We start from the raw sequence: 144,179 nt of genomic DNA on the forward strand, positions 1-144,179 counted from the left end.
GACTGAAATGTGTAGTATTTCCAGTGCATTTAGGCAAATATAAACAAACATTCATGATTTTGCACTTTGCTTTTTTTTAAACTCACTGTTACTTTTTGAACACTACTGTATCTCTACCTAGACACAGATGCAAATAGATATATTTATCCATGATCTATATATGCAGCCGTGCACACAAATCTATATATTCATATATAGATCTATGTAACATGCGTTCTGAAATCAGTGAAAATACATGAGACCTAAAAATAAATTATAGTCCTTCCAATCTATAGGCAATACAAAGAATATAATGAATGTGAAAGATGATTTTGAATACTATTGTCAGGAGTAAGGGATAAGAAGGCTTAAATTGCTGTCACTGCAAAGCCCGCTCACAAGCTTCTAGCCCACAATGCTGGGAAGTAAGGACATCCACATCAGTAAAGTAGGTACTGGCAAATTACATTGTAATAATCATCCAATGAAAGTTTCCAGGGGAACTAGTACGTCGATAGGGAGGAAAGATGAAATAGAACTACAAATCCATCAAAATGCACAGCATGGATTCAATGGGCAATGTCACATTTCTTTTTTTAGTTATATACCTTACCGTGGACGGCGCCGTGTAATAAACTACATTTAAGGAGATATTTAATTGGATAGTCTTGATTATCCTATAATATATCAGATGCAATATATTTTTTTTTTCTCATGAAAGTAAAATGATGGGTACACCTTAACAATTGTGGGGTGTGTCTGAACTTCATTGGGATTTCATTAGTATTTAGAGTTGCAAGCACACTAAAATTCTGATGCCTGCAGGCACCACTAGGGGCAGCTTACTGCATACTTAAGAGTCCTATTACAAGGCCCGGCAAGAGGTGTGTAAACAAGCAGCAACGAGACAGCTCGTTGCGCAGGGCTCGTTTGCTCCTTTCACAAGGAGCTATTATGAGTTATGTTCTACTTTCCTCATGACTGCAGCGGATCTCCTTGTATAGATAACGATAATATTTTAGGCTGCGTAAACTATACAAACTCAGCTTTTGCTCGTTCATCGGCTGATTGTCCGGTTAACACAGGGCAATGATCGGGAACGAATGTTTCATGAACGCTCGTTTGCCCAATAATTGGCCGGTGTAAAAGAGTCCTTAGCAGTTTATCCCGGTCGTGTGAATAAGCCCTGTCACACAGCTGCATTAAAAACATTGCACTTCTATGAGGCTTTTGGTTTTTTGTTTAGATACATTTTCTTCAATCACATACCAATCAATCAAGAAAAAAACAAAACCAAAAGACAGATATCCATCAACAAAAATCACAAATCAATATACATCTCACCGCCCATAACCGAACCCCCAATTCAGCCAACGAGGAAGAAAAAAAAAAAAAAAAAAACACCTAGAAAGAAGATTTAGGGACAGCCCTACAAGAACTGAGTTTAAGACTAAGGCTATATTCACACTCTAAAAACGGCTGAAAATCAGAGGCGGTTTCCCCTTGAAAACATCTTCGTATTTTTCAGCTGTTTTTAATTTAAAGTATCAAATGTTTATTGGAGCGCTTTTTCTATTGACCATGAAACAGCCCCGTAAAAAGAAGTGCATGTCACTTCTTGGGCATGTTTCCCTTTGAAATCAATGGGCAGATGTTTAGAGGCTTTCAGCTGCCATTTTTTGAGGCGTTTGAGGTGTGAACATACCCTACATTTGGCATCTTTCCTGAAAAAGAAAAAAAATCGGGTCTGGAAGTTTCAGTAGCTGCAATGTTAGATCTGATCAATCAGAAACACCCAAGAGGATACCATAGGTGGATTATGACGCTTGCAATTTTAAAGCATCAATTTTTTTTGCTAAAGCAATTCCTAATAGAGCCAAATTCTCGCTCAGCCTGACCAACCAACCTTAAGGCACCATGTACATGAATGTGTTTTTGCGGCCACAAATCACCCGCAAGTCTGCAGCCGAATTGCGGTCCCATTCATTTCTATGAGCCCATGCACACAACAGTGGTTTCCACGATCTGTGCATTGCCCAGGAGCCTGGACCGCAGAAAGATGTTTCACAGTCCAGGCTCCTAGAAATGAATGCATGCGGCCATGTGCACACTCCGCGGCCGTCCGAGCCGAAAATCACGGTCGTGTGCATGAGGCCTAAATCTGACCCCAGAATACACAGTATGGCTGTGTTCACACGGGGTGGATATGTTGAATAAAAGCATACCCCCCTCCCTGGGCGCCGCAGGGTATTGCGGATGAAAAACTGCACCAAATTATGGTGCTGTTTTTTGTCCGGAATGTCTGCTGCGGAAAACTGCACGTATAAAAAAAAAAAAGTTTCATACTTGCGTAGCCATGGCAACGCGTCCCTCTGCGGTTCTGCTGGCCGGCCCCATGGGATGAGGTTTCAACCCAGGAGGCAGGCCTGGACGAAGAAACAGACTTCTGGGGAGCTTTATTTTTATTTTTTTTCAGAACTGCGTTTTTTTGTGGCGGAATTGCTGCTTTCCCGCCGCAAGCCTTGCAACATCTGATTTTTGTTGCAGGTTTTACCTCCAATTGAAGCCAATGGGGACAACACAAAAGTAGCGGTTACGCAGATACAATTGACACGCTGCGGATAAAAAGAACAAAAAAAACGCGCCATAGTTCAATTTGAGCGTTTTTTTCCGCTTAGCATTTTCGCAGCGTGTGGATGAGAGGTGTTCAAATCTCATCCACTCTGCTGCTACTGTAGTATGCTGCGGATTTTCCGCAATGGGATCAGTTGCGGAAAAGACGCAGTATTTACACTACGTGTGAACTTACCCTATAGGATCAGGAGCAACCTTTACATCAAAGCAGAAAGAGCATTGCCAAAAGCGATGTAATCTATGGCACATCCGGGGAGAAGATACATTAAATCCACCAATGAGGTCATACAACCGGGGGCAATTTGAATCGGCTTTGATACCCCATGAAGAGTCGTTTTGGAATAAAATGGAACATATAAAATATAAATAATGGCGGGATTATGATTAACTTTACATATAGATTTCCGAACTGCCATCCAATCTTCTGACAAATCTGGAACGTAAAATAGTTCGGTTTCCACCAAAAAAAAGATAATTTGTCATCCTTCAATACATACCAATAGGGGTAACAGAGCAAAGACCCTAAATTTCAACCCATAGGGCAAATATGCTGTCAGAAGGCCAACCCCTTTATATTTTGCCAGAAGGTTAATCTCCAAAGCGGAAAAAAAAAAAAAAATAGAGTAAGCCCCATTGAAATTATGATTCGAGATAAGAGTATTTAAAGAGGCTCTGTCACCAGATTTTGCAACCCCTATCTCGTATTGCAGCAGATCGGCGCTGCAATGTAGATAAGAGTAACGTTTTTTGTTTTTTTTAAACGAGCATTTTTGGCCAAGTTATGACCATTTTTATATTTATGCAAATGAGGCTTTCTAAAGTACAACTGGGCGTGTTTAAAGTTATGTACAAGTGGGCGTGTATTGTGTATGTACATCTGGGCGTTTTTACTTGTTTTACTAGCTGGGCGTTGTGAATAGAAGTGTATGACGCTGACGAATCGGCATCATCCACTTCTCTTCGTTACCACCCATCTTCTGGCAGTGCACAGACACACAGCGTGTTCGAGAGATCACGCTGTGACGTCACTTCCTGCCCCAGGTCCTGCATCGTGTCGGACGAGCGAGGACACATCGGCACCAGAGGCTACATTTGATTCTGCAGCAGCATCGGCGTTTGCAGGTAAGTCGATGTAGCTACTTACCTGCAAACGCTGATGCAGAATCAACTGTAGCCTCTGGTGCCGATGTGGCCGACACGATGCAGGACCTGTGAGTGACGTCACAGCGTGATCTCTCGAGAACACGCTGTGTGTCTGTGCACTGCCAGAAGCTGGGCGTTCTGAAGAGAAGTGGATGATGCCGATTCGTCAGCATCATACACTTCTATTCACAACGCCCAGCTAGTAAAACAAGTAAAAACGCCCCGATGTACATACACAATACACGCCCAGTTGTACTTTAGAAAGCCTCATTTGCATAAATCTAAAAATGGTCATAACTTGGCCAAAAATGCTAGTTTTAAAAAAAAAACTTTACTGTAATCTACATTGCAGCGCCGATCTGCTGCAATAGCAGATAGGGGTTGCAAAATCTGGTGACAGAGCCTCTTTAAGACTAGAAATATCTGACCCAATCAGTTGTTGAAGCTGGGAGGCAATAAAGTAGTTTCTATAATGAGGGATAGACAGCCCACCGAACCTCGGATGAGCTCTCAATGCATCAAGACTAATGTGTGGTTTTTACCATGCCATAAGATATCTCTAGTAATAGAATCCAATGTATCAAATATTCCCTTTGAGAGCAGGATTGGCAAATTCTGAAGGGTATATGGAATCAGTGGCAACCAAACCATTTTAATTCTCATCATTCTCACTCCCAACGCAAGAGGGAGGGTTTTCAATGTACTTTCTTTTCCACAATTTTCTAAATAGTGGTAAAATGTTATGAATATATTCGTCTGGGGCACGAGCTATCATTATTCCCAAATATTTGAATGGAAGCTCAATCCCCAAATTGAAGTCTGCTGAGAAAAATTACTGTCTACGCCAAGGACAGCTGATTTACTTGCATTAATCGTAATTCTATTAAACTTTCCAAAAGAGCTTATTAGGTTTAGAGCCTTTTCCAGAGATTGCTCTGCTTGGCTCAGGAACAGAACAATGTCATTAGCATAAAGCATTAGCCTTAGTTCATACTCAGTATATAAACTCCATTATATCAGGTCTTGAGCAAATTGCAATCGCCAGCACTCCGTCACTATGATGAAAAGAAGAAGAGGGGACAAAGGGCATCCCTGTCAAGTCCCCCTTTTCATGGAGAAAGGCAACTTTCAGATTCTATTAAGTCTCGGGGGGCTTCGGGGGAATGATACAACATTACCCAGGCCGAGAACCTTGGTCCAAAGCCAATGGGTCTATTCACACGGCCATTTTTTTTTAACAGATTGTGTGAACAGCTCGTGAAGCGATAGGACGTGTCCTATTTTTCCAGATCCCTCAATAGACCCAAGTCTATGAGGGATCCATGAAAAATCAGTTCGTGAGAATACGGCTTTATTGTGGAATTTAGCCCACAAATAGTATGCAAGTGCCTAAGATCAATTTAGCGGTGGCTGCAGCCAGATTTTTATTTTTTTTCACTATTAAAAACTCTGCTAATGTAGGATATTTCAGCTCTGACCACGATTAAAGATTTAATTATTTAACATCAAAAATTGCAGGGATGTCAAGGAGTAAAAGAAATAAAATAAAAATTAAAAAGTGCTGATGACAGTAAGTACAGCGCATCATTGCTGCTGCCATGTAAACAGACTGGTGGAGGACTAGAGGAGCACGGCGGATTTAACAGGTAAGGTAAAATCTATTTTTTAAACATATGCTGCTGCCAGATAATTTTTTCCATTTTTAACGGATAATTTTTTGGACACTATCATGGGACACACACACACAAAAACCTTTTACTTTCCTCTTTTTTATTAATCACCCTAAACTACATACCTCTTTTCCTTATTTTTGGACATTAGCAGCAAAATTTAGGAACAACCCGCTTTCAAAAAGTCAAAGGTCATGTAATAAATCAAGACATGTTTCGCAGGATGACGTTGAAAACATACATGAGAGATGAAGAGGACCAATAAAAAAAAAAAAAAAAAAAGAGCAATAGTAGTAGATGTAGCGTCACATCCAATGAGGTATTTACATAAAAAGAGGACACAAAACTAAGCGGGCCACATCTAATAAAATCATGTTTGTAAATACAGCAGTGTTTCACAAATGGTTTAAACAATTTTACACAAGGACTCCTGACACAATCAATAAATATAATTTACCTCTGAAAAATATTTCATTTCTGTAAAAAGAAAACCATGAATCTTGGTTACATGGGCAACCATAGATAGAGATTAATACGCCTGCTGCAATTAAAATGGAGGTATGGGGGCATCAAATTCAAAATATAGAATCTAATAATCGTCCCACTTGTTATACAAATGTATAGTTGTGGATTTTTAGTTAAAACTTTCAAATAAAATAAATTAAGAAAAAGGTGCCCATGGTAAGAGTTCTACATTAAAATAATGTTCTGAAATTTGACTTTCATTTTGAAATAAAAAAACCAATTTATCATAAAAAGGTGCGCTATTTCACTGCTGCTGTTCCTTGTACAAAGATTCTTTGCTCAACGTAAACTTTGTCCCAAAAACAAAAAAAGTAGAGGCTTGTTCCTGGACGGTCTAGGGCTCCATCTCTGGCAGTGCGCTTCCACCCTTAAAATTCCTGGTGTGCCTTCTTCGGAGAGGCTTTTCCCTGAGTCATGTATTTAGTGGAAAGGCTACCTACAAAAAAAATAAAAAAATATTGAAATTTATGAGGAGATTTAATATAACTATTTCATTATACTACCTGCTGTATGGAGTGTTCAATTTATCTTGCAATCTACCAGTTACATATAGAAATACAGTGGGAAGATGTATGTATTCTTCTAAAAATACATTTAAAAAAAAATAATAATAATTCATTAATGGATTGATCACTAAAACAAGTTGTGTAATGTCCCCACAAGTGACAATATTAAAACTAGCCATCTATATACATCTGCCAATACACCAGTCATGTTCGTAGTACAGAGGCGCTTCCATCTGCAGGTTTTTCATTACACAGGGCAAGGATTCTGTGAACGCTTGTTTGCCCGATAATCGGCCCATGTAAAAGGTCTTAGGCTGGGTTCACACGAGCGTGTTCGGTCTGTAAAGGACAGAACGTATTTCGGCCGCAAGTCCCGGACCGAACACACAGCAGGGAGCCGGGCTCCTAGCATCATAGTTATCTATGACGCTAGGTGTCATTGCCTCGCTGCCGGACAACTGTCCCGTACTGTAATCATGTTTTCAGTACGGGACAGTTGTCCTGCAGCGAGGCAGGGACTCCTAGCATCGTACATCACTATGATGCTAGGAGCCCGGCTCACCGGTGTGTGTTCGGTCCGGAACTTGCGGCCGAAATACATTCCGTCCTTTACGAACCGAACACGCTCGTGTGAACCCAGCCTAAGACTTAAAATGGTTGTATGAGAAGACCAAACAAGGCTGCTTAAGGGTATGTGCACACACACTAATTACGTCCGTAATTGACGGACGTATTTCGGCCGCAAGTACCGGACCGAACACAGTGCAGGGAGCCGGGCTCCTAGCATCATACTTATGTACGATGCTAGGAGTCCCTGCCTCTCCGTGGAACTACTGTCCCGTATTGAAATCATGATTACAGTACGGGACATTTGTCCTGCAGCGAGGCAGGGACTCCTAGCATCGTACATAACTATGATGCTAGGAGCCCGGCTCCCTGCACTGTGTTCGGTCCGGTACTTGCGGCCGAAATACGTCCGTCAAATACGGACGTAATTAGTGTGTGTGCACATACCCTAAGAGGTAAGGGGGTGGACAGAATGCATATGCATTAAGCCTGGGTGACAAAAGGATAATTCTCTAGCAACTAAAAATGACTGTTGTAAGAAATTGCTGGATCCAGCTAGAAGGAGGTCAGGAAAGCAAATGGCTGTGCCGACAAATCTTTCAGAATGTAAACTTTGTGTAATATTAAAGTATTTTTACTAGCTCATACAATTTGAATTAGGTACGATCTTATTTTTTTCACGAACACCCAAGAATAATTGATATATGGTACCAGCATAGCTTCCAGGACACATTTACCTGACTGAGGACTGAAAGACATCTTCGGTTTCCTTTTGTCATCTTGCAATGGTATTGCCTGAAATTTTGCACAGAATCAGTGTCTGGATTCACAGGTTTGACAGTACTTGGAATAGATCAGCATTATAATATACAACTGAAAATCAATAGGACGTTGGATCTCAAAATTAATCATGGCACAGTTCCGATAGGGCTGGGATCAGTTTAACTGCAGTGCTTTATGGCAAATTCATGTGTGCCACCTGCAAAGATACCCACTGACTGCTTGTGAAATCTGCAGAGATAATCCATCAATACGCCTCTATCAAGGAGGTAAATACATTTTAAAAACAATCTTAAAAAACATTGACTAGGTTTACGGTCACTTTTTAAAAAAAATCTTTTACAATAAACTCAAGTTTACTCCCCTTTTACAAAAATATTAGGATGGCTAATTGAACACAACCTCAAAGACTTGTTCTGAAGGTAATGTCTATGGGGCTGATGGGAAAAAAACCAAAAACGAGCGCTGTACTAGGCTCGGTCAGTCCCACAGACTTTGAATAGAGAGGCAGAGCGCATGATCATACTCTGCACGATCGCAGTGAGGAGGAGCGTCATTGGAGCGGTGAGGAACGGGGTCCCCGTTCTAGTGATCAGTGGGGGTCCGAGCGATCAGACATTTGTCGCCTACCCTGTGGATAGGTGAAAAATGTTGAGCTTGGGACAACCCCTTTTAGTTCTGCTTTTTTGTTAATGTGGAGCAAAGTTATGACCAGTCATGATCAAATTAAGGCTTTTGCTTTTATTCTATATAGACAAGCAAGTACCACATTTTAAGGCAGCACTGCACAATGTAGAAAAGCCATTAGTATTATGTATGCTCGAATCTATTACCTGGATAAACCTTCCCTGGTGTTTCAATGGATTGGATGCAGATGGAGATGGAGATCCAAAGAGTACATCAGACTTGGGGCTACCTAGAATTGAAAACAGAATTAAAAGTAACTCTAGAGTAGAGTTCAAAACATTCAGGTAACTACTCACTATAAATCATCATCCAGGCACAAAACATTGCCACATGTTCACCTGCTGCCCCTTTGTACTGAGGGCACTCTTTCTTGATGTGACCTTCTCTTCCACATATGAAGCAGCGCTTTTCCCTCAGTTCTTCCGGTCGCCGCCACTTTTCACTAGAATGTCTAGGTGTCCTCTCTTTGCAAGCTTCAAGAGTACTTTTGGCTCCCTGATGGTGCTTTTTGGGTGTGGTGAACGGCTTTCCATCCACATAAGAGCCATCGCCTTCCATGCTATTATTCATTTCCTTATGGTCAGGTATTCTTTGTCGCGGCTTGTCAACATATCTTTGGTTTGTAGGCTTCTCATGGTTTCGCCTCCTAACTCTAAAAGCAAAATGGACAGTAAAGATAGAGCATCCACAATCTACCTATATTAAAATTATTCAAGAGATCACTATAGATGTATTCACAAGCCTTATGGACAAAATCTAGAATGACTACTTTTGCATTATACTGGTGTAAGTACTGAACGATTGCAAAAAACTAAAAGACTGCTCCCTTGTGTATCTTCAAATAGAAGTCAACTGAAAAAAGTTAAAATTGGCTAGACTTTCTGTAACATCTGTGCCAAAAATGGTGTCCAATATCCCAGAAGTAGTCTATATCTCCTGAACACACACTTTATGTTGATAAAGTTACTTTATAAAAAGGTTTGCACTCAAGAATATCAAGCCATTACTCACTTTCGCCTCATAGGGCAGTCTTTCATAAAGTGTCCAATTTTGCCACAAATACGGCAACATCTGTCATTTGGAGCAACTTCCCCTTCAGTCAAAACATCTGGATCAAAGAAATATTCCTACAAACAAAAATCAGAAAGGTTGAAACAAAATTGGCCTTTCCACTGACTTTATAAAGGAAACTGTAGTGCACATCTACGACACAGGCCAATATAGTCAATGGAGGCGTTGTCAACATTTGTTTCGAGATTTGGGAAACACTGATATCTAAGTAAAAGAATGGTTCACTCAAATAATCAGTGAGGGCTACAGCATTCAAACTCTTGCTGGTAAACTTTTTACATTTCTCCTTAAAATTAATGTCCACTTATTTTTTTCTAAAATTGGTGGAAATTTCTGTGCAAATAAATTTTTAAAATATATCTTTAGAAGGAAAAGGAGATAGAGAGAGCGAGAACAGCAGTTACATGTTACACTTTAAACATAACACTGTGGCTTTCTGCAGCCACCACTAGAGGGAGTTAACGGTTATACATTGAACTGAATAACACAGTATGCAGTAATCTCCCTCTAGTGGTAGCACGTTACCTTTTAAAGGGGTTTTCCCATAATCATTTATCACCTATCCACAGGATAGGTGATAAATGTCTGAAAGGTGGGGTTCTGACTACTGGGACCCCACTGATCCTGAGAATGGGAGTCTGAGTGCCCTATGGGAATGGAGTGGTACTATGCATGCTGTCACCACTCCATTCACTTTCTATGAGGCAGCCAGAGAGCTGTGCTATCCCAGGGTTCCTATTGGTCGGACCCCCAACAATTAGATATTCATCACCTATACACGGGGTTGGATGATGGTTATGGGTAAGACCCTTTAAATCTATCATTTATGTCTATGCAAGAGATTCGGCACTGCATCAGAAAAATGGAGATCCAAACGCTAAAAAAAAAAAAAAAAAAATTGGACCCAAGGACAGGATGATCAGAACAGATTTTTTTTTTTTATTATAGTGAAATCCCCTTCTCGTCACGTTCAGTAGGGGACACAAGAGAATTACCTTGGAGAGCATAATCTGCAAAACCCTGCGACCGAGAGAGGCGTCGGAGGTTGCGGAGGTATGCACCCTATAAAACTTAGAGAAAGTGCAGAGGGAAAACCAAGTAGCGGCTTTACACACTTGTAGAGCTGAAGGTATATGCTTAAAGTGTAGATAAACGTTTGACAAACTTCTGACGCGCCATAGTGACATGTCAGAAGTATTGATTGGTGGGGGTCTGAGCACTAGAACTAAGCACCTGAAGCAGTCGTGTGAGCGCTCAGCCGCTTCGTGTCTGTTCGGCTTTTTACGGAAATAAATGCATCGGTGTACGGACTTAACAGAAAGTCTATGAGCCCGTACTCCGATACATCTGCTTTCCGGAAAAATCCGAATAGACACGAAGTGGCTGAGCGCTCACACTTGCGCTTCGTTCTAGCGAAGTCACTATGACATGTCAGAAGTTTGTCAAACGTTTAGCTACACTTTAACACCAAATGATGCACCCACCACTCTAGTGGAATGGGAAGTCACTCAGAAGGGAGGCTCCCTGCCCTTTGACTGGTACTCGGCAAAAGGTAGACCCTGCCTAGAACCTTCCGGAATGATAAAGGATCTGAGTGGCGGATGGAATTCGGCTGAGAAAGGCAAGTCTGCAATGCAAAGACTACGTCCAAATTGTGGAGTGACGAAGGGTGGGAAGAGGAAAAAGAGTAGAAAGAAGGGAGAACAATGTCCTCATTAACATGAAAGGCTGAATCCAACTTGGGAAGAAAGGTAAGGGACATGACAGAGCAGCACCAGAAATTGGCTGCCAGTTTGGAGACGTCGAATGGAAGAGATTGTCACAAAAAAAAAAAAAAAAAAAAAAAAAAAAAAAAAAATGAATACCTTCCATGAAAAGAGGCAAGGTAAAATATTGTCCAGCGGCCCAAAAGGAGAAGACTGCAAAGCATTTAAAATATGATTAAGATCAAAAGAAGAGGCGGCGGACGGTAGAGGGGACAGCATCGGCCACCCTTTGGAGGAGTGTAAAGACAGCTGACAAGGGCCACCAAAGGGAACTGGAACGAAGGACCGAGCGCACAGACCTTTTTTCAAAAAGGCTTTATTAAAAAAAAAAAAAACGGAAACATAGGAGGTAATTTGCAAAGTTACAGTAGACCACTAAGATGCGCATATTAAACATTTGTTGAAGTCCAAAACAGTGGATGGAAAGACTGTACTGTAAAAGTATTATTGGTAACTAGAATACAGTAGTAAAATAAAATAATTTGCAACACATTGTCCATAAGCGAACCCTTATTTGGTTCTCTCAAGTTCAGGAAAATATTGTGCAGTACATTCAAAATTAAGACAGATTTATGGGCAAGTCATACATTTGACAGGCATGGGACATGTGGGCAACAAATGTTGTTAGACTCCTGACCTTTAAAGGGGTTGTCCACTACCAGACAACCAATGGCCTATACACCAGATAGGTCATCAGTACATGATCTGTGGACCCCGCACAGTTAAGCTGCCCTGGATGCCTCCAAGCACTGGACGTACATGCAGCTCTGCTCCTATTCAAGTGAATAGGAGAAGAGCTGCAGTTCGGCCACTATGCTATGTATGGAGCCAACTACTTCCGGCTCCATACATCGCATAATGGGCCATAAACATCTGGTGCCCGGAGGCAGCTGGAGCGGCTTAACGGTGCAGGGTCCGGGTGTCGGACCCGCACTGATGACCTATCTGGTGGATAGGTCATCGGTTGTTCAGTAATGGACAACCCCTTTAAATGTGCTAAGGCCAAGACCCAGGTCTTCCTGAAGTAGAGTGGTTTGCAAAGGGGAAAATTGTAAAAAAAGACTTCAAAACAGCCATATCTTGGGTTGTGGACCACCTAGAACAGTTCTGGTGGCATATGAAAGGAGATTTTAATCTCTCATATGACACCAGACTAACAACCGGAGACCGTCAGGAATGTAAGCTGTATACTATATGATCACACTGTGTTGCTGGGCAGGGAAAGGGGGGGGGGGGGAGAAGCTCTATGCTGATTGGACAGCGTCATACAGAAAACATTACACCGCCCAAAGTGAAAAGAAAGAGTCACCTCCTATTTGGCAATTAGAGCCATATTAGCATATTTAGAAAAATGCTCATAACTTTGCAAATAAACGTTTTGTTTTTTTTTAAAACAAACCACACTGTGGTTATCAGCAGCAAAGCGCCTGTTAGTTTATTAATTCCCTATCTCCTAACTAATCTGATTAAAATACCTCTTTAAGCATGATTTTGAGGACTTAAGAAAAACCACACAACCTCAATACAGCCATGCCATTAAACCAAGCTACTAAATTCAGGTGACAAGGGAGGTTCCCGAAAGGGCACGCCAGAAGAGTTGCAAGGTCAGTGTATGAGGTCCAATCTGGGGCAAGAAGAATCACTGTGATGCCTCCTTTTTAGAGGAACTGAAGCAGAAGGAAGATGGAGGGGAATTCAAACGGATGCGACAGAACGACCAGTGTGTCCACCAGTAGCGCTAGAGGATCTGGAGCCGGATATATGAAGCTGGTGATTCCACCTGGAGTTTCTGATGAGTCAGGATGTTGGTTGCCACGGACATGACAAACGTTGCTGAGGTTCCAGCTTGGTGATCCCGGACCGGATAAGAGATGGGGTCCAGTGGTGGAGGGAGTGTGGGATGGTTTGAAGTTCCAGGCAGTTGATCTGGAGGGTGGACTCATGGGGTGACCACTCGCTTTGAATGGTTAGGTTTTGGAAGACCCAGCAGAGGAGACTGGTATCCTTTGTCAGGACCAACCACCAGAGAACTAGGAAGATTTGGCTTAGAGCCATCTTTGGGGAGAGGGCATACTGCCAGGAGTAGAAAAATCAGGTAGTACAGAGTTCGACTTCCATCAAATCAGAATGGCACATTAGAGGGGTAGGTAGAGTACGAAACTGGGGGAAAGAAAAGTCGCCTCGATGGAAGAGGTCATCAAGCCCAAAATCTGCATACGAGACAGAAGAGTGCTTCCATAAAGAACATATTTCCTGTTGCAAGGAGAGGAGCTTATCCTACAGAAGAAGAATCCTGGCCTGGGCCGCATCGAAACAGGTCAAGAAAGATCAGACAATTGCGCAGGGTAAAAGAAAAACTTGGAGCGTTTCACAATCCAACCAAAGAAAGGTGTCCAGAGATCTCTAAAGGCTTTCTAGATTGGAATTTATCGCAGATATTTAATCTGGAAACTACGGACCTTGATATAACGGTTGAGGCATTTCAGATCCAGAATTGCACACCATTCCCTCCTCCATTGGAACAAAGAGGTTGGAGTAAAAAACATGCACAACCAATTCAAATCACTCCCTGGGGAGAAAAGACTGAGCGGCAATGAAAAAAAAAAAAAATACAAGAAATAAATAAATAAAGCTTCCAGTAGACGGAACAGGCTCCTACAGACACCGAGCAAACCAGTCTTTGCTTAGGGTCTGCAAGATAGATATAGCATGGTAGGAAGAGCTAACATTTTTTGCTTAAAGAGGCTCTGTCACCAGATTTTGCAACCCCTATCTGCTATTGCAGCAGATCGGCGCTGCAATGTAGATTACAGTAACGTTTTTATTTTTAAAAAACGAGCATTTTTGGCCAAGTTATGACCATTTTTGTAGTTATGCAAATGAGGATTGCAAAAGTCCAAGTGGGCGTGTTTAAAAGTAAAAGTCCAAGTGGGCGTGTATTATGTGCGTACATCGGGGCGTTTTTAATACTTGTACTAGCTGGGCGCTGTGAAGAGAAGTAACATCCTCTTCTCTTCAGAACGCCCAGCTTCTGACAGTGCAGACCTGTGACGTCACTCACAGGTCCTGCATCGTGACGGCCACATCGGCACCAGAGGCTACAGTTGATTCTGCAGCAGCATCAGCGTTTGAAGGTAAGTCGATCTTACCTGCAAACGCTGATGCTGCTGCAGAATCAACTGTAGCCTCTGCTGCCGATGTGGCCGTCACGATGCAGGACCTGTGAGTGACGTCACAGATCTGCACTGTCACAAGCTGGGCGTTCTGAAGAGAAGAGGATGTTACTTCTCATCAGAGCGCCCAGCTAGTGAAAGTATTAAAAACGCCCCGATGTACGCACCTAATACACGCCCACTTGGACTTTTACTTTTAAACACACCCACTTGGACTTTTGCAAGCCTCATTTGCATAACTACAAAAATGGTCATAACTTGGCCAAAAATGCTCGTTTTTTAAAAATAAAAACGTTACTGTAATCTACATTGCAGCGCCTATCTGCTGCAATAGCAGATAGGGGTTGCAAAATCTGGTGACAGAGCCTCTTTAACTCCTAGTGGCAGCAGCGATATACAGGTTATAATCTGTGTCCCTTAATGACATGGAAGAGAAAGGTGGAGATTCTCGTCAAGCTAAACAAATGCATATATTTATAAAAAAAAAAAAAAAAGAAGAAGACTCTTCCCTCTTGGACGACACATATCGTAGCCAGTATTTCATATTCCAACATAAGCACATTTGGAAAACATACTACATAAGTGTTGTAAGGGTAAAGACATTGGTAGTTGTAAACCAACTATTAAAATCATGTTTCATTACCATCTTAGACGAATATTCCTTGGGGATTCCTTTCACTGGAATGCCAAATACACGTCTCCCGTTGATAAAAGCTTTCATTATAAAATTTGTCACTTCGAAAGAAAATATTTGCGTCAGTACTACAATCTACATATAGCAATATAGTATATTATGCACATATTTCAAATACTTACTCTTCCTGGATAATCCAGCTCCAAGGTTGTGAGTCAAGTCAAAAGGATCTATTTTTAAAAGTGTTAAAAAAAAATTAAAAAATATATAGGTAGGGTTCTGTATCACATATAAAATACAAGATGTGAAAGCCGAATATTAATTGGAATATCATTGAATCAATATGACTGACGGCACGTACCTTCTATTACAATATACTTTGATGTCCACTGCTTCTTAAAAGTGGTCAGCAAGCCCTTTTTTCGGATTGAGATGACATGTTCTTTAAAATCAAAGTCTTCAGTGTAAAAACGAAGGAGGCCCAGCCATAGTTCACCAACCGATTCCTTATTTTTGACATATTCTTGCCAGTACTTTGCCTAGAAATTGAAATGTGTTCCATTTTCAGCACACAGTACAATATTTTAAAGTGCATATCGTGAATGTGACGTCATTGAATACAGGGCTTCGTGCACATTGTGTGTTTGCAAGTCTACTGGTGGGAACCTCAAGATGAGGCAAGAGAATGCGTTTCCGGTCATGGTTGCTGTAATAAAGGTGCTAAATTGGCTGTGCTCGACTGGCCTTAAAACATGGTTGGAATATAAACGTTATGTAGTCCTCTACAAATGGCAGGGGAGGCGGAGGCCAAAAATAATCCCATCTAGTTTAGTGTAACAATACAACTACAATCCCAAACTACTTGTGCGACTGCACGTCTTGGAAGTAGGATTAGCCCATATATTAGAGGTATTGGCACTTGTATGAATAGTATGCAGCGTACAGCTTTGAAAAACAAACTCAATACACACCAACACTTCTATCTGGGAGAAGAAATACACATTCCAGCCATCAACTAGTATTTCCGGCTTACAGCCATTCGTGTAGATCTAGAATAAAGTTACATGATAAACAGGCTTTACAATGATAGATTTTTATTTACATTTAGATATGCGAGTGCAGTGCATTTCACAGTGAGCAACATAAAGCGATGTTTAACAAAGAACACATTGGAGTCCCTATCTTTTTCCTTCTTCTAAAAGCAAAAGAGATATTTATAAAGAAACCACGGCACAGAATTTCTTAACAGCAAGAGTCCTGGTCCCCAAATCTTTATCTTAGGGCCGGTTCACATCCGCGTTCTCTTTCCGTTCGGGGGTTCCGTCAGGTGAACCCCCTCAACGGAAAGTCAAACGGAAACCTTTGCTTCCGTTTGCATCACCATTGATATCAATGGTGACGGAAAATTTGCTAATGGTTTCCCTTGGTCACCATTTCGCCAGGTTTCAGTTTTTGTGACAGAAACAATAGCGCAGTCGATGGATCCGCTGAACGGAAAGCAAACGCTGATGTGAACCGACCCTTATACATCATTCACACTGTGCTGATTAGGTGCATGTATTTTTTAAGCCAAAAGCAGAATTGGAGCCTTAACAGAAAAGGCAAAAAAAAATAAAAAATAATTACTCACCAATAATTAGATTTTCTCAATCACTCGACAGCACCATAAGGGTGAGAGGCAACTCTCGAACAGGGACTGGAAACGGATATAAAAACAAAAAGCACCTCCTCTCGCTCGCCAGTCGATTACCGAGATTCTAATAGGAGGACCAGTCTTTTTTTAAAAAAAAAACCAAAAACACATTCCTCCCCTTATTCCCCGCCTCCTCCCGATTCCACCTAATATGATAATTTGAAGTAAAAGGTACAGAGAGGAGGAGCCCACATCTCAGTAGGCGTTGCTTCGTGCATCGCTGTGACACTGTCCAATCAGAACGGACAGCCTTACTGCGATGCAGAACACCTGCTGATTTTGAGAGATTTACTGCAGGTTTTCTGTATAGCTGGGAAACGCCTTTAAGGAACACATTACAAGTTCATTATTGGACAGTGTCAAAGAAATGTGATTTATTCTTTTACATTTTTAGTTTGTTCATCAAGGGCATGGGTCAGCAACCTTCCGCACCACCTCTGTTCTGTATGCCCCGACAACCTTTGGCTGGAATAATGAAACCTTTGGCTGGCAAGGCATGCTGGGAGTTGAAGTTCCACAACAGCAGGAGTACCGAAGGTTGCTGATCGCTGCTATGGTATTCATCTAGAGGTGTCTTGTAGAAACTTTAGGTTTTAAAAAGGCACTGCTTGTACAATGTCTTATTAGTCCAATCAATCCCTATATCAATGATTCCTCACCCCATAGGAGGAATTCAAAATGTGGTCACTTTTCAAAGGGACCACTGGCATCTGATTGGTTGCTATAGGTAACAACCTTATTTTTCTTTTACACCAGTTTAGATAAATCTTTCCCATTGCATTTTATGCTTTTTGGGCAGATATTAAAGTTTGCAGTCATACATCTTTAAAGGGGGGTGGCAACTGCCAGTTGATCTACGGGATCCTTTGGACCCACTAAGTCGTCTTGAAAAATAAAACCAAGTCCAGTGTAGGCTTCCAGTTAAGCTATCACTTGCAATGACGATTTACGCGATTCACCGTGCAGCATATGGAACATAACATTAATACAGTGGATCGTGGACTTGTTTGCAGGACGGTGCAAATTTTTCTTATAGAACAATTTTGGGGTACATATAAAGTATTAACTTTTGTTAAATTTTTTTGGGGGGGGGGGGGGGGGGGGGGCCCCGAGATGGAAAAAAAGCAATCCCAATTTTTTTTTTTTAACATACAGCCTGTGGTTTAAATAAAGACCCAATAGTATGGGTCATTAAAGAAAAAACAAAACAAAAAAAAATAAACACATATGGTATTGCCGGATTATTATTATTTTTTTGACCCTTTTGTCAAAATACCACTTTGTGTAAAAAAAATTTGTTTATTTATAAGCTTTATTTCACTGCATTAAATATTTTCTCGTCCCACTAGGGGACTTCACAATGCGATATCGCTGATACAATGCTTGAGGTATACCTCATATCAAATAGATCAAATTGAGGTATACCTCATATCAAAAAGCATTATTGCCGGTCAGTGTAAAACGGACAGGCAATCTATTAGGGCGTGCCTCTGGCACAGCCTAAAACGGCAGACAGCAATGGCAGGCCTGGGATTTTTTGTTAGGCCCCCGGCTGCCATGGCAATCCATCGGTGGCTCACAATGAAGTACGCGGGCCACAAATGGGTGACCGTGTGTGCTTCTCCCTCTTTCAAACCACTTCGTAGAATCAATAAATAGCAACTGTGGCATCAAAGGTGTTAAACTGCTAGAATAGGAGTCCACGGACCACGAACATTGCAGCGGGAGCCCAGCTGTCAGTCACAGTGACCTTCCGCGGTGATCACGCTGGCACAGTTCGTGCCCACGCGATCAGAATGATGTACACGTATCGAATTCTGCTCCAACTAGCCCTCGCATAAGACATCAATGTACGTCAGTCTGCTTTAACCCCTTCCCGACATTTGACGTATCCATACGCCAAAGTCGGGTAGGGGAAGAATGGAGCGGTTTCACGCAGAACACTTACTTGGCAGGAGTTCACAGCGAAATCACTATGTGAACGCGGTATGTTAACCTGGCTTCTTGTGGTCTCACTAAGCACTTCCATACGGTCAGTTTGATCCCTTTCACATTAATTATACCAGACACCGTTAATATCATGGATGCGTGAATGAATCCTGGCTCACCTCTTGGAGAACGGGGATAACAGGCGGGTTCCTCTGCTGAAGAAAGTACAGCACCATAAGAGTGTATGCATATGACGAAAGGCTGCCTCGGGATGCATCTCCTATGTCGCACATCTTTTGTGGGAAGAGTGACATTTTGTAAGATTAAGTCAACAGAAATGAGATGTGAAATTAAAATCTTGAAAACAAAGCCTGTACCTTGGTGAAGACTTTCATAATATAACAAAGATATTTTACTCTTGAGTCGATAGCAGAATATGATGCTAAAAGACGAGTGTTATGAAGAGCCTGCAAAACAAGTAACATAAGGTAGTCATTTGCATATGGTGCGCCTTGAATACGCACCCTGAATGACCGGAATTTAAAGAAATTAGAATAGAGGTATATAAAACAATGGCAGAATTAAAGAGCATCTGCCTTAACCCTTGCACTGCCAGGGTTTTTTGCCCATTTTGCACCTCTGGTAGTCAGGACATTCTCACTTTTGCCAATTAAACGGAAATTACAAAAACAAAAAAAAAAAAAAACATAGTTAAACCCCATACAGATATATTTTCTGAAAGGAGACGGGTGACACATTATAAAGTGCTGAGTGGCATTTTGACACACACAGTCAGCGTCATGCAATAGTATGCAAAAACTGATGTGAATAGCTAAACGTGTGACCAAAGCCGAAAATTAGATGCACCCAAAAATAAAAGTTCAATACGTGCAGCATTTATACTTTACGCCTACATGTACACATCTTCAGAAAATCACTAGAACTAAAAAGACCAAAATCTGGTTCGAGGCTGGAAAAATAAATTATATATAATGTGTTAAAATACAAGAATTAAACACCTTAAAGAAAAAAAAAAAAAAAAGTTAGGGTAGCCCAAACCATCCATCCATCCATCCATCCATCCATCTATCTATATCCTGAACGCAGACAACCTGATTGCAGTTGTCCTGACATACTGCTGGCAGCCATATCCATCTTCACATAACTGACTAACTTTTTTTTTTTTTTAAACACATTAACCCCTTAAGGACACTTGCTTTTTCCCCTTTGCAACCCAAGAGTCATAACTTTTTTTTATTGTTTTGTCAACATGTATGTGGGGATGTTCTTTTGCTTTTCTTTAAATGGTACCATTTAAATGTACTGAGAAACTTAAAAATGTATGCTGTGGAGTGGTATTGGGAAAAAAACCAAAAACGGCAATTCTGCCATAGTTTACAAAAAAATGACATGTGAACTTTTTCCTGCGGGTCAGTCAGATTATGGCAATACCAAAATTTATATATATATATTTTTTTTTTAAACAAATTTGTTTTTATTTTGTAACATAGTAAAACATAAGTGTGTTGCCCTATACCGTGACCCATACATTTTTTTTTTTGTTCCCCAGTCAATTAAGGACACATACAGAGATGGAATACGGCACATACATCCCCATAGTGAATGCGAACGGGAGCCGTTCCATTCGCTATAGCGTACGCAGTCTGTGTGGGAACGGCGCATGCGCCGCTCCTACACAGTCCAAAAGGAAGGTTTTCGGCCGAGCGACATCCGGCGCCATTTTCATGTGGACCGGAAGCCGCGGCCGGACAGTAAGAGGACTACTTCCGGTCGCGGCTTCCGTCCATATGTTCAGAAGCAAGGACTAGGAGCGGAGGCAGCGGCAGGTAAGTTATGTTTGTGTATGTTCGTGTTATACTATGTGATTACCACTGTATCTAATCCTCCTACACTGTGTGCCGACATTTTTTGAGCTAATGCACAGTGTAGGAGGTTTGAACATTCAACCCCCTCCTTTCTCCTGGCACTAGCCAGCATAAAGGAGGGGGGATTGTTTGAGTACACTAGAGCGAGTGTGTCTTCTCCAATTTTACAGCATAAAGCAATGTGGTTGCTTTATCACATGCCAATGCTGCAATTTTGGGAATTGCTCCCTCTAGTGACCAGCACATGGAAAGATTATAAATTAGAATCCAATTTATAATATTTCCTGACTTGTGAAAAAATTAGAACAATATGTAATCATTTATATACTAACAGTTTAACTTAAAATAAATATATATATATATATATATATATATATATATATTATTTTTTTTTTTTTTTTTTTCTAGCGACACATTCCCTTTAAAATATGAGAAACTGCTGCTAAACTTAGAAGCCTTGTAACGTCCTAGAAAAATAAAAGGACGTTCAAAAAACTATGCAAACATAAAGTAGACATATGGGAAATATTAACTAGTGACTATTTTGTGTGGTATTACTATCTGTTTTACAAGCAGATCCGTTTAAATTTAGAAAAATGCTAATTTTTTTCATAAATAAATACCAAAATTATCGACAAAATTTTTTCACTAACATAAAAGTACAACATGTCACGAGAAAAGAATCTCAGAATCGCTTGGATAGGTAAAAGCATTCCAACGCTATTACCACAAAGTAACACGTCAGATTTGGAAAAAAATCAGCTGTGTCCTGGAGGCCAAAACAGGCTGGGTCCTGAAGGGGTTAATGGGTAGAGCTAGAGATTGGCAGATTTTTCACTAAAGATTGGGTACGGACATAGATAGCGAATGAAGTTTAAGGCCTCATGCACAGGACTGTAGCTGTGTGCACGGTCCGTGATTACAAGAACTAGTGAAGGCAGCAGCATCCTGAACACACTTCACAACCAGCATGTATTACTGAGAGGGACATGACCATATGAGAAAAGCCTGAAACTAGGAATAGATTGTAAACTGAAGATCAGTAGATCTGAAAACAAAAATAAAAAAAGATTACATCCTGGAACTTTTTTTTTAGCTCTTGCTCAGCGGTTTCTATAGCTCTGATAGAAGTGGATGGAGAGAGCCATGGCCACCTCTTTATTCATTCTCTGCCTGGATGAGGCCGGCGACATATCCTGTGGATATGCCATAGCTGTCTGAGATGGAGAGACCCCTTTGAATTTAAACGAATTCATAGGAATGTATAGTGAAAGCCTAAACATTAAAAAAAGGGGTTGTCTTACATGGACAACACCTATGCAGATGACCTATAAAAGGCAGATGGACTTCATTCAATCTTTAATTTAAAATGGAGATCCACTTTGTAAGAGCGGCTCCAGTTATGGCGGCCTCCCCTGGCTGCAGACTGATGACACTGCTTTTAACTCCTTAATGACCACCCACCGTCTTTTGGCGTCGCTGTAGAGGAGGATGATGAGCGGCAGGAGCTGTAACTAACAGCTCCTGATCTCAGAGGAGCCTCCTGAACACAGCTGGGGTCGGAAAACATTCGGACCGCAGCTGTTTAACCCTTTGATTGTCTCGGTCCGTGACCGCGGCATGATCAAAGGTAATGCCCCTCTTTGAACGCATCACCGTCGTTTCGGTGATGCGATCAAACACCGGGGAATCCCTCTGCAGTCAGCCCTGGGGACATACCAAGGACCCCAGGGCTGTGTGTTCCGTTTGCCTGCTGTCCAGGCACACTATGTGTTGCCCGATCAGCAGCCTGTGTCATAGTGACACAGTATAATGTATTAGCATACAGGAGTATGCGAATACATTATAAGTAAAAAATAGTTATAAATAAAGTTATCACTTAATGGGATTTAAAAAAAAAAAAAAAAAGTAGGAAAAAAAAAAATAAAATAAAAAAAAAAGTCCCCCCCCAAAAAGTAATTATTTTGAATAAAATACATTTTATTGCCCCTACACTAAATAAAAACAAAAACCTACACATATTAAGTATCTACACGACCGTAATAACCTGAAGAATTAATCGAACTGGTTATTTAGCGTGAAACGTGAACGGGATAAAAAATAAAGAAAAACAATGCCGAGAATCGCTTTTTCTTATATTCACACCGGTCACTAAGGGGTTAAATAATCATGATATAATCCACATCACAATGATCCAAAAGACACAGAAAGAGTAGAATGTAATCTAGAAAACTATGGATTTAATTGAATTGCTTCAACAACTATGTACTTACCAGTGTGTTGTATAAACTGATGTCTCCTTCGAGTCCACTTCTTACATGGTAGAACTTTACAATTGGCACTTTAGCTGTGGTAATGGGAAGAATGTTCCTCAAACCTTGGAGTAAAAAAAAAAAAAAGGCTTATTAGCATGTAAATGCAAGACAGACAAATACAATCTGCTAAGACTCTAACACTTGGAATACAGAAGTGTTTTGTTTTTTTTCTTGCTCATTTCTAAATACTACCACCTAGTCCAACCAAACTACTACCTGACCAGGTAAGAGGAATTACGAGGATACACCTCATCATAGCTGAATTTTGTCCCAATAAATATCGGTGAACACAGATGTTGAGTCTTATTTGGACAACCACTTCCTGCGTGACAAACACCCCAAAAGTAAATAGCAGGTAGGTTCATTGCAATCCGCTAAAATGGTGCAGGTAAACCGTAGAGGAACTCGCTAGTACATGGCGCCAAATGAAATCAAATTACAATAAGTGGTAAAAATCCAGAATAGCACATTGTACAATGTCAGGAAACTTGCAGCACAAAACCAGTTTCTCAGATGCAATTTTAAGAAAACTGAGCAGTGGTCTGTGGGTTATAAAGAAAATTAGGGAGAAGGATTAGAAGAATATTTTAGAAATTTGATATTATAGCTAGAGGTATCATATAGTAAGAGTGAGAGAGGTTCTCTTTGATTTTGATGGCATAATCTTTAAGATTGGTCATCAATATCAGACCGGTGTGGGGTCGACTCCCAGCACCCCTACAAATCAGACTATTGAAGGAGCCGCAGAGTTCCTGGAAGCGCTGTGGCCTTTTGATTGTTTACCAGGCACCGCTCCATACATTCGGCAGTGGCTATGCCTGGTTCTGCAGCGCAGTCCCATTATAGTGTATGGCACTGAGCTGCAATACCAGGCAAAGCCACTGCTAAATATACAAAGCTGTGCCTTGTAAACAATCAAGAGGCCACAGCGCTCGCAGGAGTGCCCCAGCCACTTCATTCAGCTGATCGGTGGGGGTGCCGGGAGTTGGATCCCCAACAATTGGATATTGATGTCCTATTCTAAGGATAGGTCCATCAATATCGGAGTCCGGGAAAACCTCAAAGTATAGCAGTATATATTTTGTATATCATATAGGTTTGGTAGAAGAGTGGTGTGTGAAAACTATAGAGTTTATGGTTTTATGGAATTGTGCCGCAACAGTGTTTCTTAAATGTTTAATGTAATCTGCAACTCTACCTATGACAAGGTTCCTGCTAAAAGCTACAGATGTTTTTGGTAACTAGGCTGCTTTAAAGGTTTTTTTTTTGTGTACAAAGTACTGTATATAGTGGGTGAATATATAGGAAACCGATAAAAAAAAGTTAAAAAAAAAAATTACCCAATTAAGTAGCCAAAATTTCAGAGCCCTCATCAGATTGCTCCACCATTTCCAGTCTTTTGATGTCCCCTTTAAAATTATCCCAATAATTAAAGTTCTAGCTTTGACTTTCGACTCATTAGGAGTTTGTTTATTATGTATCATGCAGGTTATTACAGTGTTGTACTTAGCAGTCATACACACAAAAAAGTCATAATGTATACATTAAAGTTAACATTTATAGATTACCCTGATGTCTTCGAAGGTGCCTTGCCAGCTCTTCAATGGTCCGTATACAATCTAGTTCCTAGAAAGAAAAAAAAAAAAACAACCATCAACATGTTAATACGTAATTAAAGTGCCTGCATTGTATTTGACCAAAACTTTTTCAATTACCTCTGCAGTTTCAAGACCCTCAAATGTCATGCAGATATCCAAATCGCTCTGTTTAAACCCAAAACCATTTTTTGAAGAACCAAACAAATTGAGCCTGGCTCCTATGAAGAAAGAGTATGGTTAAAGTTAAATAGAATAGTCGCATTCAGTCTCAGTAATGGGCAAAATCAGCGATTTCAGTAATGGTCACTCACGGTAATCAGGTGATGGTAGAGGAGTGACTAACCTATGTCAATCCGACTAGGTTTGTTATATATAAAATGATATTTACCCTTAAATTCACGTTTGATAAAGTCCTCCAAATCATGTCTTATATGTTCCCGGGCTTTATCCTCTAGGGAAGTAGGGCGAAAATCCTCTGTACAAGACAAATAAGTAATACATAAAAAGGTAAGAATCTTATATAGTACAAGTTCTTCTGATTTAAGCAACTCCACATTGATCATTTACAGTTATAATCCACATAGAACATAGATTAACCTTGTAAATACTTTTCTTTATTCATCTGATGCCTCATTGTAGCCCTCTGCTGGGTTGCATTGTGGGAAACGTAATGGTAATGGCTCCAGCCATTATTTATTAGTCTGATGTAGGGGAGACGAAATAAACAAAAAAAAAAAAAAAAAAATCTCCCAAAATGCACTACACCAGAGCTGGGAATCATGTGATGGATCCAACCGGCATGTTTGTAAAGGGAGGAGGAGCTGTCAATGTGGTTGGCTTCAGGCAGGCAACCAGCAACATTTTGCAGCCGGCTATGTAAATTGAGAAGTTGATGCACTGGGCTCAAGATTAACATAATAGAAGTCAGACATTAGATCATGTATAAGGTTGTATTCTTGGGCTGTAATAAAATGTTCCAATGTACTCCTTGCTCTATCCGCGCATTTTTAAGGATGTGATTCATGACCGTGTACGAAGTGCCAGAACATGCAGCATATCCTTTCCATTCGCTAACTACTCACCGTAACACTGGATACAAACTTGATCCAACAGATGTCGAAATTTAGCAGTAAGCGGTGGCAAAGGTTCCAGTTCAATTTTTTTAAAGTCTTCTGGACAGTCCTTCTTTAGGTGCCCTTCTTTCTTGCACAAGTTACACACAACAGTGGGGAGCTAGATTGCAAATAGGAAAAAGTTTTGTATTTTTAAATACATTTTAACAGTTCAGATCTACATAAAATATTCAGCATTTCAGCAAATACTTTGGTAACCTGCAGAATTCTGAAACGTATTCAACATGATTAAAGTATACTGGGAACCCAAAACTCTTAGCTGTCATCTAACAATGGAATATAGCTAAACTATTGTGCAGGAGTCTGAAAGTATATGAATGGAGAAAATAAGGAGATTATTTTTTGTTTTTTTAAGTACTCACCATAAAACCTCATCCAGTTCATTTGGTGGGGGGACACGGACACACACGGACACACACACTTGACACTTATCGTCTGTAGGTGTGGTATATCCTGTAGCTAACACTTAATTCTGAGTGAATTCAGTATGCACATAAAGAGTAGCAGAAAACACGGTAAGGCACTATAAACAGAACCCAGTTTAAAAAAAAAAAAAAAAAGGGCCAACTCACTGAAGAACAAAACATGTATCACAATTCCGTGGGAGCGGTGTCCTCCAATGAATTGGACAAGAAGAGGCTTTTATTGCGAGTACTCTGAAAAATCCCCATTTCTCGTGCGTATCATTAGGAGAGACTATGGGATGTTCTGAAGCAGTCCCCAGGGGCAGGAACAGAAGAATAAAAAAAAAAAAGCAGTTGCCCAGTCCACAGATTCCTGCATAACCTATCAACAAAGCAAAGCATCCTGTAGAACATGGTGAATGTGTGCAAAGACATCCAGGTAGCCACCTTGCACACATGGAGAGCAGAAGCCTGATGGCGGCATGGCGCACAGCACATGCAGCTCTAATCGCTTTAGTGGAATAAGCCGTAACCCAGAACGGGTCTCCCTACCCTTGACCCACTACACCTCCCGGATAGCCAACCAATTTTTGCGGCCAATGGTAGTCAGCGCCGCCAGACCCTTCCGCAGCAACAAAATAAGGAATCTGCTCTGCGGAATCAAGACGTGAGTTAGGTAAACCCATAAGGCATAGACCACACCTAAGTTGTGGATAGAGCATTCCCCTCCACCCCCGGGTAGAAAAACAAAAGGACATGGACCACAACCGGATCCTGAGGAAGAGCAAGAGAAGGTGGTGATGGGGATGAGAACAATACAGGGCTGCATACATATGCATACAGAATAAGAATGGGTCAAAGCACCAAAGTTCTAGAGAAAATATCAAGTATCTTTAGTTTTAGATTTATGTTGTAAGTGTTAATAGAGTCCCACAACGGATAAAGCGACATCACCGGAATGAGATCTACAGAGACAGCGAATATATAAGTCATAAATAATCATAGATAAAGTGCTGCCAGCTAAGTAGTTGCATAGGAACACATGCAAGATATGTAAGTAAACCTCAGAAAGTTTCAAAGAGCATATAGAGGAAGTGAGAAGCAACATACAAATAACATATGGTATATCCAGATGGTATACGGATTAAAGGAAGTAAGCAGGAATTACCGATAGATGTAAGAGTTCGATGGGAAAGCGATGTAGGTGAGCTTTCACTGAATCAATGGGATAGAATAACAAAATGCCATCCCTCACTTGTCTAAGAGCCCAGCGGGTGGAGTGACTCAACTATATATACTGTATAGAGCTTATTATTCCCCCTATAGGGTGGCAAATTTTTTTAAAAATGGGAACCCCGATTCTCTGAAATGTAAAGTCGCTATAGGGAGTCTTTTCCACAGGTTATGGGAGAGTGAGAAGATCCAACAATACTGGAGAATGGTGTTGGACCGGATTAAAACTATTTATGAAGTAATCGTACAGGAAAATGCTGTAGTATGCATACTAGGGGACTTAGAGGAGATACATTTAAAAAGGGACACAAGAAAAAGGCTATTACAAAGTTGCTGTATTTCTCCAGGAAAGTAATCATGTCCAAATGGATAGGAATGGAGGTCCCCAATAGGTTAGGTTAGAGTGGGAAAGATGTTAATTCGGCCTTACAATTTGCGTATATTTGTATAAAATAAATAAAACAAAATTTTATGAAATTTGGTATCCATGGATGTGCCATTGGCTACAAATCCTGTGACTGTTTATACCCTTTATCACAATTTAAAGGATGAATTGTTGGATTCTTTATTAAAAACTAACCAGAAAGACAACTAGTCTAGGGGGTCTGAGATACTTTTTAAGACCAATACTCTATTCGGATTGCAGGTGTGGCGGGGTTGAAGTAGCCAATGGCCGTTCCTATTTTTGACGTGTTTAGTATGAGAAGGTTGTATATTATTGGTTAGGTGGAAATCAGATATTGATTTTGTAATGTTTGTTTTGTAGGATTTGGATGGATTTTGTATGGCAGGGAGGGGGTGGGTGGATGGGGATAAATTGTGTAATATTGTATATAGTTTTTGGGAAAAACTTATAATAAAAACGAATGGGAAAGAAAAAAAAAAAAACATGTTCAGAAGCAAATGCAACAAATGTACCATACCTCAATACATACCCTGTATAGTATACACCAGGAAGGCACCAATCCTAACATGCATTTCAGCACAGGCTTCATCTGGGCAGAAAGATAAAATCAGGCTGAACTGGTCCCATGAGGCCACCAGGGCATCCACAGCTTCATTTGGGACCCTGAGCTCGCAATATGAAGTAAAGAATCTTACGGGTGAGCCTGGACACCAAGTTCACATCCAGAAAGCCACACCTGTAGCATATCTGGTCGAAAACCTGGTAATGGAGAGACCATTTGCCTAGGTAGGTGCGACCCAGTTTTTGACACCTGGAATGTGTACCTCCAAAAGAGGGAACGTGCAATTCTGCCCACTTAAAGATCCTGGGTGCTTCTGCCATCACGGCTGCACTTCAGGTTCCGCCTTAGTAATTCAGATAGGCCACTACCATGACATGGTCCAACCAGACAGAAGGGTCATCCAATGCTGCACGAACAGGAAGATCGCCCTCAATGCTAGGAAGTTTATGGGGAGGTGTGCTGCCAGGACCACAGGCCCTGGAGCGTGAGGCTCCAAAGGCTGCCCCCCCACAGAGACTCGCATCCATGGAAAGGACCACCGGAGCAGGAATCGGCCCTGGGCTGCCACCAGCCGAGGGACTAACGTAGGGGGTAGAAGAGTCTTCTGGTACAAGGAGTCGCCCTTTGAGGAGAACGGGAATGAAATGGCCTCGCTGAGAGCGTGTCGAAAGTCATGCCAAGAAACGTAATTTTCTGGGAAGGAGGCAGAAAAGACCTGAAGCGGATTATCCAACTGAAGCAGGCCAAGGTATCCAGTGTGAATTTGAGACTGGCTTGATGGTCTTCCATTATCAAAGACTATCATATCAGTATGTTGTCCAGATAGGGGGATGACTGATGCCCTACTGCAGGGGTCAGCAACCTACGGCACGTGTTCCACAGCTGGCACGCCGAGTCATAAGCCCAGCAAGTGTAAACCTAGCCCATCGACACCCACTTGGCTCGATTAATGCTTCTTCAGGGCCAGGGAACGTAGATTGTTTGCACGAGATGTCACTAAAGAAACCAATGGAATCTGCGCATGCTAGAGCCATTAATCAAGCCAAGGGTGCAGATTTTAACCGGGACGTAGGAGCCAATCTGTTGCACGCAGTGCAATTCTATAAACAGCAGCTGTCACCCCTTATACAACATGTCCCCTCATTCGTCATAAGTCCACATAAGTCTTGCAAGGAATATCTGTGTAAGCAGATCTACTCAAAAATGAATTCCATCCTCATCCCATCACAAAGCAGGCGTACTGCAGACCAGTGTAGGCCCTGTGTTCAGCTCAGTCACATCTATGCAAAGAAAGTCAGGGACAAGGGTCACACTGAAATGTAAGTTTGATTAACAGATTAATTGGTTTGTGTCACATACACGGTAACAGTTTGTGTTATATAAAACTTTGTCGCATGGCACATCAAGTACTTAGACTTAAAGATTCCGAGAACAAGCCTGTCGGGAGGATCGTGTGGATTGGTAAACATTCAAAAAGGGACAAAAACGTGATTTCGATTTCCTAGAAGACAGAACATTGGGTCATGGTCTTTTGCAAAAGAGAACTATTCATAGCCTATGAGAATCTCATCCAGGCAAGTACCAAAAAAATTAAAATATATATATTTTTTTTTAAAATAGACAGGAGAAGCGAAGGAAAGCGCCTTTAGGGTTGTTTTGACGCAGTGTCAGCTGTCCGCAGAATGGGCTTGAATGTTTGCCACGATAGAAGCAGGGGCACAGAACAAGGTTGTCCGTTGTAAAGTCGGTGGGTGAGGTCCATCAATTCTTCGAGGTGTCCCTGAAAGAATACTATGATGGAGTTGGCGAATCCACTCCATGGCAGCCCTGCGGACTCAAGCCGTAGCAAAGATTGGGTATAATGCCGACCCAGTAGTTTCAAAAGGAGGACCTGGAGAAGGATTCATTGCAGCAGTTCAGAGCATCGTGGAATGATGCTGCATCCGCCATAGGGATCATAGTCGTTTTGACTAGGCGGGAAACCACCACTGGAAATTTCGACCACTAGGAAGAGACCGCTTCTGGAAAGGGTTACATAAGATCCAAACTATTAGTATGAACTTCTTGTCAGGGTGTTCCACTCTTTAAAAAAAACGACTTCCTTAAATTTCAAGTGGGAAGGAAAAATTTTATGAGACCATATGCATCAGCGGAAAGATCTTCAGGTGTAGAACATCGCTCCGCATGACAAAGAGTGAGCCCATTCTGGTTTGGCCCCTTCAGCACTAGATGCGGGTACCATTGGTGGTAAGTCACAGAGGGTTGGCATGCATCGGATGGAAAGTAATAGGCTGACCGCATGAAAAATTTGAACTGCACTTCGTGCAGGCATAGTGAACATTTATAGGTAGTGCAGGGCGGGGCGGTTCTCCTCTGGGGGCGGACATGGCAGTAGAGGGGTCACAGAACTCCTACCCAGATAGGGAGCGGGAGTGACTGACAATTTCACTCATGTACTGCTATTACAGGACAATTACTCCCCCGTAGAAAAGGGTGTAATGGCTGCGCAGTTCCACCTAGGCCTACTGGTTTTTTACCTCTAGCTGCAGTAAAACCTTGCTGAGACTACAGGAAGGAACAAGAGTGAAAAATATGCTCCAAGGGCTGATCCTAGCGTTATTAGGACATGTTGTTGTCCTAGAGGCAGCAGCAGCTCTGCAAGAGGTCCTGTGTCCCGAGCTCATCTGTCCGAATGGTGGACGCCTCCGAAAGGCCATGATTGGACGAAGGCTGTCACATGATGGGGATTAGGAAAACGATGCGCAAGAAAAGAGTGCTCAAGTGTCATAGGCCACTGACTGATGAAAGGTCCATCCACCAACCCTGAAGAGGTGGCAGGAGCTGGAGCCTAGGTTGAAGAAAAGACCAGGGACTAAAAAACAAAACAGAACTGACGTACAAAGAAATAAGGCGCAGGAATCAACAGTGCACAGAGAATCCCTGAGGAACCGGGGGGAGGGGTGTGAATATTCATCCACACCCCAAAAGGAGTCCTGTCATCTTCAGCTCCCAGATAGGAAAGACCGGCAGAGCTAACCTCTCAGCGTGCCTTTCTGACATGGAGGGACAAATGATAGAACATACAATTTCATGACTATATTTTATCCATCCCTGCCAGAATAAAATGCAGAAAAACCAATTGAAGTGCTAACCCACAACAAGATTATTTAAAAGGACACTCCAGCCGAAACAAACTTTTCATGTGCTCCATTATGGTATTCCATGTGTCAGTCTTTCACGTTAGATTACTTGCTGCTTCTATCTGTATATATTGGACCAGGATGGTTGCTTAGCAGGCTCAGCGACACGCTTTCTCTACTTGATCCTATGGAGAGCGGTGTCACTCATCATAGGTTTCAGCAGTTCCCAGTCCACTTGGAGAGCCAATAAGAGCGGTAAACAGGCCATACTCTACATGCCCTACCCCTAGCACACACCTCTCATATAATATTTCAGAATTGGTCAGCCAGAAAGCTCTTCCGGATTTATAACTTTTTCCCTAGATGGGTCCTCCCTTTCTAAAAGAAATACAGCCTCACCTCTGGGGAAATCTTTAGATCCATGCAGATTAAGCTCGCTTCTGAAAAACACCACTCAGACCTGCCTCCTTTGACTATAGGGGTCATTCAGATCCCCATGCCCCAGGCCTGATATCCCTACTATAAGGTTGTATAAACAGACAGGGATCCCAATTTCCACCCCAACTATACCAACAGATGGGAAGCGGACATTGGTTCGCAACTATCAGCAACTCTGTAGGAAGACTAACAATTATGAATAGAGTTCTTTGCTGTCCTCTCCCAGATCTTCTACCACTAAGTTTTACTCAGTTGGTGTCCTGTCCCTACTAAGATTTTCTAATGCTGTTCCAGGATACTCCCCCAATTGCTTTAGATGTTTCTCCTCGCCAGGTGATATGCATCACACCTGGTGGATGTATCCAAAGGTCTCCTGTTTTTTTGGTCGAAGGTATATAATGTTATTAGTACCGTTACTGGGTTTTCCTTGGGTAGAAACACATAGGAAGCCCTACTTAAGTGTGTTGAAGGTGTTCCCCGCAGCAGGCAAAAACTATTTTTTTTTCTTGACTGGTAAAAAAATAAAAATAAAAAAAATAAAAATAAAAAAAAATCTATAGTACAAGCTTGGAAGCAGTAGACCCTTGATTTCTCTAAGCTCAACCAAAGACTAAATTATTACATAATTAACAATAACCCTACTGCCCTGACACAGGAAAACCTAAAACGCTTTTAACAAACTTGGGGCCCACGGCAGGCCTACACATCTCGTGCTTCCTAGAGGTCTCTTATAAATGGTAGAGACTTACTTCCGGTGTCCAAAAATTATCCCCCCTCCCCCATTCTGTCCACCCCCTTGTTAAAGCTGAACGTTAACTTTCGGTTTGGGTTTTATGTTATTCTGTACCTATTGATGTTTAATGAGTGGTCCTGCACCCTCATGGTTACTTGTTGAATGGACAGACTGTCTCGTCTTGCACTCTTAGGAATGTTTTTTTCTGCATGACTAAATTAGTATAATCCACTTAAAATCTTTAGAGATTATATATATATATATATATATATATATATATATATATATATAAAAAAAATATAAAAGCAGCAAGGAGTGTCGCAAAGGCTCATAGGAAGTCTGAGCCTTACACCTCTAAGCCCCGAGACCAGCCAAGCATAAATGGTGATAGCCAAAGGGGCATAGCACTCAGGAGTGATTCACCCCTTCTCTTCAGTGATTGTTGGGGGTCTCATCACCTGGACACCCACAGATCAAAACTTCTGACGTCACTATTGTTTCGGAAGACTTCTGGCAGGTCACAGAGACACTTTCATTCTAGCTATTCAAACAAACAGATATAAAAACGAGTAAATGTGACCAAATTTATATTACACATTATCAAACCCACCTTGCCTTTTGTAAATGTTGTTTTGTTGAAGTCATAAAACATACGAACATCTTCATTGACAGAGCTTTCAGTAACTGACTTTTTGACTTTTTTTGCTTTTGGGAGTCCAGGACTAGCAAGTCCTTCATTGGCGTTTTCATGGTCTTTAGAACGGATAGCAGATACGGGTCCAGTTTGGTCATCATCAGATAACAGTTCATCCCCGGAGCCAGTGTAAGTGTTCTCTAGCTCAGCATCATCATCATCTAGGAGATCGAAATGCTCCCTATGATTCAAAGTCAAACTGGGTTCTTCATCATCTTCCTCCTCCTCCTCATCATCATCTGAATTAGTTACAGCTGCCAGTCCAAAGTCATGGACAGTTTCCTCTAGTTCATCTGTACCCTCTGTGCTCTCCTCCTCCAAGTCACCTTTTTTAACATAGAAGTCGCTGCTTTCCAAACAAATTTCCTCTCCTGCCGTCACAATACCTCCTTCAAAATCAGACAAGCTGTCAGTTTCTTCATTGCCTGGCAAAGCTGCCTCTCCGCTTTCACTATCATCCTCATAGCTTTGATCAATCATGATGTAATCACCTTGCCCCTCATTTTCCATTAAAGGATTGTCATCATCAGAATCTTCAGGAGGACTTTCTGGTTCTTCACAGCCCTGGAAGAAATCTTCTGGGTCATCTAAAATAATCTCCTCTGTTATGCAGTCAGCATCTTCAAGTTTAACATCTGGGTATGTGATATTATAGACTAGTTTTTGCTTTACTGTACTATCCAACTCTTTAGGGACCCCACTGCGATTGGGCTGGGCCATTACAGAAGAGGCTGAACCATCATTATGATCGATGGTTAAATCTTCCAGATTCTTGCTTATGTCCTGAACAGAATTTGGACACTTCAAAGCAGTTTGTGCACCTTCTTGCTTCGCATTTGTAGCAGAATTGGTCAGTTTTGGAGTGCTGGTTTTTCCAGACTTTGTTTGGGGCAAAGCAAAATACTTGTAGGTTGCTTTCAAACAGTGAAGAAAGTACTCGTACACTATCTGACTGTTCATTGATCTTGCGACATTCCTCTTTACACAGTAAGGATCTAGAATTTTAAAAGATGAACATTGTTAAGCGGTTAGTGATTTCGACACAGACAAGCATACACTTCCACCCCATAACTTGTCTTTTGGGATAGGTGTCACAAATTCCATTAAAATCGGAGGCCCACTAGGTTGCGGTAGCCAACTATAATACCATGTCCCTGAAGAAATAGTGGATTAAATAAAAATGTAACTTTTAATAAATATACAAATTAAAAACTAGTGGCACTCCAGATGAATAGTGACTGATATTCAATCTCTAGAAGCTTACATGTCATGCCTATCCCTACAGTGGGTTATGCGATAAGCAGATAAAATAAAAAAAAGATACAGAAAAGTGTAAATCAAGCCCAGGGAGCGAATTAGATCGCTTATATTTAATGGACAAACAATGTAGTGATGCACTGTGTCCTCTCAGCTAGTCTGGAATGTTTACATAATGTTATTCTCTCACCAAAAATATTGTGCTAGACATGGAAGTTATGGACAGCTGTATTAGTTTGCCTACACTTATTTTCGCATATATAAAATCGGGTAAATAAGGGTAGACAACCTGCTAAGGTACAGCGGAGTGTGACTTACACGAGCTACCGCCCTTCCGCTAGATAAACTGGTACACTCAATATACGGTTGTCCTAGACACAGCTAATTACATTGTATGCACAATGTTAAATAGTGAGAATTCATGCTCTATGCGTTTCCCCTTCCCTTTGTTTGAGAGGGATCATCAGGGGCATTTAATGCAAAGATAGAATATATTAGGGCAGGAAAAACTGCCGTTTGACTACTGGATAGATAAGCAGCTGAAACTGCGGAGCTAGAGCCCTAATGGTGGACTCAAGCTCCTTGATGTTAAGCCGCATGTGGCGGCGAGAACGCCAACTATTTCAAGACTAGAATCCATCCCTCTGATAGGCCCGACTAGCATATGGGCGTGAATGACGACACGGCCCGGGAAGTGTGTAACTATAGCAGCGGGACGCTGCTTCGCCGGGGACATTCTTCCACAACGGAGACAGAACAGGCTGTTTACTATATCAGACTAAAGGATCTCAGTGTAGGCAGCATGCAATAGAATAGGTAATTTGAACAACACCTAATACTTCTCTCGTTGAATACATGTCCCACACCTAAGTGGTTTAGAAAGATGCCGACAGCAGTAGGGATTATTAAATTGTGACGTTTAGTCACAGGCTAGTAAGTATAAGGCAGACTTGTTATGTACCGTCCTTAAAGCTATAGTAGTATGTTCGAATAGTATTGACTGATCACTATTGTCTCAATGTCTGGCAACATGTCCGACAAAGATACCAAGCATCAGGATTTAGAAAAGATGATCCCATAGATGAGGTACTAAATAAGCAGAAGGGTATCCTTCCTACTCAATCAAGTCAGCAAAAGAAATGGAGTCACTGAGTCCCAAGGGCTTGACGCACGAGTCTGAATGTCCATTGGGCTTCCTTGCGCAACAGGTAATTATCCAAATTGCCACCCCTTAGTGAGTAGCGCATCTTCTCTATGCCCTGGTACTTCAAGCAACTCTGATCACCCCCATGGCATTGCCAAGCGTGTCAGGCAATATTCTTATGGAAGATCGTTCATTAGCCAATGTGGTTAAAGATAGGTCGCCTGAATTGGCGGATGGTCTTACCCACACATAGTTAAGGGGGCATGGACAAGTCACCAGGTACACTGCCCCCGCCTCAAAACTACTCTAGATCATCTGCCTCATCAATAAAGTCCAAAAAGGAGCAGTTTCTCCGGATCCGGAGCAACTACCCCTTTGGGATACCCCGTTTAAGGCGGCCAGGTTGATGGCAACCCCAGGAAAGTAAGCGGTTAGTAGCTGTAGACTTCCTAAAGAGACTAGACGATAACCTGCCCAGCTTGTCAATTGTGATGGCAAGATGTAAGCAGGAGATATGAGAATCATCAATTTCCGATGTAAATTTAAGCCCAAACGTCAATGTTCAGATCTACCTGACTTCTGTATGTTGGTAAATCTGTGATGGACAGGCCAAAGTGAAATAGGAGGTGGCCGATTTACCAATCTAAGTCGAATAAGTAAAAAAACACCACCTATCTTTGCCGGTCACCCTATACTATACTCAGTATATAGATATTTTCAAGGAAATGGTGGTGGAGGGTCTTTCTAGGTTGACAGACATTGATCCTAAGTAGAGCAACTTGAGTAGCACTCATTTTAAATCTTTGTCATCTTTCTCTAATTCCAGCAATAATTAAGCCCTCTGACAAGGGGGGTGGGGGCAGTATCGTTATCACGGATAGGTCCCAATACAGGAAGATTTATCTAGATAGAAATATTATCCCAAGGGGAATGCTACAGGAGTCTGAATTCAGACCCCACTACCATCTTTACAGGGGAATTCTGAATCAAGCTCTTCAAGACAAACTTATCAATAATACAAGGAATTGACCTTTTTAAGACCCATTGGCTGACAGAGCTACATTCTACTGTTTGCCGAAAGTACACAAGGGCTATAATCCACTGAGGGGACTACCTATTGTCTCCAGTAACTGTAGCATTTCCCATGGGGTTACATGGACATAAATATCACAGAAAATTTTTCAATTTAACTAGAATACCAGGCCAAATTAATGGCCTCTCACTGGTGGGACTGACCCCGCTCCCCTCCTTAACAGTATTGTTTAGAGGCATTTGTTCAATGAGAAAATATGAAGAAATGTGGACTCCATGGCTAGACTCTCCCGGCCTTACCCCACTCACCTAAATTAATGTCTGTATGTGATCTTTTATTGTCGCGTATACCTTTGTGGGAGGTGTTCACTTAATATTTTACATGGTTCCTGCTATGATCATCAGAGACAGACCTTTATATTTTATTTCCTACATGACATGTATGCCATTTGATGTATACAAAAACAGTCAAGCATAGCAATGTTACCTTCTATAGCAATTCGTTTTTTAGGCCAGTCCTTCAATTCCCTAGAAAGCTTCTCTTTAACCCGAACATTGACAACTAGGTCAGACATATTGAATTGCAGTGCATAAAATCTAAGCAGATCAACCCAGAGCTGACCAATAGAGGCAGAACAATATTTCTCTGTGTCAAAGACGAGTGAAACCTGGAAAGGAACACAAATTTATTGTAGAAATATTTAAGATTTTAATTCTAAGTACTATGCCATATGGAGTTTTACTACCGGTCATAATAAAGTGCGCTGCTTGTCAACCGTTTCTGCTGTAATCGGTCAGGGAAGTAAAACCTCCTCTTGAAAGTCATAGCCACTAGCATATTACAGCATCCAGCTCTAGGATGATGTCCTTTTACATTTAATTTTAATATAATAATTCTTACCTTTCCTTTAGAAGAATATTTGCCATTATTTTGATTCTCATCTGCCACAGCACTGCATTCCCAAAACATATATTCATTGTTGGGTTCTTTCAGACTGAATTGGCCCAGTTTAGAAATTGTAAAGCCATCAATCTATTAAACAAAATTACAAAAAAAAAAAAAAAAAAAAAGAGTTCAAGCTAAGCAATATAGGTGAATAATACAAACAAGTAAACATTGAGCGGCTAAAACAATGCGCATTAACACAGCATGGGCAAGTAGATTGCAAATGGAACACCAATATGCCCAACGGTTCTTTAGCAAATCCTTCTCTGGATGAACAAATCTTTTTAGAACCATAGGAATTTTGTAACATTACTGTATGCAGAAGAGCCGATTTAGACGTTCAAACTTTACTATCTAGAGGAAGCGAAATCACAGAAAAAAACATTAGCTGATCAAAAAAATTGCACAGTAAAGCGTAACATTTAATGAATATATTGGAATAAGAAAAGGATTATCCCTCTAAGAAATGATGCAAAAAATAATAAGGGAGAGGGGGAGGGTTTTTTCTTAAGTTGAGAGAACAAGAAAAACAGCTGACCCTGGTATAACCCATCGGGTCACCCTTCCTAGTCGGAGTAGCGCTCCTACTCAAGGGACGACTGCAACCTCCAACCTGTACCCCAGATACCCTATTAATGGCCTAGCCAATTCTATATAGTGGATATCTGGTACAGAGGTGGCACCTAGATAGGCAAATGCACAAATAGAAAAAGCAAAAATGTGCAAAAACGGCAAACCGTGCGCAACAATGTTTAGGCACAAATGAAGAAAAACCAATAGTGCATGTGGAAAAAACCACCATGGTCTGCAATGAGAGATTCCAGGAGTGAACTAGCCTGGAGAGCTTCCCTGTGAATTGATGGGGTTATCGTCTCCTTCTCTGTACTACATACGGTAACCTGGGTTGTGAGCACCTTAACCCACATGATACATTGGTTTTATTTGCCATTGTACATTGCTAATCATCTTGAACCAGTAGGACTTTTTACATCCAGCTCTATTGCATTAGGTCTTACAAGTATTGATCTTGTTTTTTGCCGATTTCTTTTTGACTACTAGTTTTGTTCCCTGATGAACTTTTTTTCAGGGAAAACTCTTTGGAACGCAGTTTATTATGTCCATTTTAAGTTAATCAGAACCACCTCTGTGGACAGACTGATTTCTTTTTCATCATTCACAACCTCCGTCTGGTGGTTGTGTTATGTTTTTGTAGGAGTATCTTTTTTGCTGGGTTTTGTTTTTTTTCTTCATTTGTGCTTAACTATTGTGCAAAGTTTGACGTTTTTTTTCTTTTTCTATTTGTGCATTTGCCTATCTAGGTGCCACCTCTGTACCAGATCTCCACCATATAGAATGGGCTAGGTCAATAATAGGGTATCTAGTGTACAGGTGGGAGTTGCCCCTTGAGTAGGGGCATTACTCAGATTAGGAAGGGTGACCCGATCGGGAAAAGCAGGGACAGTTTTATTTTCCTGTTCTCTCAACTTAAGGGTGAGGGTATGTTTTTATTTCCTTTTGTGCATTATTTTTTTGCATCATTGTTTGGAGGGATAATCATTTTCCCTTTTTTATCCCAATGTATTAAAAGGTTATGTCTTACGATGTCATTTTTTGGATCAGCTGTTATTTTCTGTGGGATTGCTTTTTTTTGACTACATAATCACTGACTATTTGTTTGGTTCTGTGAGCATATCTAGAGGAAGCGGTAAGAAGGTCTCCGTAGGTGTACCTGCAGAAGGATCATTAACGAAGTGAACATTATCTAGGGGGGGATTTCATTTAACTTTCTTTTTTAATATATAGTGTGCGTGCAATAATTTGGTGCCAAAACGAAAAAAAAAAAATTAGGTAGGTTCTAGCACAATATATGCAGAAATGTATTGTTTTTTTTTGAAGTTACACATTTAAAGCCTGATACTTCATTGCTGAAATTCAGATGACCTGTTCACTTGTAATTGTCAGGTGCAGTGGTGTCACCCAATACATCAATGTCCCCACAAACACATAACCGACACTATTTAATTCAAGAAGTAACAATTGACGCACATTAGTCAAGTGTTGCAAGAGTAACACTTTTCAAAAGGATAAAAAGTTAAATTTGGCTCAAATTGCCACAAAATTAACAAAATGCTGCATGCTACATAATGTGTGTCTTGTGAAACGAGCCAAATACTCCACCTCATGTCTCGAATAAGTGTATGGCACAACCATCGTAATAGATTTAGTTGGAGTCCTTCATAAAAAGGAATGTGCTCCATTTTTCGAACACACATTATGCCACTTCTCTACAATAAATGTAGCCCCTTAGCATACTCCGATTTGAACCCACCAAAGGTCTACATGACAGCACTCCATCAAACAGAAGTCAGAACAGTTCATCACAATCTCTAAGCTTTGGGGCAGTAACTTTACGGATAGGGGCCCAACCCGATAATGAGTTTGAAAAGAGTACCGGGCACAGCAATTTTAAATAAAGGTAATTTTTATTTGGTTTTTAATGCCAGTGTCAGAGTGCAATGTTTTGGTCTAAGCCACCTTCTTCAGGCATGGAGCCATGCTGGGTAAACTGCATGGACGAGCGCTGAGTGAAGTAATAGCAGCTGACAGAGCGGCCAGCTGCTATTACTTCACTCAGCGCTCGTCCATGCAGTTTACCCAGCACGGCTCAGTGCCTGAAGAAGGTCGCTTAGACCGAAACATTGCACTCTGACACTGGCATTAAAAAACAAATAAAAATTACCTTTATTTCAAATTGGTGTGCCGGATACTTTTTTCTGTTCGCTGAATGTTATTTGTTGACGTCAGTGGATACAATCATTTGCTGCGCAATCTCCACTGGCTGAATGAAGAATTTCACTATTTGCACATGTGCATATTTTTATAAAACGACCAGGAGCTACAGTGGCAGTCTGACTTACTACTTAGAGAGAGCAGGAAGTGTGGAGACATGTAGTTTGTAGCGCCGTGTTCTAGTCAGATGGGCAAAGGCGGTATATGTAGGCCGGTTCACAGAGGATGCATTGACTATAGTGACTAATAACACCAATAGACTAGGATACGGTTTAGACACCGCTTTTTTTGGTTGTATTAAAACAGAGGGAATTTTTTTTTTTTCTATAATCTGGATTAAATCTTGGGTGATTTATTTGATCTTCTGCCCTTCAAAGAGAGAGAGAACATACCCACGATCCTAAGTAGACAGGGAGAACAGGCTCCTTTCTTTGCTGGAGTAAGAAAACCACCATGAGAGCAGTTACGTATGGTGGTAAACCACCTTCTTCTGGTCTGTCAACGCCACATAGCTGTTAAAATAGATATATAAAAATAAGAAAAAATGGACAATGATTTAGAAATAAAATAGATTTTATACTAACCAATGAGATACACTTTAAAACAAACAAAAAATCAAAACATGACTTTGCAGGTTAGAATCCACTTATTCCTCAGTACAATGTTTGCAACTAGCCTATAACTTGCCTAAGGGTATGTTCACACGTAGTCAACCAAAACGTCTGAAAATCCAGAGCTGTTTTCAAGGGAAAACAGACCCTGCTTTTCAGACGTTTTTTTTTACCAACTCGCATTTTTCGCGGCGTTTTCACGCCGTTTTCTACGTCCGTTTTTGGAGCCGTTTTCATTGGAGTCTATGAGAAAACAGCTCCAAAAACGTCCAAAGAAGTGTCCTGCACTTCTTTTGACGAGGCTGTATTTTTACGCGTCGTCGTTTGACAGCTGTCAAACGACGATGCGTAAATAACAGGTCGTCTGCACAGTACGTCGGCAAACCCAGTCAAATGAATGGGCAGATGTTTGCCGACGTATTGGAGCCGTATTTTCAGACGTAAAACGAGGCATAATACGCCTCGTATACGTCTGAAATTTGGCCGTGTGAACATACCCTAAAGGGAACCCGTCAGGACAATTAACAATCCTAAATCACCACCAGTGCTTTTAACTGTAGGGGATTAAGTATCTAAATTTGTATCTAGATCTTTCGCTTGGGGTGCCACTCGCCTGAAGAGTCACACTGGACGGTCCTTAACCCTTTCACTTCGCGGATCTGTTGATCTACGTCGGGAAAGGGTCTTTAAATATGATGCCCATTCAGAAGCAGAGCTGGCGCCATAGCCGCTGGATCTCTGGTGTGTTACACAGCAGGGACCCAGTGGCAACGCATGCGATAAGAAAAATTTCTAATCACAAGCATTTAACCTCTCAGATGCCGGGGTCAGATGTAACCACCGGCATCGGAGGCGTTTACAGCCCCTTTAGCTTCAGAGCCATCACCGGCTCCCGTGCGGCAAGATCGTGGGAGCCGATGTACTCCCATTGCAGCTGGGAGCCTTGTGAACACTCCCAGCCCTGAAATGGGATGATTGCTATTGAGACCTGCCTGTGGCAAAAAATTTTTTAGTTTCTTTCAAACTTTTCTAAAGATACAAAAACTATATAAATTTGGCATCACCGTGATCGTACTGACCAGCAGAGGAGAACGTCATTTTCACCGTACATTGAACACCGTAAAAAAGAAACCCATAAGAAAATAGCAGAACTGTTTTTCCAATTCCAGCCCATCCTGAATTTTCCCAGCTTCCCATTACATCATACATTAAAACAGAACGACTTGTCCCGTAAAAATTAAGCCGCCCTCATATGGTCATTGGGGAAAAAATAAAAATAAATGACTGAAGGCTGGGAGCAACTGGAGACAACCCAAAAATTGTTAAAGGGTTCTCCCGGGTAGGACGATGCCATATATGTGGAAGTAACCTGCTGTTTGGACACACTGTAGGGTTCAGAGGGGAGGGAGCGCCATTTAGCTTTTGGAGTGTGGATTTTGCCTGGAGTATTACTGGTATTTCAGTTTATAATGAGGGGGTACATATAATCTGGGCAAAATAATTCATAGCTGTGTGTTACGCTGTGAAGCAATCCTTTCTGCACAGGCCAGTGTCGCACTGATAAATGTCCTTCCTTATCCCCTTTTGGTCCACATTCTGCACCTTTGCAGTTTGGGGAATTTTGCTGGGAAGTGTTCTCCTGGTATAATGCGCGCGCTCTCGCTTCCAGCAGATGTGTTTGCGCCCTACCCTTCCTGGTTCCCTAATTTTAGGGGCTTGATAAATCGCCTCTTGAAACAGAAGAAATTTTCCCCTCGGGCCTGCACTACTGCATATTTTATTTTAATTTTTTTATTTCCTGACTTATGGGAGCCTTAACTAATTTTATTTTTTGATAGACTTCGTGGTAGGAGGGCTGTTTTTTTGCAGGACCAGCTGTAGTTATTATTGGTACCATTTTGGGGTACATGCGACTTTTTGATCACTTTTTATTCTATTTTTTTGGGAGGCCAGGTGACCCAAAAAAACAGCAATTCTGGCATAGTTTTTTTTTTTTTTTATACAGCGTTCACCATGCGTTGTAAATTACATGCTAACTTTATTATGCGGGTCAGTACGATTCCGGCGATACCTAATTTATAGCACTTTAATTTTATGGTGCAAAAAGTTGTAAAACCTACTTTTGTAAAAAGAATGTATTTTTTCGGTCACCAAGTTGAGAGAATCATAACTTAATTTTTTGGTCGGAGCTGTATGAGGGCTTGTTTTTTGAGAGATGAGATATAGTTTTTATAGGTACCATTTTTGGATACATGCGACCTTTTGATCACTTTTTATTCCAATATTTGTAGGGCAAAGTGGTCAAAAAAAAGTTCTGGTATAGTTTACGTTATTTTACGCCGTTCACCGCGTCGTAAAAATAAAATATTTTTGTAGTTCAGGCCGTTACAATCACAGCAATACCAAATATGTATGGTTCATTTATGTTTTTCAATAATAAAAAGGACTTTATAAAGGGAAAAGGGCGATTGTAATTTATTTCTTGAAACTTTTATTATAGGTTTTAACTGCTTCCCGAGCACCCACAGTAAATTCACATCAGCGCTTGCTGGGCTCTGTGCAGCGCCAACGTGAATTCACGGTGGGTGTTAAAAGCGCGATCCGGGTGTCTCAGAGTAGGGCTGACACCCGGATCGCGCTGTTATCCCCTGCCTCTGGTCCCGGAGACATGATCAGGACCTAATTGGTTGAGGTCCCGGTCATGTGATCGCAGGGAATGTTTGTTGTAGCAACGAACTGAATAGTTTGTTGCTACAACAAACTTTCGAGGACCGGTTTATAAGGCAAAATCGGAGGCCATACAAGAGCCCCCGGGTCTGTCATGCACGGCAGCCCATGAGAACCAGCCGGAGGTAGGTCCTCATAAGCTTCCTGTCAGTGTGACACATATTACCACATTATGGCATATTGCTGTAATCAGGACAAATTGCTTTACAAATTTTGGGGTGATTTTTCTCCTTTATTAATTGTAAAAATTAAAGATTTCTATGTTTTTTCAGAAAAAAAAAAAGTAGATTTTCATTTTCACTGCCTAATTCCACTAAATTCAGCAAAGAAAACTGTGGGGTCAAAATGCTAACTAACCCTAGAAAAATTCCTTGAGGGGTGCAGTCTTCAAAATGGGGTCACTTTTGGGGGTTTCCACGGTCTTGCTCCCTCCAGGGCGTTGCAAACGCGACATGGCACTGAAAACCAATCCAGCAAAATCTGCGCTTCAAAATCCAAATGGCGATCCTTCCCTTCGGAGCTCTGCCGTGGGTCCAAACAGCAGTTTAGTACCACATATGGGGTATTGCTGTAATCTGGAGAAGTATCTTTATAAGTTTTGGGGTGCTTTTTATTCTTTATTCCTTGCAAATATTTTTTTTACATTTTTTCAGAAAAAAAAAAAAAAAAAGTAGATTTTCACTTTCACAGACATACTCCAACAAATATAGCAGAAGACCTGTGGGGTCAAGATGCTAAGTGTACCCTAGATAAATTCCTTGAGGGGTGTAGTTTCCAAAACCGTGTCACTTTTGAGGGATTTCCACTGTTTTGGCACTACAAGACCTCTTCAAACCAGACATGGTGCCTAAAATATATTCTAAAAAAAAAAAAAAAAGGAGGCCCCAAAATCCACTAGGTGCTCCTTTGCTTTTGAGGCCGGTGTTTCAGTCCATTATCACACTAGGGCCACATGTGGGATATTTCTAAAAACTGCGGAATCTGGGCAATAAATATTGAGTTACATTTCTCTGATAAAACCTTCTGTTGTACAGAAAAAAAAAAAAAAAAAAATGGATTACAAATGAATTTCAGCAAAAAAAAATATAACAATTTGTAAATTTCCCCTCTACTTTGCTTTATTTCCTGTGAAACGCCTAAAGGGTTAAGAAACTTTCTGAATGCTGTTTTAAATACTTTGAGGGGTGCAGTTTTTAATATGGGGTGATTTATGGGGTCTATCTAGTACATAAGGCCCTCAAAGCCGCTTCAGAACTGAACTGATCCCTGTAAAAATAGCCTTTTGAAATTTTCTTGAAAATGTGAGAAATTGCTGCTAAAGTTCTAAGCCTTGTAACGTCCTAGAAAAATAAAATAATGTACAAAAAACAATGCAAATATAAAGTAGACATATGGAAAATGTGAAATAGTAACTATTTTGTGTGGTATTGCTATCTGTTTTACAAGCAGATACATTTAAAATTAGAAAAATCATAATTTTTGCAAATTCTCTAAATTTTGGTGTTTTTCACAAATAAGCAATGAATTTATTCACCAAATTTTTCCACAAAGTACAGTACGTCACGAGAAAACAATCTCAGAACCGCTTGGATAGGCAAAAGCATTCCAGAGTTATTACTCCATAAATTGACACGTCAGATTTGAAAAAATGGGGCTGGTCCTGAAGGCCAAAATGAGCACGGTCCTGAAAGGGTTAAAAAACTTTTTTTTTTTTTTTTTTTTTTAAAGTCCCACTGGTGGGACTTGAAGGCCCAACTGTCAGATTTTTTTATTTTTTTTTAAATACATTGCACTACCTACGTAGTGCAATGTATTAAAGCGGTCAGTTATTCACTGACTGCAAGCCGATTAGGCTTCGCCTCCCGGCGGGGCCTGATCGACTTCCGTAATGGCAGAGCAGGACGCCATTGTTAGGCCTCCTGTTGCCATAACAGCAGTCAGCAGCCCTGCGATTGCAGGGTAGAGCTGCCGATCTGCTGCCAACCACTAAGATGCAGCGATCGCTTTATCTAAGGGGTTAATGGCAGGGATCGGAGCTAGCTCCGGTTCCTGCCGTTACAGGTGGATGTCAGCTGTAACATACAGCCGACATCCACCGCTGACGACACCGGCTCAGCTCCTGAGCTGGTGCCATCCTCCTGTCGGCTACGGAAGCCATTCAGGCCCCCCTCCGGGCAGGGCCTGAACTGGTTCCGTGCTAGGAAGACCGGGAGGCCAGTATTAGGCCTCCCGTTGCCATTGCAGCCACCGGAACCCCGGCAATTTCACTGCTGGGTTGCCGATTAGCTGCAATCTCCTTAAATGCAGCGATCGCTTTGACCGCTGCATTTAATGTGTTAATGGCAGGGATTGAAGCTAATTTCGTTCCCAGCCATTACAGCCGGATGTCAGCTGTAATACACCGCTGACATCCGGCGATGATGGCACCTACTCCGCTTCTGAGCCGGTACCAACCATTTGTCGTATGGATACGGCAAAATGCAGGATGCACTAGCTTTCCATGTCGTATCCATATGACAAATGTCGGGAAGGGGTTAAAGTTCTAGACTAAAAAGCCACGTGACCAGTGTGATCACGTGTTGCGCTTGAAATGCTAAGCCTATTTTCACACAGGGCTGATTAGCTCCAGCGTATTACAATAGCAGCAAGGTGGATAAGATCAACAAATCTCACCCGCACGCTGCGAGAAAAAAAAAAGTAGAAAAATAAGAAAAAAACAAAAAAAAACGCATAAATTGAGCACGTTAATTTATACTGCGGAGTCGCTGCAATTGATTGCTACGGATATCCCCCCCTTGAATTCAACAGAGAAGTGAAAATCCATAACAAAATGTAAAAAAGAAAAAAAAAAATTATGTCATTTTTGCTGTGGAGAAGCTGTAAATCTGCAATAAGAACACGCAAATAGGAAACCACTTACTACACCTGCGTTACCATAGCGACAGCTCCTTAATCCCCATGGCTATTCTCCATGCTGCTGTCCTCCTGGGATGACATTTCATCCCATGTGACCGATGCGTGTTCATCGTAGGAGGCCAGCTGCACAGAGACCAGATGTGGTGAGAAAGGACGCATTGCCATGGCAACGCTAGGGAGGAGAGTATTGAGTTTTTTTTTTTTTTTTTAAATCGGCTGCGTTACGCTGCGGCGAATCTGGACGAAAACGTGCACCACGATTTGGTGTGGACTTTCGGACGCAATTCCCTATAGATTCTGGGTCGGGTCTGATTGACTTTTCCCACAGCACATCCGCCCTGTGTGAAGATACCCTAAAGCTCCAAATTCTGCTAAATTAGCATAAAAAAACAAAAACAAAAAACACAAACACTTAAAATATTATCATGTGAAGCAAAGAAACACTCAGCTAGATTAGGAAGGTTATTTACCTTTGCCCAATACCGGAAAGCCACCACCAAAGGTACAAGCCTCGACTCCAGTCTGCCCAAGACAGCCAGAAGGTTGGTGGTGAGACAAGCATTTTCATTGCCAGCACTCACTTTACATATAAGGTCACTAATAAGAGAAATAAGACAATTTGACATTAGTCCGTCATAGCCTACTCAACTTTAATACATATAACTCTATACAGGAGGATTAGCATATAATTGGATGTCACATCACGTGTTTTACAGTTAAAGTGAATGTTCACCTTCGAGTAACTTCATATAAAAGAACTGCCCAGTGACTGTCGAATAAAATTGTACAGAATACAATGGTTTTGGCAATGGCTACAAAATAGGTAATCTTGAAATAAAATGCCCTAAAATAAACCTTTAAAAACATTAATGCCTTTTAATTTGGTTAAATAAATTAAAAATAAAAAAACAGTTTTTGTTAATCATTGTTGGACACAGCACCATTGGTTATATGCCCTTGCCACTAGAGGGCTGCCAGTACGTAGGAGAGAGTCTTGGCGTTGGTGTCCGTAGGAAGCAGACATGACCTGTTTCACAGGACTGCGGCTATTTTTTATTTCTGTCTTTTTCCTCCTAGCTGCAGGTAGGTGGTCAGGCTCGATTGCCAGCCTAGTCAGCCTTCTGCAAGTGCAAGGAAAACCAGGGCGGTCCTCTGCCATGCGCTTCCCTCACCACCGGTCAGCTAACCTATTTTCTGCATCTGAAGTGCAAGTACTCCCACTATAAGCACAAGATTACTAATTGAGTGACCCCATGTACACCTGAAGACTGATATGAAAAGCTTTCCTCCCAGAACCCACTGAGACAGAACCAAATCCCCCTTCAGTTTATTCAAACAACCATGCTGGCTGGGCCTCTTAATTATAGCCCCTGGCATCACAACGGCCAAGGTCCTATCATTCGTGGCTGGAGCCTTGCCCACTCACCTCAGGCATCTTTTCTCAGCCTACTGGACTACTTGGTCGGCTGGCCTGAAAGTGTAAGAGGTACCGTAGGTTCTGTTAGGACAGCTCCCTGTGGCATTAAGCAGTCGCTTCAAAGCCCGGGACTCCAAAGACAGTCTTTTTCCTGCGGGGTCGGTTCACCAGCTTCACCTCAAGATCAATCCTGCCGTTCCAGCGCCATTACAGCTCCCCAGACTGTTCTATACCTCTAAAGTCCTCTACAGCTTGACTGGTGGTACTCAGCACCACCTTGGGATCTGGGTAGGCTAATTTTCTTTCCTGTTGCTGGGAGGTCTTGAATTTTTTTTGTGCTAGGTGGGATTCCACCAGCAGTCACTCTTTCCTCAGACACGAATAGTCTGTCTCTCTTTTTTAGCATGTCTTTAGGGCGGCCAGGCACCAGTGCGGTTATGAATACCGGGTTAGCTAAAAGCAGCGAAATCCTGTTACCGGCCTAGACAAAAAAAATCTATAACACTCTATACCCCTGGAGTAGCACCTAAAGTACCTGGAGGTGCAGAAACAAGAGGGGTTATGTTGAACATTAGCGAGAACATGTATGTCGTACAAATAGGAAAGGTCAAATAGAACCGGATATAAGGAATTCCTGCCATTTTCCTATCCTCTGATTATCCTGTTTAAGTCTGAATTGGCTACAGAGACCAAATTTTAAAATCAATTACATTAACCCCTTAGTGACCCTGTCAATTTTTGTTTTCCTCCCCGCCTTCAAAAAGTCATAGCTTTTCAATTTTTTCGTTGACTTGTTCATATGAGGGCTTGTTTTGTGCGGCATATGTTGCAGTTCTTCATGCCACCATTTAAAGTACCACAGAACTACATGCTCACTTTATTCTACAGGTTGATACGATTAAAGAGGCTCTGTCAGCAGATCATCAAATCCCCATCTCCTATTGCATGTGATCGGCGCTGCAATGTAGAGAACTAACTTTTTTTTTGTTTTTGTTTTTTAAACGATCATTTTTGGCTAAGTTATGAGCAATTTTATATTTATGCAAATGAGCCTTTCTAATGGACAACTGGGCGTGTATTGTGTTTTTAGCAACTGGGCGTGTTTACTTCTTTCACTGCACAATCACACTGTGCTGTGGATCATGCTGGGCTGGGACAATGAGAAGTGTATGACGCTGATTGTCACTGATTGTACAACGCCCAGTGGGTAAAAAGTAAAACACGCCCAGTTGTCCATTGAGAAACTCATTAGCATAAATCTAAACTAGCTCATAACTTGCTCAAAAATGATTGTTTTTCAAAATAAAAACCACTGTTGTAATCTACATTACAGCGCTGATCACATTATGTAGGAGATAGTCAAGTTATAATCTGGTGACAGAGCCTCTAATGATATCTAGTCTATTTTCTTCAAGATTAGTTTGTGCCTCCATACTCGAAGAGCCACAACTTTATTTTTCCGCTGATACAGCGGTGAGGGTTTTTTTTTTTTTACAGGGCGACTTGCGTTTATTGGTAACATTTTGGAGTAGATGCGACTTATTGATCAAATTTTTTTTAAGGCAGGATTCACAGAAAAAAGCAATTTTTGCATTGTTTTTTATAGCGTTCGCCGAGCGGGTTAAATAATGTAATAACTTTATAGTTGGGGTAGTTACTGACAAGGCGATACCAAGTGTGTAAACCTATTTACTTTTTTTTGTTTTTATAATAACAGATTGTAAGGGGAAAAAGTGGTTTTTTTTTTCCACTTTTTATTTTTTTTACAAGTCCCACTAGGGGACTTCATTATGCGATCGTCCGATCGCTATTATAATACACTGCAATACTTCTGTATTGAGTGCCGCATCTGAATTGTTAAACGAGCGAGATAGATTCAGATATCTCACCCGTTCGAGCAGGTATGCTCCCAGCCTTCAGCTACCTATGGTAGCTTAGCGCAGAGAGAGATTTAACGGCTCCCTGCTGTATTTATTGTGATGCAGCGCCGTAAAAAGGCTACTGCATCTGAATAACGCCAGTTAGTGACCGCCGTAAAAGCACTGCGGCGGTCACTAACAGGTTAAATAACGTTCTATTATAATAGTACAGACTTTTACTGACGCAGTGATACCAGTTATGTTAAAGGGGTTATCCGGGGACCAAAAATTGCATTGCAATAATATATTTATGTGAAACGAAGTAACTTACTAATATACTTTAAAATAAAAATTCTGTGCTAAATGGTGCCGTTCAAACCTTATGAATTGTTCAGGAAGTGATGACACTCAGACACGGCCTCACGTGACTCAGGGCTTGCTTCATGTGCTGTTCGTGAACATGACTGCAAGGGGCTGTCACATCGCCTATTGCTTGAGTCGCAAGCGGAGCATCAGCTAGCGCTTTGCTCGGGGACTCCAGCAATTGGAAGCCCCTGAATTGACCAAATAATGACGTCAGGAACAGTGCTGGAGACCCAAGCAAAGCGCTAGCTGATGCTCTGCTCAGGACTCAAGCAATAGGCAATGAGACAGTCCCTTGCAGTCATGTTCACGAACAGTACATGAAGCAAGAGCTCAGTCACGTGTCAAAGCGTCACTTTTGGAAAAGCTCCAGGTTTTAACTGCATCACTTAGTGAGAATTTTTATTTAAAGTATATTAGTAAGTTACTTCGTTTCACATAAATTTATTATTGCAATAATTTATTAAATAATACATTTATTATTGCATATCCACAGGATGTGTCATAAATGTCAGATTGGTTCGGGGCCCAGAGGTGGTACTCACGTCTATCTCTAGAACAGGGCCCCCTAAACCCCGTTCTACCACTGTGTTGTGGCAGAAAAGGGATTTCCGACCATGAATTACGGAAACGGCATAGTAAAGAGGTAGATTTTCTCAAATTATTAAAAATATGCTTAAAATGTAATTAAAAACATTACTTGCCTATTAAATCACCTGCCACTCCAGTGCCAAAGCTTCTGTGGTCTACCAACAGTGTGTGTACATTCCAACAGCGATCGCATGACCACTCTAGCGGTGATGGCTATAATATCCTCATTCGATGCGCCGTCGCAGATTCCATCAAGTCTGCAGTGTTTTATTTCCCGTCAAAACTACAGAACCCTTAGCAAAACCCAACAGACCCAGTTGTAAGTCAATGGGGTCAGTTGGGCGCAGCCGGTACACTTTACGCAACATATCCGGCACTGGGCTGGATTCAGTTTTTATAAACAGAGCGTTGGGGAACCATTATAGCATTTAACAGGTGAGTAATGCTTGTTTTTATTTTTATTTATTTCATTACATTTTCTACAGCCTTTTTTTTTTCTTCTTCTTTACTCTTGGACAACTAATTTAACACTACGGTTTCCACCCATTGGAAAGAAAGAAGCGATAGTCTTAAATTAACCCCCAGTGACTGTGCCAACATCTTGTATTTGATATCTCTAGCATGGACTGGGAAGGCAAAGACTGGTGACCATTCACCAGCATTTACCTGTACACTAGGACTGGACAATTTGGAGCTAAATCAAAATCACGATTAATTGAACATGTAACCTCAACTACGATTATTCAGGCAACACCCCTTTTTGAATGCTACGCCATTGAACTAACATTTATCCCCCGAGCCTGCTGTATACAACATACCCCCTGACACGGCCCCACACAGTATATTGCCCCCATAGTGCCCCAAACATATTATAATGCACCTATAACTGCCCTCCAGAGTATAATGCCCGTCATAGCTGCTACCACTCAGTATAACGCCCCCCATAACAGTCCTCTACACAGTATGCCACATTACTGCCCTCTACACAGTAGAATGCCCCTACAACAGACTTCCACGCAGTATAATGCCCCTATAGCTGCCCCATATATGCACCCTACACAGTATGAAGCCCCCCCGATAGATGCCCCCACAGCTGCCCCCAGTAGCGTCTGATAAAAATAATAACATTCATACTCACCTAACCCCGTTTCAATGGAGAGTGGAGGAGATTCCTCTGGTCTGTGCGGCACGGCGCAGAAAGGCACGACGACGTCACTGCCTTGTATCTAGCGATACATAGTGAACGGTACGGCAGGGACCGTATGGTCCCCTCCTCTACTATTGGATTCAACTGTACCTGCATCCCGAATTGATAAAACAAATTTGCAAGATGTCGATTGTGCTGAATTTCGATTATTTTTTAATTGCCCAGCCCTACTGTACACTACACAGCAGCTCAGGGGAGAAGAGAAGTGCCAAGTCTAGGAGAACTGATACCTTACTAAGAAAGTATGTGCTTTTATGCCTTTCTGCATGAAGAAAAAGGTTTTACATGATAGTGTTAAAGAGACTGTCACCACATTATAAGTGCCCCATCTCCTACATAATGTGATCGGCGCTGTAATGTAGATAACTGCAGTGGTTTTTATTTTGAAAAACGATCATTTTTGAGCAAGTTATGAGCAATTTTAGATTTATGCGAATTAGTTTCTTAATAGACAACTGGGCGTGTTTTTATTTTTTACCAACTGGGCGCTGTGAAGAGAAGTGTATGACGCTGACCAATCAGCGTCATACACTTCCCATTGTTCCAGCCCAGCTTCTTTCACTGCACAATCACACTAACAATTGGCTGGAACAATGAGAAGTGTATGACGCTGATTAGTCACTGATTGGTCAGCCTCATACACTTCTCTTCACAACGCCCAGTTGGTCAAAAGTAAAAACACGCCCAGTTGTCTATTAAGAAACTAATTAGCATAAATCTAAAATTGCTCATAACTTGCACAAAAATGATCGTTTTTCTAAATAAAAACCACTGCTGTTATCTCCATTACAGCAGCAATCAGATTATGTAGGAGATGGGGCACTTATAATGTGGTGACAGAGCCTCTTTAAATGGAACTTTAGTTTTAGGGGACAACAACAAGTATTGTGTACAGACCTTTGCTTTTCTTTGCACACCACTACAGGCACCCTGGCATGGAAGTCAGTTTCAAAGTCTGTAAATAAATCTAAATAAAGGAAGCACACAGATTAAACAGATCGAATGGAGTTATCTAATATAATCCCTAATACACAAGTATCTAGTGGAATAGAAGCTTTGATCTATAATGGAACATGGACAAAGACAAAAGTATAAACTTACCGCTTTGTTTTAGGCTTTCCTCAACTAATATAAGAACATCAGGTTGATTCATCTAGCAGTAAGAAAAACAAAGTCAAGTACATGCGCAGATTTTTCTAACAGAAAGGAGGAATAAAAGCAAAGACTCAAGTACCACACACTTATTTTCTGGGATAGAAGACACCAGACGGTTGTATTGAAATTCCACAATATCCACAATTTATTGACTGCAATGGGGAACGAGGTCATTGTACAACTAAACTGCAAGGTTTTTAAAAGCATTATTCCTACGCAGGTTTTTCTCTTTAAGGTTTAAAATGTGATGCACCTCCTTACATCTCCTCCCTCATCTCTGTCTACCACCCTACTCGGGCTCTACGTTCTGCCAACGACCTTAGATTAAAATCCTCCATAATCCGAACCTCCCACTACCGTCTCCAGGATTTCTCTCGTGCTGCACCCGTCCTCTGGAATGTGCTACCCCAGACAATCAGATTAATTCCCAATATCCACAGTTTTAAACGTGCCCTGAAAACACATCTATTTAGACAGGCCTATAACATTCCCTAATCTGACTCCTTTCCATGGCCCTCCATTTAGATTAGTCATCAGAATAAGATTCCCTCACACTCCTTCTCTTCATGTCCGTCATACACGGATACTGGCTGGTGACCGGCTCATGCAGCTTTATGTTACCACCGCATGTGTATAAAAATGGCCGGACTATTGTGCAGAACAAACACTGTTACACTTTGTGTCTCCCTTATGTCCTCATAGATTGTAAGCTCTTGCGAGCAGGGTCCTCACTCCCCAGGTTTGAATTGTAAATGAACTTTGTCACTATGTAATGTCTGATATTGTTTGTTTCATGTCCCCTCTAAATTGTAAAGTGCTGCGTAATATGTTGGCGCTATATAAATAAAGATTATTATTATTATTATTATTATTATTATTATTATTAAGGGGTAAATGACCAAACTATTTATTGCGTTTTTCCATCGTCGCATTCCAAGAGCTCTAACTTTTTATTTTTGCGTCTACATAGCTGTATAAGGTCTTGTTTTTTTGCGGGACAAGCTGTATTTTTTTATAGCACCATTTTGGGGTACATATTTATTGATTAACTTAACTTTTTTGGGGGGTAATGGAAAAAAAAAACCACAATAAATTTCGCCACTTAGATTTACATCGTTTACTGTGGGTCATTACAATTGCGGCGATACCAAATTTATATAGTTTTGCGTTTTACTACTACTACACAGTAAAAACACGATTTTCAAAATTGTTTTTGTGTCGCTATTGGTTTTATTTTTACGCTGATGCAGCTGTATGAGGGCTTGTTTTTTGCTTTTTTTTAATCAATTTTTTGTGAAGGCAGGATGTACAGAAAACAGCAATTCTGGCATGGATTTTTATTTTATTTTTTACTGCGTTCACCGTGCGGGTTAAATAACGTAATCGCTTTGTAGGTGGGGTCGATACGGATGCGGCAATACCAAACGTGTAATATTTTAGTTTTTTCATATTAAAGTATTTTATAAAGGGAAAAAGTATGTGTTTTTTTACATTTATTATTAACTTTATTAAAACTTAGTTAACTTTATTTTTAGTCCCACTGGGGGACTTCACTATGCGATCTTCTGATCGATTTTATAATACACTGCAATATTTCTGTATTGCAGCGTATTAGGTGCCTGTCAGTTTTACACTGACAGGCAATGCTAGGTCATGCCTCAGGCATGGCTTAGCAGGCATCCACCACAGGCAGACCTGGGGGCCTTTGTTAGGCCCCCGGCTGCCATAGAAGCCAGTGGCACCCTGCGAGTGCAATCGCAGGGTGCCGATGGGGTGAGAGGGAGCTCCCTACCTCCCTCCAAAACCGCTTGGATATGGCGCTCGCTATTGAGCGCCGCATCTAAGGGGTTAAACGGGTGAGATAGATGTTGAAATCTATCCCGCCCGTTAGTGCAGGTGTCCAGCTGTCTTTAGACAGTCCGACACCCGCTTTAGCCGACACAGGACACTCGTGCCGGGCTTATGTCAGAGCGCCGTGAAAAGGCGGCGCTTTGGCATAAGTACCCTTAACGGCCGCCGTGAAAAGGCATATGTGTTTACATTCGGAATAACACTATTTCTGGCATTAGATGACTTTTATTCTGCATTATTTAGCAGTTTTTCCCCCTGAAGTTGCTCTAATGCTCAGTTGTCTCTGAGCTGGTGTGTCTAGCCTAACTGCTATAATGTCTCCTATACACAGCACACAGATAGGAGAGCAGGATTCTCCTCTTCTATCACATATATAGAAGCAGCAGCATGGAGAAGATTATACAGCAGTAATGAGCAGTGTAGCTCAGAATCCAGCACTGGGGTGACATCGTTCTTATTAGCAGTCTGTCTGCTCTTTGCTCCTGCCCCCCACACCTCTCCATAGACTTCTATGGACAAGCTGAGAAGAGACACCCCCAGTTCCTGCAATCAGTTTCCTTTGATCTGTAAATAGAGACAGATTTTGCCAATTTATTGGATAGCAGATTACAGGAGGGGAGACACCCAGTGGCAGTAACTCCACACAGAATTTGCATGGATTAAACAAAAAAAAAAAAATGTATATAAAAAACACATTTTAACAGGCAGTAAATAAAAAAAAAGTTGATATATATCAGGATATACAGTTCAACTAGTATAGGTTGTTTGAAAGGTTAATGTACATTTAAATTAAAAGGAACCAGTCACTAGATTTTAGGGCACTAAATCACCAGCGTGTCGTTATACTGCTGGGGAAATAGCGTTCTAAACACGTCCCTCTCAATACTGTCGGTTTTTAGCAAATTTGTCCAAAAAGAAGTTAGAATACAGCGTATGTAATTTAGCAGAGAGGAGTATGGAGAGGAGTCCAGGATCACTGGCCTCTGCTTCATCTGTACACAGAGCATGTGCAGGATGCCGTTGGACGCATCTCAGGACTCTTCTCTAGTAATTTACATAAAGCACATGCTGTATTACAACTTCCTTCTAGACCAGGTTGAAAGAGACATAGGGGCATGTTTAGTACGCTAAACCGGAGCAGTATAATGACAGACTAGAGTCAGTTTCCCCTTAAAAGCGTAAACCGCATAAATAACTTACAGTGTCAGGAAACTGAATGTCTATGTTCAGATCAGAATTTCTGAAACCCATTCCGCTGCAAGAGGATCCATAGAGCCTTAAAGAACACCCTAAGAAAGAGCAAATCACATATTACACGCACAAAAGGGTATAAAGTTAACAACACCTGCATGAAGCGTACTTTACCTGGGAGTTTCTCCTTAATGACTACTTCCATTGCTGAAACTGTGCACTGTCTCTTAGCCATGTCTTCTTCATTTAAGCCATGTTCCTGTACCACCTTGCTTATTGCGATCCCAATTGCTTGTATCTGAGGCTGCGTTGGTGGTGGCAGAGTGGTTAGCAGTTCTTCTTCCCTTTTTTCCTACATAAATATTATATTTTATTATGCATATGAAGGCTGTGGCACAACTACATTGGTGTCTTAAATAGGTTACAGCTTATTTTATGCTAAAATCTAAATCAGTTAAAGGTTTCTTTTTCGGATGTTATAAAAGCAAAGTATACTCAAATCCAGGAAGAAAAAGGACTCACCTTTAAAATTCTCTTGTGCCGCTTTTCTTTCATGTGTTTATGTGCAGAAGATATGGAGTCAACTAGCGCATCACAGAGCTTGCAAGTATAAATAGCTGTAGGATACTTTCGGGGACGCTTAGTGTGGTTAAAAAAAAAAAAAAAAGAAAAAAAAAATTATTTTTGTTCTTAAGTACTGTATTTTAATTAAATGGGTAGTCTCACGACTATGTTTACATCTAAATGTATGGTAAATAGGAAAAAGGAGTAGATGGACTATAAAAAAAAATGGCCCTATCTTTGTTTGATCTCGGTTGCCATGGACATGACCACTAGTAGTTCCTCCAGTAGTGGGCAGCCATGTGTAAATCTGTGTGTGTGGTTCTGGGACCTTACCAGACAGCGCCATTGAACGGTTCAGCTTTGGCAACGCCCAGCGCAAAGGAGCAGGCAACATAGCTTGCTTCCGGGTTCACCTGAACTGTCCTGCCATACACAGTCTGCATGTACTAAATGTACTCAGACCTTGACTTGAAAAGATTAGTATCCAGCACGCATTCAGGGGATTTAAGGTCTGTGCTCGCAATGTTTTTAATCTGACAGAATAATTACTGTTTTTAACGTTCTGGACTAACTCAGGACAAATTGGGCAACAAAATGGGGTATTTTATTTCTTGTGAAAATAAGAAATTTTCAGCCAAAACTACATATTATTGGGAAAAATTTATTTTGTTTGAATTCCCAGCCCAATTCAAATAAGTTCTGTGAAGAAACTATGGGGTCTAAATGGTCACAACACCCATAAATGAATTCCTTGAGGGGTGTAGTTTCCAAAATGGGGTCATTTGTGGTTGGTTTCTATTGCTTTGATACCTCTGGGGCTCTGCAAAGGCGACATGGCACCCGAAAACCAAACTGGCAAAATCTGCACTCCAAAGAACATACAGCGCTCCTTTCCTTCTGAGCCCTCCCATGGGCCCAAACGGCAGTTTATCGCAACAAATGGGGTATTGCTGCACTCAGGACAAATTGGGCAACATAAATGGGGTATTTTGTTCCCTGTGACAATAATTTTTTTTTTATCAAAAATAACATCTTATTGGAAAAAATGTCATTTTTTTAATTTCACAGCCCAATTCAAATACATGCTGTGTAAAAACTGTGGGGTCAAAATGGTAACAAACAAATTATTTCCTTGAGGGGTGTAGTTTCCGAAATGGGGTCACTTGTGGGATTCCTACTGTTTTGGCACCTCAACACCTTCAAACCGGTCATGCTGCCTACAGAATTTTTTTTTTAATTCAGCAAGAAAAATTAAATTTGCAAATTTCACCTCTACTTTGCTTTAATTTCTGCGAAATGCCTGAAGGGTTAAATAAACTTTCTAAATGCTGTTTTGAATACTTTGAGGGGTCTAGTTTTCAAAATGGTGTTTTATGGGTGTTTCTAATACATAGGCCCCTCAAAGCCACTTCGGAACTGAACAGGTACCTTAAAAAAAAAAGGCTTTTGAAATTCTTAAAAATATGAGAAATTGCCGTTTATGTTCTAAGCCTTGTAACGTCCAAGAAAAATAAAAGAATGTTCAAAAAACGATGCCAATCTAAAGTAGACATATGGGAAATGTGAACTAGTAACTATTTTGGGTGGTATAACCATCTGTTTTACAAGCAGATGAATTTAAATTCTGAAAAATGCTATTTTTTATAAATTCTCTAAAACTTTGCAATATATCGTCCAAATTTTACCACTAACCTAAAGCCCAATGTGTCACGAGAAAACAATCTCAGAATCACTTGGATAGGTTTAAGCATTGCGACGTTATTACCACATAAAGTGAAATACGTCAGATTTGAAAAATGGGCTCTGAGCCTTAAGGCCAAAACAAGGCTGCATCCTTAACCCCTTAATGACCAGCCTATTTTGGACCTTAATGACCAAGCTATTTTTTACGTTTTTCAATCGTCGCATTCCAAGAGCTATAACCTTTTTATTTTTGCGTCGACAGCTGTATAAGGTCTTGTTTTTTGCGGGACAAGTTGTATTTTTTAATAGCACCATTTTGAGGTACATATTATTTATTGATTAACTTTTATTAACTTTTTTTTGGGGGGGGGGGGGGAATAGAAAAAAATCTGACATTTCGCCACTCTTTTTTGCGTCCTAAATCTACGCCGTTTACCATGTGGTATAAATAACACAATAACTTTATTCAGCGGGTTGTTACAATTGCAACGATACCAAATTTGTATCGTTTTTGTATGTTTTACTACTTTTACACAGCAAAAACGCTTTTTTTTCTAAATTATTTGTTTGTGTCTCCATATTTGAAGAGCCGTAACGTTTTTATTTTTTCGCCGATGCGGTTGTATGAGGGCTTTTTTTTTGCGGGACGACTTGTAGTTTTTATTGATACCATTTTGGAGTAGATGCAACTTTTTGATCACTTTTTAATCACATTTTTTTAAAGTCAGGACTCACAGAAAACAGCAATTTTTCTGTCGTTTTTTATTTCATTTTTTACAGCGTTCACCGTGCGGGTTAAGTAATGTAATAGCTTTATAGTCGGGGTCGTTACAGATGCGGCGATACCAAATATGTGTAATTTTTTTACTTTATTTTGGTTTTTTAATAGTAAAGCAGTTTGTAAGGGGAAAAGCTGGGTTTTTCATTTTTTTTTTCACATTTTTTTTTTAATTAACTTTATTAAACTTTTTTTTTTACTTGTCCCACTAGGGGACTATAATATGCGATTCTCCGATCGCTATTATAATACACTGCAATACTTCTGTATTGCAGTGTATTATGCCTGTCCGTTTAAAACAGACAGGCATCTGCTAGGTCATGCCTCCGGCATGATCTAGCAGGCATTCGCTCCAGGCAGTCCTGGGGGCCTTCATTAGGCCCCCGGCTGCCATTGGAGACACAGACACTCGGCGATCGTATCGCCGGGTGTCGGTGGGGGAGAGAGTGAGCTCCCTCCCTCTCTCCAAAACCACTCAGATGCGGTGCTCGCTATTGAGCACCGCATCTGAGGGGTTAAACAGGTGAGATCGATACTAATAATCGATCTCACCCGGCAGAGATGGGACGCTCCTAGCCCTCAGCTGCCTCTGGCAGCTGAGAGCAGGGAGATTTGACAGCTCCCTGCTCTGTTTACTTATTCCGATGCCGCGACGTAAAAAGTCTATGGCATCGGAATAAGGCCCGTTCGTGACCGACGTAGAAACACGATGGGCCGGTCACTGATGGGTTAAGGGGTTAAAAAAAGGCAAGTTTGCCAAAAATTACCACTATCAATAGCCTCACTGTACTCTATAGCTAGTGTTTGATCATTAAAGATGTCTCACGACTAACTATTTCTGCCAAACATGTAAGAACACAAAAATTATTGATAATATCAGAAGCAACAGAATTTCTCTGCCACAGATATTGGCGTGATTACACAGCAAAATCCACAGGTGTTACATAAAGGATTTGCTACGGATTTCACCCTATGCATTGGAAAGGGTGAAATCGGCAGTGAAAATTTTATATATATATACACACATATATATACACACACACACACACACACATACATATATACACATACACATTTTAGCAAAATAATGGTCATGCTGAGAATTTGAAGATCGGTGAAACGCGTTTTTATTTTCTTCCATCACATGTGAATGGGTTTTGAAAACCTGCTCTACATGTATTGCACTGCAAAATGTCAACATTTCGGTGTGCGGAATCAGCAAAGAAAATCTGACAATTCGGCCATGTCTAAAATAATAATAGAGATTTTAATTATTTTTGTACTGGATATCACATGATGCTATGTTGCAGATCATTAAAGTAAAAATCTGGGTAAAAGAAAAAAAAATAATAATTACATTTGAAATTAAAATCTAGTTCTTGTCCAGTCATATGGAACCTCTGCAAGGTTTTACTTACTGGAATGCTTGTTAATTTGGAGATTACCTATTGTCCACTACTAGGTCGCAGCTGAACTCCGTTGCTTGGTTCTCATGATGTAATGGCCAGCACACTCATGAGCCACTTGGAAGTCAATATAGGAGAAACCACCAGCAAGGTTGCTTAGACCACTGCCGTTCACTTGTTATTGCCAGCACAGGCTCTGGGCTCAGCCTAGTAGAGGACGTTGGGGGTAGATAAAAAGCTTTTTGGGAAATTTAGGTCACACCCATATACCAAAGCTGAATCTTCACTTTTTGCCCAGAAATACAATTTGTATGAACATTCCCTAAGCGTAATATAATAAAAACTTGAGTCAAAAACGGCTGAAAATTACAGACCTGTTTTCAGAGAAAACAGCCTCCGATTTTGACGTTTTTGAAGAGGAAAACGTTTTTTTTGGAGCGGTTTTTCCATTGACACAATGAAAAAGAGCTCAAGAAGTGACATGCTCCTTTTTACCGGGCGGTTATTTACGTTTTTTTTTTTAAACAGCGGCCTAAAAAATAAAAAACCGCCCCGTCTGAATTCAATGGAAAAAAAGTATTTCGTTCAATCGGCAGATGCCTGTAGGCTTTCAGCTACCTTTTTTTTCAAACGTACTTCGGGGCATTTACGCTTAGCATTTATATTAAATGTGCCAATGCTTCGTAACATTTTTATCACTATTAATAGTAAAACTGGAGAATCAATTAAAAAATTACTTGGCATACCCGTTTCAGCCTGTAAATACAGTCACGCTTCAAGCGCTCCTCCGCTTGCTGCAGGCCTAGCAGCTCTTTTTTGGACAACATGGACTCATCTATGACAGGGCTTCCCAGACACTCATCTTCTGACCGGGAGTAGTGTCGGTCTCGCCGTATGGGGGTCTGCACATCTGTGGAAACAAGATAACAAATATAATATATATTTCCAAAAGAATAGGCAGCACAACACAGGTTCCAATTCAGTGAAAAAAAGGTTATATTCACCCATACATCAGTGCAACGTTTCAGCCCACATGGGCTTTCTCAAGCATTTTTGAGAGACCGTTGCAGGGTCATATGGGTGAAAACAGTTTTTCACTGAATTGGAACAGGTGTTGTGCTGCCTATTCTTTTTTAAATACAAATGTGGGACTGGGGTCTGAGGTCCTGAGGCTTGTACGCACAATATATTCTTCTCTTGCCCTCTCTTGCTTTTTTTTTTTTTTTTTTTTAATTAATTAAAGGGAATGTTTACTCAGAAAACAGCATCCTATTTAAAATAAGGTTTCTATTATATACCACTAGAGCAACCACAATAGGCTGACTCTTCCTGTTTTTGGCAGCTTGTCAGCTTTGCTGTATAAACAGATACAGAATAAGCAAAATCTGCTGATAAAATTAGAAGGCAGGCGAGTTAAAGGGGTATTCCCAACTTAAGTGGATACATCACACATGTCTGATCGATGCGGATCTGGGACCCATAACAAATGAGTCACCTGACCCACTTTCTCGGGTGTTTCCGTAACTCCCATAGGAATGAAGAGACCAGCGTACATGCGTTCATTCTCTGCCTAAATGCATCGGTGACTTACCAGGTGGGATGAACGTCGGGTGGTCATCTGAATACAAGTACTTTCGGGTCTGATTAGTTGTGAAACAGCTAATTAATCTCAGCTGTCCATAATACAATCTAGGACTTTGGTGGCATGTCCCGAAGCACACAGGGAAAGTGACAGCGCTGTGTACCAGCAGGCTCCAGAGTAAACACCCTCCAGTAGGACCCGATCAAACTATGCAATTAGTGGGAAATCATAATGAGGAACTTATTTAACCTGCCTATTCTCTGGAGATGGTCAAGAAAAATTATGAAAACCCCCATCCATGTTAAAATGCCTTCGGTTTTGGTGGTATACACCTAGACATAACAATCCATTCATATCAATGTGCAAATACTTGAGTGGATCAATTTGATTATTCATGGTCTTACTCGTGATTAATTAACATACTATAAAACAATGATTACCTAAAATGAAGGCAACTGGACATACATTGCAGGACTATACTTTCAGGTTTGTGTTTTTATTTACTAAATAAATTTTACTTTAAGTCCTTCCCGACCTCCCACTGTCTTTTAATGGCAGGCAGTGCAGGTCCCAGGTCTACAGCGACATCTTTTGGCATCACTAGAAAAAGGCTTCTGAGCGCTCACGGGCCACCAGGTGACCCAATAGGAGACGGGGAACCATCTGCAGTCAGCTCTGGGGACCTCGAAAGGAGCTCAGGGCTGTCTGTTCTCTAAAGGCCTTATTACAAAGGCTACGGTTGTGGCGTTGTCTGAATATATACGGACATGGTGTAGCAGAAGATGTTGTGCTGCTATTATACTTTCCCATATTGCTCTCAACTCCTTTTTCTGGCCATTTGCCTTGAAAGGAAGAAGTTTCTCGTACCTGAGCATCTGATGCGTTTGACACTACCGGTTTGAATATCCAGGGAACCCCACTGCTTCGATTTTGTTGATTTTCCCACCAATTCAGGGATGATCTTACTGCTAGAGGTAGCAGCATTTTTCTGTCCAGTGACAGAGGAGATCTGTTCCAGGATTACAGGATCTGTGACTGCAGACGTCCAGAGTGAAGTAGACTCCAAGTCACTGATGGTCTACAGGACCTCACTAATTCTAGAACAGACATCACCTCCCGGACAGAGCAAGCGGTTTTCTTTTGCAATACAGAGATTGTCTGCCTGATTGAGGTCTGCCTGTCCTGGGGTAAAAAAAAGGTTTGTCTTGGAGTCCAGCAGGACTCCTAAGAATTATTATTTTTTGCCTCGGAATCAAATCAGATATTTCTAGGTTCAGAATCCAGCCTAGGTCCTGAAGAAGGTAGATGGATAGATAAATTCTGGAAAAACGTCTCCATATATCAGGGAGGAGGTTGCAGTAATTACAAGGCTGTCCAGGTATGGTATAACCTATGTCCTAAAGCCTCAAAAATGTTACTACCTCGACCATGATCTTTGTGGACAATCTTTGAGCTGAAGAGATCCCAACTGGTAGGGCTACAAACTGGAAGTGACATACTTTTCTTTGGATAGCGAATTGGAGAAATTTGTCTTGGGTGTATTAGTACATGAAAGTAAGCATCTTTCAGGTGGAGTGTGATCATCCATGCTTGAATCAGTGGAATTGCTGTTATTGTTATACATTGAGATGTCTGTAAACAATGAATCTGTTCAGGAATTTGAGGTTTATAATTGTTCTGAATTAACAATTTCGTTTGCGGACCAGAGACAGACTTGACCTAGACCTTCTTCTGAAGTTGGAACTGGGACTATTGCCCCAAGATGTAACAAAAATTCTTTATTCCATCCTCCCTTGAAGAAAAGGAGACTGTGGGGCAATAAACAGCCCCGACCAAGTATTGAGTGCATATACTGTACAGATTTTTTAGTAGGCCAACATGTCGGTATTATAAATATTTTTGAAATTGGGCCAATATTCTAATTGATATTGGATTTTTTTTTAACTGTTAGCCATAATCATCAACATTAGAAGAAAAAAAATGCTAGAAAAAGATCACTGTGTGTAATGAATCTATAGAATATATGAGTTTCACTTTTTGAATTGAATTCCTGAAATAAATTAACTTTTTGATGATATTCTAATTAATTGAGAAGGACTAATACAAAATAGATACAGCCTGCAATGGCAAGATACCCAGAGTGTGGCTACTTACTGGTCCTGACATAACCTGGGGCTCCACAGACTCAGAACGCTGAGAGTTTTCAGTAGACATCTTGACGATATCAATGAACTAAAGACCTTTTACCACATAATAGGATTCTGAAATAGGAGACCCCCCCCCCCCCCACAGGAGTTACTGGGATTTCACGCATCTGCACCATGAGATTCATAGTTACATAGTTGAAAGACATCAATAAAGTTCAACCAAGGGATGGGATGAAAAATTCTACACATTGAAAAAATATTGGCTCCTTTGTGAACGGGGCCTTAGGTAATTTCCTAGAATGACAACGTTTTTTTTGCAGGCGGAAAAATCTACCTCAAAACTTCAGAAATTTGGAGGCAGATTTTGGCCTTCCTGCACTCATTGCCGCATTTTTCGGCCGTGGCCATTGAGTGCCACAGGCAAAAAATGATGCGAAAACCACTTTCTCTGCCTCCCATTGTTGTCAATGGAGGGTCAGAGATGTTAAAGCCCAAAGGGCATGACACATCTGTATCCCGCAAGGTTTTTATCCCGCTTGCAGGAAAAACGCCTCCGCCTCCCATTGAAATCAATGAGAGGCGCTTTCGGCCTTTTTTGGCGTGACCAATCAGCCTCATACACTTCTCACTGTTCCAGCCCATCGTTAGGCTGGATTCACATGAGCGTGTGCCTTATGCGTATGCAAAAAATGCGGCGTTGTGCCTGCGCAAAAGGCACTTAACAGCTCCGTGCGTTTCGGTTTTTATTCATCCTTTTGACAGCTCTTGCGCGAATCACGCTGTTCGCACGGAAGTGCTTCCGTGTGACACGCGTGGTTTTCACGCACCCATTGACTTCAATGGGTGCGTGATGCGCGAAAAACGCTCAAAGAACGGACATGTCGTGACTTTTACGCAGCGGACCAACGCTGCGTAAAAATCACGCACATGTCTGCACGGCCCCATAGACTAATATAGGTCCGTGCGATGCGCGTGAAAATCACGCACGTTGCACGGACATATATCCCGTTCGTCTGAATAAGCCCTTACAGTGTGATTGTGCAGTGAAAGAAGCCGGGCTGGAACAATGAGAAGTGTATGACGCTGATTGGTCACTGATCGGTCCGCCTCATACACTCCTCTGTACAACACCCACTTGGTAAAAAGTAAAAAACACGCCCATTTGGTCATTAAGAAACTAATTAGCATAAATCAAAAATTGCTCATAACTTGCTAAAAAATGATCGTTCTTCAAAATGAAAACCACTGCGGTTATCTACGTTACAGCGCCGATCAGATTATGTAGGAGATAGGAACTTATAATGTGGTGACAGAGCCTCTTTAAGCAGCACAGGACAGCACTGCCCTATTGTTATAGCAGCGCAGGCTTCAGCTGTGGCCTAGTAGGGGGGGATCTCTAATGGCACCATTCAGGTAAACTAAACTTAGGGGGCTTATAGAGCTCCAGGACTTCAGTCAAAAAATGTTAAATTCAGGTTTTAGAACTACCGACTAACTAAGGAATTACATATGATACACCATGTGAATCCATAGAAGTAGGAAGTGTATTTTCAGTCCCTTGTCTGACACTTTAGGGGCCCAATTAGCGGGTGTATACTTTACCTATATTAGGACATCAAACTCATGTCTTTACTCTAACCCCTTCGTGCACCCTGACGTGCCATTATGTCCGGGTGCTGGGGGTAATGTTTGGAGCGTGCTCCATATGCTGCGGGTGTCGGTTGTATTTGACAGCGGACACCCGAGACTAACAGCCAGGAGCAGCGATCGCGCTGCTCCTGGCTGTTTTACCCCTCAAATGCTGCGGTCATCTGAGGCATTGAAAAGAGGGGGGCAGCCCCTTCCAACAGCTCGTCTCCCCCACCAGAGTGAGATCAGGGGGTGACTACTTATTATGGCAGCCCAGGGTCCTAATGAAGGCCCCCAGGGCTGCCTTCACTCTACCTCTGCTCAGCCCTGCCTGTGGCAGGACTTCACAGATGCCTGTAAAAATGACGATATACTGCAATCTAACGATCGCTGGTTCAAGTCCCCTAGGGGGGCTAATAAAGTGTTTGGGGAAAAAAAAAAAAAAAAGTTAAAAAAAACCCTCTTCTCTTTTTCCCCCTTAAGTAATGTAAAAAATAGAGTAAACAAAGTTGGTATCGCTGCGTCCGTAAAAGTCTGAACTATTACAATATAGCGTTACTTAACACACACGGTGAACGCCGTAAAAAATAAAAATGTAAAAACGCCAAAATTGAGTTTTTTTGGTCAACTTGGCTTTAAAAAAAAAAACTTCATAAAAAGTGATCAAAAAGTTCTACGTACCAAAAAATGGTACCGATAAAAACTACAGCTCGTCCCGCAAAAAATAAGCCATCACATCGCTCAATCTGTGAAAAAAAAAAAGTTATGGCTCTCAAAAAAAAAACACTTTTTTTTGCCACATTCTAACAAAAAGTTTATCATTAATAAAAGTAGTAAATAAATTATATATATATATATATATATATATATATATATAGATAAAAACTATATAAATTTGGTATCACCGTAATTCTATTGAGCCACAGAAGAGAAGTTGTCGTTTTTACTGCACGGTGAAAGCAGTAAAAAACGAAACCCAAAAAACAACTGAGGAATCGCAGTTTTTTTCAATTTTCAGCCCGCAAATTATTTTTTTTTCAGTTTCCCAGTACATTCTATGGAACTATAAACTGTACCAAAAGAAACTACCACTCCTCCCGCAAAAAAAAAAAAAAAAAACCCTCACACCACTATTGACAGAAAAATAAAAATGTTATGGCTCTTGGATGGAATGCAGGGAGTGAAAAAACGAAAATCAAAAAATGGCTTCATCCTGAAGGGGTTAATAGATTTGCAATTGCAACAGGTTCTCGCTAATACCCAGTCAGAGTGGCGAGTGCGCTCACTAATGAGAAAATAAGTGCAACGTGTTGTACTACTCAGCAAGTCTCCTGCATACTACATTGTTCTATCCAATAGAGCCATCAAATATGAGCAGTGGGGAAGTTAAACTTATTTCTCGATCACCTATTTCTCAGTGATGGCAGTTCGGGGGGTGAGGTAGAAGAGGGTGGGAAAAACAAAAAAAACTACCCGTTTATAGAACCTTTAAAATTATTCCAGTCTACAACATCAATCTAGGAGATAAATGCTAGATCATAGGGAAAAGGGGGTGGGAGTCCAACAACTGGGAACCCCACTAATCTCTAGTGCGGGGGACCCGGTCCCGTCCCCACCAGCTGCATGTCCATGTCAAGGAGATCCAAAAGACAGAAAGCCAGCTGTGGACAAACTTTTTTCCGCTTGACTGATACCCAGATCATGTCTGAAGACTAGAAGAGTAAAGCTGGCCATACATATTAAAATTTGGCCAAACCCAGAGTTGACTTGCTGATGTGTATGGGGACTTATCGACCACCCTCTGCCAAAAAGTGTTAGGGGGAAAAGAGGATTGGGCATTTTAGAATACAACATGCCTGATTCTTTGCTCCAGCAGGAGATCAGCAGTTTGCAGAGTGATCTGGCAGCAGCTTATTTTACACCATAAAAATAAAACATGCACATTTGGCCAAGTAAGCCGGAGTCGGGTGATATAGCTGGCGGCCAAGAGCTATTGCTTGTGTATGGCCAGATTGAGAAATCGATGTCCAGTCTGTAGACATGCAGACAATTTTCTTCCATGTGGAGGAAAGCTATTGGTGTATATGGGCTTTAAATCTACATTTACAAGAATTAACAGCATACAAACGACTAAACCTTTATATAAATTAAGATTCATCTACCAGAAACTCCAGGATGATCATCAGACAAATCTCCAGAGGCAGTTTCTTTGTGGGTCTGCCTTCTCCCCATTGGATGACGTCTGTCCCCAACTTCCTGCCATCTGGTGGATTCCCCCGACTCATTAGTTGAATTGTTCCTTGATCTGTTAAAGTTCTGTGCTCGACGTTCCCTCCAGCTATCACGGTCGGTTCTCTGCTCATCTGCCGACCACCGTTTGACATGGTCCTTGGGATTGGTGCCTGCTCGTCCAACAGGACTGAAGTTTTTTACAACGTTCTGATGTGGTCCATTACGTGGACTGCTGCCGTAAATTACTGGGATGGCTTTAGGCTTCGGAGAGTCCCTTTCGAATTTCTTTCCATGGCATTCATGACCCAAATATGACGGTTTCTTAGGACTTCTCTTGAGATCATCTTCTTCTTTAAAGCCCTTCCCTCTGACTTGATTGGCAGCATCTCCCATTTTTACAAGTTCAGAGAAAACACATGCCTAAAAAGGAGGAACAAAGGCAAAATTTAAAGTCGGATTCTTTTAGGAAAAACACAATGATTGAATCCACTTACATTGTTTTCAATTAAAAAGTTAATTCTGAACACAAATAAAAAGGAAGAGGTACGTTCTTGCTTCTACATTCAGCAGTAATCATTAGACAGCCAAGCGTCCGCTTGGCATAAAGGCCCTTTTAAAAAGGCCGACACTCAGCCGCTGCATCGAGCACCGATCAAGACATGTCAGTTCTGAAGTTGCTTTGAAACACCCCATTTTAGAAACTAGACCCCTCGAAGTATTCACAACAGCATTTAGAAAGTTTATGAACCCTTTAGGGCTGTATGGCTTTAAAAACTAAAAAAAAAAAAATGTGTATGAGCGAGATACATTTAAGGAATTGTTTGTTCTGTTATCGCTGGAGAAAATTGCAATACATTGACGCACTAGGTCCGCCAGAGGAGGAGCCACTATGGGCGCAGGTATGTGGCATAATTTTCTGTAGCAGGAAAATCCGCTGCGGACATTTACACCACGTATTCATATGGGTGAATGCAAAATCTGCAGAACATACATGATTTACGTGCAGAATTAATTTTTTTCCAATTTTGGATGAAGAATTTTATCAGACTTCAATGCTACGTGAAATTTCACACTGAAATACGCAACAGAACTATGCAGAAAATTCCATTGGGATAGCGACCTGATTTTTGCGATTTTTTTTTTGTGATCAATGCAAGCTGCTCTTATTTTTACGCACCAAATTTCGGCTTTCGGAATTTCGGGAAAACGAAAAAAAAAAAAAAAAATATTTTTTTTTTTTTACGATTACATTTTCTCTGGTACTATAGTGTTCCCCTAAAAAAAAAATACAAAAAAAAAATGATACCTTGTCAACATCATTGTCTAACGTAAATTGACATATTACAGGTCTAATTTAGGCCAATTGGGTCAAGGCTAGCAATACAACAATGATTGGTGGGGGGTATTTTTATATATTTTTTATTATTATGGCCTGTCACTCAAAAGGTCAGAACAGACCATTGTGGAAACCACTTCTGTCTTCTCTGCAGGGTCCCTGCCAGTCTCCGACAGCCAGGCACTTGAGATTCAGCTGCCCAATCACTCAGGCAGCAAGCCTAAACCCACACTGTATATATACAGTGGACAGTCCTCAACCAGTTAGAGGCCCTGTAACCAGATTATAAGTGTCCTATCTCCTACAAAATCTGATCGGTGCTGTAATGTAGAGAAGTGTTTTTTATTTTGAAAAACTATCATTTTTGAGAAAGTTAGAGAAATTTTTAGATTTATGCTAATTAGTTTCTTTCCCTTAACCCCTTAAGGACGCAGCCTTGTTTTGGCCTTAAGGCTCAGAGCCCATTTTTTAAATCTGACATATTTCACTTTATGTGGTAATAACGTCGGAATGCTTAAACCTATCCAAGCGATTCTGAGATTGTTTTCTTGTGACACATTGGGCTTTATGTTAGTGGTAAAATTTGGTCGATATATTCAATGTTTATTTGTGAAAAATTGCAAAATTTAGAGAAAAATTTGAAAAAATAGCATTTTTCAGAATTTAAATGCATCTGCTTATAAAACATATGGTTATAACAGCCAAAATAGTTACTAGTTCACATTTCCCATAAGTCTACTTTAGATCGGCATAGTTTGAGCATTCTTTTATTTTTCTTGGACGTTACAAGGCTTAGAACATAAACTGCAATTTCTCATATTTTTAAGAAAATTTCAAAAGCCTTTTTTTTAAGGTACCTGTTCAGTTCTGAAGTGGCTTTGAGGGGCCTATGTATTATAAACACCCATAAAACACCCCATTTTAAAAACTAGACCCCTCAAAGTATTCAAAACAGCATTTAGAAAGTTTTTTAACCCTTCAGGCATTTCACAGGAATTAAAGCAAAGTGGAGGTGAAATTTGCAAATTTCATTTTTCTTGCTGAATTTCAATTTTATTCAATTTTTTTTCGGTAACACAGAAGGTTTTACCAGAGAAACACTACTAAATATGTATTGTCCAGATTCTTCAGTTTTTAGAAATGTCCCACATGTGGCTCTAGTGCGCTCGTGGACTAAAACACAAGCCCTAGAAGCAAAGAAGTGCCTAGTGCATTTTGAGGCCACTTTTTTATTAGAATATATTTTAGGCAGCATGACAGGTTTAGAGAGGTGTTGAGGTGCCAAAACAGTAGGAATCCCCCAAAACTGACCCCGTTTTGGAAACTGCACCCTTCAAGGAATTCATTTATGGTTGTTACCATTTTGACCCCGTAGTTTTTTCACAGCGCGTATTTGAATTGGGCTGTGAAATTAACAGAATGACAATTTTTCCAAGATGATGTCATTTTTGATCAGAATTTCTTATTTTCACAGGGAACAAAATGCCCCATTTTGTAGCCCAATTTGTCCTGAGTGCGGCAATACCCTATTTGTGGTGATAAACTGCCGTTTGGGCCCATGGGAGGGCTCAGAAGGACAGGACCACCATGTGGCCTACTGGGAATTTTCTGGTGCCAAGTTGTGTGCAAAGCCCCTGAGGTATCAGTACAGTTGAAACCCCCGAGAAGTGACCCCGTTTTAGTGTAGTGAGCATTTTGACCCCACAGGTATTGTGTAAAAAAGATAATGCGCAACACATGGTGCAGAGTGAGATTTGCAATTTTCTATATATATATATGCCATGTCAGTGTCCGATATATTGTGCCCAGCATGTGCCACCGGAGACATACACCCCATAAACTGTAATGTGGGTTCTCCCGGGTACGGCAATACCCTACATGTGGCTGTTGTTAGCTGCCTGGGCACACGGCAGGGCTCAGAAGGAAAGAGGACCACCATTTGGCCTACTGGAGCTTTTCTGGTGCTAAGTCTTGTACGCAGAAGCCCCTAAGGTACCGGTACAGTTGAAACCCCCGAGAAGTGACCCTGTTTTAAAATCTACACCCCTTAAGGCATTCATCTAGCGGTGTAGTGAGCATTTTGACCCCACAGGTATTGTGTAAAAGATAATGCGCATCAGATGGTGCAGAGTGAAATTTGCAATTTTCTATACATATATGCCAATTCAGTGTCCGATATATTGTGCCCTACATGTGGCTGTTAGCTGCCTGGGCACACAGCAGGGCTCAGAGGGGAAAGATGAGGAGGGGTAAGCTGTGCGAAGTGCATCAGGGCGAGTAAAACTGGGGTAAATTAAAAATAAAGGGATGTATGATAAATTTTACATAATCTCTTTCATACAGAGCTCTGGTTTTTCAGGACACGCGTCACATTGATATATTGTGTCCCTCCTTATCCCCCCTCTTATAGCAGACTTTGCACCTCTTTTGACTTTTTCCCTTCTTGCCAGTTTGGGGAACTTCTCCTAAAAAGTGTTGCCCTGGTACGATGCGTGTGGCCTCAGTTCCAGAAGTACTGTAGGGCTTCAGGACTTGATCTGACAAGTCCACCCCTCCCATGTACCTATTGTAGTCCAGGATGCAGTCTGGTTTGGGGGTCTCTGTACTGGTACATGGGTACTGGTGTGGCATCTCCCTTGTCTTGTACTTGACACACAATATGTTGCTGCTAGAATGTGCACTGCTCTAACCCCTTCTGAGCGTTTGCCCAAGCAGAGTCTTAGGGAGGTCTCTCAGATTTCTTCTAGCAGTGCCGCATGCCAGGCAGTTGAAGAGTGGGAAGCTGGTATAAAAATTATCCAGGTAGAGGTGGTAACCCTGGTCCAGCAGTGGGTGCACCAAATCCCACACAATTTTTGTATTAACTCTCAGTAAAGGGGGGCATTCTGGGGGCTGAATACTGGTGTCCTTCCCTTCATATAGCCTAAATCTGTAGGTATACCCTGATGCACTCTCACACAGCTTATACCTCTTCACGCCATACCTTGCCCTCTTACCCGGCAAGTACTGGTGGAATTGAACCCTCCCTTTAAAATGTACCAAGGACTCATCAATAGAAACACACTTCTCGGGGGTGAATGCTTGGGAAAACCGGGCATTGAAAGGGTCTAATAGGGGTCTCCGTTTATACAACGGTCAAAACTGGGGTCATCTCGGGGTGGGCACGGCTCATTAGGAGTATAATGTAAGAAGCGAAGTATTGCCTCATTTTTATTTATTTTTTAGTTTCCAGCTCAGTTCTGAAGTTGCTTTGAGGAGCCTATATATTAATTAGACACCCTTATCAAACACCCCATTTTAGAAACTAGACCCCCTCAAAGTATTCACAACAGCATTTAGAAAGTTTATTAACCCTTTAGGTGTTTCACAGGAATTTAGAGCAAAGTAGAGGTGTCATTTAAGTAATTTAATTTATTAGGCACCATGTCCGGTTTGAAGAGGTCTTGTGGTGCTAAAACAGCGGAAACCCCCCAAAAGTGACCCCTTTTTGGAAACTAGAGACCTTGATGAATTCATTGTAGTTTTCATGGGGTGCATGTGACTTTTTGATCAGTTTTATTCTATTTTTAAGAGGTGTGGTGACTAAAAAACAGCAATTTTACTATTGTTTTTTTATTCTATTTTTTTTTACAGCGTGCACCGTGCGCTATAAATGACATATTCACTTTATTCTGCGGGGCGATACGATTAAGGCGATAACAGATGTTTATAGTTTTTTTATGTCTTATGGCGTTTGCACAATAAAATACATTTTGTAAAATATAATTTATTTTTGGTGTTACCTTATTCTAAGAGGAAAGCCGTGCGAGGACTTATTTTTTGCGTAACGAACTGTAGTTTCGATCAGCACCATTTTTAAGTACATGCGACTTTTTGATCTTTTTATTCCATTTTTTGGGAGGTGAAGTGAACAAACAATTGTGATTGTGGTACGGTTTATTATTATTTTCTTTTACGGCGTTCACCGCGCGGGATAAACAACGACATCGTTTTGGAGTTCAGGATGTTACGGACGCGGCGATATCAATTATATATAGTTTATTTATATATTTTTATTAATAATAAAGGACTGATGGAGGGAAAAAGGGGGATTTTTACACATCTTTTTTTTTTACTTTTTTACACTTTTTTTTACTTTGTCCCACTAGGGGACATGAGGGCAGGAGGCTCTGATCGCTATTCTAATACACTGCACTACATGCGTAGTGCAGTGTATTAGAGCTGTCAGCTGTTCGCTGACAGCAAGCATAGTGGGTCCTGACTTTGGCTGCCGTCGATGGCGTAGCCAGAGTCCATTGTTAGTATTCTGGTTGCCATAGTAGCCATCGCGGCCCGCTATCGTGTAGCAGGCCGGCGATGGCAGCTTAACCCCCAAGAAGCCGCGATCGCTATTGAACGCGGCATCTAAGGGGTTAATCGGCGGAAACAGCAGGTATCACAGCTCAAACACGCGCCAGGGAAAGATGGCGCCGTGTTAACTCAGGTCAGTACTATTACTGAGCTGAGCGCGAACAATGCGCTCAGCACGACGTAATAGTACTGACCTGAGCGCGAAGGGGTTAAGGACACAGCCTGTTTTCACCTAATGGACCAGATAAAATGTTCTCAAATATGACACGTGTCACTTTATATGATAACTTTGGAATGCTTCTGTTTTTTCAAGCGATTCTGAGATTGTTTTCTCATGACACATTGTACTTTAAGTTAGTGGTAAAATTTGGTCGATACATACAGTATTTGTGAAAAATACCAAAATTGAGAAAATGTGCAAAAATTAGCATTTTTGGAAATTTAAATGTATCTACTTGTAAAATAGATAGTAATACCACACAAAATAGTTACTAGTTAACATTTCCCATATGTCTACTTTATATTTGCATCGTTTTTTTGAACATTTTTATTTTTACAGGACGTTACAAGGCTTAGAACTTTAGCAGCAATTTCTCACATATTCAAGAAAATGTCAAAACACTATTTTTTCAGAGACCAGTTCATTTGTAAAGTGGCTTTGAGGGCCTTATATATTAGAAACCTCCTATAAAACACGTCATTTTAAAAACTGCACCCCTCAAAGTATTCAGAACAGCATTTAGAAGGTTTCTTAACCCTTTAGACATTTCACAGGAATTAAAGCAAAGTGGAGGAGAAATTTACAAATTTATTTTCTTCATGCAGAAAATGTGTTTTAATTAATTTTTTTCTGTAGCCAAAAGGTTTTACCAGAGAAAGGCAAATTCATGTTTATTTCCCAGATTCTGCAGTTTTTATAAATATCCCACATGTGGCCCTAGTGTGCTACTGGACTGAAGCACCGGCCTCGGAAACAAGGGAGCACCTAGTGAATTTTGGGGCCTCCATTTTATTAGAATATAATTTAGGCACCATGTCAGGTTTGAAGAGGTCTTGTGATGCCAAAACAGTGGAACCCTCCCCCCGAAAGACACCATTTGGCAATCTACACCCCTCAAACAATTTATCAAGGGCTATAGTGGGCATTTTAACCCAGCAGGTTTTTTGCTGAATTTAGTGGAATTAGGCCGTAAAAATGAAAATCTACGTTTTTTCTAATAAAATGTAGGTTTAGCTCAGATTTTTCCATTTTCACAATAGATAGAGAAAAAAAAAAAAAAAAAAAAAAAAAAAAAAAAAAAGAACCCCAACATTTGTAAAGCAAACTCTTCTGAGCATGGCAACACCCCATATGTGGTGATAAACTGCTGTTTGGACCCACGGCAGGGCTTCGAAGGGAAGGAGCATCATTTGGCTTTTGGAGCTCAAATTTAGCTGGAATGGTTTGCGGCGCCATGTCTCATTTGCAAAGGCCCTGAGGGGATAAAACAGTGGAAACCACCCAAAAGAGACCCCATTTGGGAAACTAAACCCCTCAAGGAATTTATCGAGGGGTATAATGAGCATTTTGTCCCCCCAGTTTTTTTTTTTGCTGAATTTAGTGGAATTATGCTGTGAAATTTAACATTTCTTTTCTTCTGATAAAACGTGGACATTCAATTTTCACAATGAATAAAAGGAGAGAAAAAAACAAAAAACAAAAAGCACCCCAACATCTGTAAAGCAATTTCTCCCGATTACAGCAATACCCCATATGGAGTCAAACTGCTGTTTGGACACTGCAGGGATCAGAAAGGCAGGAGCGCTATTTGGCATGCAGATTTTGTTGGCTTGGTTTTTGAGCGCCATGTTGCGTTCGCAAAACCCTAAAAAGTTACCAAAGTACAGTGGTAGCCCCCAAGAAGTGACCCCATTTTAGAAACTACACCCGTCAAGGCATTTATCATTTGCCTGGACATACGACAGGGCTCCGAAGTGCAGAGCACCATACGCATTTGAGGTCTATTTGAGATTTTCACACCACTGGCCCACAATTGCAGGGCTCTGAGGTCAAATAGTAATACAAAGCCCCAAGTAGTGACCCCTATTTTGGAAACTAAACCCCTTAAGGCATTTTAAGGGGTGTAGTGAGCATTTTGACCCCACAGGTTTATTTCATGAGAAATTAATGCGCAGCGGATGGTGCAAAGTGAAAAATGCAATTTTCCGCTGATATGCCATTTTAATGCACTATGTTGTGCCCAGTTCGTGCCACCAAAGACAAATACCTCAAAATTTTAAGCGGGTTCTCCCGGGTATGGCGATGCCATATAGCTGGACGTAAACTGATGTTTGGGCATGCTGTAGGGATGCACGGTGCATCGAAACTTCGATACTGTTTCGATACTGTGCATCCCTAAACGGTTCGATACCGCTTTCCTGTATTTCGATACTGAGCTGCGCAGCCGCACAGCTCAGTATAGTAATACATGAATGTATGGGAGCGCGGCTGCGGCTGTGTAATTCAGCCACAGCCCCGCTCCTGAGTCATGATAAGTTCGCGGGGTCAGGATGATGCGATGCGGCCGGCGCTGCACTAATGAGCGGCGGCACTGGAGACAGAACATGGCGGGCACACTACAAAACACCCCCATGTTCTGTCCTCCGTGCCTGAACTGCCGCTCATTAGTGCAGCGCCGGACGCACCTCCTCATGCTGACCGCGCGCGCACTTCCTGTCAGGAGCGGGGCAATGGCTGTATAACACAGCCGCAGCCCCGCTCTATAACGGCGGAGATCAGAGAAACCGCTCATCTCTGCCGTTATTCTCCTGAATGCTGCGATCACAGCTGACTGCAGCATTCAGGAGAAAATGAGCAGGGGGGGATGCCCCTGGATCGCGTCACAGGGAATTCCTGTGACGCGATCGAGGGACATACCATATATGGGCAGACAGCTCAGGGTCTATTGACGGACCCCAGGGCTGTCTTACCATATTTCTTGTTGTTAGGACATACTTGGGTATGTCGTAACAACTGCCTGTGTGCTATCCGTCCACAGGCTGATGTACTGGCGCATATCTGATATAGGTCAGTACATTAAAGTTTAAAAATAAAGTAAAAACAAAGTATTGTTAAATTTAAAAAAAAAATACACATTCACCTTTTTTACAATAAACATTAAAATAAGTCTCAATACATAAAATATACACATTCAGTAATGGCGCGCACAACAATGTTTTTGCATCATTTATGATGTGTACGCTGTAAAAAAATGAAATAAACACGGCTTTCATTCACTTATTAATGTGAGGCGCGAGGTGCGATGAATTTACCCTCCATGTTCCTCACATTAACAGTAATTAACCCCATCATGTACCTCGCACATTAACCCATTATGACTGAGAAACATGATGGAATTACTATTAATGTGAGGCGCATTCAAAATTCATCACACGTCGCGCCTCACATCAGAAAACGGAATTTAATTTTTTATTACTGTTGGCAAAAGTATCGAAATCGCAATACTAAACCAAGTATCGGTATCGAAGTCCAAATTCTGGTATCGTGACATCCCTAGTAGGGAGCGGCATTTGGCTATCGGCATGCAGATTATGTTTGGCAGTTTTTCTGTTTGGCGTTCTACTGAAATGTCATTTTGTAATCTGGGGGCATATGTAATCTGTGCGAAGCACATCAGGCTATAATAATGCGGTAAATAAATAATAATCCGCAGATATGTGGCCGGTGTCACACTGATAAATGGCACCCAATCTTTTGGAACACTTTTGCATCGCCATATTCTGAGAGCCAGAACTTCTTTATTTTAAATTCACCGGAGCTGTGTGAGTGCCAAATTGTGGCGGGACAAATCCATAGTTTTCATTGGTACCATTTTGGGGTACATGCGATTGTTTGATCACTTTTTATTCAATTTTTTGGCAAGCCAGGTGACCAAAAACCAGCAATTCTGTTATGTTTTTTTTTTACGGCGTTCACCGTGGGCTATAAATGAGCATTATACTTTATTCTGCGGGTCGGTACGATTACAGCGATACCAAATGTATATAGTTTTTGTTTACGTTTTGCAGCGTTTGCACAATAAAATCAATATTTTTTTTATTTTTATTTATTTCTTGTGTCACCACATTCTGAGAGCCATAACTTTATTTTTCACTCAAAAAAGCTGTGTAAGGGCTTGTTTTTTGCAGGACTAGTTATAGTTTTTATTGGTACCGTTTTGGGGTACATGCGACTTTTTGATCACATTTTATTCCATGTTTTGGGAGGGGTGGTGATTAAACAAAATAGATTCTGTCATGCTTTTTTAGTTATCTTTTTTGCGGTGTTCACCTAGTGGGAAAAATAACATTATAGTTTTATAGTTGGGGTCGTTACGGACGCGGCGATACAAAATTTGTGTACCTTTTTTAACGTGTTCATTTTTTTCCTACAATAAATGACTCAGGAAAAAAGGCAATGTTTGTTTATTAACTTGAAACTTTTAATTTTAGACTTTTACTCAACTTTTTTTTTTTTGGTTCCACTAGGGGACTTGAGGGCCTGCACCTCTGATTTTTACTCGAACGCATTGTGCTACCCACGTAGTGCAATGCATTAGAGCTGTCAGTCATTCACTGACAGCAAGCCTATTAAGTCCCATCTGTGGGCGGGGCCTAATAGGCTATCGTACGTGGCAGACCAAGAGGCTATTATTAGGCCTCCGGTTGCCATAAGAAAGATCGACATCGTCACGATAACATTGCGTCTATGCCAATCGCTACTAACTACTAAGATGCCGCGATCGCTTTTGGTAACATCGAAGGTGTTAAAGGCAGGGATTGGAGCTAGCTCCGTTCCCTGCCATTACAGCACTGTGTCAGCTGTAACATACAGCTGACACAGTCAGGCATCTTTCTTTAGCGACCGGAAGCCTTTTAGGCCCCGCCTCTAGGCGGGACCAGCAGGCTTCCGTACTTGGCAGACAGGAGGCCATGGTTAGGCCTCTGGTCTGCCAGAACAGCCATCGGAACCCTGCGATTTGCAATCCTGGGTTCCGATCTGCTAGAAAACACCATAGATGCGGCGCTCGCTTTTGAGCGCTGTCCAAGGGGTTAATCGGCCGGATTGGAGGCTAGCTCCGGTCCTGGCCATGCAGCAGGGTGTCAGCTGTAATATACACCTGACACCAGCTGGCGATGATGCAGGCTCAGCTTCTGAGCCCGCACCAGCAACACAACGTACCCATACGTTGTGTTGCGTTAAATCCTTAACGAACAAGGACGTACCCATACGATGGATGTCGTTAAGGGATTAATGCCCAACTGATCAATCAGCCTCATACACTTCTCTCCATTCATGTCCTTTAGTACTCAGCACACCCTGATCTCACGAGATCAGGCTGTGCTGTCACATACACACCCAGTAACTTTACTGAAGTGTCTTGACAGTGAACAGACCTCTCCTCAAGCCAGGACGCAATGTCCATTCACTCCCCTGACACTTCGGTAAAGTTGGTGTGGGACTTAATCACAGCGTGATCTGGAGAGATCACGCTGTGAATGACAGCACGCTGTGCTGTATGAGTAAGTTCCACAAAAACATTATACCGAAGTGTTGGGATTGTGAATAGACATTGCGTCCTGGTTGGAGGTGATGTCTATTCACTCTCAAGACACTTCAGTAAAGTTAATGTGGGTGTATGTGACAGCACAGCATGATCTCGCTAGATCACGCTGTGCTGTCAATACATAATGGACATGAATGGTCAGCGTCATACACTTCTCTCCACAACGCCCACTTGATCAAAAGTTAAACGCCTAGTTGATCATTAAGAAACTAATTAGCATAAATCTAAAATTGCTCATAACTTGCTCAAAAATTATCGTTTTTAAAAACAAAAAAAAATCTGGTGACAGAGCCTCTAAGTATCCATGCCACACAAATACAGCTGCGCGTGCTAGACCTTACTCTATATGTGAAAGAACGGCATCTTACTTCAGTCACGTAAAGTGTAACCAATTTGCAATTAGGCCCAGATCAAATAGCTTTTTGGCACCTATTTTGAAGCGAAACCCACATCAGAATCTGCCCCAAAAAAAATAAAAAAAATCCAAAACCACCTGCCATTTATTGGAGGTGCCAGGTCTTTTTTGTCCTTTCTTGCCACGGTTTCACCTCTGGTCTCCATTGAAATCAATGGGAGGCAGAAACAAAAATAACATTGCTGCATTTTTTGCCCACAGCAATCAATGGGCACAAGAAAGTGCAGGCAAGTTCAAAATCTGCCACAAAATTCCTAAGAGAGACTGGAGGCAAATTTTTTCTGCCTGAAAAATACTCAGTGTGAACAGGGTCTTAGAGTGAAGCCAATGTGTTGCAAGACGTTGATCATTTGCATACCATGCCAGAAAAGGGTCTCCAAGCCGAAGCCTATGGACACTGGCTGGCTCACCAGCAGCAAACAGGTCCAGATTCTCCCGTTTCTTTTCACCAGCACATACGGTACACCATGAGCACCGCTACGCCATACAACTCGGAGCGGTGTGTTGACAGCCAGGGAGACGCATCTGACATTTATCACCTGTCCTGTGGATGTGTCAAACGTTACCAGCAGGAAAACCCCTTTGAATAAGTTCAGGTATCATGAATAATACGCTTTCCGGCATTTCTGTCTGATAGAAACCGGTGTATAGAAAGGGGACCGGCTGCCAAAAAACAGAATTTTTTTATTTGTGTCTGCAAAAGGAAGTGAGACTTCTCAGTCACTTATTTAAAGGGAAGAGGTGGCGTATAAGGTGGCATTGTCCTTTACTCACCCCAACAGCATCAAAAAGGCTTGGCGCCCCATTGACAACAGATCCCCTATGGTACGGTTCCCCTCTAGATACAGAAGTGGAAGCTGGCAGCAGGAAGACAAGTGGGCTACACGATCAACATGTAAACCAGGGCAGCAAACCCCATGAAGCCAACGCAGCGAACTTCTGGGGTTGATCGGATCTGTTTTCTTCCTCCAGGGCAGAAAGTATTTCGCCTGCCTCTGATCTCAAGACAGTCAACGGCACGGCTTATGGGAAGTGGACAGAGCAACGACGCGGCTTACTGGAGATAGAGAAAAACGGCTCCGAATAAACAGACAGTAAGTTACTACAACACTGATCGTGCCACAGCCGCCAATCAAGACACCCGAAACAGGCACCTGCTGGGAGTCCCGGTTAGGAAGCAACTGGCATATACCTGCCATAGGCGGCGGGTGCCATAAAGCGCGGACACACAGATACTGGCTGAAAGCAAAGTGCAGATTAAAGGGAAACGAAACTGACGACAAGCTGGAGAGCAAGGAAAACAAATGCCACCGCTACAACAGCGCCCGAAACGAAGCAGCGCCCCATGCCCATCACTAACCGGGACAATCTCCTGTATACTCCCGGTGCAGCCGTCTATTAGCCCTCCTGGCCCGCCACTTCCTCTCGGCTTTTATTTGCCAATCTCCATCGTGCAGTTCGGCTCTCTCCACCCGGAAGCAGGCAACCGCTGACACAGGAAGAGATTGTCCGAGTCAGAATTGCATCCTCCTCTTGTTTCCGCTGACATACTGCGCGTGTTCGTTCCCCTGCCGTACAGCGCATGTCCGTTGTTAGTTCCCGCTGCAGTGCGCTAGTTTGCCAGGAGGGGGCCATATAATTTTCATAACTTGCTGTATAGGTATGCTGCGGCGGAATGCGGTACTGTAGCTGGGCTGGGGCTGACGAAATACTGCTGCAGAAAAAAATACAATGTTGTTTGTTTGTTTTTTCCACGGTATGGGGACTATATTACGGATCTGTATAGCTGTGTGCACGACAGGTTTGCCAAACGTCTGCACGGGGGGTGTGGTGTGGTGTGGGTGGGTGGTGGTCGTGGTGTTTTGCAGTGTATCGCGCCATGGAAGATGATTCTGATAATAAAATAAAATAATTATGATGTTCCAAATACACCCTATATTAAAGTGGACTCTAAAGAAATTCTCTGTCCAGAATGTTTTAGTGTGGATTGCCACACTATGTATATAATTACATAATCGTACAGACCCACCCACACATTATATTACACTCACACATTACGTAGAGACCTATATGCGCACATTCAATATCCTAAGCGTGCTCAGCCCATTTAGTTACACTGTGCACTGTGAAAAGGGTGGAGGACAGTGCGGCGTACGCAGTAAGCTACGACAGATCACCCGGCTAATGCACAGATACGGTGCCAGGGGCAAGCTCAGTACATGTATACAACACCAGAACCAAGCTCAGTACATAAATACAACAAAAGAACCATGCTCAGTACATAAATACAACACCAGAACCAAGCTCAGTACATAAATATACAGCACCAGAACCAAGCTCAGTACATATATACAGCACCAGAACCAAGCTCAGTACATATGTACAACACCAGAACAAAGCTCAGTACATATATACAGCACCAGTACAAAGCTCAGTACATATATACAACACCAGAACCAAGCTCAGTACATATATACAGCCCCAGAACCAAGCTCAGTACATATTGGTGGGGGGAGAAAAAGACTGTGGGGAGAGGACTACACAACAAGATAAGGAGATCCTTTTGTTACAAAACAGCAATGAAAATAAAAATGCCCAAATAATGTCAAATAATCACATTTCTGATACTGAAAGTGAAAAAATTAAAGGCAAGTTAAAATGTATGTTCGCAAATGCCAGAAGTCTAGCAAGCAAAATGGGGGAGCTGGAGGCCTTGGTACTAGAGGAATATATAGATATAGTGGGTGTTGCTGAAACATGGCTAGACGCTTCTTATGACTGGGCTGTAAATCTACAGGGTTTTACACTGTTTCGGAAAGACAGGACAAATAGGAAAGGTGAGGTGTATGTCTGTATGTGAGAAACGATATGAAGGCGAGTGTGAAAGAGACATTAGAGGGTGAAGATTGTGAGGAGGTTGAAACCTTGTGGGTGGATTTACAAAGGGAGGTAAACACTGAAAATATTACTTTTGGTGTAATCTATAGACCCCCCAATATAACTGAGGAGATGGAAGGTCAGCTATATAAACAGATGGAGCGGGCTGCACAGGCGGGTACTGTAGTGATAATGGGAGATTTTAATTTCCGGGATATTAATTGGTGTCATGGTTCGGCTTCAACTGCAAAGGGGAGACATTTCCTCAACCTGTTGCAGGAAAGATTTATGTGCCAGTTTGTGGAAGACCCAACTAGAGGTGAAGCTCTGTTGGATCTGGTCATTTCTAATAATGCAGAGCTTGTTGGGAATGTCAATGTTCGTGAAAACCTCGGTAACAGTGATCATAAAAGTTACATTTTATCTATACTGTAAAAAACAAACAGGCTGGGAGGGCAAAAACAATTAATCTTAAGAAGGCCAATTCAGGATATAGACTGGGAAGAACTAATGTCAAATAATGGGACAAATGATAAATGGGAGATTTTCAAATCTACTTTAGGTAATTATAGTGCAAAATGTATTCCTATAGGTAACAAGTATAAATGACTAAAATTAAACCCCACATGGCTTACACCTTCTGTAAAAAGAGCAATACATGACAAGAAAAGGGAATTTGAAAAATACAAATCTGAGGGTACAGCTGTAGCCTTTGTAAAATATAAAGAGCTTAATAAAAACTGTAAAAAGGTAATAAAATCATCAAAAATACAAAATGAAAGGCAGGTGGCCAAGGATAATAAAACAAATCCCAAAAAATTCTTCAAGTATATAAATGCAAAAAAAGCCCAGGTCTGAACATGTAGGACCCCTAGATAGTGGTAACGGGGAGTTGGTCACAGGGGATCAAGTGAAGGCAGAGTTACTAAATGGGTTCTTTAGCTCTGTATATACAACAGAAGAAAGAGCAGCTGTTGTTAATATATCAGTTGATATACTGAATTGGATGAATGTAGAGATGGTCCAAGCTAAATTAAATAAAATAAATGTACACAAGGCCCCGGGACCAGATGGGTTACACCCTAGAGTTCTTAAAGAGCTTAGTTCAGTTATTTCTTTCCCCTTCTTCATAATATTTAGAGATTCTCTAGTGACTGGTATAGTGCCAAGAGACTGCCGCCTGGCAAATGTGGTGCCTATTTTCAAAAAGGGCTCTAGGTCTTCGCCCGGGTAATTATAGACCAGTGAGCTTAACATCCATCATGGGGAAAGCGTTTGAGGGGCGATTGAGGGACTAGATACAGAATTATGTGACAATAAATAATATTATAAGTGACAGCCAGTGACGGTTTTACAAAGGACAGAAGCTGTCAATCCAACCTGATTTGTTTTTATGAAGAGGTGAGCAGAAGCCTAGACAGAGGGGCCGCTGTGGATATTGTGTTTTTGGACTTTGCAAAGGCATTTGACACTGTCCCTCATAGACGTCTAATGGGTAAATTAAGGACTATAGGTTTAGAAAGTATAGTTTGTAATTGGATTGAGAATTGGCTGAAGGACCGTATCCAGAGAGTTGTGGTCAATGGTTCCTACTCTGAATGCTCCCCGGTTATAAGTGGTGTACCCCAGGGTTCCGTGCTGGGACCACTATTATTCAACTTATTTATTAATGATATAGAGGATGGGAATAATAGCACTATTTCTATTTTTGCAGATGACACCAAGCTATTTAGTAATGTTCAGTCTATGGAAGATGTTCGTGAATTGCAAGTGGATTGAAACAAACTAAGTGTTTGGGCATCCACTTGGCAAATAAAGTTTAATGTAGATAAATGTAAACTTATGCATCTGGGTACCAACAACCTGCATGCATCATATGTCCTAGGGGAGCTACACTGGGGGAGTCTTTTGTTGAGAAGGATCTGGGTGTACTTGTAAATCATAAACTAAATAATAGCATGCAATGTCAATCAGCTGCTTCAAAGGCAAGGAAGATATTGTCATGTATTAAAAGTGGCATGGACTCACGGGACAGAGATGTAATATTAGCACTTTACAAAGCATTAGTGAGGCCTCATCTAGAATATGCAGTTCAGTTTTGGGCTCCAGTTCATAGAAAGGATGCCCTGGAGTTGGAATAAATACAAAGAAGAGCAACGAATAAGGGGCATGGAGAATCTAAGTTATGAGGAAAGATTAAAATAATTAAACCTATTTAGCCTTGAAAAAAGACGACTAAGGGGGGACATGATTAACTTATATAAATATATTAATGGCACATACAAAAAATATGGTAAAATCCTGTTCCATGTATAACCCCCTAAAAAAACAAGGGGACACTCCCTCCGTCTGGAGAAAAAAAGGTTCAATCTGCAGAGGCGACAAGGCTTCTTTACAGTGAGAACTGTGAATCTATGGAATAGCCTACCGCAGGAGCTGGTCACAGCAGGGACAGTAGATGGCTTTAAAAAAGGCTTAGATCATTTCCTAGAACCCAAAAAATATTAGCTCCTATGTGTAGAAATTTTTACCTTCCCTTCTCTCATCCCTTGGTTGAACTTGATGGACATGTGTCTTATTTCAACTGTACTAACTATGTAACTATGTAACACCAGAACCAAGCTCAGTACATGTATACTGCACCAGAACAAAGCTCAGCAGATAAATACAACACCAGAACCAAGCTCGGTGTAGCGTCCACTGCCGCGGACCGTTGGGATTACTAACTCTCCAACGGCCGCAGCCATGGATCTGTGAGCGCTGGCCTGCATCTCCTCAGAAGACGCCAGCGCTCACTTCCGCTCCGTTCTGCTGTGTCCCATAGGGTTAATCATTAATTAACCCATGATCACCCTGGACTCTAAAAAAGGGCTCTGCCCTTTCACTCATTGCCTGAGCGTTGTTGTGTTTACCTGTATTAGGCCCCATGCACACGACAGTATTTTCATCTATACCAAAATACTGTCCGTAAATAAGGATCAGTAGACATCCATATTTCATCCGTATATACTGTCCGTATTGCATCCGTATATACGGATCCTTACAAAAAGAGGGAGGTTGCAACTGATGGCATCAACGTGTTGCCTAGCAATGCTTCCATAAATACGGACAGTTTACGGATTTACATCAGTAGCCGTCCGTATTTTCGGAAGCTCCCATAGACTTCTATGGGGGAGTCCTTGCCGTAATTACTGACAAGAATAGGACAGGTTCTATCATTTTTTCAGCACGGATACCCATCAGTAAAAATACTGAAGGTGTCTGTGGCCAAAAGAAATGAATGGGTCCGTATGAAGGCCTCATGCACACAAACGTATTTTTGTCCTCCTGTAAATACTGGCGTAAATACGGGTCCGGTGTCACCAGTATTCCACCCGTATTTACAGGCACGTTTTCTCTGCAAAATTGCACTGCAGTAATCGGCAGCCCTTCTCTCTATCAGTGCAGGATAGAGAGAAGGGGCAGCACTTTCCGCAGAAAAAGTAAAAGAAATTCATACTTATTCAGCCGTTGTCTTGGTGACGCATCCCTCTCTTGACATCCAGTCCGACCACCCTGGATGACGCGGCAGTCCATGTGACCGCTGCAGCCTGTGATTGGCGGTCACATGGGCTGAAACGTCATCCCAGGAGGCTGTACTGGAGGAAGAAGCAGGGAGTTCTGGATAAGTATGAACCTCTATTTTTTTTACAGGTTGATCTATATTGTGATCGGAAGTCACTGTTTAGGGTGCTGAAAGAGTTACTGCAGATCAGTTAACTCTTTCAGCACCCTGGACAGTGACCATCCCCTGACATCGCCTAGCAACGCTCCCGTAATTACGGGTGCACGCACGTAGTCAAAGGTAAATACGGGATCTCCATAGACTTATATGGGCCTGCCCGTGCCGTAACTACGGCCTGAAATAGGACATGTTCTATATTTTTTAACGGCACGGGTACCTTCCCGTAAGCATACGGGGAGGTACCCGTGGCCAATAGAAGTCTATGGATCCCGTAATTACGGGCCGTAATTACGGGCGTTTTTACGTTCGTGTGCATGGGGCCTCACAGTCAGTAATTACTGTCCGTAATTACTGATGAAAATACTGTCGTGTGCATGGGGCCTAAGTCTTGCACATGGTCCCTTAGTGTTATCCTGTTCCCAGTGCTCCTGTACCTGCTACCTGTATCCCGTATCCCATGCTATCATTGTTCCTGTGCCTTAGATAGTTGGAGTCGTGTTGTGCCATCGGTCACACCTGCTGTGTTACATCACGCCTGGTGTCTGCTGCCCATGTCCCATCTGAGCCTAGCCGTTACTACTGTACGAACTACTACAGGTACCCTTGTGCTTGGACTGTATAGACATTGACATGGAACACTGTTTGGCCAGCTGCTAACCCGCTACGGCGGTACGGCCCAGTGGGTCCACATACCCACAGATCGTGACAGTATATATGTATAAGCTTTGTTCTGGTGTTGTATTTATGTACTGAGCGTGGTTCTGGTGCTGTATATATGTACTGAGCTTTGTTCTAGTGCTGTATATATATATATATACTGAGCTTGGTTCTGTTGCTGTATTTATGTACTGAGATTTGTTCTGGTGCTGTATATATGTACTCAGAATGGTTCTGGGGCTGTATATATGTGCTGAGCTTGGTTCTGGTGCTGTATATATATACTGAGCTTTGTTCTGGAGCTGTATATATGTACTGAGCTTGGTTCTGTTGCTGTATATATTTATTAGCTTGGTTCTGGAGCTGTATATATGTATTGAGCTTTGTTCTGGTGCTGTGTAAATGTACTAAGCTTGGTTCTGGTGCTGTATATATGTATAAGCTTTGTTCTGGTGTTGTATTTATGTACTCAGCTTGGTTCTGGTGTTGTATATATGTACTGAGCATTGTTCTGGTGCTGTAAATATGTACTGAGCATTGTTCTGGTGCTGTATATATGTACTGAGCTTGGTTTTGATGCTGCATATATATATATATACTGAGCTTGGTTCTGTTGCTGTATACGTGTACTGAGCTTTGTTCTGGTTCTGTATATGTGTACTGAGCATGGTTTTGGTGCTGTATATATGTACTTAGCTTTGTTCTGATGCTGTATATATATACTGAGCTTGGTTCTGTTGCTGTATATATGCACTAAGCTTTGTTCTGGTGCTGTATATATGTATTGAGCATGGATCTGTGTTGTATTTATGGACTGAGCTTGGTTCTGGCATTGTATATACATACTGAGCTTGGTTCTGGTGATGTATATATGTTCTGAACTTTGTTCTCGTGCTGTATTTATGTATGAGCTTGGTTCTGATGCTGTATATATGTACTGAGCTTGGTTCTTGTGTTGTATTTATGTACTAAGCTTAGTTCTGACATTGTATATATGTACTGAGCTTTGTTCTGGTCCTGTATATATGTACTTTGCTTTGTCCTGGTGCTGTATATATGTATGAGCTTTGTTCCGGTGCTGTATATATGTACTGAGCTTTGTTCTGGTGTTGTATTTATGTACTGAGCTTGGTTCTGGTCAGGTATGTATGTATTATGCTTGGTCCTCGCACCATATCTGTGCATTAGCCGGGAAATCTGTTGTGGCTTACTGCGCACGCCGCACTATCCTCTACCCTTCTCAAAGTGCACAGCCTAACTAAATGGGAATATTAACTACAGGGGACTATATAAGAAACACTAACTACAGGGTACTATATAGGGAACACAAACTACAGAGGACAATATAGGGAACACTAACTACAGGGGACAGGGGAACGCCTCTGGGGGCACAATCTCCAGGGAACACCACAGGGGGCACTATCTACAGGGAACACAACAAGGGGCACTATCTACAGGGGATGCCACAGGGGACACTATCTACAGGGGATGCCTCATGCTTCCAGTACATAAATACAACACCAGAACAAAGCTCAGTACATATATACAGCACCAGAACAAAGCTCATACATATATACAGCACCAGGACAAAGCAAAGTACATATATACAGGACCAGAACAAAGCTCAGTACATATATACAATGTCAGAACCAAGCTCAATACATAAATACAACACAAGAACCAAGCTCAGTACATATATACAGCATCAGAACCGAGCTCATACATAAATACAGCACAAGAACAAAGCTCAGAACATATATACATCACCAGAACCAAGCTCAGTATGTATATACAATGCCAGAACCAAGCTCAGTACATAAATACAACACAGAACCATGCTCAGTACATATGTACAGCTCCAGATCCATGCTCAGTACATATATATACAGCACCAGAACAAAGCTTCGTGCATATATACAGCAACAGAACCAAGCTCAGTATATATATATATACAGCACCAGAACAAAGCTCAGTACATATATACAGCACCAGAACCATGCTCAGTACATATATACAGCACAAGAACAAAGCTCAGTACACGTATACAGCAACAGAACCAAACTCAGTATATATATATATATATATATATATATATATATGCAGTATCAGAAACAAGCTCAGTACATATATACAGCACCAGAACAAGGCTCAGTACATACTTACAGCACCAGAACCAAGCTCAGTACATATATACAACACCAGAACAAAGCTTATACATATATACAGCACCAGAACAAAGCTTAGTACATTTATACAGCACCAGAACAAAGCTCAGTACATATATACAGCTCCAGAACCAAGCTAATAAATATATACAGCAACAGAACCAAGCTCAGAACATATATACATCACCAGAACCAAGCTCAGTACATATATACAGCCCCAGAACCAAGCTCAGTACATATATACAGCACCAGAACTAAGCCCAGTACATAAATACAGCAACAGAACCAAGCTGTGTATATATATACAGCACTAGAACAAAGCTCAGTACATATATACAGCACCAGAACCACGCTTACTACATAAATACAACACCAGAACAAAGCTTACAAATCTTATACATATACACTACCGTTCAAAAGTTTGGGGTCACCCAGACAATTTTGTGTTTTCCATGAAAACTCACACTTATATTTATCAAATGAGTTGCAAAATGACTAGAAAATATAGTCAAGACATTGACAAGGATAGAAATAATGATTTTTATTTGAAATAATAATTTTCTCCTTCAAACTTTGCTTTCGTCAAAGAATGCTCCATTTGCAGCAATTACAGCATTGCAGACCTTTGGCATTCTAGCTGTTAATTTGCTGAGGTAATCGGGAGAAATTTCACCCCATGCTTCCAGAAGCCCCTCCCACAAGTTGGATTGGTTTGATGGGCACTTCTTGCGTACCATACGGTCAAGCTGCTCCCACAACAGCTCTATGGGGTTGAGATCTGGTGACTGCGCTGGCCACTCCATTACCGATAGAATACCAGCTGCCTGCTTCTTCCCTAAATAGTTCTTGCATAATTTGGGGGTGTACGTTGGGTCATTGTCCTGTTGTAGGATGAAATTGGCTCCAATCAAGCGCTGTCCACAGGGTATGGCATGGCATTGCAAAATGGAGTGATAGCCTTCCTTATTCAAAATCCCTTTTACCTTGTACAAATCTTCCACTTTACCAGCACCAAAGCAACCCCAGACCATCACATTACCTCCACCATGCTTGACAGATGGTGTCAGGCACTCTTCCAGCATCTTTTCAGTTGTTCTGCGTCTCACAAATGTTCTTCTGTGTGATCCAAACACCTCTAACTTCGATTCATCTGTCCATAACACTTTTTTCCAATCTTCCTCTGTCCAATCTGTGTGCTTTTGCACATATTAATCTTTTCCTTTTATTAGCCAGTCTCAGATATGGCTTTTTCTTTGCCACTCTGGCCTGAAGGCCAGCATCCCGGTGTCGCCTCTTCACTGTAGACGTTGACACTGGCGTTTTGCGGGTACTATTTAATGAAGCTACCAGTTGAGGACCTGTGAGGCGTCTATTTCTCAAACTAGAGACTCTAATGTACTTGTCTTGTTGCTAAGTTGTGCAGCGGGGCCTCCCACTTCCCTTTCTACTCTAGTTAGAGCCTGTTTGTGCTGTCCTCTGAAGGGAGTAGTACACACCGTTGTAGGAAATCTTCAGTTTCTTGGCAATTTCTCGCATGGAATAGCCTTCATTTCTAAGAACAAGAATAGACTGTTGAGTTTCACATGACAGCTCTCTTTTTCTAGCCATTTTGAGAGTTTAATCGAACCCACAAATGTAATGCTCCAGATTCTCAACTAGCTCAAAGGAAGGTCAGTTTTATAGCTCCTCTAAACAGCTAAACTGTTTACAGCGGTGCTAACATAATTGCACAAGGGTTTTCAAGTGTGTTCTAATCATCCATTAGCCTTCTAACACAGTTAGCAAACACAATGTACCATTAGAACACTGGAGCGATGGTTGCTGGAAATGGGCCTCTATACACCTATGTAGATATTGCATTAAAAACCAGACGCACTATCATCTACCCTTCTCAAAGTGCACAGCCTAACTAAATGGGAATATTAACTACAGGGGACTATATAAGAAACACTAACTACAGGGTACTATATAGGGAACACTAACTACAGAGGACAATATAGGGAACACTAACTACAGGGTACAGGGGAACGCCTCTGGGGGCACAATCTCCAGGGAACACCACAGGGGGCACTATCTACAGGGAACACCACAAGGGGCGCTATCTACAGGGGATGCCACAGGGGACACTATCTACAGGGGATGACTCAGGGGGCACTATCTTCAGGGCTTCAGGGGACACCTCAGGGGGAACTATCTACAGGGAACACTACAGGGGACGCTGCAGGGGACCCTATCTACAGTGAACGCTGCAGAGGATCCTATCTATAGGGAACGCTACAGGGGGCCCTATCTACAGGGAACTCCACAGGGGGCCCTATCTACAGGGAGCGCCACAGGGGGCCCTATCTACAGGGAACACCACAGGGGGCCCTATCTACAGGGAGCGCCACCTGGGCCCCTATCTATAGGGAACGCTACAGGGGGCACTATCTACAGGGGACACTACAGGGAATGCCACAAGGGGCACTATCTACAGGAAACGCTACAGGGGGCCCTGTCTACAGGGGAAGCTACAGGGGGCCCTATCTACAGGGAATGCTACAGGGGGCCCTATCTACAGGGGATGCTACAGGGGGTCCCTATCTACAGGGGCTGCTATTGGGGGCACTATCTACAGGGAACGCTACTATCTACAGAAGGCTCTATGGGGACCACTATCTACAGACGGCTTTATGAGGAGAACTATCTATGGAGGGCTCTACGGGGAGCACTATCTACTGAGGGCTCTATGAGGGGCACTATCTACAGGGGGCATTGTATTTATGTACTGAGATTTGTTGTGGTGCTGTACACTACCGTTCAAAAGTTTGGGGTCACCCAGACAATTTTGTGTTTTCCATGAAAACTCACACTTATATTTATCAAATGAGTTGCAAAATGACTAGAAAATATAGTCAAGACATTGACAAGGTTAGAAATAATGATCCTTATTTGAAATAATAATTTTCTCCTTCAAACTTTGCTTTCGTCAAAGAATGCTCCATTTGCAGCAATTACAGCATTGCAGACCTTTGGCATTCTAGCTGTTAATTTGCTGAGGTAATCGGGAGAAATTTCACCCCATGCTTCCAGAAGGCCCTCCCACAAGTTGGATTGGCTTGATGGGCACTTCTTGCGTACCAGACGGTCAAGCTGCTCCCCCAACAGCTCTATGGGGTTGAGATCTGGTGACTGCGCTGGCCACTCCATTACAGATAGAATACCAGCTGCCTGCTTCTTCCCTAAATAGTTCTTGCATAATTTGGAGGTGTGCTTTGGGTCATTGTCCTGTTGTAGGATGAAATTGGCTCCAATCAAGCGCTGTCCACAGGGTATGGCATGGCGTTGCAAAATGGAGTGATAGCCTTCCTTATTCAAAATCCCTTTTACCTTTGCAGCTAGAATAGTCATTTAACACATTCACAATGTATAGAGTGTATTTCTGATTAATTTAATGTTATCTTCACTGAAAAAAACTGTGCTTTTCTTTCAAAAATAAGGAAATTTCTAAGTGACCCTAAACTTTTGAACGGTAGTGTGTATGTATATATATATATATATATATATATATATATATATATATATATATGTATATATATATATATATATATATATATATATATATACACACACACAGTTAGGGCCAGAATTATTTGGACAGTGACACAATCTTCATGACTTGGGCTCTGTATGCCACCACATTCGATTTGAAATGAAACAACTGAGATGCAATTGAAGTGTAGACTTTCAGGTTTAATTTAAGGGGTTGAACAAAAATATCCTGTGAAAGGTTTAGGAATTGCAACCATTTATATACTCAGCCTCCTCATTCCAGGGGCTCAAAAGTAATTGGACAAATTAACATTACCATAAATAAAAAAACATTTTTTAAATACTTTGTAGAGAATCCTTTGCAGGCAATGACTGTCTGAAGGATGGAACCCATGGGCATCACCAAACACTGCGTTTCCTCCTTTGTGATGCTTTGCCAGGCCTTTACTGCAGCTGTCTTCAGTTGTTGCTTGTTTGTGGGACTTTCTGCCTTAAGTTTTGTCTTAAAGGGAATGTGTTGCCAGAAAAACATGTTGTTTTTTTTTTAATTAAACATTTAGTGTGTAGGTGATTAAACATTGTTCAAATTTTTTTTATTTTTTTCACGAGTCAGGAAATATTATAAATTAGATTCTAATTTATAATATTTCCCATTGCTGGTCACTAGATGGAGCTATTCCCAAAATTGCAGCATTGCAAAATTGGGTAAAAAGCCCTCGCTCTAGTGAGCTCTCAGCATCCCCCCCTCCTTTATCCTGACTAGTGCCGGGATAAACGAGGGGTTTGAACGGTCTAACCTCCTACACTGTGTGTCGCCATTTTTTGAGCTAACACACAGTGTAGAAGGTTAACATAAAATAGTAAACGTACACAAACACGAACATACATTGAAATCTCTTACCTGCTCCTGCCGCCGCGGCTCCCTCCGGCCCGTCCGCTCCGTCTGCTGCCGCTGGTCCAAGTGCACAAGTCCGGAAGCCGCGACCGGAAGTACTAATCTTACTGTCCGGCCGCGACTTCCGGTCCACAGGAAAATGGCGCCGGACGGCGCCAATTTCAAATTGCACTGTGTGGGAGCGGCGCATGCGCAGTTCCCACACAGACGGTGTACACAGAAGTGGATGGGACGGGAGCCGTTCGCAGTCCCTATGGGACTGTGGCTGCCGTATTCCATGTCTGTATGTGTCGTTAATCGACACATACAGAAATGGAACAAAAAATGGCAGCCCCCATAGGGACGAAAAAGTGTAAAAATAAGAAAAAGTAAAACACAAACACACAAATAAATATAAACGTTTTTAATAAAGCACTAACATCTTTAACATATGAAAAATAAATTTGTGATGACACTGTTCCTTTAAGCAAGTGCAATGCATCCACGATCGGGTGAGATCTGGTGATTGACTTGGCCATTGCAGAATATTCCAGTTCTTAGCCTTAAAAAAACTCCTGGGTTGCTTTCGTAGTATGGTTTGGGTCATTGTCCATCTGTACTGTGAAGCGACGTCCAATCAACCATGCTGCATTTGGTTGAATCTGAGCAGAAAGTAAATCCCTGTGTAGCGCCCATGGCCGCGGGCCGTCGGGTTTACTCACCTCCCGACGCCCGCAGCCATGGATCTGTGAGCGCTGGCCTCCGTCTCCCTCCTAGGAGATGCCAGCGCTCACTACCGCTCCGTTGAATTCTATTCTGGTCCGCCTGGATCTACTCACGGTTCCGCCCCCGGTTCTTCCTCCTGAAGTTGTTGCCGTGCCACTGCCTGTTGCTCCCCCTGTTTGTTCCGGATCCTCAGTTCCTCTGCCTCTTCCTCCTCGCTACGACGGTGACCCCAGAGAATGCAGAGGATTTCTCAATCAATGCACGGTGCATTTTAGGCTACGGCCTCATCTCTTCCCCTCCGAGGAGGCCAAAGTAGCGTTCATTATCTCCCTCCTCGCTGGCAAGGCCCTCGCATGGGCTAACCCAATCTTGGAGCAACAAGGACCTGTATCCCCGGACCTAGCCTTGTTCCTGCAGTCCTTTCGTGCCGTGTTCGAGGAGCCGGGTCGAACATCCTCTGCCGCAGCTACTCTGCTGACCCTCAAGCAAGAGGGCTCCACAGTAGGGGAGTATGCGATCTCCTTCCGTACCCTAGCAGCTGAGCTGGCATGGAACAATGATGCACTGGTGGCGACCTTCTGGCAGGGACTGTCCTCTCACATCAAGGACGAACTGGCAGCCCGCAACCTTACTTCTACCTTGGATGCCCTCATCCTGTTAGCCACCCGGGTTGATACGAGAATCCGGGAGCGCTCTCAAGAGGTTCGTCAGGAGAGCCGGGCCCACAGACCAGCAGCCTCTGCCCAGAGACCACTATTGTCCACTCCTAGTGCGCTACCTGAGGAACCCATGCAGGTAGACAGAGTCCGGTTATCTGAACAGGAGAAGCAGCGCAGACGCTCCTCTGGACTTTGTATGTATCGCGGCCTCAAGGGTCATTTTGTGCGCCAATGCCCACAGAAACCGGGAAACTCCAGTACCTAGGGTTGGTTGGAGAGGCAACTCTAGGTGGAACGTCTCCAAACGTTAAAACCTCTTCCAAATTATCGATACCTGTGGCCATCGTCACCGGACAGGCATCACATCCTTCCTCCGCCTATCTTGACTCTGGAGCGGCTGCTAATTTTATCCACCAAGATCTAGTGGATCGGTTTCAACTACCCACAGTCCGTCTGGAGAGACCCCTGGCAGTTGCCTCTGTGAATGGTCTACCGTTGCCTGATCCAATCATGCTCATCACTGAGCCGTTGACATTACGAATCGGAGCTCTTCACTCAGAACAGATCTCCTTCCTGGTACTACCCAAGGCTATCAATCATATCCTGCTGGGTCTGCCATGGCTCCGTCTACACGCCCCGACACTCGACTGGAGTTCTGGAGAAGTTCTTCAATGGGGTTCCAGATGCCATAGCCATTGCCTGTCACAAGTCCGTCCTGTTGTGCCCCCTCAGCCTCAGTCACTCTCCAATCTACCTTCTCAGTATGCCAGTTTTGCGGATTCTTCTGCAAACGAGAGGCTGAGACGTTGCCTCCACATCGGAATTATGACTGTCCCATTGAACTGGTTCCCAATGCTTCTCTTCCCCGTGGACGAGTATATCCTCTCTCCTTGCCAGAGACTTTATCGATGTCAGCCTATATCAAGGAGAACTTGGAGAGGGGTTTTATTCGAAAATCTTCCTCCCCAGCCGGGGCAGGATTCTTCTTCGTTAAAAAGAGAGATGGATCTCTCCGACCCTGCATTGATTACCGTGGTCTCAATCAGATCACGGTCAAGAACAAATACCCGTTGCCACTCATTTCCGCGCTGTTTGATCGCATACGAGGAGCCCAAATTTTTTCCAAGCTAGATCTGCGGGGGGCCTATAATCGAATCCGGATTCGCCGGGGTGACGAATGGAAGACGGCATTGAACACCCGCGATGGGCACTACGAATACCTAGTGATGCCTTCGGACTGTGTAACGCTCCCGCAGTATTTCAGGAGTTCGTTAATGACATCTTCCGAGATCTCCTCTATACGTGTTTTGTAGTTTATCTCGATGATATTCTAATTTTCTCCCCAGATCTGATGACCTATCGGAGGCATGTTCGTCAAGTTCTTCTGCGACTAAGAAAGAATCGCTTATATACCAAGTTAGAGAAATGCACCTTTGAAAAGAGGTCTTTTCCCTTCCTGGGCTATGTCATCTCGGATCAAGGCCTTAAGATGGACCCTGAGAAGTTAAAGTCTGTCCTGGAATGGCCACGTCCTCAAGGCCTAAGGGCCATACAGCGGTTCCTGGGTTTCGACAATTTCTACCGCCAGTTTATTCCGAACTTTTCTTCTCTGACGGCCCCCATCTCTACCCTTACCAAGAAGGGTGTGAACGCCAAGATATGGACTCCAGAGGCAGAGTCCGCATTCATTAGCCTCAAGAAAGCCTTCACTTCAGCTTCGATCCTCCATCACCCTGACGTATCTCAGCAGTTCTCACTAGAAGTGGACGCTTCCTCTGTTGGTGCAGGCGCACTTCTGTTCCAGAGGAGCTCCAAAGGAAAGGCAGTAGTATGTGGCTACTACTCAAGACTGTTTTCCTCTGCTGAGCGCAATTATTCCATTGGAGATCGGGAGCTACTGGCTATCAAATTGGCTCTGGAGGAGTGGAGACATCTTCTGGAGGGCGCTGCTCACCCCACCCTGATCTTCACCGACCACAAGAATCTCACTTACCTTCAGTCCGTTTAAAGACTGAATCCTCGTCAAGCCAGGTGGTCACTGTTCTTCACCCGTTTCCAATTTCTGCTCCACTACCGTCCCGCTGACAAGAACATGAGGGCCGATGCCCTGTCCAGATCATTTGAAACGGAAGACACGGTGGAGTCCCTTCAGACGATCATAGACCCATCCTGCGTTGTCACCGCCAATCCTCTGCAGCTTAGAAATATCCCTCCGGGGAGAACTTTTGTTCGGTTGGCAGACAGAAAAAGAATTCTCCGCTGGGGACACAGTTCTAAACTAGCTGGGCACGCCGGTGTCCATAAAACCCAAGACCTGATCGCTCGTCACTTCTGGTGGCCCACGCTACCTAAGGATGTTCTGGACTTTGTCTCTGCTTGCACGGTGTGTACCTCTAACAAAGTGACTCACAGCAAGCCTGCCGGCCTGCTTCAACCTCTGCCTGTACCCAGTGCCCCCTGGCAGCACATCGCTATGGACTTAGTCACGGACCTTCCTCTCTCAGCAGGATGCAACACCATCTGGGTGGTGGTGGACCGGTTCTCTAAGATGGCACATTTTATCCCGCTGACCGGCCTACCCTCTGCTCCTCGACTGGCAAGTTCCTTCATTCAGCACATCTTCCGCTTGCATGGCTTGCCTCTTCACATTGTGTCCGACCGGGTGGTTCAGTTTACCTCCAAGTTCTGGAGAGCCCTCTGTAAACTCCTGGATGTGAGTTTGGACTTTTCCTCTGCCTATCACCCCCAGTCCAATGGGCAAGTTGAGAGGATCAACCAGATTATGGAAAATTACCTCCGCCACTTCATCTCTTCACAGCACGATAACTGGGTACAGCTTCTTCCATGGGCGGAGTTTTCATATAATAACCACACAAGTGAGTCCACCACCTCCACTCTGTTTCACATCGTGTACAGTCAACATCCCAGAGTTCTTCTTCCAGTGTCGACTTCATCTCAGGTACCCGCTGCTGACTCTGCATATGGGGACTTCCTGCAAATCTGGCAACAGACCCGGTCCTCTATTTTGCTGGCGGTAGATCGCATGAAGCGTAAGGCAGATACCAAGAGAAGAGAGCCGCCTCAGTATCTTCCTGGGACTAAAGTCTGGCTGTCCTCTCTGAACATTCGCTTGAGGGTGCCTTCATACAAGTTTGCTCCCAGGTTCCTTGGTCCTTTCGAGATCCTGCAACAAATTAACCCTGTTTTCTATAAGCTGCGGCTGCCCCCTACCCTCAGAATCCCTAACTCCTTCCATGTGTCCCTCCTGAAACCAGTGGTCCTGAACCGCTACAGCAAGACCTCTAGTTCCACAGTTGCTCCTAGCGGCCCTTCTGATGTATTCAAGGTAAAGGAGATCCTGGACCGCAAGAGGGTAGGAGGAAGGACTTTCTATTTGGTGGACTGGAGAGGGTTTGGTTCTGAGGAGAGGTCCTGGGAGCCAGAAGAGAACATCAGCGCCCCTACTCTTATTAAAAAGTTCCTCTCTCACTCTGGCCCCAAGAAGAGGGGGCGTAAGAGGGGGGATACTGTAGCGCCCATGGCCGCGGGCCGTCGGGTTTACTCACCTCCCGACGCCCGCAGCCATGGATCTGTGAGCGCTGGCCTCCGTCTCCCTCCTAGGAGGTGCCAGCGCTCACTTCCGCTCCGTCCGGCTGGGTCCCGTAGGGTGCGCGCGCACGCTCGCGCCCGGCCTTAAAGGGAATGTGTTGCCAGAAAAACATGTTTTTTTTTAAAAAATTAAACATTTAGTTTGTGGGTGATTAAACATTGTTCAAATTTTTTTTATTTTTTTCGCGAGTCAGGAAATATTATAAATTATTTCTAATTTATAATACTACCCATTTTTGGTCACTAGATGGAGCTAGTTCCCAAAGTTGCAGCATTGCAACATTGGGTTAAAAGCCCTCGCTCTAGTGAGCTCTCAGCATTCCCCCCTCCTTTATCCTGGCTATTGCCGGGATAAACGAGGGGTTTGAACGGTGTAACCTCCTACACTGTGTGTCGCCATTTTTTGAGCTAACCCACAGTGTAGTAGGTTAACATACAGTAGTAAACACACACAAACACGAACATACATTGAGATCTCTTACCTGCTCCTGCCGCCGCGGCTCCCTCCGGCCCGTCCGCTCTGTTTGCTGCCGCTGGTGCAAGTGCACAAATCCGGAAGCCGCGACCGGAAGTAGTAATATTACTGTCCGGCCGCGACTTCCGGTCCACAGGAAAATGGCGCCGGACGGTGCCAATTTCGAATAGGACTGTGTGGGAGCGGCGCATGCGCAGTTCCCACACAGACGCCGTACACTGCAGTCAATGGGACGGGAGCCGTCCGCAGTCCCTATGGGACTGTGGCTGCCGTATTCCATGTCTGTATGTGTCGTTAATCGACACACACAGAAATGGAACAAAAAATGGCAGCCCCCATAGGGAAGAAAAAGTGTAAAAATAAGAAAAAGTAAAACACAAACACACAAATGAATATAAACGTTTTTAATAAAGCACTAACATCTTTAACATATAAAAAAATAATTTGTGATGACACTGTTCCTTTAAAGGGCCAGCTCGCGCAATTAGGAAATCGTCATCATCATCAACTGCCACGATTTCCTGGTCTATAAGAAGGCCCCTGGCCTTCTAATCCTTGCCTGAGCGTTGTTAGTCTTTCCCAGTCTGTCTCGCAAATGGTCCCTTAGTGTCTCCCGTTCCAGCTGTTACCCGTGCCCTGTTACCGTTCCTGTATTCCGTATTGTTCCTGTGCCTACCCGCATTCAAGTGTCTTCTGCCACGTCAAGTGCCATCTGCCACGTCAAGTGCCATCTGCCACATCAAGTGTCTTCTGCCACGCCAAGTACCATCTGCCACGTCAAGTGCCATCTGCCACGTCAAGTGCCATCTGCCACGTCAAGTGCCATCTGCCACATCAAGTGTCTACCGCTCATCGGATACTGCCTGCCACGTCTGGCGCCACTTGCCGCACCTGCCTCCACCCGTGCTGAAGCCACAGCCACCGCCCGGACTAATTCAGGTACCCAAGCATTACTATCTGCCATTTTACGTTCGCATAGACTGTGACCTGGTCAGCTGCCTCCCCGCTACAGCGGAGCGGCCTAGTGGGTCCACAAACCCAGTGTTCGTGACACCCTGAACACTTCAGAATTGATCTGGCTGCTTCTGTCTTCAGTCACATCATCAATAAACACTTGTGACCCAGTACCTTTGTTAGCCATTCATACTCATGCCATCACACTACCTCCACCATGTTTTACAGAGGATGTGGTGTGTTTTGGACCATGAGCCGGTCCAAGCCTTCTCCATACTTTCTTCCTCCCATCATTCCGGTCCAGGTTGATTTTAGTTTCAGGTGTCCAAAGAATGCTGTTCCAGAACTGGACGGCTTCTTTACATGTTGATTTGCAAAATCTAATCTGGCCTTTCTATTTTTGAGGCTAATTAATGGTTTACACCTTGTGGCGAACCCTCTGTATTTGCTCTTATCAAGTCTTCTCTTTATGGTAGACTTAGATACTGATACACCTACTTCCAGGAAAGTGTTCTTCACAGGGTAGATGTTGTGAAGGAGTTTTTCTTCACCATGGAAAAGATTCTGCAATCATCCACCACTGTTGTCTTCCGTGGACCTCCAGGCCTTTTGAAGTTCACGAAGTCACCAGTGCGCTCTTTTTTTCAAGAATGTACCAAACTGTTGATTTGGCCACTCCTAACATTTGTGCTCTCTCTCTGATGGATTTTTTCATTTTTTTTCAGCCTAACGATGGTCTGTTAACCCTTGCATTGAGAGCTTCTTTGACCTCATGTTGTGGGTTCACAGCAGCAGCTTCCAAATGCAAATGCCACACCTGGAATCAACTCCAGACCTTTTACCTACTTAATTGATGATAGATTGATTAATAAGGGAATGGCCCGTGCAGCCCATTAAATAGCTTTTGAGATAATTGTCCAATTACCTATGGTCCCTTGAAAAAGAGGCAGCTACATATTAAAGAGCTGTAATTCCTAAACCCTACCTCAAATTAGGATGTGAATACACTTTAAGCCCATATTGATTATATAACTGTATATTCAATATGTTTTGGTAAACAGCTAAAATGCCAAAACTTGTGTCACTGTCCAAATAATTCTGGACCTAACTGTATATATATAAACAAGTAAAAAAACAAGTAACTGGAGCAGCACTGTGGCCAATGAGCCTTGCGGTGGGGGCAGAGCTTCAGGAGGAGTGACTTCTCCTATAGATCAATACAAAGATTGGACGAAGAAGCAGTACTCCAAAAATATCAAAAGGGTTTTATCACTACCACACATCGGTGCAACGTTTCACCCTTACATTGAGGGCATTTTCAAGCAAATTTTCTGTGGCTTTAAACCGTGCAGACGTCTTGGCCCCACTGAGGTCACTACTGCTTCCAGTGATTGGACATGTCATTGGTGGAGCCAGGTAAACAAAGACAGACGGGGACTAAGGATAACGTTGGCACGGGAGCAGCAGGAGATTAATAAGGTATTACACCTTTTGTTATTTCATACCATTGTCGGCTGTTTGTAAAAGAAAATCATGGGGTTGGATAACCCTTTAATTAAGGGGCTGGGACAGCTTGTCTTTTTCTGAATGCTTGGAAATGATATTGCATTACATAGGGAAGGAGATTTTCCTGCTATAGTAAATAGAATGTAAATTGAACTCCTTCCTTCCAGCTGACTTCTACAGATGTTCACATTTTATTAGTTTAAGTTTACTAGACAGTTTTATGGTCTCGGCTGTTTCACAATTGTCACATAATTACTACTTGGAAATAAAAATAAATGAAAAACTCAAACGCTAACTCTTTTCCACCACCCCATTTTACTTTAAAGTAAAATACTGAATTTGCAGCTATTTTTGAAATGTACAGGATTACCCTAAATTGCCTTGTCAAAATGTGTTTATTGTAAATCACATACAGTAACAAAACTAGGGACCTTTTCCAATAGTCACCACCACATAGATATCCACTTGTAGATGAAAGGAATCTAATTTGGAAATGTCCCCATTTGCTATAGTAGCAATAATCACCATTTGTTGTCACAGTGACTTTGAGTGTTTGCTACTAATATATTTTGGAGGGGCAGGACAAGCTCTGTTGGTTCCCAAAGAAGGTGGTTTTAGAATATACCTCCTTTTACCCTCTAAGTCATTGAAGTTCAGAATGATAGTTCTTGGATGGGCAGTCATTAATTTAATAGTCTCCTGTTGCTCCTTTTCCCACCAATCCCTAGTGTTCTTATTAAGACAGGGAAACACTGCCCTAATTTGCCTACTAACATGCATGGTATATAAAGTATATGGAGCGGGGAAGGGGAGTAGCCTATGAGGTGCCGTCAGACACCTGGCATTCATAAATAAAATACATTTTTCACTTTTTTTACTTGCTAATTAAACTATATACTGATTGTATATTTTTTTTGGTCTGTTTTCTGTTAGCCATCTTGCACGAGCTGCTTCTGCTCTACGCAGTTAGGGTATGTGCACACACACTAATTACGTCCGTAATTGACGGACGTATTTCGGCCGCAAGTTCCGGACCGAACTCAGTGCAGGGAGCCGGGCTCCTAGCATCATACTTATGTACGATGCTAGGAGTCCCTGCCTCGCTGCAGGACAACTGTCACGTACTGTAATCATGTTTTCAGTACGGGACAGTAGTTCCACGGAGAGGCAGGGACTCCTAGCATCGTACATAAGTATGATGCTAGGAGCCCGGCTCCCTGCACTGTGTTCGGTCCCGGACTTGCGGCCGAAATACGTCCGTCAATTATGGACGTAATTAGTGTGTGTGCACATACCCTGAACAGCAGTTCAGAGCTTTACTTTACAGCAGTCACATGAACATAAGAAACCTGTCAGAAAATGACCCATTGACTTCTATGGGAGAGTTTTCTAGACAAGCTCTGTTACATGGGCAGAGGTCATAGTGCAGGAAGGAGGAGGAGGAGGGGACCGCTGTGACCAGGGCCGCCATCAGGGGGGTATTAGGGGTACTACTGTAGGGGGGCCGGCCAAACTTAATTGAAAGGGGGGCCCGGCAACTGCCGCGACTTGCCCTTGGTAGAAAAAAACAGGCCCCTGCAATGGGGCCTGTTCTTTTCACCAAAACAATGTCGTGAGCTGCGGGCCCCCCTCTCGTAAAACACCGATGTGAGCTGCGGGCCCCCCTCTCGTAAAACACCGCCCGCTTGCGCGCGCTCCGCCGCAAAAGCGCACCCGCGCGCGCTCCACCGCGAACGACCGGGTGTGCCGGCGCGCATCTGCTCGTGCCCGCACCACAAGAACATCCCCGAACATCCCCGGCGCACAGACTACTTACCTGCTGGCCCGCCTCCGCCTCCTCCTCCGCCTCCTCCTCCTCCTTCTCCACCTCCGCCTCCCTCAAGAGCGTAGCTACGTAAGGAGAGGGGGGGGAGTCCAGTTGTTGCGCGGCGGCAGGAGTTCGTCGATCAATTTTCTGGAGCCTGGAGGGGAAGGACGACATCTGGACCGAAGACATCGCCTGACGAGGACTGGAGTGGGAGCAGCTCTTCTGACACAGTGAGTAAAATGTCTCAAAGTGCTGTTTATGTATGGCCCTGTTCACACAGAGTATTTTGCAGGCCGAAAAAATCTGCCTCAAAATTCCTTAAAGAATTTTGAGGCAGATTTTGACCTGCCCACACTATCTTGCCGCGTTTTTTGCTGCGTTTTTTGCCCGCGGCGATTGAGGACAGCAGACAAAAAACACAGCGAAAAATGCATTTTCTGCCTCCCATTGAATTCGATGGGAGGTCAGAGGCGGAACCGCGGCAAGAAAGGACGTGCTGCTTTTTCTTTTTTCCGCTACTGGCTCCCATTGATTTCAGATTAAATCAATGGGAGGCGGTTTTGGAAGTTGTTTGGTGCTGATTCTGACGCAGTGTCCGAGTCAATATCAAGGCCCAAAAACTCTGTGAACTGGGCCTTATTGTTAGGGCTTATTCAGACGAATGTGTAATACGTCCGTGCAACGCGCGTGATTTTCACGCGCCTCGCACGGACTTATGTTACTCTACGGGGCCGTTCAGACTGTCCGTGATTTTCACGCAGCGTGTGTCCGCTGCGTAAAACTCACGACATGTCCTATATTTGTGCATTGTTCGCGCATCACGCACCCATTGAAGTCAATGGGTGAGTGAAAATCACGCCCAGCACTTCCGCAGCCGTATAAACTATGAATGAAAACAGAAAAGCACCACGTGCTACAAACAGAGTGTCATAATGATGGCGGCTGCGAGAAAATCACGCAGCCGCGTATCATACGCTGCTGCCACACGGAGCTGTTATGGACCTTTTGCATGCGAAAACGCCACGTTTTTTGCGCGCGCAAAAAGCACACGCTTGTGTAAATCCGGCCTTAGGGTAGGAACACACTAGGCATGAACACTGCGGATTTTATGCAACATATTTTATTGTGGAAAATCCGCAGCGTATTACAGTCGCAGCAGAGTGGATGAGATTTGAACAAATCTCATTCACACGCTGCAAAAAAAATGGACCTACAGTGTGGCTTTTTAAGCCGCAGCATGTCAATTTATGCTGTGGGATCGCTGCTCCTCTGTTGCGGAAATGCTGCGGTTCTGCCGCAAAAATCACAACTGAAAAAAAAAAGGTACTTTTTTAATTTATAAAAAAGTTTAGACTTCCCCCGTCCGTAGTCCTGGCGACGCGATCCTCTATTCTTAGCGCAGCCCGGCCTCCTGTCATGACGTTTCATCCCATGTGACTGCTGCAGCGGTCACATGGTCTACAGCGTCACCCCCAGGAGGCGGGGCTATGTTCAGAAGAGAGAGATGCGTCACCTAAACTACAGCCGGGGTAAGTCTAAACTTTTTTATAAATTTTAAAAAGTGCCTTTTTTTTCTCATTTGTGATTTTTGCGGCAGAACCGCAGCATTTCCGCAACAGAGGAGCAGCGATCCCACAGCATAAATTGACATGCTGAGGCTTAAAAAGCCACACTGCAGGTAAATTTTTTTTGCAGCGTGTGAATGAGATTTGTTCAAATCTCATCCACTCTGCTGCCACTGTAATACGCTGCGGATTTTCCACAATAAAATGTGTTGCATAAAATCTGCAGTGTTCATGCCTAGTGTGTTCCTACCCTAAGGCCGGATTTACACAAGCGTGTGCTTTTTGCGCGTGAAAAAAACGTGGCGTTTTGCGCATGCAAAAGGTCCATAACAGCTCCGTGTGGCAGCAGCGTATGATGCGTGGCTGCGTGATTTTCGCGCAGCCGCCATCATTATGACACTCTGTTTGTATGTTTGTAGCACGTGGTGCTTTTCTGTTTTCATTCATAGTTTATACGGCTGTGGAAGTGCTGGGCGTGATTTTCACGCACCCATTGACTTCAATGGGTGCGTGATGCGCGAACAATGCACACATATAGGACATGTCGTGAGTTTTACGCAGTGGACACACGCTGCATGAAACTCACGGACAGTCTGCACGGCCCCATAGAGTAACATAGGTCCGTGCGAGGTGCGTGAAAATCACGCGCAAAAAAACGCAGCAAAAAACGCGGCAAGATAGTGTGGGCAGGTCAAAATCTGCCTCAAAATTCGGTGCGCGGTTCCAGGCGGTCGCGGGTGCGCGGGCGGTCGCAGGTGCGATCGGTCACATGGGCGGTGGTGTTTGACGGCCCCCATGACGACCCCCATGCTACCCAGGGCCGCCATCAGGGGGGGTATTAGGGGTACTGATGTGAGAGGCCCGGCCAAACCTAATTGAAAGGGGGGCCCGCAGCTCACGACATTCTTTTGGTGAAAAAAACGGGCCCCATTGCAGGGGCCTGTTTTTTTTCTACCAAAGGCAAGTCGCGGCAGTTGCCGGGCCCCCCTTTCAATTAGGTTTGGCCGGGCCTCTCACATCAGTACCCCTAATACCCCCCCTGATGGCGGCCCTGGGTACCATGATATAGTGCTGGATGGAGTACCGTTAACACAGGGGTCAGGAACCTTTTTGGCTAAGAGAGCCGTAAACGCCACATATTTTGAAATATAATTCCGCGAGAGCCGTACAATATGTTTAAAGGGCCATTGACAGATCAATCGCTCCAATGTTCACTTAGTACAGCAAGGAATGCTCCTCCCTGCTGTATAAAGCCACAACTGGACTGAAACAATGGTAATTAGCAGTAAAAAAATTAAATAAATAACTTACATTGTGAGCTTGCGATGCATGACATCAGTCCAGCAGTCTGGCTTCTTCTTTTTCCTGCGCATGACTGGAAGCTGGCATTCTTCCCACCTGATGTTGAGAGAATGCCAGCTTTGAGGCATTCGCAGAAGAAAGAAGCTGGAATGTTGGACATGTCACACAACGCATTGTCAGTTATGTCAATTATCTATTTTATTATTTTACAGCGAATTATTGTTTAGGTCCAGCGGTGGCTTAGTGCAGCAGAGAGGAACACTCCTTTGTGTACTAAGTGACCGCTGGAGCAATTGTATCTGTCAGTGGCCCTTTTAAAAGTGTTGGTCTTACAGAAAATGAACAAAAAAGAGAGGCTCAGACCCATCTGGGAGACCTCCAGAGCTGTAATAAAGCGCTCAGAACAGATTTTTGCCCTGATAGTGGTCCTTTAAATCAGTTTCTTATGCCAACAAGAGATTAATTTAAAGCCCCCAAGAGTGTAATATGGGTGGCAGATGTTTTTTAAGGCCATATTTTTATTTTTTTTGGGGGGGGGGGCTATATTATGGATTATGTGGGATTATTTTCAGGGGTGAAGTGGGAAGGGGGGGTTGGTGGGACACACTGTATTACACAGCCCCTTTATTGATGCAGCTCACTGCTGCTGACCATGAGGCTGTGTAACAATTTCCATGTTATAATGTTCACCTTCAAAGCAGCAGCACAGCCAGGGGTTTCTGGAACGTCCAAGGGAGACACAAGGGAGGAGGCAGATGCCGCTTCACTAGGGGACGCAGGTGCGTGCTTGCAGACGGCGCGGCTATGCAGGGAGTTATGGGAAATGTAGTCCATGCTCCCTGCCGCTCACCACTGCCGCCAATGCTTATCAGGCCATCAAAGAACTACCGTATATGTCGGCGTATAAGACGACTGGGCGTATAAGACGACCCCCAACTTTTACCCTTAAAATATAGAATTTAAGATATACTCACCATTTCGTGCAGGAGCGCTTCACTATAGCCATCGGCGGCAGGACCCAGGACTCTCTGTCTCTTTGAACTCGCGCATGCGCAGATAGGCGAGGTACATGATGGGGTTAATTACTATTAATGTGAGGAACATGGAGGGTAAATTCATCGCACCTCGCGCCTCACATTAATAAGTGAATGAAAGCCGTGTTTATTTCATTTTTTTACAGCGTACACATCATAAATGATGCAAAAACATTGTTGTGCGCGCCATTACTGAATGTGTGTATTTTATGTATTGAGACTTATTTTAATGTTTATTGTAAAAAAGGTGAAGGTGTATATTTTTTTAAAAATGTAACCATACTTTGTTTTTACTTTATTTTTAAACTTTAATGTACTGACATATATCAGATATGTGCCAGTACATTAGCCTGTGGACAGATAGCACACAGGCTGTTGTTAGGACTTACTTGGGTATATCCTAACAACAAGAGATATGGTCAGACAGCCCTGGGGTCCGTCAATAGACCCTGGGCTGTCTGCCCATATATGGTATGGCCCTCGATCGCGTCACAGGAATTCCCTGTGATGCGATCCAGGGGCATCCCCCCTTCTCACTTTCCCCTGAATGCTGCAGTCAGCTGTGATCGCAGCATTCACGGGAATAACGGCGGAGATGAGAGGTTCTCTGATCTCCGGCGTTATAGAGCGGGGCTGCGGCTGTGTAATACAGCCATTGCCCCGCTCCTGACAGGAAGTGCGCGCGCGGTCAGCATGAGGAGATGCGGCCGGCGCTGCACTAATGAGCGGCAGTTCAGGCACTGAAGACAACATGGGGGTGCTTTGTAGCGCGCCCGCCATGTTCTGTCTTCAATGCCGCAGATCATTAGTGCAGCGCCGGCCGCATCACATGATGCTGACCCCGCGCGCATATGTCAGGACTCAGGAGCGGGGCTGTGGCTGAATTACACAGCCGCAGCCCCGCTCTCATAGTCATGTGTACTATACTGAGCTGTGCGGCTGCAACGTGCATCCCTCCCATAGACAGGTAGGAGCCCTGTCTGCGAGCCAGATACGGCCATCAAAAGAGCCATATCTGGCTCGCGAGCCATAGGTTCCCGACCCCTGCGTTAACAGGTGGTGCCACGGTAGGGGGGCCCAGAAAATTTAGCTGTATGGGGCCCTGAAATTCCTGACTGTGACCATCACCTATTGTCAATGGTGTGAGCCTGTGTGATGTGTATCCAGCTTTTTAATAGGTGTTCTATCTATCTGTACAAGACAGGAAATATTAGCCTATTGTGAGGATTTTTGTTTTTAATACATTTAAAAAATATTTTTGATGTAAAAAGTTGATGAAAAATAATAGGTTATTTTCTGACAATAGATTCACTTTAACCTTTCCTAAAGGTTTGATATTCATTAGCGGATCACAGTTAATAAAATATCACAGTCATTAGAGTGTGACAGTCATTAGACTGGGATCCATGAATTAAAGTTCAATGCTTGTATCTTATAATTGAATTTCTAAGTAAAGATTATGACCTCAATCTGTCAGGTTTATATGGATACTGAACAATTCTTTAGAGAAGAAGATCTACTGACAAAAAGAGAGGGGGGAAACGCGGCTCCCAGGGGATCGGATGAAGAAAAAGAATCAGGCATGTTGAAATCTAACATACACGATACCTGTTTTTCCTAGCTTGGCAGTCGGACCACCCCAATACATGTTAGGGTATGTTCACACGCTTACTAAAAAACGCATGAAAATATGGAGCTGTTTTCAAGGAAAAACGGCTGAAGAAGCGACATGCACTTCTTTTTTGCAGACGTGTTTTTACGCGGACGTTTTGAAAAATGGCCGTGTAAAAAAACGGTGTGTCGGAACAGAACACAGTTTTTCCCATTCAAATCAATGGGCAGATGTTTGGAGGCGTTCTGCTTCCGATTTTTCGGCGCAGTTTTTTGGAGCCGATTTTCATTGACTATAGAAAAACAGCTCCAAAAACGGCCGTAAAAAACGTAGCAAAAATGCGAGTAGCTTCAAAAAACGGCTGAAAATCAGGAGCTGTTTCCCCATATTTTCAGACGTTTTTTAGTAAGCGTGTGAACATACCCTCAGATTTTCAGTGGACTTCTCATGATCTGCCATTTCAGGATTACAATGGAACAGGCTTTCCTGATTCCACAGGACGATATCCAATCCCGTCCCTTGCTCTATATATTTAAAACTCATTCATAGAGCAGTAATATGCTTGTGTGCATGATTAAAATACACTGAACGGGCACTTTTTTTTAGAGACACTGATCTAATAGCGGTTGGACCTCCTTTGGTCTTCAGAAATGCAGCATATATTCCACTAGGTGTTGAAATTGTTCTTCAGGAATGCGGACATGATAGCTTCTCGCAGTTGCCGCTAAAGTGTAGTTCTGTCATAGGGTAAAGAGCTGCCATGAAGGGATGAACTTTGTCGTCCTCAATGCTTCGGTAAGCCCTATTGTTCAAATGTCCATCCACAGGTATCAGAGGACCCAGGGTGTGCCAAGAAAACATACAACATAAAACTGTTAACCATGCGAGTCAAATAATGCTATATGGTAATAGTTTCGGACTTTTACGGATGCAGCGATACCAATGTATTTTATTTTTTTAATTTTTACATTGTGCTTGGGGAAAAATGGGAAAAGGTTTTTTTTTTGTAACTTTTAACCCCTACAGGACGCAGCCTGTTTTGGCCATGTGGCACAGTCGATTTTTTCAAATCTGACATGTGTCACTTTACAGTGGAGGAAATAAGTATTTGATCCCTTGCTGATTTTGTAAGTTTGCCCACTGTCAAAGTCATGAACAGTCTAGAATTTTTAGGCTAGGTTCATTTTACCAGTGAGAGATAGATTATATAAAAAAAAAAAAAGAAAATCACATAGTCAAAATTATATACATTTATTTGCATTGTGCACAGAGAAATAAGTATTTGATCCCCTACCAACCATTAAGAGTTCAGCCTCCTCCAGACCAGTTACACGTTCCAAATCAACTTGGTGCCTGCATTAAAGACAACTGTCTTACATGGTCACCTGTATAAAAGACTCCTGTCCACAGACTCAATTAATCAGTCTGACTCTAACCTCTACAACATGGGCAAGACCAAAGAGCTTTCTAAGGATGCCAGGGACAAGATCATAGACCTGCACAAGGCTGGAATGGGCTACAAAACCATAAGTAAGACGCTGGGTGAGAAGGAGACAACTGTTGGTGCAATAGTAAGAAAATGGAAGACATACAAAATGACTGTCAATCGACATCGATCTGGGGCTCCATGCAAAATCTCACCTCGTGGGGTATCCTTGATCCTGAGGAAGGTGAGAGCTCAGCCGAAAACTACACGGGGAGAACTTGTTAATGATCTCAAGGCAGCTGGGACCACAGTCACCAAGAAAACCATTGGTAACACATTACGCCGTAATGCATTAAAATCCTGCAGTGCCCACAAGGTCCCCCTGCTCAAGAAGGCACATGTACAGGCCCGTCTGAAGTTTGCAAATGAACATCTGGATGATTCTGAGAGTGATTGGGAGAAGGTGCTGTGTTCAGATGAGACTAAAATTGAGCTCTTTGGCATTAACTCAACTCGCCGTGTTTGGAGGAAGAGAAATGCTGCCTATGACCCAAAGAACACAGTCCCCACTGTCAAGCATGGAGGTGGAAACATTATGTTTTGGGGGTGTTTCTCTGCTAAGGGCACAGGACTACTTCACCGCATCAATGGGAGAATGGATGGAGCCATGTACCGTCAAATCCTGAGTGACAACCTCCTTCCCTCCACCAGGACATTAAAAATGGCTCGTGGCTGGGTCTTCCAGCACGACAATGACCCGAAACATACAGCCAAGGCAACAAAGGAGTGGCTCAAAAAGAAGCACATTAAGGTCATGGAGTGGCCTAGCCAGTCTCCAGACCTTAATCCCATCGAAAACTTATGGAGGGAGCTGAAGATCCGAGTTGCCAAGCGACAGCCTCGAAATCTTAATGATTTACAGATGATCTGCAAAGAGGAGTGGGCCAAAATACCATCTAACATGTGTGCAAACCTCATCATCAACTACTAAAAATGTCTGACTGCTGTGCTTGCCAACAAGGGTTTTGCCACCAAGTATTAAGTCTTGTTTGCCAAAGGGATCAAATACTTATTTCCCTGTGCACAATGCAAATAAATATATAACATTTTGACAATGTGATTTTCTGTTTTTTTTTATTTTTATATAATCTATCTCTCACTGGTAAAATTAACCTAGCCTAAAAATTCTAGACTGTTCATGTCTTTGATAGTGGGCAAACTTACAAAATCAGCAAGGGATCAAATACTTATTTCCTTCACTGTATATGGTAATAACTTGGGAATGCTTTTACCTATCCAAGTGATTCTGAGGTTGTTTTCTCGTGACATATTGTACTTTATGATAGTGGAAAAATTTGGTCGATAAATTCAATATTTAATAGTTAAAAACACCAAAATTTAGAGAAAATTTTCAAAAATTTCAATTTTTCTAAATTTGAATGTATCTGCTTGTAAAACAGATAGTAATACCACACAAAATAGTTACTAATTAACATTTCCCATATGTTTACTTTATGTTTGCATCATTTTTTGAATGTTCTTTTATTTTTCTAGGACGTTACAAGGCTTACAACTTTAGCAGCAATTTCTCACATTTTCAATAAAATTTCAAAAAGCTATTTTTACAGGTACCAGTTCTGTTCTGAAGTGGTTTTGAGGGCCTTATATATTTGAAAACCTCAATAAATCACCCCATTTTAAAAACTGCACCCCTCAAAGTATTCAAAACAGCATTCAGAAAGTTTCTTAACCCTTTCACAGGGTTTCACAGAAAATAAAGCAAAGTAGAGGGGAAATTTACAAATGTAATTTTTTTTTGCCGAAATTCATTTGTAATACATTTTTTTTTCCATAACACAGAAGGTTTTACTAGAGAAACGCAATCAATATTTATTGGTTTTTTAGTTTTTAGAAATATCCCACATGTGGCTCTAGTGTCCTAATGGACCGAAACACCGGCCTCAGAAGCAAATGAGCACCTAGTGGATTTTCGGTTCTGCTTTTTTTTTAGATTATATTTTAGGCACCATGTCAGGTTTGAAGAGGTCTTGTGGTGCCAAAACAGTGGAAACTCCACAAAAGTGACCCCATTTTGGAAACTACACCCCTCAAGGAATTTATCTAGGGGGTATAGTTAGCATTTTGACCCCACAGGTATTTTTCCATATTTATTGGAGTTAGGCTCCATGCACACGAACGTAAAAACGGCTGTAATTACGGCACGTTTTTATGGGCCCATGGACTTCTATTGGCCACGGGTACCTCCCCGTATGCTTACGGGAAGGTGCCCGTGCCGTTTAAAAATATAGAACATGTCCTATTTCAGGCCGTAATTACGGCACGGGCAGCCCATAGAAGTCTATGGGGCTCCCGTAATTACGGGTGACTACGTGTGTGCACCCGTAATTACGGGAGCGTTGCTAGGCGATGTCAGTAAATAGTCACTGTCCAGGGTGCTGAAAGAGTTAAACAATTGGCAGTAACTCTTTCAGCACCCTGGACAGAAACTACCGATCACAATATAGATCAACCTGTAGAAAAAAAAAAAGACGTTCATACTTACCCAGAACTCCCTGCTTCTTCCTCCAGTCCGGCCTCCTGGGATGACGTTTCAGCCCATGTGACCGCTGCAGCCAATTACAGGCTGCAGCGGTCTCATGGACTGCCATGTCATCCAGGGAGGTCGGGCTGGATGTCGAAAGAGGTACGCGTCACCAAGACAACGGCCTGGTAAGTATGAATTTCTTTTACTGCGGAAAGGGCTGTCCCTTCTCTCTATCCTTCACTGATAGAGAGAAAGGCTGCTGATTAGTGCAGTGCAATTTTGCAGAGAAAACGTGCCCGTAAATACGGGTGGAATACTGGTGACACCGGACCCGTATTTCCGCCAGTATTTACGGGAGGGAAAAAATACGTTCGTGTGCATGAGGCCTTAGTCTGTTAAAATGAAAATCTACTTTTTTTTGTGAAAGAACGTACAAATTTTTTATATTTACAAGGAAAAAAGAAGAAAATGCACCCCAACATTTGTAAAGCATCTTCTCCCGATTACAGAAATACCCCATACAAGGTAATAAACTGCTGTTTGGACCCACAGCAGGGCTCAGAAACAAAGGAGCGCCATTTGGATTTTGGAGCGCAGATTTTGCTGGATTGGTTTTCAGTGCCATGTTGCATTTGCAACGGCCTGGAGGGACCAAAACAGTGGAAACACCCCAAAAGTGACCCCATTTTGGAAACTACACCCGTCAAGGAATTTTTCGAGGGGTATAGTGAGCATTTATACCACACAGGTTTTTTGCAGTATTTAGTGGAATTAGGCAGTGAAAATGAATATCAACATTTTTGTCCACTATGTTGAATTTTTTCATTTTCACAAGGGATAATGGAGAAAAAGCACCCCAACGTTTGTAAAGCAATTTCTCCTGAGTATGACAATACCCCATATCTGGTCATAAATGTTTTTTTTTAATAGAAATTAATTAACCTTTGCAGGACTGACCCATTTTTGCTTTTCCATTTTAGTTTTTCACTCCCCACCTTATTTTTTGCGGGAAGAGTTGTATTTTCTATTGACACTATTTAAAGTACCACATAATGTACTGGGAAACCGAAAATAAAATTCTTTGCGGGGTGAAATTGGAAAAAACTGCGATTCCTCCATTGCTTTTTGAGCTTCGTTTTTACCGCTTTCACTGTGCGGTAAAAACGTCAACTTAACTTTATTCTGTGGGTCAATATGATTACGGTGATATCAAATGTATATCGTTTTTTATATATTTTACTACTTTTACAAAGAAAAAACTATTACAATTAATTTTTTTGTATCAACACATTCTGAGAGGCATAACATTTTTATTTTTTGGTTGATTGAGCGGTGTGAGGGCTTATTTTTGGCGGGACGAGCTGTAGTTTTTACTGGTACCATTTTTTGTACATGCAACTTTTTGATCACTTTTTCTTAAATTTTATTTATAGAGCTAAGGTGACCAAAAAACAGTGATTTTGGCGGTTTAAATGCTTTATTTGTTACGGCGTTCATTATGCGCTACTGTTTTACTTTATTCTGCGGGTCGGTACGATTATGGCGATACCATATGTATATTGTTTTTTATGTTTTGCAGCATTTGCACAATAAAATCACTTGTTTATAAAATAATAAATTATTTTTATTTTATTTTTCAGTCAAAAAAGCGGTGTAAGGGCTTGTTTTTTGCGGGACGGGTTGTAGTTTTTATTGATACTATTTTGGGGTACATGCAAATTTTTTATCACTCTTTATTCTATATTTTGGGAGGGGTGATGACCAAAAAAATTGTGATTCTGGCATTGTTTTTCGTCTATTTCTTTTGCGGTGGTCACCATGCGAGAAAAATAATATTAGTTTTATAGTTTGGGTCGTTACGAACGCGGTGATACCAAATATGTGTACTGTTTTTTAACGTTTTCATTTTTTTCCTATAAGAGCCTTATTATAGGAAAAAAAAATCTTTTATTTTTACACTTTTTTTAACATTGTATTTTTTACATTTTACACTTTCTTTTTGACCTGCAGCTCTGATCGCTGCTAGAATACATTACACTACCTAATAGTGTAATGTATTCCAACTGTCAGTGTGACGTCACAGTCACTCTGACAGTAAGGGTATGTGCACACGCTAGCTGGCTTTTACGTCTGAAATTACAGACTGTTTTCAGGAGAAAACAGCTGCGTCGTTTCAGACGTAAAAGCTCCTCCTCGCATTATGCGAGGCGTCTTTGACGGCCGAACATTTGAGCTGTTCTTCATTGAATTCAATGAAGAACAGCTCAAATTACGTTTCAAAGAAGTGTCCTGCACTTCTTTGACGAGGCGTAAATGACAGGTCGTCGGCACAGTACGTCGGCAAACCCATTCAAATGAATGGGCAGATGTTTGCCGACGTATTTGAGCCATATTTTCAGGTGTAAATCGAGGCATAATACGCCTCGTTTACGCCTGAAAATAGGTCGTGTGAACCCAGCCTTAGGCTGGATTCACACGAGCACATTACGTCCGTAATGGACGGAACGTATTTCGGCCGCTAATCCCGGACCGAACACACTGCAGGGAGCCGGGCTCCTAGCATCATAGTTATGTACGACGCTAGGAGTCCCTGCCTCGCTGCAGGACCACTGTCCCGTACTGTAATCATGTTTTCAGTACGAGACAGTAGTTCCACGGAGAGGCAGGGACTCCGAGCGTCGTACATAACGATGATGCTAGGAGCCCGGCTCCCTGCAGTGTGTTCGGTCCGGGATTAGCAGCCGAAGTACGTTCCGTCCATTACGGACGTAATGTGCTCGTGTGAATCCAGACGTAGTTTACGAGGACCAGCCAGAGGCTGGTCCTCGTAGGCTTCAATACATGGCATGGCAGCAGACTTTTACGCTTAGAGGCCTGGTGGATTTGGAAACTTAAAACCATGCACCCAATGGGCCTTAATGAGAGTTTGGGCTTTGCGCCATTCTTGTAACTGGTGTTAGGATCTCTCGTGTGGTGTTTTCAGGTGTCATTGAATGACATGATGACTTTAACTATATAATAACTCACTTTTTTATCTTCATTTCATTTTATTTAGGTCCTGTGATCTAATTGATGACTTATGAGTTTGTTTAGAGGTCTTTATGTGTCCAAGATGAACATTTATGCCATTTATTCAATCCGGTTGAATCCTGTATCCAGTGGCTGCCAGACCTTGCTTTTTTCCTTATGTCTATTTTATTTATTCATTTATTTATTATATTGTACGCATGCACACATTTTTTGGTACAGGTTTACAAGTGTCATTTGTTATACACCTATATATATTTATTTTTTATGTTTTGAAATTGCTTTGGGGAGATATATATACATATATCAAATATGCATTTATATATTTACACATAGATATACATATTTTTTTATTGGTTCACTTTATTAACACATATATATATGTACATATTTTTTCATATATTCTTTGAAGTATTATGGGTTTTGTTTTATAATGCACATGTATATATAAATTAATATAAAAATGTTTTTGGATCCACTGCACACAACACAGAAAATAGGCCCTTATGTTACAGAATTTGTTTTTAGATGTACTTTATGCACATAATATAATTTTATTTATTCATTTATATATATCTTTTCATTGTTTTATTTTTTGTATTTAAAGAGGCTCTGTCACCAGATTTTGCAACCCCTATCTGCTATTGCAGCAGATAGGCGCTGCAATGTAGATTACAGTAACGTTTTTATTTTTAAAAAACGAGCATTTTTGGCCAAGTTATGACCATTTTTGTAGTTATGCAAATGAGGCTTGCAAAAGTACAACTGGGCGTGTTGAAAAGTAAAAGTACAACTGGGCGTGTATTATGTGCGTACATCGGGGCGTTTTTAATACTTTTACTAGCTGGGCGCTCTGATGAGAAGTATCATCCACTTCTCTTCAGAACGCCCAGCTTCTGGCAGTGCAGACACAGCGTGTTCTCGAGAGATCACGCTATGACGTCACTCACAGGTCCTGCATCGTGTCAGACGAGCGAGGACACCGGCACCAGAGGCTTCAGTTGATTCTGCAGCAGCATCGGCGTTAGCAGGTAAGTCGATGTAGCTACTTACCTGCAAATGCTGATGCTGCTGCAGAATCAACTGTAGCCTCTGGTGCCGGTGTCCTCGCTCGTCTGACACGATGCAGGACCTGTGAGTGACGACACAGCGTGATCTCTCGAGAACACGCTGTGTCTGCACTGCCAGAAGCTGGGCGTTCTGAAGAGAAGTGGATGATACTTCTCATCAGAGCGCCCAGCTAGTAAAAGTATTAAATACGCCCCGATGTACGCACATAATACACGCCCACTTGGACTTTTACTTTTAAACACACCCACTTGGACTTTTGCAAGCCTCATTTGCATAACTACAAAAATGGTCATAACTTGGCCAAAAATGCTCGTTTTTTAAAAATAAAAACGTTACTGTAATCTACATTGCGGCGCCTATCTGCTGCAATAGGAGATAGGGGGTGCAAAATCTGGTGACAGAGCCTCTTTAACATAGGCATCTAATTAGTTTATTTTGTTAGGATTTTGTTTTGGATATGATATATAATGGTGATCACATTATACATATTTATTATATTCACTATTATACACTATATATATGAGATAATATTTCATTATTTTTCATGTTTCATTTTTTATATATTATAGATATTTTTCATAATTATATATATATATATATATATATATATATATATATATATATATATATTTCTTACACATTTTTTACATTTTCATAACTGTTACATAATATATATTTGTTTATATATTTGTTAGTTTCTGTCATACAGATCTGTTTGTCACACCTTCCATGTTATCAGTGTATTTTTCATTCATCTTTTATTTTTCCTTTTTTCCTATATTTAATTTTATTTTCAAATTATTCAGTATATATTTTTTCATTTTTTGTCTTTTGTGTATTTTTTACGGTTTACTTATCATGTATTCAACACGGTTTTTTGTAGATATGTACAATTTTATTTTATTCTATTTTATTTTATTTTAGTGGAGATATATATATATATATTTTTTTTTTATATCCCATTTTATTTATACACTATTTCATATATGTATATATATGATGTTTTTGTAATACAATATATCCAACAACTTTTGTTATGTGTCATGCGTTATATGTATTTATGATGATGCAACATCATATCATAATATGTAAGGAGATCGGGAAAGGATAGGGACAGTTACTTATCCTAAGGCTTTATTCAGACGAACGGGAAAAACGTCCGTGCAACGCGCGTGATTTGCACGCGCGATGCACGGACCTATATTAGTCTAATTTTTACTCAGCGATTTTACTCAGTGATTTTTACTCAGCGTTAGTCCGCTGAAAAAAAGTCACGACATGTCCGTTCTTTGGGCGTTTTGCGTGAATCACGCACCCATTGAAGTCAATGGGTGCGTGAAAACCACGCATGTCGCACAGAAGCACTTCCGTGCGAACAGCGTGATTCGCGCATTAGCTGTCAAAAGGATGAATGAAAACAGAAAAGCACCACGTGCTTTTCTGTTTACAAACATCTAAATGGAGTGTCATGATGATGGTGGCTGCGCGAAAAGCACGCAGCCGCGCATCATATGCTGCTGCCCCAGGTAGCTGTTAAGTGGTTTTTGCGCACGCAAAACGCAGCGTTTTTGCGTGCGCAAAAACGCCACGCTCGTATGAGTGAGGCCTAAGGCATCATTTACACGAGCGTAATATACGCGCGTGCGACGCGCGTGCACTTCACGCGTGTCGTATGCACCTATATTAGTCTATGGGGCAGTGCAGACAGTGCGTGAATTTTGCGCAGCACGAGTGCGTTGCGTAAAACTCACGACATATCCTATCTTTGTGCGCTGTACGCGCATCACGCACCCATTGAAGTCAATGGGTGCGTGAAAACCACGCATGCCGCACAGAAGCACTTCCGTGCGAACTGCGTGATTCGCGCAACAGCTGTCAAATTCTGAATGTAAACAGAAAAGCACCACGTGCTTTTCTGTTTACAAACAACCAAACGGAGTGTCATAATGATGGCGGCTGCGAGAAAATCACGCAGCCGCGCATCATATGCTGACACACGCAGCTGTTATGTGCCTTTTGCGCACGCAAAACGCTGCATTTTTTGCGTGCGCAAAACGCACACGCTCGTGTAAATCAGGCCTAATATTGGTGTAAAAATTATGATACTCCGGTATTTGTCTAAATGTTTATGTGTAATCATTTGTGATATGTAGTTGTAATACTGTTGATGCACGTGCCATCGCTTGTGGTTGTTGTGATATTTGCCTGCTGTGGGGACGTATAGCCTCGCTTAATATATGAGGCTTCTGACATGGCAGGCATTCCTCCTTGCTAGTTGACCGAGCTGGACAATCTCCAGCTGTACGCACACGTCAGAAGCACAGTTCACTCTTGCGCACCGGTCTGGATTTTAGGCCTCATTTACACGAGCGTAATATACGCGCGTGCGACGCGCGTGCTTTTCGCGCGTGTCGTACGCACCTATATTACTCTATGGGGCAGTGCAGACGATGCGCGAATTTTGCGCAGCGCGAGTGCGTTGCGTAAAACTCACGACATGTTCTATAATCGTGCGTTTTTCGCGCATCACGCACCCATTGAAGTCAATGGGTGCGTGAAAACCACGAAGGTCGCACGGAAGCACTTCCGTGCGAACTGCGTGATTCGCGCAAGAGCTGTCAAACTGAATGTAAACAGAAAAGCACCACGTGCTTTTCTGTTTACAAACACCCGAACGGAGTGTCTTAGACATGAGCGAACCGAACTTTACCGGGTTCGGCCGAACTCGTTTTGACCGAACCCGGCAGGAGACAGTCACTGTGCAGGGTGCTGAAAGAGTTTAAACTGGTTCAGCACCCTGGACAGTGACTTCCGATTCCAATATACGTGAACGTGTAAAAAAACAAAAAAGTTCTGACTTACCGATAACTCCCGGCTTCTTCCTCCAGTCTGACCTCCCGGGATGACAATTCAGTCCAAGTGACAGCTGCAGCCAATCACAAGCCAAGAACAGGCTGCAGCGGTCACATGGACTGCTGCGTCATCCAGGGAGGTGGGGCCAGATGTCAAGAGAGGAGCGTCACCAAGGACGCGTCACCAAGGCAACGGCCGGGAAGTTCTCGGTAAGTACGAACCTCTTTTTTTTTAAACAGGTTACTCGATATGGTGATCGGAATACACTGTCGAGGGTGCTGAAAGAGTTACTGCCGATCAGTTAACTCTTTCAGCACCATGGACAGTGACTGACGTCGACTAGCCTCATCTCTATGATGGCGGCTGCGCGAAAATCACGCAGCCGCGCATCATACACGGATGACACACGGAGCTGTCAAGTGCCTTTTGCGCACGCAAAACGCTGCATTTTTTGCGCGCGCAAAACGCACACGCTCGTGTAAATGAGGCCTTACTGAGTCTTGCAGTGCGCTACAGGCAGTGATTACTTCTGGCTGTCTTTCATGTCAGCTGGGAGTAATCAAGCTGCTTGGCATCCACATCAGCTGATTGGTGCCTTGTACACATATAATCCCTCTTCCTGTTCTCTCACACCACCCCTGGACGAAGGCGGTTTTTGCCAGACAAGGCAGGTGTGACGCCAGACAACAGTTTGATACTGCATGGGTAAGCCACTTTCAGCTAGCTGCATGTGTATATCATATTAATGACCATTTAACTGGGACTTTTCATAGTCTTTTTGATATGTATATACCTTCTGATGGGTTTCAGGTGCTAGTAACTTATCTATCTATTTCTATGTGTGTGTGTGTCTGGCCTCCTTCTCTTCCACACTGTGGTAGTCATCCTTGGCTTTTAACATGTGAGCAATTATATTTATTTTTGTCATGTGTCACTAAAAATGTAATTATTTTTTTTTCCATCATAGTTCGGTTTTGACTCAATTTTTTTAGGTTGTTGTTCCATACATGGCAGATGCGGAGGCTGTTATCTGGCCTCCGGATGCCATCACAAGCATCATCAACCCCCACAATTGCATGGGGGCTGCGGATGTGCTACAAACCCCCTAAATGTGGCGATCGCAATCGAGCGACGCATTTGAGGGGTTAATTGCCAAAATAAGCGGCGATGAGCCGCTGATCGGCAACAGTGGAATGTTAGCTGTCGTTGACAGCTGACCACCTGGTTCCCGATGCATACTGTCACCATCGGGAACGACAGTGTCACTCTGACAGGAAGTCTATCAGGAGGCTGGTCCTGATAGACTTCCGTACATGGCAGACACGGAGGCCATTACTTGGCCTCCGGTCGCAATGCTAGCCATCTGAAAACCTCACGATTTCATTGTGAGGTCTGCCGATGTGCTAGAATCCCCTAAACTGCGGCGATTGTGTTTCACTGGATGAATACCAATGGGAATTTTTTGGTTAGAACCTAACCTTTAATGTGAGATTTATTTCTTTTTTAAGCAATTTCAGATAGTGATACAATTGTATCCATAAGGTTCGTTCACTAGCGCTTGCGCACTTTACATTGACATATGTAATAAGTTCAGACAGGACAAGGATGAGATTTAAATGGTTAATACCATCACACTCGGCGATTGCAATCGTTTGCCGCATTTAAGGGGTTCATTGCCGAAATCAGCGGAAATGAGTCGCTGATCGGCAACAGTGGAGTGTCAGCTGTCGGGGACAGCTGGCCTCCCAGTTCCTGGTGCATACTGTCGCCGACAGTGTGCTTCGGGAACCGCGCAGTAACTGTACGTCCTCGTGCGCTAAGACATTGGCCACCAGTTGCGTCGTGGTGCGCCTAGGGGTTAATATTTATTTTTTTACACTCCTGAAAATGTATCTAACTTTTTTTTTTGTTTTTTTTTACACACATTTTATTAGTTCCCCTAGGAAACTTGAACCAGCGATCATTAGATCGCTGGTACAATATACTGCAATACATGGATGAGTTACGGAAACAGCGTAACTCGCTGAGCTACGCTGTTTCTGTAAGGCTGGATTCACACGAGCATGTTCGCTCCGTGAAGGACGGAACGTATTTCGGCTGCAAGTCCCCGACCGAACACACTGCAGGGGGCTGGGCTCCTAGCATCATCGTTATGTACGACGCTAGGAGTCCCTGCCTCGCTGCGGGACAACTGTCCCGTACTGTAATCATGTTTTCAGTACGGGACAGTAGTTCCACGGAGAGGCAGGGACTCCTAGCGTCGTACATAACTATGATGCTAGGAGCCCGGCTCCCTGCAGTGTGTTTGGTCCGGGACTTGCGGCCGAAATACTTTCCTTTACGGACCGAACATGCTCGTGTGAATCCAGGCTAACACCCATAGTAGTGAATGGCAGTTACAGAAGCAGCGTGGCATGCTACACTGTTTCCGTACCTATTCAGTTCTATGGGGGTTACGGAAACAGTGTTGCTCAGCGAGTTACGCTGTTTCCGTAACTCAACCATGTATGCGGTTTTCGTAGTTGCCGAGTTCCGGAAACAGAGTAACTCGAGCTGCTACGCTGTTTCCGTAACTCCCATTCACTTATATGGGAGTTTTGGAAAGCACTTGGCTGTTTCTGTAACTCCCGACCACTTTTGCATGTTTGGGAGGGTTTGTGTGTGGTGCGGCTGCATGTTTGGGGGGGGGGGGGGGGGGGTTGTGTGTGAGGGTGCTCGACGGAGCAGCAGTGCTCGCCGCTGTTCCTTCAAAACAGCTGATTGGCGGCTATGTAGCGACTGTTTAAAAAAATAAAAAATATGGAGTCCCCCCCCCCCCCATTTTCATAACCAGCCATATACAATGAAACAGCTGCAGCCTAGCATTACTAGGGTGGGAAGGGCCACAGTTTTTGGCCCTTCCCGGCCTAATATTACCAGCCTGCGGCCGCCCCGGTACCCAGCCGTCACTACAGATGTAACTCCCTGCTCACACAGAGCTTGCTGGCACTGAATTTGATGTGGAAACCGTGTCGGAATCAGCGCCATAAAACCCACTAAATCTCCCCGCATTGATTTCAATGGGAGGCTGAGGCGTTTTTTCCCCCCGGGTGGCTTTTGACCGCTCGCGGGGGAATAAAAAGCGGCGCTTCCTTTCTTGCAGCTTCCCCCTCTGACCTACCATTTAAATATTTTTTGTGGCCTTTTTGCCCATGGTTCTTGCATTAGCTTCAATAGCCGCGGTTGAAAACTGCTGCGAAAATAGAGGAAAAAAATTTGTGTGAACAGGGCCTAAGGGTGTATTCACACCATGCGGTTTTGCCACGTTATTCCCGTGCGGCCGAAAACCACATCGAATATCTCATACTATGTGCTATGCACATTGCACTATCTGACTACACTCCTTTTTTTAATTTAAATAAAAACTCCCACACACAACCCTCGTTAACCATTTTTTTTTCTTTTAAAAAACGTAGATTATCGATTTAGTCCAGCGTATCTACGACGTAGTCCTAACAGTCGAGTAGAACCTGCAAAACAAAAAAACAAAGTTACTAATATAAAAAATGTAAATCTTCTCACCTCCAGCAGACGACGTCTGTCTTCTCCTTGCACCGCAATATAAACTACAGGTCAATGAAAAATAATTCCCTTAGGGCATGTTCACTCGCTGCTCCAAAAAAAAATGTACCTGTAGACTTGTCAAATACACCAGCGTTTTTGTGAAGCGCCTTTTAAGGCCTCATTTACACGAGCGTGTGCGTTTTGCGTGCGCAAAAAACGATGCGTTTTGCGCGCATTGGCATTGCGTTTTGGCTGCGTATACGCAGCGTTGTTGCGTTTTAAACGCGCGCACGACTAGCGTCATTGGCCCCGATACCCCTGAGGACGCTACATCGTAGCGAAACATGTCGGGGGGGCTTCTACCTTTATTTTAATAATTGTCCTATTGACACCTTTGAATCGAACTAATAACTAACTGCATGTAGCGCTCTGTGGTTGTGGTACTTAACCCTTTCTAGACAGAGCTCTTACGTCTGGCACTGTGCTAATTGCTGTCAGAAATGGACATTAACTTTTACATTTCATGTAGTCTGTCCTTGTTGCAAATTGAATAAAGACTTTTTTATTTTTACTCTTTAATAATGGTTGGAAAACAGGGCTTATTTCTGCCGGCAGGCAGCCTTTTTTGAATTTAACTGTTGCACGCCCACCAACTATTGAGGTCCGCTCCATTTTATTTTTCGACTAGCGTTTGCAACGCGCGTCAAAAACGCAGAGGAGATTCATGGCAAGCCAGCGTACAAATAGCCCAGCTGGCCCAACCCCTGCTTGCTGGGAGAAGCAGGTTTAGCACCTTAATCTCCGCCTCTGCCGAGCTCGTCGATGTGTGGAATGTGCCTTTTGCATTATGTCGCGCAGGTGCCGTGTCTTTGTGACGACAATGCAATTGTCCATGCAGAATGTGACACGTGTTATAGAATTGTGTGTCGGTCTGCATAACTTCTGCTGCATTAATGATGCTACCTTTGATGCAGAATATATCCTTACACATGCAGGCAGCAGCCTCAGTGTCCCGGTTATTCCTCTCGGCCGATCTCTCTCATCCTGCCTTCGCGTGAGCGATACTTTGGCGGCATATTTTGAGTGTCGATCTGGAGCCGCACCGTGGGTGCGTGATGACCTTTGAAGGGTTCTCTGTTGTTTGTTGGCTTCCCTACACACGTCACATGTGGCCTGGGGTTTTTCGTGGTTGGTGTTGGGTTAGGGACCTGCAAACCAAGAGGAGTATTGATGCGGGTTGCGACCTTACATCTGTCGGGGTTTGAGCAGGACTTTAGAAAGTTGGCAACCTTCTTTCTGGAGATAGAATGTTGTCTGGGCTAAAGTTTGGAAAGTCCATTTGCTAGTGTACATAGTTTGCCTCGGGGACCATGACAGCACCTAAACGTCCGCACCTCTTGCAAACCATATCAAACCTTGAGTGATTAACTAAAACCTCATATCATGTGTGTATGCATTGGACCCAAAGCCCAGAAGTGTGCGAGGGTATAGGCAAAGGAAATGTGGCCCAAACATTGTGTTGAGGGGTATCAATGAAAAACAACACGAAATCTAACCATTCAACATGCAATTTTTTATTACTGGGTTTTGCAAAAACCCAAACATTTTGCTTCAAACCAAAAACACCAACATGGTGTATAATATACCTTAAAAAAAAGAGGACGGCGAGTTGGCATCCCTGCAACAAAAACAACTGTGGCGTCAAAAATTCCGGCCTCCAACACACTCAAAGGTGTTGGTACTGGTGGCCCGGGGACGAATACGCCTGCATTTCAGCACCACTATGCTGGACCTGGAGCTGTGTAGGTTGTTCCTCGGCAGCATAGTGGTGCTGATGTTGCCCGTGGTATGTTGGGCCAGGAAAGTGGGGAGCCATAGGGCGCATATAGGGATGCGGGCGTTGCATCTGGGGGGCTGGGTGGAATGGGCCCGGCACCTGGGGCGTGGTGGCCGGCATGGCAGAACTGCGCCACTGTTCAATGGCCGTGAAGCACACTTTGGGGTTGTGGGGCGGTCTGGAAGCGTCGATCAACGTTACGATCGACGCTTGCAGATGGCCCATACGGTCCATGGGGACCAGCCGGAGGAGGGGAACGATGCTTCGCCCAAAGGCGTCGTTCCCGTCCTCATCAGCGGCTCGCCTTAGATACTCCAGGACCCGGGTATCTACTTGTCCAGCTACGGAGGCCTGTAGAGCACGGGCCCGGCAAGTGCGGGCACGCACGGGGCGCTCCTCTGCCGGAGAGGCGACGGCCCGTGCAGACTGGCCAGGGGCGGGCTCCAGGGGTGTCGGCTCTGGGCTAGGGGGCAGGACATGGGCAGCAGGAGGTTCCGGCAGAGACTCGCCAACGTCTGTCTCCTCTGTGGTATCCTCCAAATTGTCGGTGGTTCTAGAATGAGAAAATTACATTAGAACAGAATATAGAACAATGCCCACAACAACACGATGGCAAACAGGACATGGGCGAACACACATTAGACACATGCAAAGGCAGAAACTCTTACGTGCGCATCTCCATGATGTCCTTCAAGAACATCAGCTGTTTGGTGTACATATAGGGTCGCTTGTGAGATCCGCCATCCCCGCTGCGTCCCCTTTCACCCATTTCACGCCGGAATTGGTCACGGCAGCTCCGCCACCGTGTTTTGATGTCTTGGACTGTTGGAGTAAAAAAACAGATAGCACGCCATCAGAACTATGACCTCTCACTTAAATGAGGGGCCCTGCACTGGCAATGACGTGGTGCACGGTGATGCGCCTGCTCCACAAAAGTTCCTCGTGCAAATGCACAGAAGACACATACAGGGCCCCAGTTCTTCAATAGGGATGACATGCATTGACAGAAAATGCCTGGTACTCACCCAACCGACTGCGGTCACGGGTTCGGCCACTCTCCCACTCCTGGTCGAAAAGCTCCCTTGCAACCACCTCCCAGGCGTCCTCCTTGACCGTCCGGTTGTGGTACGCCTCCGAGCGAGTGTCCCAAATTGCAGGATGTCCCTGGACCAGGACGAGGAGGCGCTCCACGTCCATCCCACGCGGCATGGCAGTAGATGTTCAGTGGAAGATACCTTCACAGTCTCCAGTCACTAGCCTTGCCCACTCGCAGTGGAAACGCAAGCACTTCCTGGTTTTTGTTTGCTTTGTCCAGCTTTATAGACTGTTTATCATGGACATAACAAGTGATGCGTGATTTTCGCGCATGCAACGCAGGAGCGTCCGTGTGTCATGCGTTGTTTTCACGCACCCATTGACTTCAATGGGTGCGTGATGTGCGAAAAACGCACGATTATAGAACATGTCGTGAGTTTTACGCAACGCACGCGCACTGCGCAAAAATCACGCATCGTCTACACTGCCCCATAGAGTAATATAGGTGCGTACGACACGCGTGAAAAGCACGCGCGTCGCACGCGCGTATTTTACGCTCGTGTAAATGAGGCCTAAAATACAAGCGTTTTTTTTACAGCTTTTTCACATGTTTTGTGCGTGATTTTTGCACGTTTTTTGTCACGTAATTAGGACTCCCATTGACTATGGGAACATTTGGCACATTTTATGTGCCAAAGAATTGACCCGACGCTTATTTTTTTCCGCAATGTGTTTTTGTTAAAAAAAAAATTGCGTACAAACAACTTGCTGTATGTACTAACGGCTCGCTTTCCCATTGATGTAAATGGGAAGCTCAATCAATTTTTTTGCGCGCTTTTTGCATATTTTTTGGTGCATAGGTATTACTCCCATTGACAATGGGAACATTTGGCGCACTTTACGTGCCAAAGAATTTACCAGATGCTTTTTTCTTTCTGCAACGTGTTTTTTTTTTTTTTTTTTTTTTTTTTTTATCGTGTTGTATGTACTTGGGAAGCTTAATCAAGCATTTGACAAGTTTTTTTCGGCACGTAAAATGCGGCAAGAAACGCGTCAAATTCACAACGTGTGAACCTGTTAACTGAAAAATAATTCACCACAGGGTTTCCCCCTTGACCCTCATCATTCCGCTCTCCTGATGTCACTGTCCATTCATGGACAGAGACATCAGGGGCTCCGTCAATGAGCGGAATCCCCGGCCTGCTCTGGCAGGGGTTTCCGCTCTCTTCACATCACTGTCCATATATGGACAGGCGTCAGGGGCTCCGTCTATGAGGAATCCTCAGCCAGAGGGATTCCGCTCCTACAGTGGTGCTATCTACAGGGGAGGGGGTGTGCTATCTACAGGGGAGGGGGTGTGCTATCTACAGGGGACACTGTGGCGCTGTCTACAGGGGACACTGTGGCGCTGTCTACAGGGGACACTGTGGCGCTGTCTACAGGGGACACTGTGGCGCTATCTACAGGGGGTGTGCTATCTACAGGGGACACTGTGGTGCTATCTACAGGGGGTGTGCTATCTACAGGGGACACTGTGGCGCTATCTACAGGGGGTGTGCTATCTACAGGGGACACTGTGGTGCTATCTACAGGGGGTGTGCTATCTACAGGGGACACTGGCGCTATCTTCAGGGGGTGTGCTATCTACAGGGGACACTGGCGCTATCTACAGGGGGCGTGCTATCTACAGGGGACACTGTGGCGATTTCAGGGGGTTGGGATAAAAATCTGAAAAATGAAATCCATCCTTTTTTTAACGGCCAGGAAAAACGGATGGCAAACGGCCATTAAAAACAGATTGACTGGAAATGGATGAAAATTTGGAGACACACTGATGCAAAACGGCCATGAAAAACTGACAGTTGATCAGTTTTTACTGGCCATTTTTTTTTTTTTCACTGTCGTGTGAATGTAAACAGTGAAAAAAAATGGCCATTAAAAACTAATCAACTGTCAGTTTTTCATGGCAGTTTTGCATCAGTGTGTCTCTAAATTTTCATCCAGTCAGTCTGTTCGTTTGTAATAGCCACTTGTCATCTGTTTGCCATCCGTTTTTCATGGCCATTAAAAGAACCTGATGGATTTAATTTGTTGTTTTTATTGTCCAAACCCCCTGAAAACACCACAGTTCCCATGTAGATAGTGCTGCAATGACCCTGTAGATAGTGACACAGTGCCCACTGTAGATAGTGCCCACATAGTGCCTACTGCAGATAGTGCAACAGTTCCCACATATAAAGTGACATAGTGCCCACATATAATGTGCCAGTGCCCTCATAGTGCCACAGTGCCCCTGTAGATAGCACAACAGTGTCCCCTGTAGATAGTCACACCCCCATATTGTGCTACAGTGCCAATGTAGATAGTGCCAGACCCCTGTAGATAGCACCAACCCCCTTTGTAGATAGCACCCCCCACTGTAGATGGCACCCCACATTGTAGAAAGCACCCCCTCATGGTAAAGGACACCCCCCCCACTGTAGATAGCACACCCCATTTAGATAGCACCCCCGTAGATAGCGGCACTGTAGCTCCCTGTAGGAGCGGAATCCCTCTGGCCGGGGATTTCACTCCCAGAGGGAGCCCCTGATGTCTGTCCAAATATGGACAGTGATGCCAGGGGCTTCTCCAGTAGCTGAATCCCCTGGCCAGAGCGTTGGCCGTGGGATTCTGCTCTGGCAGGGAATTCCAAAGGTAGCCACTGACCTCACTGTCCATATATGGACAGTAACGCCAGGGGCTTCTCCAGTAGCGGAAACCCCTGGCCAGAGCGTCGGCTGGGGATTCCGCTCCTTCAGGGAGCTACAGCGGTGCTATCTGGAGGGGGTGCCATCTATGATGGGGGGGGGGTGCCGCTATCTAGAGGGGGGGGGGGGTCAGAGGGAGACAGGAGATCTCGCAATTCTCTGGCCGGAGACTCCACAGTTGAAAGCCTGACATCACTCTCCATATATGGATAGTAATGTCAAGGGTTTCCCCGGGCTTATCGCTCAAAGTAGCACTGCGTGCGAGTAATCCTTGGCCAGAATCACTTTTTACCAGCCATTACAAGGATTGATTCATAAAAAATGGCCAGTAAAAACTGTTCCATTGACTTCTAGTGGAGCAGTCAAAACGGCCAAAAATAGGACATGTCCTATTTTTTTTATGGTGGTTTTTCACTGTCGTTTGAATGTAGCCTTAGGGCCTGTTCACATCACCATTCCGTCGGACGTTTCCATCGGGTGAACCCCACAATGGAAAGTGAAAGTGAAACCACAGCTTCCATTTCAGTCACCATTGACATTAATGGTTTCCGTTCGTCACCATTCCGCCACGGCCTCCCCGTATGTGATGCCCCACGGCCTCCCCGTATGTGATGCCCCACATGAATGACCTATATACTCATCGATGCAGCGCTGTCTTCTTCAGGTAAGTTCTCTCGTCTTCACGGGATCTGCGGTGACGCGACGAAGCTCACCGATGCAGCTCGTCTTCACGCGTGGTCTCCCGTCTTCACGCGATCTGCGAAGTCGGCACGATGACTTCATCACGTTGCCTTCGCAGAACCCGTGACGACTAGAGACCACACCTGAAGAGGTCGGCGCTGCCTTGGTGAGTGTCATCGAGCCGCCGATAGCCATGTCAAAGATCCGTTTGTTACATGGTTGTTACATGATACGGTTGTTACATGTATTGACAGCCATTAAAACTGGATCCATTGACTTCTATGGGGGCCGTCAGGCCGTGAAAACGGCCAAAAATAGGACATGTCCTATTTTTTTTTTTTATGCCCATTATTCATGGGCTGTTGAAAAAAAACGGCCGTGTGAATACACCCATAGAACATCATTGCTCTGAAAAAGACCGTGTGACGGCCGTCAAAAGAACGGCCGTCCCACGGCCGTTTTTTCACTGTCGTGATTAAGGCCTTAGGATTTTTTTTTTGTCCCAACCCCCTGAAACACCCAAAGGAAGGTTAGATGTTCACCAAGACAATATTTACAGCCTCCCTGTAGATGATGCCGCACAGCCTCCCTCCTCTGGAGAAAGCACCACACCCCCCCCCCCTCCCCTCCCTGTAGTAATTTTCCTGGACTGTCTCTGTAAATTCTGGACAGTCCCGGAAAATTTGCTACAGTTGACAACTATGTACAATGCCCCCTGTACTAGCGCCACACTACCCTTGTAGTGAGCGCAACAATACCTGACATTTATTAATAAACTTCCGGCTGAATACCCTACACACTCACCGATGCAGCGCAGTCTTCTTTAGGTGTGGTCTCTAGTCTTCGTGGGTTCTGCGAAGGTGGCCCGCTAACGTCATCCCCTTCGCAAAACCCGTTAAGACTAGAGACCTAATCTGAAGAAGACAGCGCTGCATCGGTGTGTGTGTAGGGCATTCAGCGTCATCGCGCCACCGATGGCCAGCAAGGGAACCAATAGTTCCCTTGCCTCTTGAATCCCTATGTCACAGATCAGTTTTTAACGGTGGTTACATGTATTGACGGCCATTAAAAGCGGATCCATTGACTTCTATGGGGGCCATCTGGCCATGAAAACGGCCAAAAATAGGACATAGTTATTTAAAAAAAACGGCCGTGTGAATACACACATAGATCATTGTTCTGAAAACGGCCATGTGACGGCCGTTTTTAACTGTCGTGTGAATTTAGCCTTTTGGTGTGTCCTAGAGCTCTGCCAGCTGCCCTTGTAAAAGCACTCCCAAAATTGGAGCTGGACAATGCTTAGCAATTTGAAGGCACCTTTTCCTGGCTTGTAGCCAAAAATAGGTAGGGGGGTTGAGTTTCCCTCACACATTTACAGCAGCTGTAAGTTAGGCTGCTTTGCCTGATTCACCTTGCTGTAATTCTGGATAGTGCTCCCTCCGGTGGCCAACATAGGAAAACATGTCAAATTATTATTTAATTTTTTTAATGCTTTCCACTTGTGTAAGAAAAAAAATGCAGCAAAAAAACCTTAAAAAATATAATAAGTAACTTACTAAACAAAATGTTTTTCATTTGCGACACATTCCCTTTAAAGAATTATGTTTTGCTGTGTTTAGAGAAAATTGTTATCTACCCAAAAACAACTCTTAAACAAGGAGGCCTCAAGAAGACTATGCCCTCGACACTCTTCTATAACAAGAAGTTAAGGAGATGAGTACGTACAATGAATCCTGGATGGGTTTAATGGCTAGCTTAAGAAAATATTGTGTCATGTAATTGTTCAGTCTAATGCTTCATAAACCGCCTCCTATTCTGTGGAGAGAAACATGCCATTGAAGCTACATGCAAGGTGTATGTCGCCTTTATATAACCCCCTGCTTAAGCAATAGTCAGTGGCGTAACTACAGCTGTGGCGGCTGCTACGGGGCCCGCGGCATGAGGGGGCCCGTGTCGCCTGACTCCACCCCCCTCCCCCATAGCCGTAGGCTCCGCTAGCACCCACAATGGCAGCTACAGCACGACGCCACTGAACACTATGGCAGAGCAGGGAGGTATCTCCCCACACTGTCATTAAAGGGGTTGTTCCTTCAAAAGACATGTATCCCCCTATCCACAGGATAGGGGATACATGTGTGATCGCTGGCAGCGATAAGGAGAACGGGGGGCCGAAAGTCCCTCAAAGTTCTTCATGAGAAACCTCGGACTTCTGGGGTCTGTCAGCAGCTCCATAGAAATGAATGGAGCGCCGGTCGCGCTTGGGCACATTTTTATTGAGCTGCGCAGACCCCGGAAGTCCGAGGTTTGTCATGGAAGAACTTCGGGGGACTTTCGGTCCCCCGTTCTCCTTATCCGTGCGATCACACATGTATCCCCTATCCTGTGGATAAGGGATACATGTCTTTTGTAGGACATACAATAGGCCAGATTTTTTTTTGGGGGGGGGTGGGGGTTGGGGCTGTATGGCTTTTTCTACAGGGGGGCTGTATGGCGCTATTTACAGGGAGGGGGCTGTGTGGCGCTTTATACAGGGAGGGGGCTGTGTGGCGCTTTATACAGGGAGGGGGCTGTGTGGCGCTTTATACAGGGAGGGGGCTGTGTGGCGCTATCTACAGGGAGGGGGCAGTGTAGCGTTATCTACAGGGGGGCACTATCTACAAGGTGAGGGGGGGTTGTGTGACACCCAGGTGAGGGGGGGCCCCAGTCAAAAGTTTGCTATGGGGCCCAGTCTTTCCTAGTTACGCCCCTGGCAATAGTTATACAAAAATTTGGAGCAACTCTTTCATCGTTGATTTATCCACAATACTGCGCACCACCTGTTTGTCAGAATGATTATTGACATTCTCCTCTGACCACTTTCGTCGACGAATTGTTTACATCTACAGGATACCCTTTTGCTAAATGTTTATCCCTAATCACACTATTCTCAGTATACTCTCGACACCGCTGCACAAGAAAACCCCACAAGGTTGGCAGTTTCTAAAATACTGGCCCGGCTAGTCTAGCACTTGTGACCATGCCTTGTTTGAAGTCGGTCAGATCGCTCGATTTATTTATTTTTTTCCCAATTCTAATGTGGATTCACTCTGAATCTAATCCATGGAAAACTTGTTCATTTGATTTTATGCTGCACTCCAGTCACGTGTCTAGTGTCCATACAGGGAAGCTGCAATCGTGAAAGGACAGGTGTCTCTAATAAAGTGGCCATTCAGTATCTCCCTTCCTCTTTATTTTTTATCTGATGTTTTCCTTCTGAAATTGAGCTGTAAATCTGCAAAATATAGTGAAGTTCCTTTTATTTGGCATCCAGTAATCCAGAAACTCTAATAATCTTTTTTTGTTTCCAGCACAGAGCAGCAATATAATATGGATACGTCCCAACTTTCAAGTATGGCAAGAGGGACAACCACTGCGGCATTTTTTTTTCCTTTTTAAGCCATGCCTCTAACCCCGCTGAACCGCTTCCTAAAATACCCTGTTCAGTCCACACAGTATCATGCTCCCATAGTGCCTCCAATACAGTATAATGCCAAATAGCTGCCCTCATACAGTATAATGCCCACACATATGCCCCTATACAGTATAATGCCCCCATAGGTGCGCTAATATAATATATAAAGACCCCATAACTGCCATAATGCCCCCATACAGTATAATGCCCCATAGTACTGCAATGCCCCTGTAGATAGTGCCACAGTGTCCAGATAGATGGTGCCAGTGCCCACATACTACCACAGTGCCCATGTAAATAATGCCACACCCCCTTAAAGATAGCTCCATCCCCCTGTAGATAGCGCTAACCCCCAAATAGATAGTGCCATTTGGGCTCCCACCAAGAGCGAAATGCCCAGCCAGAGCATTGGTCACACTGTGGCCGGGGATTTCGCTCCCCTGACGTCACTTTCCCTATATGGTTAGTGACCAGGGGCATAACTACCGCGGTAGCAGACGTAGCGGCTGCTATGGGGCCCGCGGCTTGAGGGGGCCCATGCCGCCAGCCGACACGCCCCCCCTCCATATGCCCGGTGGTGCCGCTAGCAGCAGTTATGGCTGCTACAACGGTAGCGCCGCTACTACAGGGCCCGTGCCGCTGAGCCCTCTCATGCCCGTAGGCGTTGCTAGCACCGGAGGGGGCCCCTGTGCTAGCGACAGCCAAAAACATACATTAGCACTGAATGGCCGCACTTATCAATGATGCTGATTGGCGGAGCAAAATGACTTGCCCCGCCAATCAGTGCCTTTCAACTACACTAGCGGCGTGATGACGTCATCGCGCCGCTTCCGTGCTTGGAAGGTGCTAATTGACGGGGCAAGTCATTCTGCCCCGCCAATCGGCGTCATTGAACGACGCGTCGTTCAGCTCCAACAGACTTGCTCAGAAGAGAGCAGATCTGCATTGCCATCGGACGGCGCGGGAACGGGATCATGTGAGTATGTAAAGTTTTTTTGTTTTTTTTTTCTCAATAAAACTGACTGGCATTATCTATAGTGGAGGCTCTATCTACAGGGGGGGGGGTCGTCTTTATGTGGGCCACTATATACAGGGCGGTCTATATGTGGGTTTGTGGAGCACTATCTACAGGGGGGGACTATTTGTGGGCCACTATATACAGGGGGGTCTATATGTGGGCCACTATATACAGGGGTGGCGATATGTAGAGCACTATCTATAGGGGAGATATTTTTAGGGCACATTCTATAGGGGTGGGCTATATGTGGGACACTATATACAGGGGTGGGTTACCTGTGGGGCACTAGCTATAGGGGGGCTATATGTAGGGCACTGTCTACAGGGGTGACACTATATACATGGGGAGCTATATGTGAAACTATCTACAGAGGTGAGCTATATGTGGAGCACTATCTATAGGGGAAGCTATATGTAGGGCAGCACGGTGGCTCAGTGGTTAGCACTATTGCCTTGCAGCTCTGGAGTCCATATGTAGGCACTATCTACAGAGGGCTGTATGTGGGACACTATCTACAGGGGCTTCCATGTAGGGCACTATCTACAGAGGCTCTATGGGGGCACTAGCTACAAGGGGCACGGTGTGTGTTACAGTGTATGGTACTACTATAATCAGGGACATCGTGTATGGTGCTATTATAGTTAGTGGTGCAGTGTAGGGCGCTTTATTATATTTAGAGGTTTTGAGAATTTTATCTTCGTTTTGTAGGTGCAGAAAAGTTTTAAAAGTGAGAAGCTGAAGACAGGTCTGGACTGGAGGGAGAAGAAAAGAACTAGAATCTGAGTCACTTAATGTAAATGTTTATTCTGCCTCTAATCAGCACTGTAGTCACTGTATGATCTGCAGCGAGATGATGGTGGTATGATTTTTTTTTTGTAAAACAGCATCTCCCATTGTTTGGGCCATGCTGGGAGCTGTAGTTTTACGCCGTACAAACCTATACGGCAGGGGTTGCACTAAATTGAGCTGTATTTGTTCTGGTGTTGTATATATGTACTGATCTTGGTTCTGATACTGTATGTAAGTACTGATCTTTGTTCTGGTGCTGTATATACGTATGAGATTGGTTTTGGTGCTGTGTATATATGTAATGAGTTTGGTTTTAGTGCTGTATATATGTACTAAGCTTGGTTCTGGGGATGTATATATGTAATGAGCTTGGTTCCAGTGCTGTATTTATGTACTGAGCTTGGTTCTGGAGCCGTATATGTCAGAGCTTGGTTCTAGTGCTGTAATTATATAGGATATATTTATAGAAACAAAATTGCAGGGCAGATGGAATTGTTCTCAATTCATCGTATATTTAATGAGAATCTGTCAGGTCGTTTTAACCCCTTGAACTGCCACCATGTGGTAATACATGACCTGACAATATTTCCAAACATTCCCTTGACTGTTTTTTTTCAGATGCAGCAAAATCTTTAAAATCCACTTTTAAAATGTCGCACACTATATGCTAATTACTCATTACAGGGTCATGGGACGGTGCCGCTAACCTGAAGAGTCATAGTCCTGCCTCCAAACCCACCTTTCCATGTTTGAGTGACATCTCCCTGACTGATACAACTTTTTCGGATGCACCATTGCCTTGTGGCCCTATACACATGGGGGAGCTGTGCGGCACAACCTGCAGGGGTGGTCTGTGTGCGGCACTACCTGCAGGGGTGGTCTGTGTGCGGCACTACCTGCAGGGGGGGGCTGTGTGCGGCACTACCTACAAAGGGGGGGCTGTGTGCGGCACTACCTACAAAGGGGGGCTGTGTGCGGCACTACCTACAAAGGGGGGCTGTGTGCGGCACTATATACAAGGGAGGGGGCTGTGCGGCACTATATACAGTGGGAGCTGTATAGCGATGTCTGCAGGGGGCTGTATGGCACTATCTACAAGGGGAGGTGGAGGCGCTATCTACAAATGGGGTGTGACACTGTCTATAAGCGGGGCTTTATAGCACTGTCTACAGGGGGGCTGTATGGCACATTCTACAGGGGGCACTATTTATAAGGGGGGCTGCTTGTGGCACCCGGGGGAGGGGCCCCGGTTGAGTTTGCTATGGGGCCCAGTCTTACCTAGTTACGCCCCTGACAGTGATGTCAGGGGCTGCTCCAGGCACGGAATCCCTGGATACGCCCTGTCCGGGGATTCCGCTTCTGGAAGAGCCACTGACGTCACTGTCCATATAAGGGCTTTCCCAAGACAGGAGTCCCTGGCAAGAGCGTTTTCGTTGCACTGGCCCGGAACTCCCTAGTTGAATGCTTCAGCAGTGGATTCAACTGTATCTGCATCCTGAGGACTGCAGATACAGTTGACACCGGGACATACCACCAGCCTCCCGGGACAGTGGAACACCGTCCTTAATCTTGGACTCTCCTGCTGAATCCAGGACAGTTGGGAGGTATGTAATGTGGTATTTCACATTATATGACATTTTATTTTGTATTTTCTTCCTAAAAGCTCTCAAGTCCTACAAGTAATTTTGATGTACTTTTCTATTACTGTTCAATAATCTAAAATATTGGGTATTTCATCAACTATCAGGTCACATTCATGCCAGATTAAAGGAATTTCACTTTGAATCATTCAACAGTATTAAATATGAATGTGGGTTATGTATTATAAAATATTTTACTTTTAAAACAAAGTGCATATTTGTGTGTGTGTGTGTATATATATATATAATTTATTTTTTCTTAGTGAATTAATTTATAAAAAGTAAGAATAGAAACCCTAACCAACACATATTTTGTGCATTTATAGTAAAATTCCTTTACCCTCCCAATAAACTGTTAATATGATTATTTTAAAAGGTGCAGGTGTTCAATACAGTATAGTAAAATGCATCTATTGTAATATTTCTCCTGCGACCTTCCCTAGAAATGCAGAATAGTTTTTGCATGAGGCATGTCTGATTTAATATAATTTGAAAGCACCTATACCTGCTGGTAACTACTGTAGCTGTGGATCAAGACTTTCCTGTAAATCTGGAGAGAACCTCATAAAATGTTTATAACCTTGTAAATCCATGTCTAGTAAGAAGCATTGCATCACATGTTTCATTACATTGTGGTCTTGGGTACTACACTCAGTCATGTCTGATGTTGTTTAATTGCTAAATTCAATCCTTAAATCAACATTTCACTGCAGCTGTTATCAATACTCTGGAAGAACAATGGATGGATAAAGAACACTCCAAAACCACCTGTGACCTCTCCTGTTATGTCTATTTTAGTAAATACTTGGGTGTCGCAAAATTTTTTTTTATATATATCTATTTGCCTTTAGTGTTTTATTAAAAACATTTTTTATTTATTTGTGTGTTTGTTTTTACTTTTTATTTTCTAACTTTTTCTTCTCTATGGGGGCTGCCATTTTTTTTTTTTTTTTCATCTCTGTATGTGTCGATTAATGACACATACAGACATGGAATACGGCACATACATCCCCATAGAGAATGCGAACGGGAGCCGTTCGCCTTCACTATGGTGTACGCCGTCTGTGTGGGAACGGTGCATGCACCGCTCCCACACAATCCAAATGGAAGGTCTTCGGCCGAGCGACATCCGGCTCCATTTTATTGTGGACCAGAAGCCGCGGCCGGACAGTAAGATTACTACCGGTCGCGGCTTCCGGACATGTGTTCTGAAGCAAGCACTAGGAGTGGACGGATCGGAGCGAGCGGCGGCGGCAGAAGCAGGTAAGTTATGTCTGTGTGTGTTCGTGTTTTACTGTATGATTACCACTGTATGTAAGCCTACTACACTGTGCATCCGCTCAAAAAATGGCGACAGTGTAGGAGGTTTGAACATTCAATCCCCTCCTTTCTGCTGGCACTAACCAGGATAAAGGAGGGGGAATTGTTTGAGGACGCTAGAGCAATGTCGTTGTTTTACCACATGCCAATGCTGCAATTTTGGTAATTGCTCCCTCTAGTGACCAGCACAGGGAAATGTTATAAATTAGAATCTAATTTATATTTCCTGACTCGTGGAAAAAATAAAAAAAAATTAGAACAATGTTTAATCATTTATACACTAACTGTTTAACTAAAAAAATAAATAAAAAAAATTCCTTTAATTCCTGATAAAATAACAATTCCAGAACATATTTTCGTAGTACCATTCCTCTGTTGTTCCTCCTAGACCTTTTTGAATAAATTGACAATTGGTTGTTCTCAATCCACTTGTCAAAGAGGTGTGTCCCTACACAGTTTTACAGAAAAATGCTAATTTGCGGTTAAGCAAAAGAGAAAAGTGCCTTTATTTCCAGCCGGCTAAAGGAGTGGGTGTATGTAAAATATAACTTTTATTAGTTAGAATTAAATACTGGGGTAACTAGACAAAACGAATAGCGTTTAAAAATTAGCCAAAGCTCACTGACAGGAATATTTATTGCATCAGCCAGATGCAATCAATACACAGTGGAGTCTGTCTAAGCTTGTGTCTCCCACGGCGTCTGCAGAACGCAGAGACACACGAATCAGTAGCCTCTGTAACTAAGGCTGGGTTCACACAACCTATTTTCAGGCGTAAACGAGGTGTATTATGCCTCGCTTTACGCCTGAAAATACGGCTCCAATACGTCGGCAAACATCTGCCCATTCATTTGAATGGGTTTGCCGACGTACTGTGCAGATGACCTATCATTTACGCGTTGTCGTTTGACAGCTGTCAAACGTCGACGCGTAAAAATAAAGCCTCATCAAAAGAAGTGCAGGACACTTCTTTCAGACGTAATTTGAGCCGTTCTTCATTGAACTCAATGAAGCACAGCTCAATATACGGCTGTCAGAGAAGCCTCGCAAAATGCGAGGAGGAGCAATTACGGCTGAAACGAGGCAGCTGGTTTCTCGTGAAAACAGTCTGTCTTTTCAGACGTAAAAGCCTCTCATCGTGTGCACATACCCTAACAGTCAGTGAGACATTTGAGATTAAAAAGTAAAGAGAAGCCCCCCCCCCCCCCTGACATGTTTCGCTGCATCTGCAGCGTCCTCAGGGGTTTAAATGGGGCAACTAACGGCGCGTGATAGATCCGTCCCTCTTAAGCCCTCGGGCCACCATTACAGTGGGCGTGGATCATCAGGAACCAATTGAAAAGGGTCAAACAGTCTGGTCGTCATGCGGATGACGGACATCTCTGTTGGCCTATCATAGCTTTCAAAAGACTGTACCAATCACGCAGAAGCGGCACGCACCTGGTCTTAAGGTGCAGCAGAGAGAAGCAGAAACTAAGTGTGGAAGGGTATGGACTGCGCATGTCACCGCACTTAGAAAATCGGAAGCAGAAAACAGAAGGGTAAGTGAGGATTATTGGCCAAAACCCTGAAGAGAAGTGTATATCGACATACATTACTGATGCCTCTAGACAATATAGGAAGGAAATAAAGTTGTGTATTAACATTAAATAATGTTGTGTCCCTGCTGAACTAAGGTACAAAGATAAAGATAAATAGATAATAGGTGAATAAATATAATGAGAAAAAAACGGTGTGTTAAATTGAAAATAAAGTGTAAAAGATGAATGATGAAAAAAATTGTGTGAAAACGCTCGATAAGTGAGACCGATGTGTGGTAAATTACATCCTGTCAATGTAAATGTGTTAAGGAAAATAAGTGAGAAAGATAGGGTATAAGATATAATAAGATATAATGACTGTGAGAAATAGAGTGTAAGTGATAGCTATTGAAAACAATATAATTTCTAATTGGGAAAAATAGAAAAAAAGGTATGGAATTAGATGTCCTATGGTGTTAATATACTTTCCCCACATGAGAACCTATAAAATTGGTGCTGGCATTGGACAAAGAACATATAGATATATAAGGGAAAAATATTACAGAATAATAGGGGCTAGAGAGAGAAGACATTGTAGGTTGCACATAAAATAAAAAATTGGAATAGCAGATAGAATGCGCCGTATAGATCAAAATTCTGGAGACACAAGCTTAGACAGACTCCACTGTGTATTGATTGCATCTGGCTGATGCAAAACATATTCCTGTCAGTGAGCTTTGGCTAATTTTTAAACACTATTCGTTTTGTCTAGTTACCCCTGTATTTAATTCTAATTAATAAAAGTTATATTTTACATACACCCACTTCTTTAGCCGGCTGGAAATAAAGGCACTTTTCTCTTTTGCTTAACAGCAAAATAGCATTTTTCTGTGACAGTTCAATGCCTGCCAGCCTGCTGGGTCTCCCTTTATTTCTTTTTTCCCCACACAGTCTTAGGCCCCATGCACACCACCGTATTTTTGTCCACCCGTAAATACGGGTCCTTGGTAACACGTATTCGACCCATATTTACCGGCACGTTTTTGGCAGCAAAATTGTACTGCACTAATCGGCAGCCCCTTCTCTCTATCAGTGCAGGATAGAGAGAAGGGACAGCCCTTTCCATAATAAAAGTAAAAAATTCATACTTACCCGGCCGTTGTCTTGGTGACGCGTCCCTCTCTTGACATCCAGTCCGACCTCCCTGGATGATGCAGCAGTCCATGTGACCGCTGCAGCCAGTGATTGGCCTGTGATTGGCTGCAGCGGTCACATGGGCTGTAACGTCATCCCAGGAGGCGGACTGGAGGAAGAAGCAGGGAGTTCTGGGTAAGTATGATTGTCGTGTTTTTTTTTTTATTTTTGTATTTTTTTAAGCTTTATCTATATTGTGATCGGTAGCCACTGTCCAGGGTGCTGAAACAGTTACTGCAGATCGTTTAACTCTTTCAGCACCCTGGATAGTGACTATTTACTGACGTCGCCTAGCAACGCTCCCGTAATTACGGGTGCACACACGTAGTCACCCGTAATTACAGGAGCCCCATAGACGTCTATGGGCTGCCCGTGCCGTAATTACGGCCTGAAATAGGACATGTTCTATCTCTTTCAACGGCATGGGCACCTTCCCGTAAGCATACGGGGAGGTACCCGTGGCCAATAGAAGTCTATGGGCCCGTAATTACGGCCCATAATTACGGGAGTTTTTACGGTCGTGTGCATGGGGCCTTACTCTGTCAGCTCTGATTGGAGATTGTGTATGGCCACACCTCCAACTGGTAACTCCCAGTTTTAAATTTATTTATAAATTTCTAGGAGAAATTACAAAGGAAGTGCGCAATGTAGAGTTAGGCCTTGTTCACACAACACAAAAAAACAAACCTGATGTGTTATAAAAGAAATGTATGGTATAGAAGTGTCAGAACTGTGTGTGATAATGTAATAAAAAATAAACGTGATGAATAGGGGTCAGTGCTGTGAATAGTACATGAGGTGTCAGTACTATGTGTAATACGTGGAGGGATAATGTGCTGGTCGTCAGGCATAGTCAGTCACACACTTCTTTTTTTACCATACATTCACACCCTTGCACTACACGAATACGGACACCCATTTATCGCACACTTGTGAGCACCTAGTGCGCCACTCCCCTCAAGACTAGTGGGAGTGGCTATCACTATTTAATGCACTCTCCTTCTGAAGCATTTTTGACCTGTCTGCGTCCTGCTGGGAACGGGTTTTCACCCACCCACTTAGTAAGTATGGCCTTTTCTGTGGTTTTGAAGTTTTTCTATGTCCCATTTTTTTTTCTGCTAGCGTATTCCAGTAGCAGCAGAGTGGTTGAGATTTGTACAAATCTCATGCACACACAGCAAAAAAAATTGACCTGCAGTGTTTTTTTTTTTTGGTTTTTTTTAAGCCACAGCATGTCAATTTTATGCTGCGGAATCGCTGTTCCTCTGTTGTGGAAATGAGAATCACAAATGAGAAAAAAAAGGTATTTTTTTTTTATTTCAAATTTATAAAAAAGTTTAGACTCCCCCCCCCCCCCTGGTCGTAGTCTACGCGACGCGGTCCTCTATTCTTAGCGCAGCCCAGCCTCCTGTCATGACGTTTCATCCCATGTGACTGCTGCAGTGGTCACATGGTCTACAGCGTCATCCCAGGAGGCCGGGCTACGTTCAGAAGAGAACGACGCGTTGCCTAGACTACGGCCCAGGGTAAGTCGAAACTTTTTTTTGCACTGCAGGATTTCCGCAGCAGACATGCCTCACGTAACCTGCGCCACTATTTGGTGCGGTTTTGCTGGCGGAATTCCCTGCGGCTACCGGGGCGGATATGCTGTGTAGTTTTACTCAGCGTATCGGCCTAGTGTGTTCCTACACTTATGATTTGCTCCTGAAGTTGTTGCATGTCTCTAAATAGGCAGTTGGTCCAGTAGAATCTGTAATTTTTTTGGAGAACCAGCTTAAAAAAATAAAATACAAAACTTTTGTGTTAGGCCTAGTTCACATCTGCGTTGGAGGCTCTGTTGCAGATCTGACCAAGAATACCGGGTACAATAGTGCAGCATGCTGCCCCATTGTTTTTGTTAAAACCACGGACACCCCAACAGAAATCCGACAAAACCCAAGTCAATGGGTTTAGTTGGTGGCAGGTGTTGTCTGTTGTGCAACGGAACAGGTGCTTCTTATTTTTCCGTTGTTCTGCTCTGACAAAGCAGAATAACTGAAAGCTGAACGCAGGTGTGAACCCAGCCTTGCATTCTGAGTAAAATAAAACTTGCACTCTCATGCAGGCGGAGCTTGTATGGAGCGACGGTCAAGCATGTACTCTGGTGTTTCCGTCATTCCCATACACTTTGAATAAAATGGAAGCGTGCACACTTGACCGCCGCTCAATTCAATGTCCCCCTCACTGCAGGTGGTGCAGTGAGGAGGATCTGGGGTTTTGGGACCCTCGTTCTTATGAGCACACAAAAAAAAAAAATTAAACTGTAAAATTATTGTTAACCTACCTGCTGGCCTCACTTTCTTGCTTCCCGCTCCGTTCCCTCGTTCTGGTCCCAGTTGTCCGGGATCCAAGATGGCTGCTACTGTCTCAGACTTGCATGTGGAGAGCATTGATTGCAAGTCAGAAAAGCATTGATTGCAAGTCTGAAACGTGCCCCCACCTCCTTCACTGCTCTCAGAAGGCCAAGCACCGATGATGTCAACGCTGTGTCCATCTCTTCTGACACTTCTCAGAAGAGAAGATTGGAGGGGTTGGTGTCAGCCCAAAGTGGACATAGCACACCTCTGGCTGACGCCAAGCCCTAGCGATTGTAATGGAGAGGTGTCAGTCAGACACCTCGATTACTAGTTCTGTTATACAGTGGAAAAATGTATAAAAAATACTTTATTGAAATAAACTGCCACTACAGCCTGCTTTGAACATTTTATTAGTAAAAATTCGTAGTCCAAGATACTGAAACCTGTAAAAAACAAAAACAAAAAAAAAAACATACAATAAAACATAACACTGTTACAAGCATACAAAGTGATATACTTACATACATAAGATGATTGATGACAACCCTGGTGCTGTCTTCCTCCGTCCTCCACTGATGCGCTCTCAGTGAGGATGTTGCTGCAACCGGAACCCCTGTCAAGAACCAAGCAGGGGAAGTGTCAGAAGAGATGTACACAACGCTGACATCATCGGTGCTTGTCCTTCTGATAGCAGTGAAGGAGGTGGGGGCATGTCTCTGACTTGCAGGCAATGCTTTCTATATGCAAGTCTGAGACCGCACCAGCCATCTTGGATTCCAGAAAACGGGGGCCAAGATGAGCAGGCAGAGCCAGAAGCAAGTGAGGCCAGCAGGTGGGTTAACAATAATTTAGCTGTTTCTAATGGTTCTAAATGGTTGCTTTTTAACCAGTAACCAGCAGCTCCAGTGTGCGTCTAGCTGGGGTGTATTTAAGTTGCTCAGCAGTCTCATGCTGCAATCTAGCACATGTTGATGTCACGCTCAAC

The 144,179-nt window shown here is 43.0% G+C and overlaps 1 protein-coding gene across 2 annotated transcripts; it reads right to left on the reverse strand.

Moving 5' to 3' along the window:
* Window positions 1-5,773: 5,773 nt before the first annotated feature.
* Window positions 5,774-81,622, reverse strand: TUT7 (terminal uridylyl transferase 7). 2 transcript variants are annotated; one of them, XM_075828775.1, is made up of 29 exons: window positions 81,445-81,622; window positions 68,308-68,797; window positions 61,534-61,697; window positions 56,879-56,995; window positions 56,531-56,708; window positions 56,366-56,454; window positions 53,261-53,312; window positions 53,057-53,126; window positions 47,193-47,319; window positions 40,861-40,980; window positions 37,634-37,765; window positions 37,220-37,400; window positions 33,216-34,294; window positions 25,639-25,789; window positions 24,945-25,031; window positions 24,674-24,774; window positions 24,527-24,584; window positions 22,917-23,020; window positions 19,135-19,224; window positions 18,937-19,050; window positions 16,107-16,184; window positions 15,497-15,674; window positions 15,318-15,365; window positions 15,145-15,236; window positions 9,503-9,618; window positions 8,830-9,143; window positions 8,638-8,720; window positions 7,762-7,819; window positions 5,774-6,387 (listed from the first exon to the last, which is right to left on the reverse strand). In XM_075828775.1, exons 2-29 carry the CDS (start codon window positions 68,768-68,770, stop codon window positions 6,320-6,322), a joined length of 4,512 nt encoding a protein of 1,503 aa, XP_075684890.1. In that variant the 5' UTR covers window positions 68,771-68,797; window positions 81,445-81,622; the 3' UTR covers window positions 5,774-6,319. The 2 variants fall into 2 exon arrangements, with proteins under 2 accessions (XP_075684890.1, XP_075684897.1); XM_075828782.1 differs by lacking the exon at window positions 81,445-81,622 and adding an exon at window positions 80,859-81,260.
* Between the last annotated feature and the right edge of the window lie 62,557 nt (window positions 81,623-144,179).

This window comes from Rhinoderma darwinii, chromosome 1 (genome assembly GCF_050947455.1).
Source record: "Rhinoderma darwinii isolate aRhiDar2 chromosome 1, aRhiDar2.hap1, whole genome shotgun sequence".
NCBI classification, from domain to species: domain Eukaryota; kingdom Metazoa; phylum Chordata; class Amphibia; order Anura; family Rhinodermatidae; genus Rhinoderma; species Rhinoderma darwinii.

Coding starts and splice junctions, on each gene's coding strand:
- TUT7 (XM_075828775.1), bottom strand. CDS start 68,770: ATGGGAGATGCTGCCAATCAAGTCAGAGGGAAGGGCTTTAAAGAAGAA. Junction 25,790..33,215: donor CAACATTTACAAAAGGCAAG/GTGGGTTTGATA, acceptor TTTGCAATCTAG/CTCCCCACTGTTGTGTGTAA. Junction 9,619..15,144: donor AGGAATATTCGTCTAAGATG/GTAATGAAACAT, acceptor TTTTGTTTGTAG/GAATATTTCTTTGATCCAGA.